The following is a 144179-nucleotide window of genomic DNA, read 5'->3' on the forward strand; positions in this document are numbered from 1 at the left end:
GTTTCTCTTTCTCAATTGGCCAAGCCTCTAATCACAGTGTATCTCAGGATGATTCTGGTGTTGACTCTGTCTCTTCAAACTATGTTCTTGTTTTTAGTGCACCTTTCACATTTAGTCCTGGTGTAAACATGATGTACTGGGAAAAAAAGTTGTGAGGACTTTAGGCCTCTAGAGTTAATTTTTTATATATTGTTGACTCAGTTGTGGTGTGATAATGTGGTGTATTTTTTTTTAAGTACTTGTGACTTTGGTTTTCATAGTGATTCCTTTTTCATAAGATCTGAGACTTGCAGTTCCCTCTGCTGAAACCTACTGTTCGTACTTGCTGTTTGCCTAGATATGCAGGGTGAGGTGTGGAGTGAGGGCAGCCTTATTTTATCCTGAAGCCAGAGAGTGAGTCTGACATCCTGTGCTGTGACTTTTTCCAGTTACTCTCATTCCTCCTCTTCAGGTGAAACTGGAAGTGCTGAGGAATTGAAGGTACATATTTCCTTTCTCCCCACAAAACGGCAAAGAGACTAGATTTGGAGCCTTCCTTCTCACAGACCAGGGAGATGACTGGAAACCAAGCTGGTTAGAGTCTGCTTGGATGGCTTCCCTGAGAGCAGATGTTCTATTCATGAAAAGGAGAATGGAGCCAGGTGGACATAGGTGACAATGCTTCAATTTCCTCTCTCCCTACTGAAACATGAGGGAAGCATTCTCTGATATTAGTCCTGAAAATATGGTGTGGCAACTAAAGGTAAACACATGAAAATGTGAGGAGCTCCAGGAAGCTCATTCTTCCCTTGGCACCTTTTACTTATGTGTGGGACTACCCACAATGCACATCTAACATATGCCAATGACAGTGTCAGCTTTTTTGTATATGGCTACTGTCTCCAGCAGAGCCCCCTGCTCAATTTAGCTGATGGTACGAATTTTCAGTGACCCGGTTTCAGGAGCATTGATGTCCCTTGGACCTCAACCTACTGTTGAGGCTGAGAGCTGTAGTCATTTTCAGCTTGGTCTTCTCTTGGAGGGCTGCAAGGATGAGCATGATGACCACACAGCTCCACATGCATTGATCCACAAATTGAAATCATTTGAACCTTTCTTTAGCACTGAAATTGATTAAGATTTCTTGTTAACACAAAAATAGTCACTACTATCCCTATAACTGAGAAAGGGTTATTGTGCTCAGGAGCACTCCTCCTATTTCAAAGCAGGAGGACAACCATTCCTCAAGAATGTGTTACATCCTTGAATTAATGTTTTCCTAGGTTCAAAACAAAAGTGTGTTTTCTGTCTTTGTTCTTCCTGCTCCAGTTGTTTTGATTCCAGGCTTGTGCCCTCTAGGTGAGATGTTCATATTGGATTAACTTAAGACTCACAAACAGCAAAAGGGGTAAAAAAGAAACACATGGTCTGCTCAGAAAGGACAAAACATGTGCAGTGAGCGTCCTAGGGAACATGACAAATGATGCAGCCCTCTCCAGGCCAACAAGGTGGGTGACATGTGGCATCTCCAATGGCCTGTGTGAGTTTTCCCTTTTATTTCCAGCAGGTACATTAGATCCAGGGCCACCTTTCCTTCAACTCAAGATACATTTTTAATAGGTCATGACAGGGGATGACTCATTTTTCAAGAATGGATCTATGTGCCAAAACACATGGTCCCCTTTGGAGAAATTGTTGCATTCCACATATTTTGGGGAGCCCAATCCTTTCCCTTTTGTATTTGTTGTACTACAAAACCAATGTAGTACAACAGTACTTTAGGCGACTTTCTCATCCATTTGTTTTCCCCTGCCAGGAGTCATCTGGTTCTAGTACCTACTTCATAGCCTTTCTCTGAAGTGGTGGGAACAAGTGAATCTGATGTGGATTTAGTGAGAAATAGAGAATATAAAAAGGGACAATAATTGAACATATGAATTGTTGAGACATCCCATCTGGTGCTTGTCTCCTGAAAAGATAAGTGAGGTTTTCTAAAAAGGTTGTCAGCTCATCAGGGAAAAGTGGGTCCTCAGAATGAACAGGGAAGTCATCTTCTTGTGGTATCTTTCCTCCTCAGAGTTTATCATCTGTGAGTTTAGAGATGTCTGAGCAGTTAGGAGTACATTACAAGGATGTTTTAACTTTTCCATGAGTTACTCTTCTGATCCCTTGTTTTTCCATGTCTTCACCAGGGAGGGAAAGGGTGTGAAAGTTCCAGATGTGAAGATATTGTCCTAAAGGAAGGAAACTCCTACATGGAGGTAAGAATTCTTCTCAGATGTTGTACAGAATACTTGCTGCTCCCTTCATGTTTTCTTTTCTTTCTTTCTTTCTTTCTTTCTTTTCTTTTTGGAATGCAAATATTTAATTGAGAGAAAAGTGCAATGTAACTTGTGAAGACTTTAAAAGAAAGGGGAAACTTGGACAACTCCGCTCAAGCACAGGACCAAGGGTAGAGAGGACTTCTTTTAGATGTTGTAGTCAGAGAGTGTGTACCTGTCTTCCAGCTGTTTCTTGGCAAGGACCAACTTCTGCTGTTTGGGGTGGATGCCTTCCTTGACTTAGGACTTTACCTTGATATTCTCAATGGTGTCACTGGGCTCTACTCCAGGGCAATGGTATCCCACCTCTGAAATGAAGCACCAGGTTCAGGGTGGAATCCTTTTTCATGTCAGACAGGGTGCACCTATCTTCCAGGTCAAAGTTACTCTGAAGGCATAAAATAGGACATTTCATACTGCTTAAGAGAAACATAAATCAGCAAGACATAACAATCATAAATATTTAAGCCCCAAACAACAGGGCACCCATATATGTAAAACAAAGACTTCTCAATTCCAGGAACCAAATAGACCACAAGACAATAATATGAGGTGACTTTAAGACACATCTCTCACCATTTGACAGATCACCCAAACAAAGATTGAACAAAGAAACCATAGAACTCAATAAAACCATCAACAATTTAGACTTAACAGACTATGTAGAACATTCCATCCATCCATGAGCAATGAGAACTACAGAACACTAAAGGAAGAAATTAAAGAAAACCTTAGAAGATGGAAAGAGCTCCCATGTTCTTGAATAGGCAGAATTAATATTGTCAAAATGGACATGCTACCAAAAATGTTATACAAATTCAATGCAATTCCAATTAAAATCCCAATGACATACCTCATAGAAATAGATGAAGTGATCATGAAATTCATTTGGAAAAATAAGAGACCCAAAATAACTAAAGCAATTCTTAGTAGGAAGAGTGAAGCAGGTGGTATCACAATACCAGAACTTCAACTATACTATGGAGCAATAGTAACACAAATGGCATAATATTGGCACAAAAGTAGACAGGTAGATCAATGGTACAGAAGAGAAGACACAGAGACAAACCCAAATAAATACAGTTTTCTCATACTAGACAAAAGTGCCAAAAACATACAATGGAGAAAAGATAACCTGTTCAACAAATGGTACTGGGAAAACTGGAAATCCATATGCAACGAAATGAAACTAAACCCCTATCTCTCACCCTGCACAAAACTCAACTCAAAATGGATCAATGACCTTGGAATCAGACAACAGACCCTGCACCTAATAGAAGAAAAAAGGAGATCCAAATCTTTATCATGTCAGCTTAGGACCAGACTTCATTAACATGAACCCCAAAGCACAAGATATAAAAGCAGGAATCAATAAATGGGATAGATTTAAACTAAAAAGCTTTTTCTCGGCAAAGGAAACAATGAACATGTGTAGAGAGAGCCTACAGAGTGGGAGAAAATCTTTGCCACATATACTTCAGATAGAGCACGAATCTCCAGAATCTATAAAGAAGTCAATAAGCTTTACACCAAGAGTACAAATAACCCAATAAATAAATGGGCTAAGGAAATGAGCAGAAAATCTGCAGAAGAGGATCTGCATGCAATCAACAGATATATGAAAAAATGGTCAACATCTCTAGTAATAAGAGTAATGCAATGCAAAACTACTGTAAGATTTTATCTCACCCCAATTAGAATGGCTATTATCAAGAATACAAGCAACAGTAGATGTTGGTGAGGATGTAGGGGAAAAAGGTACACTCATACATTGGCTGATGGGGTTGCAAATTGGTGCAGCCACTCTGTAAAGCACTATGGAGATTCCTTAGAAATCTTGGAATAGAACCACCATTGATCCAGCTATCCTGCTCTTTGGTCTATACCCAAAGGACTTAAAATCAGTATACAACAGTGACACAGATATATCAATGTTTATAGCAGCTCAGTTCACAATATCTAGATTGTGCAAACAACCTAGATGCCCTTCAACAGATGAATGGATAAAGAAACTATGGTATATATACACAATTGAATATTATTCAGGTATAAAGAATAAAATTATGACATTTGCAGGTAAATGGAAGGAGTTGGAGATTATCATGCTAAGTGAAATAAGCCAATCCTAAAAAACCAAAGGCTGAAAAATTTCTCTGATAAGTGATAGTGATTCATAACAGGGGTGGGGGAGGCAAGAATGGAGAAAGGATGAATTGTGTAGTGGAAAATGAGGGTGGGAAGTGGGAAAGGAAAGATAATAGAGTGAGACAAACATCATTACCCTATGTACATGTATGATTACACAAACCACGTGACTCTACTTTGTGTACAAGCAGAGAAACAAAAGTTGTACCCCATTTGTGTACAATGATGCAAAATTTTTTGAAAAATTACATTTCCACTAGCACAGTGCCAGAACTTCCATTGTTCCATTGTTATCAGATATTTTTATTTTAGAATTTCTAGTAAGTATGGTACTAACTTACTAACTTAATTTGAATTTAGCTTGTCTTTCCCTGATGGCTATTAGTGTTGAGTGTATATATATATATATATATATATATATATATATATATGTATATGTTTATATATATATAGATATATATAGATATACACACAAATGTACATTGTATATATATACACACATACATTTGGGGGGGTACTAGGGTTTGAACTCAGGGGAATTTAGCCACTGAGCCACATCCCCAGCCCTATTTTGTGTTTTATTCAGAGACAGGGTCTCACTGAGTTGCTCAGCACCTTGCTCTTGCTGAGACTGACCTTGAATCTCATATTCTCCTGTTTCAGCCTACCCATCTGCTGGTATTTGTGCAACACCAAACCCTGCTGTATATTTTTATATGAGTTTACTTCCTGATTTTGTTTCTTATTTCATTAACTGGGTTTTATTAGTCTTGGAAAAAATAATAAAACTTGTCATCAACCTAATTATCCCAACTTGGTAGTTCATTTGTAGACAACTTATGACATTTTAAAAGGCTTTAAGGAATTGAATATTAAATGAAAAAAGAAATCATACATTCAGTTATTTGTTATGTACTTTCAAAAACATCCTTTAATCCAATACCTGAAGATGAACTGATTTTACTTGTGGTGTATTTATGTAAAATATCTTCAGCCTTTTTCAGTTTACTTGAAACAATGAATCTTACATGTTTGGTATAGCATGCATTTAACACACTCAATTCCATTGGAAGATTGATGCCATAGATAATCTGAAATTTTTCTAGAAAGAGTTTTTATGCTAAATTATAAAATATCAGGTGAAAAATGATAAAAATGGAACTTCAAATGGGGTGATCAGACTCTATATTTTATCATTAACTTGTGAATTATTTTAAACTTAAAAAAATTCTCAAGCAAGAAATTTGACGCACTTGCAAATCTGTTGATTTTACAAATGAAATAATTACACATACAATATTGGTGTATTGTGAAAATATCTAGAAATTATTTATATTCACTCCAAAGGAAAAAAAAAAACCAGAGGAACAAAATCAACTCAAAGATAATTGTTAAATAATATATTAAGAGATTAAAAATTTTGTTTTTTACTTTGGCTAATTTTGCTCTCATCTGAATTCCTTCTGTCACAACCTCTTCTTTCCTTTAGCAGCATTTCATCCAGATTCTTTTCCCCACTTCAAAGAATGTTTCTTAGAGGAAGGTATTTCTGAAGTATTCTATCCTCTGTAACTAGTTGATCTTCCTTGACACATGGATATTGTCAAAGTACAAGCCAACAAAGTGAATTCTGTTCCCAGGAGAGAATTTATTTACATATACTATCTCATTTATTGTGGGAAACCTGCCTCCCCTTCAAGTGAGTCATATACAGATGATAACAGGGCACTCACCCAACAGGAAGTTTACTTCAGGAATCCGATATCCTGGGATTTGAGCATCATCTGCATTGAGCTAATAAGCAAAGAAAATGACTGGTCATTTCCATTTACTGAACATGCTCCTGCTGAGACTTCCTGAGCCTCATGGTGGGATGCTCTAGGGACATTGAATGAGTGTCTTTCATTTTACACAAGCAGCAGAGATATTTTGTACAAGTAAGCAGTGATCCAGGGCCAGAGCCAGGGAGCTCTGGGCAACTGTACAGAGGCTGCAACTGAGGCAGATTGGTGCCAGGACTGAGGTGAATGCTGAAAAGAGGTAGTGTTCTCTAAAGCTTTAGCTGTCAATTTTATTTCCATATTTTTAAGGACTATATCATAATTTTTTAAATTGAGAATTAAAGTATCTGGATCTCATCCAATTAACCCATAATGGTTCCCTATTGCTCTCTACCTACATTGTGTAAAGTTTTCAAAACATAGCTGTTACCTCTGTGAAATAGCATGATCACTGTGACTGTCATCATGGGTGCCCTGGTTAGAATTTCATAGTTGTATAATACTTTTTGCTGTACAATGTAAAGGAAATTTAAAAAACAACAAGTTCTTTTCCCTTCCTTTAAGATTATTTTCAGGTACCAGGTTAGCTCTACATTTTCACCCCATGTTAATGAACAGGTTACAATTTTTCAAACTGTCACACTGTAGTTAATATCCAGTATATTCCAACAGTCAATGTATAGTATAAAGAAAAACTGAAGTCTGAATATGAGGGCAGAAACACAGTAATTGTTTTAGACTTGTCAAATTATTTCATTTTATCAGGTTAAAATTAGGTAAACAATATTGATGAGAGTTTCAGAAGTAGTGATGAATTTTCTACCATATAGTTGGGAAAGCCTTGGCCATCATTGGGTTTGCAAAATTCAGAGCATGGGAAGATAGACATAATCTGGGTGAAACCAGAGCACCAAGAGATGTAGAGACACAGAGATTCAGCTGCACCATATCAAACCAACATACTATTATAAGAAGAAATGGGTAAATTAAACCCAAAAGGAAAGGGAAATATGCTTATTTACTCTCACTTTTCTCACAATTTGGACCACTTTGTCTCCAACCCTGCTTTCTAAAGTGATGTAAAACTATGCTGTCTTGGCTTTCTGATATCTCCTGGCAATCTTAGGGACAAGACTGCAGTTACCACTATGCTCACACCCTGATGGAGAAGCTGTCATTAACTATTCTTATTGAAGTCATTTATAACCAATAGGCTCATAGGCAGGAATTGAATAGCTGGGAAGAGAAAAAGCTTATCTCTCACTTGTAATAAGACCCATCTAAAGGCTTGTGCTTATTTTAGTATTCCTAAATGCATATTACTTTGTTCCAAAGAAAACTCATCTAACTGTATAAGCTACAGACTTTATAAGACCAAAGTTCACCCATATATACATGAAAAATTTACAACACCTTTGAGTTCAAAATGATCTTATAGGTTGCATATATCTTCCAATATTGCAAGAAAGACTTCCTCTGTTAATGTTCCTTAAAAATTGTCATCTGAAAGAGGGAAATTGCCATCTACATTTGCATTTTGCTTTATCACGTCTAATTTACCCACTCATAAAATGGTAATATAAATTTCCTGGTAAGATACTGGTTAAAATAAATAGAAAGTACTTAGCCCTTTGCACAGGAAGAAGGTGGAATCAAATGTGAATGGTATTATTATTGTTCTATTTTGAAATTTTTGCAAAGATAAAAATCTCAGATGTTCTTAAGGTCAGATGGACACTTTATAAGCAGTAGACTAAGTCTTCCTCATCACCAGCTGATGCCTCTGTACCCATAACTTCCTCTAGCACTACGTAAGTTGATAATGCTTTCTTTTAAAGTTCCATAGTCATTCAAGTCCTCCAACTAGCCCAAAAAGAGCTACATCCTGTAAATACTTATTGATGTATTAGTCTTCTTAGAGCACTATTGGGCACCCAATTAGCAAAGTCAAATCAGTACTTTAAAATGAGTAGTTAAGGTGGTTGCAATGGTGCATGCCTGTAATCTCAGCAATTCCAAAGACTGAGTTAGAAGTATTCCAAGTTCAAGGCCAGGCTCTGCAACTTCACAAGACCCTATTAGAAAATAAAAAAGGATGTGGATGGAGTACAGTGGTATAGCACCCCTAAGCTTTATCAATATATCAGGAAAAATAAATCGATTAAAATTAAAAAAAATAAAATGAGTAGATAAATAAAAGGCACAAAAGTAAATAAATCACAATCATTCTATGCTTGATTCTCATCTTTTAAAATATGTTGAATTAACTCAATCACTATATAAAAAAAAACTCTGTTAAGATGGAGTGCTAAGAAATGATTATCTTCAGTAAAAGTTTGCTATTTGTTTTCCTTTAAGCAGAAAAATTTTGCTCAAGATTTCTAACAATAAACCCCATATTTTTGTTACTCAAATTTTAAACAAGTCAGATATCTTCATTTTTGAAAGCAGGAATGAGATGGTGCTTCAGTTTGTATACTACATCTTTTCTCAGTTAGTGCTATGTGTCTAGTAGATACTCTATGTGTAGTTTTTAAAATGTGAAGTATAATGTATGTAGTACTTTGTACACATTTTGAGCGTGCAATCTGATACAGTCATGTGTTGCTTAGTGACAGAAGGTGTTGATAGATGGTTTCTCCATTGTGTATTCACAATAGGGTGCCCTTATACAAACCAAGAATGCAACAGTATTACTAGGAAATAAAACCTTGGGGGACCACAGTTTTACATGTGTTCTCTCATTAAACATACTTATGTGGCATGTGACTGCATGTTCACTTGGTGACTACCACAAAGATCAAGATAGAATCACTTCACATTATCATCACTCACATATCTGGGATTTTGATTAGAAATGCATTATAACTATAGGACAGAGAGAGAGGCTGCATTTCTTGTCGCTCCGCAATGCCGGATTTAAGCAGAGGATATCTGTTTCTCGGTGAGGCAGTTTTTGCTGCTTATCGATACTCTGCTGTTTATCCCATTTGTCTGCTCTGAATAAGCTGCAGTCTGCCAGCATATCGATGCCTTTTTTGAGAGCAGACTGCTCACTGTCAGGCGTCTATCATCCGCCATTTGCCTACCTCTTGCCTGTCCATCGCCTGCCTTACACCTATCCATCACTCAACGCTTGAGGTTCACTTCCTGATCGTCTGACAGCTGCCAGCAGATTGACCGCAGACTGCCAGTGGAGAATAAGCTGCCTGCTGCTGCCTGCAAATTCACTGTCACAGTACCTGCAGGTTTGATTACACGTGGCTGCCGCCATTTTGAGACAACAGCCAGGCCCTGTAGGATCCCTGGCCGGACTGACCAAGTCCCGTCTCCAGGATCCCTCAGCCTGACCAATCACTCCCTGCCTCTGGGGCCCTCAGATCAACTGACTGCTCCCTGCTGCCAGGACCCCCAGACCAACTGACTGTGCCCTATCACCGGGACCCAAGACCGACTAATTGCAACCAGCCTCCAGGATCCCACAACCACACCAAACACACCGGAACCCCAGGACCCCTGCCAGACCAACTGCATCCTGTCTCCAGCAAGTCCAGCTGACCACGTACACCCCTGAGCTTCTGCTCCCCATTTGCCAACAGATTTGGAAGCCAGAGCAGCCATCTTGGATAATCCTGGAAGCCATTGCTCCGATCTTTGGGTGGGGCAAATCCCATCCTGCCACACCTGCTGCAGGCTTAAAGCTCATTCTCAGGTACCTCTCATACATCGGGCTACTGAACACTGGGAGGTTTCATTAAAATATGAATATTATACAGTAGATTTTCTTTTTTCTCCTTTTTTAAAAGAATATTTAAGTTTTTATTTCTTTACATTTCTTGATTTCTTTTCCTTCTGTTTACCTGTTCCCTCAGAGTCGCTTTCTCCATTATTTACATGATGTTATTGTTCCCATAGGGGCTATTTGGTCTAGGATTGCATATTGTCTGGTTTGGGCATGGTAATATTGATCTCCCCTTAAAGAAAAGGTTTTGGAAACCTATAGGGCCACTATAAGCCTATAGGGGGAAATCTGCAATACCCCAGATCTGCAGCGCTAGAGGGGAAGATACATGAACAACATGAAAAACCAAGGGAAAAAATGATCCAAACAAATTTAGATTCTATAGTAATAGAATCCAATGACAGTATGTTAGAAGAAATGTCAGAAAAGGACTTCAGATTATACATAATTAAGATGATTCACAAAGCAAAGGATAAGTAAAGAGAGCAAATGCAGGCAATGAATGATAATACCAATAAGCTGAAAGAGCAACTGCAGGAAGCAAAAGATCATTTCAACAAAGAGATAGAGATTCTCAAAAAAACCAAACAAATCTTTGAAATGAGGGAGAAAAAAAAAAACAAATAAAAAACTCAATGGAAAGCATCACCAACAGACTAGACCACTTGGAAGACAGAACCTCAGACAATGAAGACAAAATATTTAATCTTGAGAATAAAGTCACCCAAACAGAGAAGATGGTAAGAAATCATGAACAGAATCTCCAAGAACTATGGGACATCATGAAAAGACCAAATTTAAGAATTATTGGGATTGAGGAAGGTACAGAGATACAAACCAAAGGAATGAACAACCTATTCAATGAAATAATATCAGAAAATTTCCCAAACCTGAAGAATGAAATGGAAAATCAAATACAAGAGGCTTACAGAACACCAAAAGCACAGAATCACAACAGATCCACACCAAGGCACATTATAATGAAAATGCCTGACATTCAAAATAAAGATAGGATTTTGAAGGCCGCAAGAGAAAAGCATCAGATTACATATAGGGGGAGACTGATATGGATAGCAGCAGACTTCTCAACCGAGACTCTAAAAGCTAGAATGGCCTGGACCAACATATTTCAAGCTCTGAAAGAACATGGTTGCCAACCAAGAATCCTATACCCAGAAAAACTAACCTTCAGATTGGAAGATGAAATAAAATCCTTCCAAGATAAACAAAAGTTAAAAGAATTTACAAATAGAAAGCCTGCACTACAGAATGTTCTCAACAAAATAATCCATGAGGAGGAAATGAAAAACAACAATGTAGGTCAGCAAAGTGAGGAACTACCTTAGAGAAAAACCACTCAAAGGGGAAACCAAGCCAACTTAAAAACCAAAAATCAGCCAAATGACTGGGAATACAAATCATTTCTCAATAATAACCCTGAACGTTAATGGCCTAAACTTATCAATCAAAAGACATAGACTGGCAGAACGGATTAAAAAGAAAGACCCAACAATATGCTGCTGCAAGAGACTCATCTCATAGAAAAAGACATCCACAGACTAAAGGTGAAAAGATGGGAAAAAACCTACCATGCACATGGACCCAGTATAAAAGCGGGGGTTTCCATCCTTATATCAGATAAAGTGGACTTCAAGGCAAAGTTAGTCAGAAGGGATAAAGAAGGTCATTTCATACTGCTTAAGGGAACCTTAAATCAGGAAGATAAAACAATAGTAAATATTTATGCCCCAAACAATGGTGCATCCCTATACATCAAACAAATCCTTCTCAATTTCAAGAATCACATGGACCACAACACAATAATTCTGGGCAACTTTAATGCACCACTGTCACCACTAGATAGATCTTCCAAACAAAATCCAACCAATGAAACCATAGAACTCAATAACACAATCAATAATCTAGACTTAATAGACATATATAGAATATTCCATCCATCAACGAGCAGATACACATTCTTCTCAGCAGCACATGGAACCTTCTCAAAAATAGACCATATGTTATGCCACAAAGCAGCCCTTAGAAAATGCAAAAGAAATAGAGATACTACCTTGTGTTCTATCAGATCATAATGGACTGAGAGTAGAAATCAATGACAAAGTAAAAAAAGGAAATTACTCCAACACATGGAGACTAAATAATATGCTATTGAACGAAACATGGATAACAAAAAACATCAGGGAGGAGATTAAAAAATTCTTACAGGTCAATGAGAATAATGATACAACATATCAAAATCTCTGGGACACTATGAAAGCTGTACTAAGAGGAAAATTCATTGCTTGGAGCACATTCCAGAAAAGAATGAAAAGTCAACAATTAAATGACCTTACATTACAGCTCAAAGCCCTAGAAAAAGAAGAACAGAATAACAGTAAAAGTAGTAGAAGACAGGAAATAATTAAAATCAGAGCTGAAATCAATGAAGTTGAAATGAAAGAAACTATTCAAAAAATTGACATAACAAAAAGTTGGTTCTTTGAGAAAGTAAACAAAACAGATAAACCCTTAGCCACACTAACAAAGAGAAGGAGAGAGAAGACTCAAATTACTAAAATACATGATGCAAAAGGAAATATCACAACAGACACCACTGAGATACAGAACATAATGAGAAGCTACTTTGAAAATCTGTATTCCAACCAAATAGAAAGTACCGAAGACATTGACAAATTTCTAGAGACATATGCTCCTCCCAAACTTAACCAGGAGGACATACACGATTTAAACAGATCAATTTTAAGCAATGAAATAGAAGAAGCCATTAAAAATCTACCATTCAAGAAAAGCCCAGGATCAGACGGATTCTCAGCCCAGTTCTACAAGACCTTCAAAGAAGAACTGATTCCAATACTTCCCAATGTATTCCAGAAAATAGAAAAGGAGGGTACCCTACCAAACTCATTTTATGAAGCTAATATCACCCTCATACCCAAACCAGGAAAAGACACATCAAGGAAAGAAAATTTTAGACCAATATCCTTGATGAATATAGATGCTGAGATCCTTAACAAAATATTGGGAAACTGTATCCAAGAACATATTAAGAAAATTGTGCACCATGCTGAAGTGGGGTTCATTCCTGGAATGCAAGGATGGTTTATCATCTGTAAATCAATCAATGTAATCCATCATGTCAAAAGACTGAAGGATAAGACTCATGTGGTTATTTCAATTGATGCAGAAAAAGCATTTGACAATATACAACACCCCTTCATGCTAGAAACACTAGAAAAAATAGGGATAGTAGGAACATACCTGAACATTGTAAAGGCTATTTATGCTAAGCCCATGGCCAACATCATTCTTAATGGAGAAAAACTGAAACCATTCCCATTAAAAACAGGAACAAGACAGGAATGTCCTCTTTCACCACTTCTATTCAACATTGTCCTCGAAACTCTAGCTGAGCAATTAGGCAGACTAAAGAAATTAAAGGGATACGAATAGGAAAAGAGGAACTTAAGCTGTCACTATTTGCGGATGACATGATTCTATATTTAGAGGATCCAAAAACCTCCTCCAGAAAACTTCTAGACCTCATCAATGAATTCAGCAAAATAGCAGACTACAAAATAAACACGCATAAATCTACAGCATTTTTATACGCAAGCGATGAAACAGCTGAAAGGGAAATGAGCAAAACAACTCCATTTGCAATAGCCTCAAAAAAAATAAAATACTTGGGTATCAATCTAACCAAAGAGGTAAAAGATCTCTACAATGAAAACTACAAAACACTGAAGAAAGAAATTAAGGAAGACCTTAGAAGATGGAAAGATCTCCCACGTTCTTGGATAGGAAGATAAATATTGTCAAAATGGCCATACTACCAAAAGTGCTATACAGATTCAATGCAATTTCAATTAAAATCCCAATGACGTACCTCACAGAAATAGAGCAAGCAATCATGAAATTCATCCGCAAGAATAAGAAACCCAGAATAGCTAAAGCAATCCTTAGCAGGAAGAATGAAACAGGGGGTATCGCAATACCAGAACTTCAACTATACTACAAAGCAATAGTAACAAAAACAGCATGGTATTGGCACCAAAATAGACAGTTCGATCAATGGTACAGAATAGAGGACGTGGACACAAACCCAAATAAATACAGTTTTCTCATACTAGACAAAGGTGCCAAAAATATGCAATGGAGAAAAGATAGCCTCTTCAACAAATGGTGCTGGGAAAACTGGAAATCCATATGCAACAGAATGAAACTAAACCCCTATCTCTCACCCTGCACAAAACTCAACTCACAATGGATCAAGGACCTTGAAATCAGACCAGAGATCCTGCATCTTATAGAAGAAAAAGTAGGTCCAAATCTTCACCTTGTTGGCTTTGGATCAGACTTTCTTAACAGGACTCGCATAGCACAAGAAATAAAAGCAAGAATCAATAACTGGGATAGATTCAAATTAAATAGCTTTCTCTCAGCAAAGGAAACTATCAGCAATGTGAAGAGAGAGCCTACACAGTGGGAGAAGATCTTTGCCAATCATACTTCAGATAGAGCACTAATTTCCAGAATATATAAAGAACTCAAAAACTCTACACCAAGAAGACAAATAACCCAATCAACAAATGGGCTAAGGAAATGAATAGACACTTCACAGAAGAAGATGTGCAAGAAATCAACAGATATATGAAAAAATGTTCAACATCTCTAGTAATAAGAGAAATGCAAATCAAAACTACCCTAAGATTCCATCTCACCCCAATTAGAATGGCGATTATCAAGAACACAACAACAATAGGTGTTGACGAGGATGTGGGGAAAAAGGTATACTCATACATTGCTGGTGGGACTGCAAATTAGTGCAGCCACTCTGGAAAGCAGTGTGGAGATTCCTTAGAAAACTTGGAATGGACCTACCATTTGACCCAGCTATCCCACTCCTCCGCCTATACCCAAAGGACTTAAAATCAGCACACTACAATGATACAGCCACATCAATGTTCATAGCAGCTCAATTCACAATAGCCAGACTATGGAACCAACCTAGATGCCCTTCAATTGATGAATGGATAAAGAAACTGTGGTATATATATACAATGGAATATTACTCAGCTATAAAGAATAATAAAATTATGGCATTTGCAGGCAAATGGATGAAATTGGAGAATATCATGTTAAGTGAGATAAGCCAATCTCAAAAATCCAAAAGAGGAATGTTGTCACTGATAAGTGGATGATGACAATTAATGGTGGTTGGGAGTGGGACAAGAATGGAGGAAGGAGGGACTGTATAGAGGGAAAAGAGGGATGGGAGGGGTGGGGGGAAGGAAAAAATAATGGAATGAATCAAACTTCATTACTCTATGTAAATTTATGAGTATGCAAATGGTATGCTGTTACTCCATGTACAAACAGAAACAACATGTATCCCATTTGTTTACAATAAAAATAAATTTAAAAAATATCTATAGGACAGTTTGAGGATAATCAGTCTTCTTGTTTAGTACATGCATGGAAGAGCTTTTCTATTCACATGCTCTCAATCTCTCTATATTCTTATATTTAAAACTTGTTCCCTATAAATGGAAGATAGTAAGGTCTTGTTTGTTTATACATTCTGAAACAATCTGTCTTTAAATGGCCACTTATAGTTGATTTAATTAAAAATACATCTGGGTCTTGAGTTTAGCATCATGTTATTGATTTATATGTGGCCCATTTATTCTTTGTTCTTTGTTCAATCCCTAAATTCTTACCATTTTTCTATCAAGCAAAGTTTATAATTCAATTATATTTTCTCTATTACTCTTTTGTTATACCCTTTGGTATCATTTATTTCATTGAATAATAAAATATAAGTTATTCAACATAGGTAACTATGTGGTACCTTAATATTCAGGCTGAACTATTATTTGAGTTCAGATTTTGGTGCATGCTTTTCAAACATAAAAATAAACAAAGTTTTTCAATGTAAAAGTCAAGTTCTCTAGGGTAACCAACTTGATCTGACTGCTTTTATTATCAACTTTGATTTTGGGCCTACTTTGTGATTGGTTAAGGCTGACTTGCTATTCTGTGTGAGAAACTCCTTTTAGTGTTATGTTTGTGCATCTTGGTCTATGTGATGATATACTTTGCAAGTTCTCTGGAAATTTTGTACTTTATTCACCTGGTCCTATGCATTTGGTATTCAGGGTAGGAAGTGAGGAGAATTAATAAGTGATTATTGTATTTCAAAACTTCCCAGAATATTTCTAATGATCTGAAAGAGTTTTGGCTCATTTAGATTCAGCTACTGTGAACTCAAATGTTATAAAATTGTATTCAAGCACCCAGTTATTCTGAAAGCTACTTCAGTATTCTTATAGGTACCATTATTCCTTTGGTGTCTAGTAATGACCCCTGAGTAGGCCACCTGTGAGATGTGGAGAGAGCTCTAGAGAAGTGACACTTTTACTAAATTTTTATCAGTATTCTATTAGCTTTAAAGCCAAGTAAATTGACCCTAGAATAGCATATCTGCCTGTAATTCCCTATCAGTTCTGTTTGCTATTATGTTAAGGTGCAACAAAATATGTTTAATGACAACAATTTGAGCATGTGTTATAAAAACCTATTCTGCTTAAGCAGAAAATAAGTTCTTTCTTAGGAGAGTCAATCAGTAGTGTTCTGTTATGGCAGGCCTAGAAAACTAATACAGATTCTAATTTATCTAGTACTTACTAAATAAGATATAGAAAATATAACCAATTTTCTACATGCCACACATGCCTGTAAGAACTAATATGAAATTTACGAGATACTCATTATAAAATATTAGGGATTAATAAATATTCAACACTTAATACTAGATATGATCATTTTTTAATTGATTGTGATCAAATCATGATAATGCATTTTTCAAATTAAATTAATAGAATATAACAGAAAATTCTGCCTTCTTTATCTCCGTTGAAGTATAGCTCCATGGCCAGTTATGTTGTGTTCAGCAAAACAGAATGCTTCAGTCAGATGGATATTAATAGATATAATATAAACATAGTTCGGGGTCACTGAGATTAAAGCATGGAGGCAAAGACAGGAGGATCACAAGTTTGCACACAGCCTTAGCTGCTTAGCAAGGCTCTAGTAAAGTTAGTGAGACCCTGTCACAAAATAAAAAAAAATAAAATAAAATGGGCTGGAAATGAAGCTCAGTGTTAAAGAGCTCCTTGGTTCAACCTGCAGTACATCATCATCATCATCATAGTAACAATAAACAACAATAAAATACAACAATAATAAATGGCTTTTAATTGTGCTTGTGCATTGGGACACTTAAGAATCTGTAGGGCATAGGAACAGGGCTCCTTCCTGATGAATCTTTGGAGGCACTAACATGGATTAGGTTCTCTCTGCGCTCAACTCCCTATCATTCTGAATTTTTTCCTGAGGTTTTATGTATTTTCACACTTAACCACTCTATTGAATCTGTAGATTTTCCTCTTTAATTGTATTTGGCTTTTCTGAATAGAAAACATTGCTTTCCTGTTCTATCCTATGAAAAAATCACAGAAATATTAGATTTTTCCCTCTCTCCCGTCTTCCCTCCTTTCCTTTCCTCCTCTCTTCACCTGCCTACTCCTCCCCTTTCACTCTTCTTCTTTCTCCCATTTTTCCTCCTCGCATCCTTCCTTCCTTCTTTCTTCTGTCTCAGTACATTCTAGTGGACAAACCAGGAAATCAGTGAAATGATAAAAGATAAAGAAATTATGAATAAAATTTGAGATAAAAAATTAGATATTAATATCTTTACTAATTGAGATTATTTTCTCATATTGCTAAAGAATTTAATTAGTAAAGGGTAACTTTTTTGTCAGAATTCCCATTTGAAACAAATATTTGAAAGGTATATTTCTGTAAAGCCAATTCATGATATTTTATATATTTAAGAATCAACATTAAGCACTTTAGCAAATTTTTTAAAATATAATTGTCCTAAAGTAACTCTGGTTTTAAAGACTTCTTGGGGATTTATCATAATGAACTGCATGTGTTTTTCTTCCTCTTATTTTATCTATTATTTCAGCTCAGAAAATTAAAACTTAAGCTATATGAGGATAAAATATCTCAAACTTTGTAGAATACTTCATTGTAGAAATAATAAATTAATTAAAATGACTTCTTCCTTTCTCCTAGATATGACATATTCTCTTCACAGTGTTACATCATCTATTCATAATCAAGCAAAACTAGAGTCCCAATGAAAGAAAAATACGTGCCTTTGCATATACAATTATATACCACTGCCAAGAGATAAACATTTCTAAAATCCTAATTTTTTGGTGTGTTCATTTGACACTGAAGGGTTATGGAAAATAATATTCCTATAAGACAGCTCCCCAAGAAAAATGGAGGGATGGTGTGGTTTGGAAAGAAGGAGGAGAAAATTGGTCAAACATTAAACCTCTCCCAGAGCATTCTTTCCTGATAACAATGGGCCCTGGGAGAAAGGGACAGATACTGATGTTGGACCCTAAACCTTGACCTTCCCCCAAGGCAAATTATTCCTGAATGACAATGGGTAAAGTTTGAGTACTCATCCCTCAGGGTCTGGTTTTAACCTGTGCAACTAGCCCCTGATCCTTAAAACTGCTTAAACTGACAATTAAAACTGCACATACACAGCTTCCAATGACTACATCATTGTACCCTATAAAACCAAAATCCCCTCTGTAACTGAGAGTCATTTTCACATTTGGAAAATGGGTCCCCAGGGCTCCTGAGTCCACAAAGGAAGAAAGGTCTCTCTGGATCCTTTGAGGTCTGTTTCCCCTCTGTTTGCATTTACAGACATATACACAAAATGCTCTGTCTGTATTTGGGATCCAAAATAAACATTAATGTTCTATCATCAGTTTGAACCTATCTTAATGATTTTTATTCTTCCATTAATAATGGAATTGCTCCAACTCTGTACAGATTCATAACCAGGCTCAGGCTTAAAAACTCTTACGAGACAACTGGGAGATATGAAGTTTATTTTCATATTCTCCTCTTTCTTACCTAAAGTAAGTTAAAATTAACAAATTAGTTTTCTGAGAATTAAAGACGACATCCTGCTGTGGAATTAGGGTACATAAAATTTGGTGCCATTGGAAAACACTGGTTTACACAAGATAGAGATCTTTCTTGATTAAACCAAGCTTTTTCACATAACAGGTCATGTCATATGGATAACTGGGTCACTCTCACATAAGCAAGAACTGGGCAATCTATGGCTCTTTCATTTTGCTCTTTCACTGTCCTGATCTCCATGGCAGACTCAAAGAATTCCTCCACCAGGATGACTAAGGAAACAAACAAATTCACAAGACTCTCAGGGTGTTTCCAGGGCCAGACCTGGAAATGATATGACACTTTACCTAACTCTCTCTTGCATGATGTCAATTATATGGTCTAATTATTTGTAAGGGAGGCTGAAAATAGAAAGAAACATATTTAGGTACAATAATACTCTTTGCCATGGCTTCCTCAGTTTTTGCACATAAGTTAACAATAAGCGTGTCACAGTGGAGATGGAATTGAGAAAATTAAATAATGTTTGTGTAGTAGGAAAAGTCTTTTTCTTAATAATTATGAACTAAGGAAATGCTGAGCTCCATCATTGGTTCCCTTATTAATCACATCATAGTTGCACATGATTCTACTGAATACCAACATGCCAATAGGGGCAGATATGCCTGGTTTTTAGCATTAGGACAAACCTTACCCTTCAACTAGACCAAATTATGCATGGTCTATATACATATGGTAAATACTATTCCATTGCTGATTTAAAAATAGACTCAAACTAACTCTGTAACCTGACCTTGAATGCTGGTCTCTAGCATTCCTGCTCATTTGTCCTTCCTTGAGAAGAAATATCACTGGTAAGTTAAAAGCATCAATGATGAAACTGGTATAAATCTTAAATTTTCCAGTTTTAAAAAATGGGCATATGAATAACATTTTTTCTTACATATGTTTGTTATGAGAAATAAATAAAATAAGGATAAGGTCACTTAGATTATGCCATGGTTCACAACAAACACCCAATAAATATCTGCAAATATTAATATTTAAACCTATATATATATATATATATATATATCAGTATAACCACTTATAAGAACTTAATGTTAAAATTCATTAAAAAGATATAATATTCTCTCATTTATATATTTAAAAAAAGAATACTAACTCACAACCATTTCATTGATAGCCAGAGCAATGTTATATTGGATTATGTAGTTAACTGTTTAAATAGTTATGATTATTTACTCCTATAATTGCTTCAACAATTTGTTCAAATGGCCAAAGCATTGTGAAGCCATTAAATATAAAGACATACATGGAATAAATATTATGCAATTACTATTTTCCAAAATATGGAGATTGTGTAGTAGGGAAAGTCTCTTTTTCTTTAATAATTATAAACTAAAGAAATGCTGAGCTCCATCATTGGTTCCCTTATTAATCACATCTAGTTGCACATGATTTCTTAATAGACTATGGCACACCATGCTATTCAACAAGGGCCATGAGAGGCCTTTCCAGAAATGAACATCAAAAGAACATCTAAAACAGTAAGTAAGCAGAAATCTATTAAAGAAAGATGATCCAAGAGTCAGACAAATTTGATTTTGAAATCTGACTTCTGTATGTCTTAGATTGGTGCTGTTGTGATTGTTACTTAGAGTTTATGTACTTATTTTGTTTTTCTTTGAAATAGGACCAACAATGTATTCTAAATTCTGTTTTGTAAAAATCAAATGATTTCATTTTTCCAGGAACATGTTCTTAACATTATAACAAGTGACAAAAATTAAAATCAATCATACCATAGATAGCATGTCATATTTTAATTGATAGTGTTTATTTTTGTTTCTTAAAGTTACATGAAATAATACTATGTATGTAACTGAAGTCCCTGGGAAATAGTGTGTATTTAATTCTCAATGGGTTGTCAGTTTTATTTCCCTTATTTTTTCCATTTTCTCCATATCAAAAATTATTTGGTCATGTAGAATCATGTCTGTCTAAGAGTAAATAAAGAATAATAAGCAGTCAAGAAAATTACCCAGAATAAAATTTAATGAGAAAATTTAAGCTGTGCAGCAAAGATGTATATAATTTGAATTATAAAGACAAATAAGTGTAGCAGAGATGGAATATCTGTTGCTCTTTTCACATCACCCCACATGTGATGAAATCCTAATTCCCACTGTGGTATATTAGGAGGTGCAGTCTGCACCAAAGAGGCCTTTCTCCAGAATGTACAACTATGCCAGCACCTGAGTTCAGTCTCGTAGCCTCCAGAACAGTGAGAAATGCTCTTGTTCAAAAGTCATGCAGTCTATGGTATGTTTTTTATTGCAGCCTGAATAGACATTTTTTTACTTGTGGTGTGTGTGTGTGTGTGTAAGACATCTCCACAGAGTCTCACCCAGGCCTGCCTCTTGACTTTTTTTCTTCTTCTCTTTGTATTTATTTATTTTTATTTGGTACCAGAGATTGAAACCAGGTGTGCTATCTATCCCCTATCACTACCAAGATACATACATGAGAGAATCAATGATAAAAATGAAAATATTTATTTTATATGTCACTGTATATTAGAAAAAATATAAATGATCTAATGACAGTAAAATAATTTACTCTCTAGAGATTTTTGTGGATTTTTATTTTATAGAATGAAATTCAATAAGTAAAAGAAAATAGATATTGATACTTTAACATATTCAAATTTCCTAGCTCCATTCAGGAAATGGCAATTTCAAATTCATTCTTTGCAAGAAACTTGATGATTCAGAAATGTTGCAGCCATTGGTTCTTAAATCATTTCAGAGTTTCCATATTTTTTCTTCATATAGTTTTCGCTGTCCCCAAAGAACCTCTCCTGGTTGCTCCACTGCTCACTGCTCCCTAATCATGTTGGACTCCTTCCATCCCTGGAATTTGTCACATTCCATCTATTACAAAATGTTTTGCCCTGTACTTTCCCTCTCATCTAGTTACTTCCTAATCTTCCTCTATACCTGATTTTTCTTTCTCAGAATAACAATCTGTACAACCTGCTCTACTAAGTCAAATATTATACATTCTCTCAGTTCCCTATATTCTTCCTTCAAATTTTTATGGAGAAATGATTTGTGAAAAATGTTTTAATAGCTATTTGCCCCACTCTAAAATAAAATCTATAAAAGAAGGGATATTATTTATTTTTGTATATATTTTATTCTTACTCTAATACATGACTATGCGCATGTGCATGAACACACCCACAAATGCACACAGGTTTTATATAATCAATTGTGCCAAATTATGATATTATTTTTCAATCTAAGCTGCTAAGGTATTTTGTTTACTTTTCCATTACTTTTTTTTTAAACCCATCAAGCTTAACTGCCTCCACTTTCCCAAAACCCGTTTCTCTGTAAGATGGGAACACATTTTCCTTGTTAAACCAAGAACCTGTAAAAAGAAGCTGCTAATTAACGTTCTCCCACCCCATGGATGTGATAAGGGAAATAGGGGAGTGATTTAAATATAAGTGAGGAGGGATTTAAAGAGAAATGTGCATACCCTTTGCATATAACATGTCCATAACCTAAAACATATATTTTTCATTAATTAAAAATTTACTCCTTAGCATTGATTTATAAAGGTGTTATAATCGTACAGGACTTTTGATTTTAAGAAATTTTTCACACACTTTGTTTTACACTTGCGAGGCTAAGTTACAGAAACAAAGAGGAGCCTCAAAAATCAATTCCTTAAACAACAGGAAGTGTATTTCTTTAGTCCAGAGCAGTGTTCCTCATCAGCAGCAGTTCTGCTTGTCTTCACTCAGGCTGATAGTGGCTCTGAAATCTTCAGTGTGATGTTTAGGATATAACCCTTAGGATATGGTAATTCTGAGTCACTCAGAAACTGTGAGAAACATTAAAGAACATGTATGGAAGATTTCATGGATTAAGTCTGCAAGTGGCACAAATCACATCTGCTTCCATTCCTTTGCCAGAAACCTAATATCAAGGCAGGAAAATCGAGGCCGCTCGGCACAGCGCTGGGACTCGGAGCAGCCACTGGGGCTCCGGCAGCTGCCCAGGGGAAGAGTGGTGAGGAGAACTGTGTGGACTCAGGACACCGGGGCCTGCCCTGAGGAGGAGGAGAGGAGCGTGGCCACTTGGATTCCGAGAGACTGCACCAGAGCTACAGGCGGTTGCCAGAGGAGAAGCTGCGCGGCGAGCTGTTTGGAATCAGAACGACGCTTCTGAACCCCGGGGCCTGCCCTGAGGACTAGGAGGAGGAGAGGAGCGCGGCCGCTTGGATTCGGGTGACTACACCAGAGCTACAGGCGGTTGCCAGAGAAGGGGCTGCGTGGCGAGCTGTTTGGACTCTGACCACTTCTGAACCCCGGGGCCTGCCCGGAGGAGTAGGAGAAGGAGGAGGAGGAGCGCGGCGGGTCCTTTGGACTCACAGTGACTGCATTAGCGCTCCAAGCGGCTGCTCAGAGGAGACGGCGAGTGGTGAGTTGTTTGGTCTTAAAGTGACAGCTCCTGAACACAGGGGGGCTGCCTGGAGGAGAAGCGTGGTGGGACGCTTGGTCTTGAGTGGCCGCACCTGAGCTCCGGGCGGTGCCCAGAGGACCCATGCAGCGGGTCACGTGGATTCAGACCCACTCAGAGGGACTGCTCCTGAACACCCGGGGGGTTATCTGGAGAAGGAGGAGGAACGGGGAGGGTCACTTCAACTCAGAGTGATTGATTGCCCCGGGCTACGGGTGGTTGGTGGGAGGAGTAGGCACGAAGTGAGTTTCTTGGACTCTAGTGACCGCACTGGCATACTGGGCGGCTGTCTGGAGGAAGAGGCCTGTGGCGGGTCTCTGGGACTCAGAGCGATTGTTCGGGGCCACAGGTGGCTGCTCAGAGGAGGGGCCACGCAGCCAGGCGATTAGGTGCAGAGCAGGGTCCCAGGATCTAGGAGGCTTCTGGGTGGAAGAGCCGCACAGAGACAGGCTTAGGGCGGAGCGAAGGTTCCAGGCCTGTGGGCAAATTCTCTGAGGAGGGGCAGCCTAAGGAGATTCATCTGCGAAGGGTGAGGCTCCCAGGCCCAGGAGGTAGGGCCGGGCCCCTGGAAACTTTGCAGAGGAAGGCAGCCCAGCCCAGGCAGTAGCTGTAAATTGAGGGGAACCTCTAGGAGGAAACTGACCAGCGAGACTTCCCCACTGGGTGAGTCTTCCCTGCCTGGTGAGGTTTCCCCACAAGGACGGTAAAACCAGAGACACAGGCCCAAACAGGCCTTGCCTCAGCCCACAGCCTAGGTCCCCTTTGGATGACCATTGGTCAACAAGTGGAGGCACCTCTGCCCACTAGCAGGGAATATACCCCACCTGAAGGCCACCACTCCTAGAGAGGCAGAATCCTTGTGGAGCACCGCATTATCAACTTCCTCCAAGACTTCAGCCTACTGAAGGCTAAGAGGGGATATATATAGAAATCTTCAGGGACATTGTAAATCAACAGAGGAAATCTGCAATATCTCAGCGGTCCACTGATAGCTGAACAATATGAGAAAACAAGGAAAGAAAATGATGCAAACAAATCTAGATGTTACATCAATAAAACCCAATGACAGCATGGCAGAAGAAATGACAGAAAAGGAGTTCAGAATGTACAAAATTAAAATGATCAGAGAAGCAAAAGATGAGATGAAAGAGCAAATGCAAGCATTGAATGATCGCACCAATCGACAGTTAAAAGAGCAAATACAGGAAGCAAAAGATCATTTCAATAAAGAGTTAGAGATATTGAAAAAAAACCAAACAGAAATCCTTGACATGAAGGAAACAATAAACCAAATTAAGAACTCCATAGAAAGCATATCCAATAGGATAGAACACCTGGAAGACAGAACCTCAGACATTGAAGACAAAATATTTAACCTTGAAAACAAAGTTGAACAAACAGAGAAGATGGTAAGAAATCATGAACAGAATCTACAAGAACTATGGGATATCATGAAAAGGCCAAATTTAAGAATTATTGGGATTGAGGAAGGTCTAGAGAAACAAGCCAAAGGAATGAACAACCTATTCAATGAAATAATATCACAAAATTTCCCAAAACTGAAGAATGAAATGGAAAATCAAGTTCAAGAGGCTTATAGGACTCCAAATACACAAAATTACAACAGACCCACACCAAGGCACATTATAATGAAAATACCTAACATACAAAATAAAGACAGAATTTTAAAGGCTGTGAGAGAAAAGAACCAAATTACATTCAGGGGGAAACCAATACGGATATCAGCAGATTTTTCAATCCAGACCCTAAAAGCTAGAAGGTCCTGGAACAACATTTTTCAAGCCCTGAAAGAAAATGGATGCCAACCAAGAATCTTATACCCAGCAAAACTTACCTTCAAATTTGACGATGAAATAAAATCCTTCCATGATAAACAAAAGCTAAAAGAATTTACAAAAAGAAAGCCAGCATTACAGAACATTCTCAACAAAATATTCCATGAGGAAGAGATGAAAAACAAAGAAGCAAATCAGCAAAGGGAGGAATTATCCTAAAGGAATTGTCGAATAAAGGAGGAAACAAGTTGTGTCAAACAAATAAATAAACAAAATTTTAAAAATGAACCAAATGACCGGGAAACCAAATCATTTCTCTATAATAACCGTGAATGTTAATGGCCTGAATTCATCAATCAAAAGACATAGACTGGCAGACTGGATTAAAAAGAAAGATCCAACAATATGTTGCCTGCAAGAGACTCACCTCATAGAAAAAGATACCCATAGATTAAAGGTGAAAGGATGGGGAAAAACATACCATGCACATGGACTCAGCAAAAAAGCTGGAGTATCCATCCTCATTTCCGATAATGTGGACTTCAAGCCAAAGTTAGTCAGAAGGGATAAAGAAGGTCATTTCATACTGCTTAAGGGAAGCATAAATCAGCAAGATATAACAATCATAAACATCTATGCCCCAAACAGTGGCTCATCTATGTATGTCAAACAAATCCTTCTCAATTTCAGAAACCAAACAGACCACAACACAATAATACTAGGTGATTTTAACACGCCGCTCTCACCACTGGACAGATCTTCCAGACAAAAATTGAACAAAGAAACCATAGATCTCAACAACACAATCAATAATTTAGACTTAACGGACATTTATAGAATATACCATCCAACCAAGAGTGAATACACTTTCTTCTCAGCAGCACATGGATCCTTCTCTAAAATAGACCATATATTATGCCACAAAGCTAATGTTAGCAAATACAAGAAGATAGAGACACTAGCATGTATTCTATCAGATCATAATGGATTGAAGTTAGAAATAAATGAAAGAGTAAAACACAGAAACTATTCCAACATCTGGAGATTAAACAATATGCTATTATATGATGAATGGATAACAGAAGATATTAGGAAGGAAATTAAAAAATTCTTAGAGGTAAATGAGAACAAAGAAACATCATATCAAAATCTCTGGGACACTATGAAAGCAGTACTTAGAGGGAAATTTATTTCATGGAGCGCATTTAATAAAAGAAGTAAAACTCAACAAATAAACAACCTAACACTACAGCTCAAAGCCTTAGAAAAAGAAGAACAGAACAGCACCAAAAGTAGTAGAAGACAGGAAATAGTTAAACTCAGAGCTGAAATCAATGAAATTGAAACAAAAGAAACAATACAAAAAATTGACAAAATAAATAGTTGGTTCTTCGAAAAAATAAGCAAAATTGATAAACCTTTAGCCACACAAACAAAGAGAAGACGAGAGAAAACCCAAATCACTAAAATTCGGAATGAACAAGGAAATATCACAACAGACAGGATGGAAATACAAAACATAATTAGAAGCTATTTTGAAAATCTATACTCCAACACAATAGAAAATTTCGAAGACATCAACAGGTTTCTAGAGACATATGAATTGCCTAAACTGAATGAGGAGGACATAAACAATTTTAATAGACCAATTTCAAGTACTGAAATAGAAGAAGTCATCAAAAGCCTACCAACAAAGAAAAGTCCGGGACCAGATGGGTTCTCAGCCGAGTTCTACAAAACCTTTAAGGAAGAGCTCATTCCAATACTTCTCAAAGTATTCCATAAAATAGAAGAGGAGGGAACCCTCCCAAACTCATTCTATGAAGCCAATATCACACTGATACCTAAACCAGACAGAGACTCATCAAGGAAAGAAAACTTCAGACCAATATCCTTAATGAACATCGACGCAAAAATTCTCAACAAAATTTTAGCAAATCGCATACAAAAACATATTAAAAAGATAGTGCACCATGATCAAGTGGGTTTCATCCCAGGGATGCAAGGTTGGTTCAACATCAGGAAATCAATAAACGTAATTCACCATATTAATAGACTTAAAGTCAAGAATCACATGATTATTTCAATAGATGCAGAAAAAGCATTTGATAAAATACAGCACCCCTTCATGCTCAAAACACTAGAAAAAATAGGGATAGTGGGAACATTCCTTAACATTGTAAAGGCCATTTATGCTAAGCCCATGGCTAATATCATTCTAAATGGTGAAAAACTGAAAGCATTCCCCCTAAAAACTGGAACAAGGCAGGGATGCCCTCTTTCACCACTTCTATTCAACATCGTTCTTGAGACTCTGGCCAGAGCAATTAGACAAACCAAAGAAATTAAAGGGATACGAATTGGAAAAGAAGAACTCAAACTATCCCTGTTCGCTGATGACATGATTATATATTTAGAGGAACCTGGAAATTCCACCAGAAAACTCTTAGAACTCATAAGTGATTTCAGTAAAGTAGCAGGTTACAAGATCAATGCCCATAAATCCAACGCATTTTTATACATAAGTGATGAATCTTCAGAAAGAGAAATTAGGAAAACTACCCCATTCACAATAGCCTCGAAAAAAATAAAATACTTGGGAATCAATCTCACAAAAGAGGTGAAAGACCTCTACAATGAGAACTATACAACACTAAAGAAAGAAATTAAAGAACACCTTAGAAGATGGAAAGATCTTCCATGTTCTTGGATAGGAAGAATTAATATTGTCAAAATGGCCATACTACCTAAAGTGCTATACAAATTCAACGCAATCCCAATTAAAATCCCAATTGTGTACCTTACAGAAATAGAGCAAGCAATTATGAAATTCATCTGGAAGAATAAGAAACCCAGAATAGCTAAAGCAATCCTTAGCAGGAAGAGTGAAACAGGGGGTATTGCAATACCAAATCTTCAACTCTACTACAAAGCAATAGTAACAAAAACGGCATGGTATTGGTACCAAAATAGAAAGGTAGATCAATGGTACAGAATAGAGGACACGGACACAAACCCAAATAAATACAATTTTCTCATACTAGACAAAGGTGCCAAAAATATGCAATGGAGAAAAGATAGCCTCTTCAACAAATGGTGCTGGGAGAATTGGAAATCCATATGCAACAGAATGAAACTAAACCCATATCTCTCACCATGCACGAAACTAAACTCAAAATGGATTAAGGACCTCGGAATCAGACCAGAGACCCTGCAGATTATAGAAGAAAAAGTAGGTCCAAATCTTCACCTTGTTGGTCTAGGACCAGACTGCCTTAACAGGACTCCCATAGCACAAGAAATAAAAGCTAGAATCAACCACTGGGATAGATTCAAACTAAAAAGCTTTCTCTCAGCAAAGGAAACTATCAGCAATGCGAACAAAGAGCCTACAGAGTGGGAGAATATCTTTGCCAATCATACTTCAGATAGAGCACTAATCTCCAGAATCTATAAAGAACTCAAAAAACTCTACTCCAAGAATTCAAATAGTCCAGTCAACAAATGGGCTAAGGAAATGAATAGACACTTCACAGAAGAAGATCTACAAGCAATCAACAAACATATGGAAAAATGTTCAACATCTCTAGTAATAAGAGAAATGCAAATCAAAACCACCCTAAGATTCCATCTCACCCCAATTAGAATGGCGATTATCAAGAATACGAGCAACAACAGGTGTTGGCGAGGATGTGGGGAGAAAGGTACACTCATACACTGCTGGTGGGGCTGCAAATTAGTGCAGCCACTCTGGAAAGCAGTGTGGAGATTCCTTAGAAAACTTGGAATGGAACCACCATTTGACCCAGCTATCCCACTCCTTGGCCTATACCCAAAGGACTTAAAATCTGCATACTACAGAGATACAGCCACATCAATGTTCATAGCTGCTCAATTCACAATTGCCAGACTGTGGAACCAACCTAGATGCCCTTCAATTGATGAGTGGATAAAGAAACTGTGGTATATATATACAATGGAATATTACTCAGCCATAAAGAATGATAAAATTATGACATTTGCAGGCAAATGGATGAAATTGGAGAATATCATGCTAAGTGAGATAGGCCGATCTCAAAAAGCCAAAGGACGAATGATATCGCTGACAAGTGGAGGATGACACATAATGGGGGGGAGGGAAGGGTTAGAGTTAGGGTTAGGGAGGGGGGCAAGTATGGAGGAAGGAACTACTGTATAGTGGGTAAAGAGGGGTGGGAGGGGTGGGGGGAAGGGAAAAAATAACAGAATGAATCAAACAACATTGCTCAATGTAAATTTATGATTACACAAATGGTATGCCTTTACGCCATGTACAAACAGAGAAACAACATGTATCCCATTTGTTTACAATAAAAAAAAAAAAAAGGCAGGAAAATCTGGTGTATGTAGTCTACCTTTGTATTCAGCTCCAACCCTATTTGCGAAGCAGAATAGAACAGATTGGGTGGATAGGTGCAGCAACATGTATCACATGATTTGGCAAACAGATTTTTGAAACCTCTATCTCATTTTTGAAGGATGGAAGTGCAAGTATTTTGCGGGGAGGAAAGCACAAGGATAAGAATTATCATGGTACTTGAAAATCTTGGCAGTGAATAAATAGTACCTGTTGATAGTGAATTAGCTTAACTTCTTAACCTGTAAATGTGATACAGTTAATATAATTACATACTTTTGGTGAGACTAAAGTAAAGAAATACATTCTAAAAATTTCTTCTAAGAACAGTTCGTATTATCTGCATGATACATAGCATGTAGCCAACACTTGCCATTGGCTCCTACATGAGGAAAAACTAATTTTCAACTTTCAACAAAGGTAATTTTAAATATAAGCCATTGGTATTAGGAAAACTGAAGCTTTGAAAATGAAGAATGATGAGGGAACTGTTGCCCTGCTATGAAAGTATAAGAATTAAGAGAAGAGTATTGACACAAGAATAGACAAGTAGACAAATACAGCACAATGGGCAGTAACAAATTAACTCCATGTATAAATGAGTATGTGTTTTTCTAAAAGGTCTTTCTAACCAGTGCATATTCAGACCATGTTGGGCTTCCTCAGCTTATGTGCTGGGATATTAGGGAAGGGCTTGGAGTGCAGTTGGAACTGATGGTGAGCAGGCAATGCGGGTCTCAGCATTGCTCTTCCTCCCAGGGTTGCTAAGGAAATACCCAAAGCTGTGATTCCTGCTGGCAGTCAGTACCCGGCATGTTTTAGAAGCTCTGTAGAAAGCTTGTGTCAGCGCAGCAGGTTCTCTTCTGGGGCCCTTATTTCTAGAAAGTGTCTGCTCCTAAGGCCACTTTCACTTTGCTTCTTTGTCACTAGAAAGCAGTTATGCTGAGGACTCTCAGCTCCAGGTCCACACACCACCTCTCCTTGATCTAGTGTGTGGGTCAGATTACACAGCACAGGGCCTCTGTCTTTCCCTCCAAGTCTATTCCCCCACCATTGGGGTTGCACCAGGGGTGCTCTGCCCCTGAGCTGTATCTCAGCCCTTTTTATTCTTTACTTTGAGATGTTGTGTGACTACATTGCCAAGGCTGGCCTTGAACTTGTGATACTCCTGCCTCAGCCTCTGAAGTCACTGGCTTGACAGGTGTACTTCTTTGTGTCATTAAAGGAGCCACATTGAGCTACAGGCTCAGGCAGATAGCGCACATCTGCCTTGAGACTGCACGCACCTCAACTGGTAAACATCGATCCCCTGCACACTAGATAGGAAGGGCAGAGGCACCACAGTGTAATTTGGAATTGATTTTTTTTGGGGGGTGCTGGGGATCAAACCCAGGGCCTTGTGCTTACAAAGCAAGCACTCTATGGAATGGATTTTTGTTAACAAATATTTCTTTAAAAAAGAGAGAGAGAGAGAGAGAGAGAGAGAGAGAGAGAGAGAGAGAGACGAAGAAGAAGAAGAAAGAAGAAATCTTTGAGAAGTCAAGTTTCCACTGCTGTGACTCTATGGCAGGGTTGCCTGGACCCTCGAGAATTCAAATGAATGGAGAATCCCCTTAGAAGTGACAGCCCAAAGTGTAAGAATGATTAATGGCTTTGGCCCTGATAATTTTTACTAAGCACTAAATGTCACATTTAACCTGCATCACTGAAAGCAATTATCCACGTATCAACCTTTGAGCAGCACAGAGCGCCATGCCAGCAGCACACACTGGGCTTCATCTGGGAATAAAGATTTTCAATTAGGAGGCAACTAGCTGTGGAGGGGCCCAGGTCCTCCAGCAGTTCCCATAGGAGGCCTGCAGAGTACAATCTTCACACGCAAGTAATCACAGCTGTGGCAGCAGACTGTCCCCAGTCATCTGCTGCCAGAGCAGCCACACTTTATCAAACCTCAATATTTATAGACACTGATCAGCTCGTGGGGCCAGGATGGCTCCCTGCCAGGGAGTTCTGGGAAATTCATTTTAAGGTGTGTTTCAGGTGGCTAATTAATTTATAAGCACCTGTTTCATCGCTGGGAGCTGCTAGTGCAGCAGATGAGCCACTGCCTGGGGAAGATTTCATCCTGCTAAATTGGTTTTGATTGATTTTAATTTTATGATGGCACAATTGTCAGTTTTGTGTGAGCTGAGCCTGGAGCTCACATTTTTCCCATCCCGTTTCAGAGTGGGCCCCACAGATGACTTATTTCTTGGCCCCACCATATCTGGGAACAATGGCCTGCACAGGAGTGTGGGACGGGTGCAGGAGGCAGCTGGCTCATCCAAGTGGCACTTAGTGTCTGGTTCAGCATCCAATGTAGGGCTGCCAGTGAAGATGCCCAGGTAAATCTGAATTTCAATGGACAACTGGTGTTTTGAAGTGATGTCGATGCAGGACAATCTTCTGCTGTGTCTTGGTTGTCATCTATCTGAGGTTCCGATTAACTTGGCCCCTGGATTCTCTCTGCACACTCTCACCACCCCTATGGGTGCCCTGGGCTTCAAGGAGCAGGCTTGTCCTCTCCAGGTTTGTCTCAGAAGGAGAGCTGGCTCTGCCCTGCACCCTGGAGGGAGGCTCCATCAAGGTGGCCAGCTGTAAGCAGCACCCCTTGCTCCATGGCAGAGGCTGTGCACCCTCAGGTGCTCTCTGAGCCTTCTGCAAGGGGGCAGCCCCCATCTGTCTTAAGGACATCAATTGCCCCTTGTTGTCGGGCAGTCTGCTGTAAACATGCAGTGGTCTTAATGATACATGGATGAGTAGGGATGGGGATAAGAGAAGGGAATAAGAACATGCCCCTGTGGCTCCATGCAGCTTGCTGCTACACTAAGAGCTAAAGCAGTCTTGTAAATTCCTAAAAGAGAACCAGTTGTAATAAATGCCTGCTATGCACTGGGGCACTCAGTAGAGTGGATGCTGAGGGTGGTGGGGAATGGCCAGGTTTGGGGACAGCCTCCCCCAGGGTGAATGCTGCACCCCGATGCTCCCTAGGGACCAGTGCAGTTGCTGCTCAGCATGTTCAGCAGCACAGCTCACTCACCACTGCCTGCAGGAGAGCATCTGGCATGCAGGTGGTGGAAGGGAAAGGTGGGAAGGCTTGCTGGGCTCTGAATTTCTTCATCCTGGCTCAGGTTCTGCCAGGACAGAAGGAGGCCTGGAATTGCTTTGGGACCTCTGTGTGTGACTTTCATAGTACTGGCTGTGGACTTGCAGGTGCCCACATCCTGTGTCTTGGAGGCTATGCTCTTGGTGACTCTCTCAATGACAGTGGGTGACCGGGCAGCCATCTCTTCATGAGAAACCACAGAATTCTCTCTTATGTCTTAACACTAGAAGCCAATTGGCCTTCTCTCAGTGATTGGTCTGCGTTCACTTGGTGGATGGTGAAATTCTGCTGGGTCCAGTTGCTTGCATATGTGCTGTGTGCTCGGGCTGGGAACACACAGTAACTCTACAGATAGTTCCCTTCTTCAAATCTGCCAGAGCCAGACCATATTGTGGGGGTGTCACCCCTAGCAATCGTGTGGTGAGGGGAGAGGCACTGGAGCAAGCCCGAGGTGGTGGGCTTGGACAGTGCCTGCCCATCCCCCAGGAGCCACTCCGCCCACTGGGTGAAAGTTCCAGGATGCTGGAGCTTCTGCCCCATGCGTCCTTGCCAGACGCTCTGGGTTCAGCAAGCTACAACCCAATACCTCGCTCTCCCCTGTCTGGCCTCTGAGTCCCAGGGCATGTGGGAGGGTAGGGCAATAAACTGTTCAGAGTGGGCAGTCGGCTGGGTCGCAGAGAAGAGGCCCAGACAGGCGCTGGAAGGCTGGGGCTTGTCTCCCCTGGGAGCCAGCACTGAGGGGCCTGGGGCTGCTCTCTTCCTGACTTGCCAATGGCCGCCTTCTTCTGTGTCCTCACATGTCGAAACCACAAGGCAGGACCCCATCACATGGGCCCTGCCTCCACACTTCACCCACCCTAGACACCTGCCAAGTCCCCACCTCCAACATGGCACCAGGGGTGAGGGTTCCACCATGCCTTCAGGGACACTCACCAGTCCCTGGGGGGAGAGAGGCACGCCTCTGTGCCCTGGGTCCTGGGGCCACCTAGCCTTTGATGGAGCTGGGGTGTTCAAGTGCAGCTGGGTGTGGCTGCAGCCATTTCAGCCTGGAGTCAGGGGTCATGCCCCAATACCAGGACAGGTACTCACCTCAGCCACCAGGAAAACATGTGAGTAAATTAACCACAGCAACCTGAACAAACACACATCCCATGGGGCTCCAGTGTAATGGAGCAGAGGTCCTCAGTGACGTGGTGAGCGACTGGTGGCAGGTGGTGGCTCGTTATGATCCAGCTGCATCATGGCAGTGGCTCTGGAGGCTGTCCTGCCTGACTCTACAAGCCTGTTTGTGACCATGCCACCCACATGCAGACAGGGATGCTTATGTTCCAGTTCTCCAGTGGACAGGGGAGGAGCTCACAGGTAGCAGATCAGAGAGTGGCAAGGCTGGGACTGTTCTTGCCTTTCCCTGCTCAAGTGCCTTGGATGCAGGGGAGACTGTGCTCTGGGTGGCATGGGGTCCAGGAGAGGGGTGGGTTTCCAACCTGGTAATGCAGGCATTTCTACCAGGCCGGTGCAGTGGGGTCCAGATCAGGCTTGCTGTCCAGAGGTGTTGTAGGGATTGCCCATAAAAATCTGTGAGTCTGTGTGTGTGACTCCAATCTGAGCTCCCCAGGCATGGCCACGGTGGGGCCCGACACCTGGCGATGCTCAGTACAGTCCTGAGGAGTGCAGACTCGCATTCTCAAGGAAGGACGCGGCCAGAGCAGCACCATTGCCAACAGTGCATGGAGGGCTGTACTCAGGAGGCAGCCTGGGCTTCCATTGTCAGGAGACCCTGGGACCCACCAGACAGGGCGTGAGAACCTAAGGCAGTTGAACTCGCGAGCACTGGAGTTCACAATTCAATTATGGAGGAAGATAATCTTCCCAGGTGGTTTATTAATAATGCTCCAGGAGGGGACTCTGTGGAGCATGCCTGCACCTCTTGGGGCTGTTATCTCCCCTCTCATGAGCTCTGCCCAAGAGCAGGCACAACAAATACCAATGTCCAGTCTCCACCATGCTCGGCTGCCTACATGGGCAGATGTGGCATGAACACAGGATGGTGGCTTCCAGGCACCATCCAGCTGTACTGCTGATGGCAGTGGGTGCCTCCCCCTTCACTGGTTGGGACCCTAGGACTTCATTGGCTCTGTTCCTATTTCAGGTCCATAGAACCTCTTCCCCTGCAGGCGACCCCTCAGACTTTTGACACAGAGGGATACCAGGGCCCTCCAGGGGGAGCTTGGCCCAGGGATGGGGTGAGGTCAGAAGAGCTGGACTCTCAGGAGGACTAGCACTTGGGAACCTGTTGGTGGATGCTGCACACCCACTGGGACAGGGACCATGTGACCTTCAGCTGGGTGTGGATGGCCTTTCTGTGGACTCTACAGCTCGCACATACGTCATACCCATTCCCTCAGCAAATACAGGGCACGTCTGCCTGCTTGGGGTGGAGCGGTCACAAGTCAGGATATGAGCTGCCTTGGGATGCTGGGCTTGGGGCCCGGCACCCCACAGCACAGCGTCATGTCTGTCCACGTAATGTGGGCCTCATGTTGACCTGGGCTCTGCCCTGCCACCCTCACTACAGGGCTCTTGGGGAGCTGCAGTTTGGGGGCCAGGCTGGTGCTTCGGGCCAGAATGAGGGGGGGCTTGTTCTCCCAACCAACTGGCCTCCGGTCACCAGGCACCCCCAGGCACAAGGGCCAGGAAGTGCAGTTTGCCCTGGGCCCAGGGAGCCTCATGCCATCTCAGACAAGACTTCAGCGGGGCTGTGGCCCAGGCTTTCATTGGGTGGTCGGACGTTAAGCAGAACCACAGAACTGACGGGTCACCATCTTGCTGAGTGGTGCAGCCTGAGTGTCAGCATTCTGAGGATGGGGCCTGCAGTCTCTGAGCCAGCAGCTCTCTCAACGCTGCTCTCTGCTCCATAGTGGACCAGCTAGAGGGACCCACAGCCGAAGTCCAGCCTCTGAGAGGGGAGTGCCCAGTGCCTGTGCTGCTCAGGGGTTCTCAGGAGTGTGCCACCCTGCTGACCCAGGTGCGGCTCCATGCCTGGGCCACATGCCCACCAGCCACCTTCTCCTGGCCCAGAGCGAGGGCAGCAGCATTCTCATGCTCAGGTTGTTGAACAGATCACGCCAAAAAACAGGTTCTGCTCCTACGTGCCCATGAGCACACACATACACAGACACACACAACACACACAGACACACAGCACACACACACAACACACAGACACTCAGGAGATAGGGACTTCTCAAGGGATAGGGACTGCTCAGGAAACAGAGACTCTTCAGGAGAGGAACTCCTCAGGTGAGTGGACTCCTCAAGAGATAAGACTTCTCAGGAGAGCTCCTCAGAAGATGGGGATTCCTCAGGAGATGGATACTCCTCAGGAGAGGAGACTCAAGGAGTTGGGGACTCCTCAAGTGAGGGGGCTCCTTAGGAGGGGAGACCTCAGGAGATAGGGGCTCCTTAGGAGAGGGTAATCCTCAGGAAATGGGGCTCCTCAGGAAATAGGGACTCCTCAGGAGGTAGGACACCTAAGGAAAGGGGATTCCTCAGGACATAGGGCTCCTCAGTAGATAGGCATGCCTCCAGAGAGGGAGCTTCTATGAAGATAGGGACTCCTAGGAGAGGAGACTCCTCAGGAGATGGGGACTCCTCGGGAGAGGGGACTCCTCAGGAGAGGGGACTCCTCAGAAGAGTGGACTCCTCAGGAGATAGGGGCTCCTCCTCATGAGAGGGGACTCCTCAGGAGATAGGGACTCCACAAGATATAGGGACTCCTCAGGGGATAGGACTATTCAGGTGAGGAGACTCCTCAGGAGATGGAGACTCCTCAGGAGATGGAGACTCCTCAGGAGTATGGACTCTTCAAGAGGTGGGGACTTCTCAGGAGAGGGGGCTCCTCAGGAGATGGGGACACCTCAGGACATATGGACTCCACAGGTGATAAGGACTACTCAAAAGATAGGGGCACCTCAGGAGAGGGGTCTCCTCAAGAGAGGGGGCTCCTCAGGGGATGGGGACTCCTCAAGAGAGGGGTCTCCTTAGGGGAGGAACTCCTCAGGATATAGGGGCACCTCAGGATTGGGGACTCCTCAGGATAGGGGATTATTCAGGATATGGGGGCTCCTCAGGAGAAAGGATTTCTCAGAAGATAGGGACTTCTCTCGAGATGGGAACTCCTCAGTAGATAGGGGCTCCTCAGGAGATAGGGGCTCCTCAGAAGATAGGGTCTCCTCAGACGGGGGAATTCTTCAGGAGGTAGGGACTTCTCACAAGAGGGAACTCCTCAGGAGATAAGGACTTTGCAGGATATGGGGACTCTTCAGGAGAGGGGACTCCTCAGGAGATAGGGACTCCTCAGGAGATGGGGACTCCTCAGGAGAGGGAGCTTCTCAAGAGTGGGGACTCCTCAAGAGATAGAGGCTCCTAAGGAGAGGGGAGTCCTCAGGAGGTAGGGGCTCCTCAGGAGATAGGGATTCCTCAGTAGAGGGGACTCCTCAACAGATAGGGGCTCCTCATGAGAGGGGGCTTTTGAGGAAATGAGGACTCCTCAATTGAGGGGACTCCTCAGAAAGAATCTCCAGCCTGAGCCTGTCATAAGGTGATCTTTTTACCCCCTTTCTTCCAAGTTCTGCATGGTTCCCATCCCTGCATGCCAGGGACCTAGCTGGAATGGGGATAGTATGCTGCATCCCACCATGGTGATGGGCATCTGGGCTTTTTCTCAAAAGCTCTGTGAAATTCTTCAGCACTTCATAATGCACACAGCCCAGCCATTTGGGGCAGGAGGAACAGGACCGAACTCAGTCACCCCCTCTCCAACCACTCCATTCTGCAGGACCTGACCAACGTCCCAGGCCCATTGCACTTGCTGTCAGGTGCTGCTTCAGAGGGTGGGCTCTGTCTCTGGGGTCGCCTCCTAGGACCAGGCCCTCAGCACACCGGCCATGGTGGAGGGTAACACTGCTGGGGGTAGCAGGGGACACTCATAGGCTCCACCCAGCGACCTGCTTTCCACCTGATCTTGGGCTGCCTGCGTGTGTGAGGGTGGGGGCATTGCAGCCTGCCCAGCCAACTGCAGCCTGAACCTGTATTGGAGGAGGTCAAGTGCAAAGAGCTGTTCCCGGGCCACACTTGTGACCCACAGGGAGAATGGCCATGTGGGGCCTGGGGCTCGCCTGCTACACATCCTGAGCCCTCTGCCATCTCCAATCACAGCTGCCCCCACGTAGACAGTGTGGAATACGTGGCTTCACATGCTGTGGCACTGGTGCTCAGTTTGCCTCCTCCACACCTCTGTGCCTTCCTGTGCACTGGCTTCCTGCTGCCTCTCAGTCCTGGAAGCTGCCTCAGTCCTGGCATCAGAGTGGCTGCTTCATTTCTGGACTCCCACCTGGTGAATTAAATACCTGGCTTCACATCTGCTCTCTCAGCTCCTCTGTCCACACTTGGGGTCATGTTTCTCTATTTGAACTTGAACCTTGCATGTCCTGGCCAGTCCTTTGTACCTGACACAGGCCAGAAATTCTTGTCACACCTGGTGTGTGAGATGGCATGCCTAAGAGACCACAGGTGATGGCAGGCCTTCCCCCTCCGGTCTGTGGTACAGGGGGCCCAGCACATGGAGCCGTGAACCTGACTTTCCCCCAGTGGGTGCCCGCCCTGGCCACAGGGGCACAAAGCCCTGGGTGGACCCTCTCACCTCAGCCCGGGATTCCATTCAGGGTTTCAAAGGAGCTGATGCATGGTTCTGACCCAGGTCTCCAACGTGAAGGCGTGCTCCTGACTTTCCCAATGCCTAATGGAGCCTGTTCTCTTTCCCTGTGAAAAAGGGTCTCTGTGGGAGGACGTCTTTGTTTGGGTGAAAAGGATGAAAGGTACAGTGTGGTACCCCGGCAGATGCTTGCTGTTCTGGGAACACGTCTTACAGCGTATCATGTAATGGTGCGATGTGGGGAATAGCAATGAATAGTGGGAGCATAATAATGTGCACTGTTGATGTTTGTTAAAATAAAGATATTCAATGTATAATAAAGGGGATTAAATGCTTAATTCATGACTATGGTAATATTTGTCTGCAATTACACAGATAAATGGCAACTCACCTTATCACACCCAACACCGGTGTGTACAAGTTCCTCTGCTTAGATCTCCATGGGATTGCATGTTTCACAGACCTTAAACTTTCATTTCCCAAAATAATGATATCATTCATTACAGATATAGATAGCCACACTGTACTTTAGCTCCATCCTGAAACGAGTATTGTGACTTTAGCTACAAAATACAGGATTAAATATGGCACTGATCTGCCGCAGCCTGCCACCGCAGCAACTAGCCACAAACGCCAGAGCCCATGCACCCCATGCCTCCCATCATGAGCCATGGGGTCGCCTGCAGCTGCCTTCCCGACAGAAAGGGGTGCTGTGGCCCAGCGGCGTGCAGGCGTGTTGCTCACCAGTGCACAGTACTTGTAAGTCACATCCTGCATTTGAACATCCTGGGGAAATTTGCTCTTTAAGAGATCTGTGATGGATGCTTGGGTGGAGCAGCCTAGTGGGAAGTGAATACATGCTCCATGCAACCTGGCCCTTCCTGGGCTCCTTGCCTGGGAGGACTGAAGATAAGATCAGGCTGTTTTCCTGTGAAAAGCCACATGTAGACTGCTAGAAGTTCTGAGCGGCTTAATTCCCCAGGATGAGCCACATGGAGGGCAGATAGTCTGTGCCCCTGAGGGATTTGGTCCTCCTGCTGCCCTGTGGTTGACAAGCCTTGGCAGCTGTTTTGGTTATAGCAACAGAAACATAGGCCAGTGCAGTTTGGACCCCACTGTTGGATATCAAGGTGTGGGCGGGTGTGCTCTCTGAGGCACTGCGAAGGCACATCCAGGCCTTGCTCAGGTACCTAGGCCCCTGACCCTGCTTCACACTGGGGTCACCTGCTGAGGCACTGGAGTTGATGTCAACCTAGGAACCATGGGGAGCAACTGGCCCAGCAGCGCTGGTGTCAGCAGTTACATTTGAGGGTAGGGTCAGCAGACAGAGACCAGCACAAAGCCAAAGGGTCCTCAGGGTGGCCTGGAGGAACCAGCTGAGCTGGCACCTGCCCCACTGACTGGTGTCATGTTCCAGTCCAGGACAAGAGGGACCAAGGAAGGCCGACCCCACCTTATGCAGGACAGAGCTGGTACACACACAGGCATGTAGGTGGAGAATCGCCTGTGGCTGCTCATGGCCTGGCCTCTGCCAGGAGCTGGCCCTGGGGATTCCAGCTCTCCTTCCCTTGTTGTTGCCCCACATGTGTTTCCTGGCACCTTGCTCTGTTTGGGGCCTGGTGGAGGGGAGCCACCCCGTGTTGTGCCAGACACTCCTAGTCTGTAGTGCTCCCCCATCCTCTTGGCTGGTCCTCTTGCCCACACTTGCAAGCCCATGAGGAGCCAAGGGGACAGGCTCCCAGTGGCTGCTGAGTCCTTTGTTTTAAGTCCTCAGAGAATTGAGGGTTTCACCCCGTCGGCCTGGGCCCTGGGAGTGTTCTCAGCCACAGTGCCCTGAGATCCCTCCACCAAAGCCACAGCAGTTCAGAGGCCTTTCCCGGAAGAATCCAGGAGGGGCCCGATGCAGCCCAGGCCAGCAGGGACAGAGTGGCTGGTGCCTGGCCTTGAGCCCGAGGCAGTGCTGGGCAGCAGCACTTGCAAGGCACAGAACCCACCACCTGGGACAGGGCATGTGGCCGGGGCCTGAGCCAGCTGGGGAAGTTGTTCTTCTGGTGTCAATTCTCTAGGCAAGGACAGCTCTGGACATACAGTTGCCCATGGTGCGACTCTGCCAGAGGCTGGCGCATCCACAGTCCCTCTGTAGAAGGGTTAGCATGGGCGGATGGCGAGAACACTGGGGTTTGGGATGGAGAGGCAGCAGAGGGGTTCTCCGCCTCTTGCCACCTGACACACCTCATGAGACACAGGAGCTGACAACTATGTTCAGATTGGTGGGTTTATTCAACACACACAGTTGCCAGTGGCATGGTCCTGAGTAGACAGTACTGCCAATGTGAAGTTAGGGCTGGGGACAATCCAGGGAGGATGGTGACAAGTCCCTTGGAAAGAGCGGGTGGGCAGATGCTGGCATGGGCTGCCTGGGGGCTGAGTGGGTGTGGCTCTGAGGAGACCAGGAAGCAGCCGACAGCAGATGTCCTCGGGGCTCTGGCACCAAGACACATGCCTGGGACCTGGGCTGTCCTCACCCTGGCTCTGCCCCCGGGACACACGTGTGGGGACACATCATTGGGTGGCCTACGCTGGTGATCTACAACCTGAAACCCACGAGTCAGCCCCCAGCCTGGGCCGCTGGCTCCTGGCCCCCTATCCAGCATGGAATGCTGAGCTGGTCCTCACCAGAGCTCCACACAGGCGGCGCGGTCAGCCTGGCCACTGCTGGGCCATGCGGTGGACACACTGCCCACTCTATTCCTTTCTTCTCTGGCTGCTTCCTGTTCACACTCACCACTGGCTTCCCTGCCCATTCCCCTCAGTTCTTGCCCTTCTGCTGTCCTGTCCCTCCATTCACCTTCTCTGCTTGGTGACATCAAGGCTGCCTTTCAGAGGCAGGGTGAACACCTGTTCACAGGTACCTGTCCACACATCACCATTTAGGATTCCTTGCTAAGGGTGAGACACCAAGTGGCTGTGTCATGGGGAAGGTGCCATCTACTTGGTGCCCTCTCTCTCTCTCACATAACCCTCCTACTCTAGCTACTTTTCCCTGGTCTGTGCTCTGAGGTGTGAGTGCCTGGCTGAGTGGGGCATCATGTTCAGACATGGCACTCAGCAGAGCTGGCACTTCAGTCCTCTGTGGCCTGAGCACCAGCCACACCGAGCCACACCACAGGTGCTCAAGATGCCACATGGCCAGCTGCCTTCACACATGGCTTGGACTCCCCCACCACCCCAGGAGACTCCAGGCCAGTGTGACCCTAGAGCAGGACATCTGCCTGCCAGGGTCCCAAGTGCCACTGCAGGTCCCTGGTTAGGGTTGATTATCCTGTCAAGAAGTCAGCTCGACTGCTCTGTACCTTAGCTTCCCCTCCATTTTCTATCTTGACTCTAGGAAAAGGTCTATTTTTGGTGGAAAACTGTCAAATTAGATTTTTCATTTTAAAAAAATATGTTTTGACTTGTTAGGTAGAAAAAGGCCCATAGAACTTTGAACTATTGTGGGAAAGAATGCTCAGTAAATTCAGGAAGGAGACGACACTGACAACTGTCCATCACAGGCAGCAAGGAGCAAAGTCTCCAGGGTGGGTCCTGGCCCCGAGCATGCTGCATGCTTTCCCTGCACCAAGCTTCAAATACAATGCAAAACAGGATAACCTCAGTTTCACTTACACAAGGATATGCTTTTTATGACATGTGGGGATCGTTCATTCCTGGAGCCCTTGAGAACATCATGCTAAGTGAAATAAGTCAGTCCCCCAAACCAAAGCCTGAAAGTTTTCTCTGAAATGTGGATGCTAATTCACAATAGGGGGCACTAGAGAAGAATAGAGTTACTTTAGATTAGTAGGAGGGGAGTGAAGGGAGGGGATGGGTGAGGGGACAGGAAGGACAGTGGAGTGAAGCAGATGTTATTACCTCATGTACATAGTTGACTGCATGACCGATGTGATCCTACAACATGTACAATCAGAAATATGAGAAATTACACTGCATTTATGTATGATCTAACAAAATGCACAAATGCACTGTACTGTCATGGACAGTTAAAACAAATTTAAAAAATTAAAAAACAAAAAAAGCTTTGGGAGGTGCTACATTGGTTACAGCCTCAAGGACCCAAGCAATTTGACTTCTCATTTTAGCCTGCAGCTTCCAAGCTGTGTGATGGTGAGGAGCAAGGCATCTCTGATCCTCAGTTTTCTGAGTGCAGAGGATGAGGTTACCCGCCTCATGGCTCCTCTAAAGACAGGATGGTGTGACAGGTGTTATGTGCTCTGCAGTCAGCACAGGACCAGCATGTCACAAACCATAAGCAAACAGGGGCCCGAGTGCTGTTGGCAGCTGTGTGCTGTGTCCAGGGATGGGCTGGTGTGGGATGCGAGGGTGGGTTTTCAGATCTGCATTCTGTGCCTGAGGGTTGCAGGCAGGCTCAGACTTGGGTGCCTGTGGAGGAACTCTAAGTGTTGGGGTAGCATCAGTGATCAGGCAAGATTCACAGCCTTGGAGACAAACTTGAAGCAACTAGACCACAACCTTCCTTGGAGTGGCACTTTGGCCACTGACCAGCCATCTGCACCACCAGTTTTAGGTCTGAGGGTTACTCCCTGGCTCTGATCTAGCCACAGCCCCTCACTCTTGGGGACGCTCAGCCAAAAGGGAATCTACTTTGCACTTTTACAGGCAGCGGGGAAGGCTAGGCTGACAGGTAACTGATGTGCACACAGAGCAGAGGAATCAGGGTGGGTGGGGAGGGCTGGGCCTCGGCCAGGGAGCCATGGTCCAGCTCCTGCCTCTTCTGCACCCACCTGTGAGCACACTGCCAGGACTATGAGACAGGGGACCGGCACCCCAGTGCAGCATGCACAGGAAGGTGGGTGGAGGTGGCTGGTGAGGAAGCCCCGGAAGGGATCGGAGTTTTGCAGCAAAGCAGGTGCCTGCCTTCGCCTCCCATGCACAGACCAGCTAGAATTAGTCAACTCCCAGTCAACACCCAGCAAGCCTGAGCATTCCACGCTGGGGAGAGCTCGCAGAGGGACTGCAGTAGTCATCATCCTTGTCTTAGTCCTGGAGCCCACAAGGTCAGCTAATCTGTCTCAAGGGGAGGCCAGGGTTCCAGGGCTTCCCTGCAGCTGACACAACCCTGTCCCCATGGGTTAGTCACTGAGGTCAAACAGAGCATGTGCTGGACCTCCCTGGTGACTGTGCAGAAACAGGAGATGCTCTTCCTTATCCCTTGCCCCATCCTGCCCTCTGGAAGGCTTTGGGAGCCCAAAGTGACTGCAGCCATCATGGGACATGAGGCGTCCTTTAGGGAGAACTTGTTTCTCTGATGCTCAGGGCCTCCTGGGACCTCCTGCTCTGGGTGCCTCCTGTGGCCTCACTCCTGGCACCCCTGATCCTCACTAACAGTCACAGCTGTAGTTTTACCATCACACCAGCCTGGAAGAAGAGCCCCATGAGGGAGAGGGTGGCCCGTGTTGGCACGGGGAATCCAGGCATCCTGGGCAGGAGAGGCTTGGCCTCATGGCTGCTTCTCCAAGTGCCTTGAGCACACACCTCTGGGCTCTGTGTCTGCACGGTGTACACCTGTCTCTACTGAACAGAGTTTAGTTCAGCTCAATCAAATCTGTTTCAGCGAACCTCAGTGTCCCTGCCTGTAGCTGGACCTAGCAATCTGGTTGTGATCCCTGTAGTAACTCTGCCTAATGGTGGGCTCACTGCTTGGTGGTGGGCTCACTGCCTGGTGGTGGGCTTACTGCCTGGTGGGGCTCAGTACCTGGTGGGATTCAGTGCCTGGTGGTGGGCTCTTGGCCTTGGTTGGGCAGTGCTGGCCGGGTGTGGGCTGCATGCTGTGACCTCCTAGCACATTCTAGGCAGCACTGAGAGGAAGAAAGGAATCTGCCTGCTTCAGTCACCTTGCAAAGGCCATGCTTTGTCCTTCTTTGTCTGGCTGGTTTTCATGTTGATTGCTGCACGTTCTAGTAAAGTAATGTATTGAAATTATAATAAAAAGTCAGTATTTTCTGATCAATGGGGATAATCTCTAAATAAAGTCAACCCCAAAATGTGTGCAATGTCTTACTCTGAATGAGTGTCAAAGGGAAAAATCTTACATAAAGTATAAATGTACGTAACACAATTTAACTAGCCAGCCAGCCCCATCCAAGCAGAGGGAAGAGGTGAGGCTGGAGAGGGGGTTACTGGAGCTGCATCTGGGAGTCTGTCCAGCTCTCACCCCTCTATCTCACTGGACACATCTACAGATAACTGTGTTTGTCAGAAGATGCCTCTCCCCCATTCATTTAAACAGAATGATTTTTTTTCTTCTTTAAACACTGGAACTTTTTTTAATGCTAATCAGGAAGGGAACATTTCCAATTCAATTTTACCTGGGGCTGATCAGCTGAGTTCCCTTTTGTTGGCATCCTTGCAGACCTTCCTTGTCTTTTAAACTGTAATTTAGTTGGAGCTGCCATCAATTTCCTCTGCTCATTACATTTGCAGCAATATCACAGAAATTTAATTGCATCCATGTTCCTCGACCTGAAGGGGACAAGCCTCCCATGAGTCCTGAGCTAATGGCCCTCTGCCTCCTGGCCATGCACATGTTGCTCCTGCCCTGCATGACGCTTCCCCTTGTTAGAGGGGGTCAATACTGAGTCTGGGAGCAGAACTCTCTGAGGTCTGTCGAGGACTCTGCCGTGTAGTGATGGTGGTCTCCTTGAGAGCTGGGACCTGTTCTTGCTCTGACCTCTCAAGGGAAGGAGGCTCTAAACCACCCCACACAAACTCCACATGAGAGCATGGCCATCTGAAGGCTCCACAATAAGTTTTGTAACCATCACCGGCTCTGGCGGATTCACAGGCAGAGTGCTGTCCCTCTTGTCTTGTCACCTCTGGGAGGCCTGATCCTGAGTGCCCCAGTTTGAAAGTTTGGCCTCAGAGCAGTTTGGTGGGAATAGGAGAAAACAGCCCTCAGCCACCAAATGGCAAGTGGTCAAGGTCACCAGCACACAGCCAGCCAGGCAGCTGGGTGTCCTGGAGGGATTCCTTCCAGTGAGAGAGGCAGGATCTTTGGATCAGGCCCAACAGATTCCTTAGGGTATTGTTATCAAGGATGATCGGCCTGGGGGACTTCAATGGACAGTGTCTTCCTGTGGTATGGAGGGTGGTGCAGACATGAAACCAGGAGAGAGAGGGAGACAGAGACATGCACAGAGACAGGGAGAGGATGAGGGGGCCGGGGAGGGAAGGACAGACAGCACGAGCTAGCAGCTGCTCCTTGAGGGCAGAGTCATCTCTGGGTACCTGGCTCAGGGATCGTGAGTCACAGCATTCCCCAGGCCCTGCTGCTTTCCCGAGTATTCTCTTTTGGACATGCTGCCCTTGTCAGCCATCCTGATGCTGTGGGTCACTTTGGACCACCAGGTTTGGCACAGCCCATCGGTATGGTGCAGCTGCAGGGATGTCTGGAGCCACCTCGACTGACCTGGGGAGCCACTGAGGCAGCAGAAGGGCTGAGCCTTGACCTCTCCTGGGCTGTGTGGCTGTGCTGCTCCTGAGCTTACCTCCCTACAGTCACCGCTGGACCCACAGCCTCTCCTCTCCACTACCACACAGGACTCGCCTGCCTCTCCTCTTATCTGGCCTCATTCTGTGCTTCGCCTTTTACTTTTGTTTCTTGTCCCCTCCTCTCAGGCTCTGGATCTCCACTGCCACTCAGGACTGCTGCTGACAGAAGCCCAGAGCATGGTGGAACGGATGGTGGGTAGAGAGCCACGTGGACAGCAGAACCTCCACACACTTAGTGGCATGGCCACATGCCCGGAAAGGTCCCACTGGGCTCCTGAAGGTGCCTGGCATGGCCATGTGGAGTGTCCGGGTCCTTGTTTGCGACTGGCAGGTGCCTAGGAATGATGGAATTGATAACGATGACATGACCCAGCAGTAGCACCCAGCATGCCGGGTGGGCCAGAGCTGAGCTCAGCATGGCCTGGCCCCCTGCATCGGCTGCCCATGTTTTCAGTCTGTGGACCTGACACACTCTTCCTCTCACAGGGAGTCCTGATTACTGTCTCCCCCTGAGCCAGCTGCATTTCTGTGGCTCAGGACACATGTGCTTGTGAGACGCCATGGACGTCAAGCTAACAGACCTGCCTAAGTGTGTGTCTTCCAAGGGCTGACCCGGTGATGTGTGGACCAAGCCCTGGTCACAGTGGCCTAGGGCCTCCACCTCATGCCTGGGGGTCTGCTAGGCTTTCACTGTCTGGAGGTGTGTGGGCAGCTGTGCCCCTGTGTTAGATGGAGGCCTGGAGCAGAGGCATGGGCACAGATGACCATTGACAGACCAGTTGAAGAGGCTTCTTGCCTGCACTCAGAGTTGGGGAGAAGCCACCTCAGGACAGGGGGCTCCAGGAAGGTTTGCAGCCAGAAGCCCTGTAGCCCAAGAGGCCTTCCCCTTACCTGACCCTCACTTCTCCATGGAAAATGGGTGTTATATGTCCCTGGAATGCTATGTGGAGGAGCCTGTGAACCACCTTAAGGTCACCAAATGACGGCTGTGGGTTCTCTGAGCTCAGCAGCGCCCCAGTAACTTCATCACCATGTGTAAAGTGCAGAGCAGGCTGGAGGGAGCTAAATACTTCTGTGTTTAGGAAAATATGCTGAGACTTGACCGACATCATGCTGTGGGACCAGCCCGTGGTTTGTAGTGCACAGCCTTAGAGAGACTAACACATGTCCTAGCTGCCTCCCACCCAGTGAGTAGTGGTCAGGAGGAGGCCGAGCCAGCTCTTGGGAAGCTGGAGTCCTGCTGCAGTACCTGCTGCTGATTTGTCTGTCTCCGCCCACCCTGTGACCCTCTGACTCCTAGCCCTCAGCAGGGCGTGGCCCCTACCTGTCTCTGAAGGTGCCAAGGACGCAAGGCTTCCCTTTGACAGGAGCCTGGGTGGACCTGGGTCCTCCACATAAGATCCAGGCCTGAGCCTCAACCACATCACCCATGTGAGCAGAGCCCTCGGTGTCCTGGGCACCAGGGTGGCCACAAAGGCAGCAGCATCAGCTCTTGCTCTTCCCGAGACAGGGTGTGTTTGTGGCTAATGCCAGGAGGGTGGAGGTGTTGCCTCGGCAGAACTGGGGCTATGGACAGGAGAATGTGGGCCATAGGTCCCACAGGCTCAGCCTCCATGGGGTATGAGTGTCCTGGTTTGGGTATGCTTCCCAGGTGAAGGGCAGGCCATGCAGATCAGGTGCAAGGACACTACCAATTTCTGAGTATGAAGAAATGGGCTGTGCACCACAGGCAGGTGATGCCCAGAATAAAGGGCAGAAAAGGTGGACGGGATGCAGCACAGCTGGTGGGAAGGAGGGACACCACTCCGTTTCCACAAGGGAATGGTGATGAAATTCTGTCTGGTGAAATTGCTCCAGAGATGGTGGCAACATGGAGGATTTGAGAGGCTGTGGCTGGAGCCAGAGTCAGTCCTTGAAGGGATCCTGGGGATGAACCAACTGGTGGGTGAGCAAGGGCCAGGACACAGGGTGGGATTCCGCAACCAGCTGGTCATGTGAGGCAGAGGGGATAGGGAGCAAGAGAGGGAACCAGGAGGCAGAGGGTTAGAGGAGATGACGGAATCAGCCAGGAGCAAACCTGCAGTTTCTCCATGTCCTGTGCTCCTGTGGGCAGGGCAGTACAAGCCTTCCTGCTGGCCTTCTCAAGGTAGGGACATTCATAGATCATGCTGGGAGCAGACCCGGGGTAAGGTCAGGCCCTGCTGTGCAGTACGTGCCTTGGAGACCCTGACAAGGTGGGTGTGAAGTGTGAGGTGGAAGGCTGGCCAGGCTCAGCCTGCTGTGGTCACTCTGTTGTGACAAGGGTCATTGTCTTGAATTAGTCATGGCTGAAAGCAGACAGTGGTCAGGTGCACAAAGAGGAGATGTGGGGTGGCCCCAGGTCCGGGTCATTCTGGATTTGTTGCAATGTGACTCAACCTGGTGAACATTCATTCACCTTAATTTCAAGATTTTCCCCTGTCCTTTGTATTAGTTGATGATTCCTTCATTTAGAAATGATCAGGCCACTCCACACGTGCTGAGGTCCTTCTGTTAAGTGCCCCTCCTGGGTCCTTTGTAACCTGCCACTCATGGCTTAAGGGATGCCGGGAACCCATCAGTATAGCAGGAGTGTGACCATGCCAGATGGAGTCCTGCCTGCATGCTGCGTCTCTGCAGAGTGATGGCCACTGCATGGGGCATGTTGTGGGCTCAGTCTGCCGGCCACCCCTGAGCTGCCCTGTGTTGTGTGTGGAGCCTCTCAGCATTTCTCTCCAGGAAAGAAGCCTGAACACAGCTGTGAAAGTGAGACCGGAAGTGAGGATGTGTTCAGATCGTGTTGCCTGGTCTCCTCTGCGTGAAACTCCTGCTGTGCACACAGATGCACCAGGGCTGTGTGCAAAGGCTCTTTTAATTTGGTTCAAGTTGATCTTTGAATTAACTGCCATCATATACACTTTGAAAACAATGATGATTCTATTATTTGGAGTGCACTTTGGAACTGAGAGTATGTTTATTTTAGGGGCTAGAGGAGATCAAATAACTTATACCAACTATGAAGAATAATGTTGAATGTGGGGTTAATGGGCTCTTGCCCCGTCAACTGGCTGTCTGTGCCTCCCTCTGCCCACTCCTGCAGTCTGCTGGGGGTTAGTTTTGGACCTCCTCATGTGCCTAGAGAAGAATCACATTGTGCGAGGGGCAAATTGCTCTTCTCTTGTCTTCATTATGGCATTAGGAACAGTCCATTTGCTGCTCATGCATTAGGTTCCTCTCATTTCACAAACTCATGTGGAAGTCATGGTTCTCCAGGGGACGGCTTCCTTCTCCATGCACAGGGTTTGGTGGACAGTTTGTGTGACCATCACCTGTCTGGGGATACTGTTTTCTCACCCAAAGCTCAGAAAGGACACACTGCCCAGAGGTGGCCCTCCTTTCTACATGAGGCAGGGCCATCCTGCTCCCAGACTCTCCTGCCCACAGCGTAGCCACCTCAGGGAGGAGGGCTGTCACCCAGCTCCCACAATGCCCTCTCATGTCGGGTCTTACTTCTTAGGTGTCTGCCAGGTGAAGCTGTCATGGTCTTCCTCCATGGACTGCTGCCATCTCCTAAGGTGGAACTGAGGCAGAGGATGAATGGCTTGGCTAGGGTCACTCAGCAAGCCAGCCTCAGGCCTCTCAATGTCCCACACCCTGCAGAGAACAGAGGTAGCTCTCCACACATCCTGGTGTGTCTGTGGGGGCCCAGGGCAGGCTGTACCCCATGCCAAGACCCTGCATCATAAGGCCTGTGTTAATACATGATGGCATGTGGCAGTGACAGCCACACACTGGAAATGTCACTGTGGAGCAGAGGCTGTGGCTGGGCTGGGCTCCTGCGGATCCATGCAGAGGTGGGTGTTTTGATTTTGCAGGTCTCTTGAAGCACTGCCTGGGAGGCCAGCTACATTGGGATTCCTTTCCCATTGCTGCAAAATTCTCACTTGTAGATTTTAATTTTATTACCTTCTTTTGATGCTGTCCAACATCACCAGTGGCTCCCAGCACACGGGTCTTTGGAATCAGCAGGGAGTGTTCGCTTTCCTCTGTGGGAAGGTGCAAGCTTCTTCTGTGACTCCTCACCTGGGTCAGTGCAAATGGGCATCCTGGATGGGTGCTGGGTTTGAACAGGGACTGTGAATGCAAGTCTCTGGAAGAGAAGTCCTCAGCTGGGTAGGGATGCTGTCAGAAGCCCCTGCCCTTCTCTAAGATCCCTTCACAGGGCTATCAAGGTGCCCCACATCTGCAGAACACACATTCCTGCAGATGAGGTCCTCCACTCTGACTCTGGTGAGACCACTGGACACTCAAGACACATCAGGGTGACAGGTCTGAGGCTGTAGGTGTCTCTGGAAGCCATCACCTATGGTCACTCAGGGAGAAAGGGGTGGCGATGACTGTGGGTAGCTCACACCTGGTTGACCAGCCTGGGTTGGATGCCAGTGCCATGGTTTGCTGTCCATGTCTGTGCTGCTGGGTTGTGGGTGCCAAGTCTGGGTGGCACAGGTCTTCTTGCTTACCTGAGATGCCACCACCTGGAGGGGTCACCTGTTGTCCCTCCAGCTGTGGTGTTGGTGCCACATCTCTGAATACCATGTTCACATCACTCTCCCTTGGTCTTTAGACTTTAGATACTTATTGAGAGATCAGATGGGTAGATGACAGTTACTGAGCAAGGTTAACTTGTCTGCACCTCTGTGAACACACCTTCCAGGATTTGTCTCCTCCGACTGCTTTGATTACATCAATAAGCAATATTTATATTTATTTGTCTGTCTACCTACTGTTCAGGGCTGAATCATACAATGATTTGTCTTTCTTACACGGCGTTTTGTTTTCCCTGGAGTTAACAATACCTTATTATTCCATTTGCTTAATTTCCTACATACTTCCTGTGAAACCATTCTTCAATTCTTGCAATTTAAACATGAAATATTGAATTCCCACTTTGATCCTTTCTTGGCCACACTCCTCATCCTCCTGGGCTGAAGCCATTGGATTCTGTTCTTGCCATCCTGATTATCCCAGGATGGGTCCACCCGCCACTGAGCTGGATCCTGTTTCCAGGACCCCAGAACACACTCAGGTTCTGTCTTCTTCATGGTGATTACATCTTTTGCTAACTTCTTGAGGAAAGTGTGTGTGAAAGATGAATGTTTAAATTGTCATCTAATCTACTTTCATATTTCACTGGTGGTTTGGCTGGGGACGGAAAACTGGGCATCACTTTTCTTGGGGAAGAGAGAGCTTGGTCCTACTGCTCAGATTGTGTGCTGAGAGACGTGGTGTCTCTGACCCTGCAGCCTGTGTGGCTGACTCTCCTTTTCCCTTCTCCTCTGGAAGCTTTGAAAGGATTTTCTTTTGCTCCAAGTGCAATGAGCTTCATGACCTTGGTCCTCCTGCACATAGTGTTTGTACATGGTGTCAGTCTGTCATCCTGTGGACAGGCTGATGTGCCTGTGCTCTGTCCTCCAGGACATGCTCCTCTGTCTTCTCCAGTCAGTCTTTCTGGAACTTGACTCGTCAAACACTCTGTCTTCTTGCAGATCCTTTGATTTTCCTGTTGATTTTTGTTGTGATTTCACTACTCTTATCCCCTATTACAATTTTGGTTTCAGTTGTTAGGTTCAATTCCTCAGAACTCCTCTTCCCTTCTTCCAGTCTGACTTTGGGTTTTTGTGTTGCTTGGATACAGTACCTCCTCTTCCTTCCCAGTGTCAGTAGTGATTGGATACTTTAATTTTCTAAGTTTCTTCTGAGGCTGTCCAAGGTCCTACTTGCGAATCACCTCAGTTTGTTTGAGCCTCTGTCTTTCTTTTTGGTGACTTTCCAGAGCATGTGAGGCCTGCTAGCTGGGCCAGCTCAGGTGCAGCACTCATCAGTGGTGCTGGGGGCTCAGAGTAGCTTGCCAGGACCCTTGACTGAATTTCCAGGAATTTTCTGAGTCCATCATTATACCAGCCACAATGAAAACTGATTTCATAAACTCATACACATGCACACCAAAGTTGCTTATTAAATAAAGGATTTATCAGTGGATTATTAAAGGGTTCATGAATTATCAGAACCCGTGGCTCTCTATGTTGACCACACCTGACCAGGATCCAGGGTTTGGTTCATAGGAGCTGCCCTGCATCAGGGCAGGCCACTGCTCTTCCCCCCAGCTCTGCATTCAGTAGCGTAAGGCAGGAGTCTGCCTTCTGCATTGTGCGGGTGCTGACACTGGGGGACGGTGCACACTGCACAACCCCCACACAGGGAGGGTTGCCTGCAGGACCCACACTTTGAAAGAAGTGTGCTTATCAGCCCACACAACATCCCTCCTGGGGTGTCTGTAAGTGTGAGGCTGCGTCTGTCTCATCAGTGCCTTGGCCACCACCTGTGATGATGCTGGGGACCCAGGGAGAAGTGCCTCTGTGAACCAAGCCCATGCCCAGCAGGCAGTCCAAACCAGATTCTGTGTCTGCACAAGACCAAGCTTTGGGCTTTAGTCCTTCTGAATCTCGGATCCACACTGTAAAACATTCACATTGCAACTTTGAATGACTGTTCCCATTTAGGCTTCTCTTCTGGGTAGTAGAAGAGAAATAAAGGCACAGTGGGCTATACTTCTTTTGTGTGTTTAAGAAACTAGTGTCTATAAGGTTCACACTGATCTTTTCCCACAGTTTTATTTGAAAATATTTATCATAGTAGCTGTCTCCATACTCTGCAAAAAAAAAAAAAAAAAAAAAAAAAAAAAAAATGCTTGTATTCATTTGCCATAAGGGAATTGCAGCTCTGAGAGCCCCTGGCAATATATTTTAAAGCATTCAGAAAGAAGGTTCTATAGTTAGGACACGAGACATCTTTTGATTACATTCTGATTTTATTGAAAAGTTAAAATAAATATTAAATCATATACATATGTCAATTATAACAAAACTAATATTTTCTAAGTTCAATGTTTCAGTCTGAAAATTATGACATGAACAGGAAAAAAACATAAACAGCAAGAATTAGACAATCATGAAAAAATGAGATAATAGTCTTCAGAGGAAACAATTAAATGTGGATTATGACATGATTACAGACCCCCACAAGGGGTACAGAAGAAAGCTACTGATGATGTGGTGGTGTTTTGGGGCATCTGCCACCGTGGAGGCTAAAAAGATGTTGATTTCATCGCAAGTTCTTCTGTTTCCTTGTTTTCACACTTTCTCAAAATGCTCCTTTAGACTGGGGTTTCCACTCTTCTATTCAGTCAGAATTAACAATGTAAGAGAAAGTTTCAAGAAGGCCCCAGCGGGGGGCTCCTCCACACCCTCCTGTCAGCGCCTTTTCCAGCCAAGGGAGACTCCCGTGCAGTAGTGGAAGCAGCCACTGCATCCATGATAGTAGGACAAGCTCCCAGGCCACAGGGAGCCTACTTTCTAAGCAGTTATACATAAAAATTATTTCAAAGTTGAGAAAAGCAGACTGTCAAATATAGAGCTGGCAAATATATATATATATATATATATATATATATATATATAGCTTATAGTCAAATAATATATAAACTATGTCTATAAGCTATATATACATAGGCTATAGATTAACTGCCTATAAAATCTGCATGTAAAAACTACATAAATACATATATGTGAAACTTTCTGTAACATTTTTTGTGGTGCTGGGGATCGACCCCAGGGCAGGCGCTCCACCTCAGCCACTCTCAGCCCTGATTTTTGATATTTTTTATGCAGTCATTCAGTAATGTTATCATCCAGACCATCAGAATCACAAATGTAAAAGCAAAGCTTGGATTCTGAGGTTATGCTGAAGGTATGCATACAGACACAGGTGTGTCCATGTTCACACACACACACTAGCAGAACTCTGTGCACAGACGTGCACACCATGTGCACCTGCAGGACCTGGTGGCCACAGTTTAGTGGCTTCCACCACCAGGCTGTGGTGTGGCATTTTGAGAAACCAGGGGCCCCCAGCAGGCATTCGGACTTGTACTTGATTTGCTTTCCAGTTAGTGTCGGGTCACAGTCTTGGAACTCTGGCATGCTTGGGCAGCAATTCCAGTTTTCTTCCTGCTGCTATTTCTTGTTGAAGTCTGCGCTGGTGAGCGGACCTGGCAGCTCTGCTGTGCTTCACGCAGACTTGCAAAGATTAAGGGTGAAAACATGTAGGATGGCTGTCAGCTATGGGTCTTCACTTGTAAATTCACATGATCCCTCTTGGTGGTAAACTGTCTTCCTGTAGGTGTTTTGAAGACCTGGAGAGGTGTAGCCCGAGCCTTTGGGGACTCCCCCCGGGTGCCAGTGCTTTCCTCCTCCTGCAATGACAATTCCCAGGGTTGAGGGTCTGTTTTACCCTGAGAATGAGTGTTTTCCTGCTCCCTGCAGCTCTGTCCACAGCACTTCACTACATGGAACACACTCCACCTGGAGCGGCAGCCCTGTTTGTGGCAGACGCTCATGGCTCATTGTCTCTCTGGGCTCTCAGTTTACGGCTGCCATATGGTGATGATCTTTGAACTGAGAGTGTTTTCTAAGGGCAGCTCTTCCAAATAAAGGCACACCCAAGGCCCCTGGACCTAGGTGGTATGCCTGCACTTCTCAGAACGGGGCTTTTCTTGACCCCAGGTCCCTCCTCCCTGAGCATGGCCTTTGTTTCTTTAACATCAGCTTTTGGGGTCTTCAGGAAGGGGCTTGCACCTCAACATGGATAACCACTTTGGCCCCAGAGGTCCGGGTGGGACTCTGCATGGCCCCTGCCCTATGCTGTCCTGGCAGGGGCCTCCCAACTCCTGTCTGGCAGGCCCCCCTGGTGTGTCTCTGAGTTCCAGCAGTTTAGGGATTCTCCTCATTTGCCAACCTTATTCCAATCCATGTTGACCCAGATGTGGAATTCAAGGCCCTTGTGACTTCCAGATGAGCAACCAAACAACTGGATCCCTTCCTAGCAGAGAAGGACATGAGGTCATGGTGGAGGGCTGTACTATGGGGCTGGCTGGTGGGAGATCCCTAGGCACCCAGCCCTGGGTGCCACAGCCCTCGCTCTGCCCTTAATCTCCAGGCTCCTGTGTCTCCTCATGAGCTGCCTCTTCTCTCTTCTGAGCCCCATCCCTCTTGGGGAACTTCAGTCTCTAGGCAGCGATGGGATCCAGAGCCCTGACCTGCCCTGCTTGACCTCACTTGGTATGCCAGCTTTGGTGGAGGGTTTTGAAAATAAGTGCAGGTGGGTGCCGTGCAGGGTGGGCGTGGGCAAGTCCTCTGCCTGTGTGCATCCCTAGCCCATGCCAGGTTCTTAGGGTGAGGAGGGTAACTGTCCAGAGCACTCGGCAAGGACAGAGAGGAAGCTGGGGAAGGGCTGGGAGGGACATCCATCAGGAGGGGCCTCGTCCTTGCATGGGAACTGACCGCCCCACATGTTCCCTGCATCTGTGGCTGTGAGTGGACAGTGGTCTCTCTAGCACATGGTGCTGGCACCACAGCAAACCTGTTGGGACAGCAGGGGCTTGGGCCCTGCTCACAGGGGGCATTGCCAGCTCTGGTTTCCACTGGGTTCCCAGAGCCTGTTGTGCCCCCTTGTTCAGTGCACTGGGTCTGGGACGGTGGCTCCCCCTTGCTGTGATGGCACTGGGTCTGGGACGGTGCCCCCCCCCCCCCCCCGTGCTGCGATGGCTCTCTGGACTCCCCTGGAAGCTGGAGTCAGTCCTGGTGTGGCATGTGCCCGGCAGGGGCCCTGCTGACACCCAACAGTCCTGGTTCAGAATGTCAGCTGAGAGAGTCAGTGGGATGAGGGTACGGGGACAGCACTCTGCAGAGGCGCCACTCAGGATGGTTTGTGGGAACACGTGGCACCTTCCTGGGTAATTGCATCAGTCCTTGCTCATTATCTTCTGCTCAGCCTGATCCATACTCCAGACGGATGTAAGCAGGAGTGGTGTGAGGCTGCGCAGCCCTACCCCTATCACCTATGCAGGTAGAGCAGGTTCCTAATCAAGGCCTCCCTTTGTCAGGGTGCAAATTAACTGTGTTGTGTGTTGGAGGTCAAAGTTGTTTTAATAAAACATCCATCTTGGAGCTATTTAGAGGAAGCTGTTTAAAAAGGTTAAAGTGGGTATTTATCACACCCTAATTTACTTTGCAATAAGAGTTGCTTTTCAATGAACCATTTATTCATGATCCACTGCTCCACACTGCAGGATTCTCTTTGACTAGATTAGGAAATGTTAATAAATGATAGGATTATTTATGGTCCATGGTGCCAGATTGGAAATACAGTGATACACAGAATGAACTGAATCAACCCTCCAAGCCGCCTGGCTGTCCTAATCTGTGATTGAGCTGCCATGTCCATGGGTGCAGCCATTCTCGGACGGTTCTGCTCCCGGCACTGCCTCAGGCTGGGGATGCCCTGCTCCTTCCACAAGGAGCTGGGGAGCTGCTTGTCCTGGCACTTGGGGGGTGTCCTGGGCTGAGGTGAGGGGTGAACATAGGTGTATAACAGGATTCTCTCTGAACAGCGGCTTCCAAACATGATGTGGGGGCTTGTGTTAGAAACAAATCCGAGGAGCACAGCAGACGTACCTTGGTTTTCTCACATCAAAACACATTCCGCCATGCTGTTTTTCCAAAGGGTGCTTTTTTTATTGCCTAGAAACAACTATTTACAGTGTCTCTCGTTTCTGAGGCTCTCTTGACACTGCATGCAGGAGGCATTTAGTGAACAACAGCAGTCACTGAAAATTGGCCTCCTTTAGACCCATGTTGGGCCCAGACAGAACCCTGGCCTTGTTCCATGATGGGCTACTGGAAGGCTGTGAGGCAGGCCGTCGGGTTCACCATTTCCTCTGGGGTGGCCAGGTGCTTGCCTGCCCCATGATGCTAGTGACTTAACCTACTGCGTGCCCCCAGAAGGCTGTCTGCTGGGGGCCTCAAAGGCTGCTGATTGCACCCCTTCACACCCCAGGAACTGAAGGGTGGCACTCCAGATCCCCAGAGCAGAAGAGCATGCTGGCTAAGCGACGAGACTCATAGCTTGCAGGGACCAGGCTCAGGGTCGCAGGGTCGCAGGGTCACCCTCAAGGCACAGCAGAAGGCATGAGCCAGCCCTGCCCAAGTACCCTGAGCCTTCACAGGACACTCTGCAGGAGCCCTGGGAGGCCAGTGACTTCCCAACCTTAGCTCCATGTATGCGGAATCAGAGACGTCATGCTGCCTGACCAGGGCAGGGGAGGCTCAGGTGGGCTTTATGAAAGCCTGGGACCTGCCTGATGCGGCCGTGAGACTAGTCAGGGAGCGTCAGCTGCTGCTGCCAGCACCCAAATGGCTGAGGAGGAAGGTGAAGCCCATACCTCGCTGTGTGTGGGGCTTGGCTGGCGGCTCTTGGGTGTCCACCAGAGTCGCATGTGGTGATTCCAGGTCCCCCATGCTGAGCCTAGTTCTGCCTGCTCCTCTGCCATTTAGCCTCCACCAGCCTGGAGGAGGACTGGGAGCCAACCATTGTGGCTCCTTATCATGACCCTGTGAAGTGGGGACAGAGGCACAGCTGGTCTCACGTGATGACTGTGGGGTGGGCGCTCATTCCTGGGTACCTGTGCATGCTGACTGGGTCCATGCCTACCAGGGGCAAGTGCTGTGCATGTGCAGTCATGAGTGTCTGTAAATGACAACCACAAAGAGGACAGCTGTCATGGGGCTGGGGACACTGTCATGTCCATCCTTCATGGAAGGGCATGGGGACAGAAGGGGAGCTCTCAGGTTGATGTGGACAGGGCCTCATCCAGGGCCTGGGAGAAGCACAAGCAGTGGGACTGCAGAGTTGCACAACCCGTGGAGATCACCAAGGAGGCTCTGCAGTGACCAGGCTTGGGGCCACGCAACCCAGCCATACCACCGCCCAATTCTCATCCTGAATAATTAAGCTGCCAGACGCCAGGGAGACTGGCACACCGGCTTTATGGCCACACCACTCCCAACAGCCAAACCAGGGACCTAGCCCAGGTGTCCATCCATGGATGGCTGGATAAGGGAGATGTGGTGTCCACGCATGATGGAGGTGTGGTCAGCCATTAAGAAAACAAAATTATGGCATCAGCAGGAAGATGGATGGAACTTGAGCACAATATGTTGTGCAAAGTAAGCCCAACTCAGAAGGTCAAAGTCGTACATTTTCTCACATGTGGAAGCTAGAGCAGAGAAGGAAAAGACGGGCAGGTGGAATCTCATGAAGACTGAGGGGAGACCTCTAGACTTGAGGAAAGGGACCAAGGGAGAGAGGAGGAGAGAGAGGGAAGCTACAGGGAATGGTGTTGACTGGATCACACTGTTACCTTGTGTGCACATGTGAACATGGAACCGCAAATCCTATCATTGTTCATGATCATAAGACAGCACAGCAACGTGGAAAAACAAGGGAAAGGGCCTCATCTGCCAGGGGCCTCAGCCCTGCACTGCTCAGGGCCCCCTGTGTAGCAAATTGCTTATAATGTCCTTTCTTACCTGCACCTGGTTGAACAGGGTCCACCTTTTCCTTTATGTTCTTCTGGAACTTATGAATGTGACTGTATTTGGACACAGGGTCCTCACAGATGTGATCAAGTTAAGAGAAGGGCATCCTGTGTTGGGACAGCCCAAACCAGTGACTGCTGTCCTGGGAGGAAGGGGGAGACCTGGACACAGACACATGAGGGAAGACTGAAAGGACCCAGAAACCACTCCAGATGTGGGCAGTTATGCAAGAGATTTTACTAAGCGGACAGGCAGAGTGTCTGCCTGCAGGGTGAGAGGGAGAGAGAGAGAGAGAGAAAGAGTGAGAGTGAGAGAATGGCGGTGGAGCTATTCTTAAGTAGGTGAATTTCACAGGCTAAAGACAATGGACCAATGACTGCCTAGGAAGTTTGTGGGCCAACAATCTGGATGAATGACTGGCTAGGAAGTTTGTGGGCTAGCAATCTGGGTTGTAAAATGGTGTTGTGGGGAAGGAAACTTGTGGCAGCAAAATGGCAGATCTGATGCCAATAAAGACCATCTGTGACTCTGGAGGAGAGGAAGAAGGCGTCTGCAGGCAAAGGAGCAGAGCATCAGGGACCACCACCAGCACCAGGAGCTAGAAGAGGCAAGAAAGGCCTTCCCTGAGAGCCTCCAATGGAGTTGACCCTGCCCACACCTTGATTAAGGCCATGACCTTCAGAACTATGAGAGAATGTTGCTTTAAGTCACCTAGTTTGTGGTGACTTTTGGCAGCCACCCAAGGAAATGAATGCTGTGCCCTAAAAATGACATTCTTGGCTATGAAAGTGAACCTATAAGTTTACATGGAGCTGAAAAGCTTCTGTACAGCTGGGTGAATGCCCCCAGCATTGGGCTTGCATCCACCCACAGAGCAGAGAAAGCCTTGGCAAGCCACACATGAAAGGGTTAATATCCAACTTGTAAGGAACGCAATAGCAAGGACACAAGTAACCTGATTGAAAACAAGCAAAGGGTGAAGAGACATTTCTCAAAAGGGCTTCAGACATCAAACAGGTGTATGAGTAAATCCTCAAGGTCACTAATTGTCAGAGAAATGCAAATTAAAACCACAAGGAGATGATCTCACGTTGTCAGCATGACTGTTTCCTAAATGACACAGGATCAGTCTTGGTAAGCATGTGGAAACTGTTGGTGGGACTGCAGATTAGCACAGCCATTGTGGAAGACAGCACAGGGGCTCCTTAAAGAATTAAACACAGAGCCATTGTATGATCCAGCACTCCTGCTTGAGTCTATAAACCCAACAATCTGGACCAATGACTGGCTAGGTAGTTTGTGTTGTGAAATCACCATGTCAAGGAGACACCTGCATACCGATGTTCTCTGCAGCATTGGTAGGAGTAGCCAAGGTAGAGCGTCAACATAATTGTCCATCAACTGTTGAATGGAGAAAGAAAATACAGTCCATGTACACAATGGAATAGTACTCAGCCTCAAAAAAGAATGGAATACCGTCATTTGCAACAAAATGGATGGAAGTGGAGGACATTATGTTAATTGAAACAAGTAGTCCCAGGAAGGCAAGAGTGGCATGGTCTCACTCTCATGGAATCTTAAAAGGGAGAGCTCTAGAGGCAGAGTGGACCCTGTTGCCAGGGGCTGCGAGGAGGGGGCTGGGAAATGTTGGCCAAGGGACCAACTTTTAGGTTAGACCAGAGGCATAAGTCCACAAGACCTGTTGTGCAGCATGATGACTGCAGAAGATAATGGTCTTGAATCCTCCAAGTTCCTGACAGTAGCCTTCAGTGTTCTCACCACAAAAAGACCATGTATGGTGTTGCATATGTTAAGTTAGCCACTTCATAAAGTATCCACATTGCAAAATGTGTTTCACACAGTTTATATTTACAATTTTTGTCAATTAACAAATTTTAAAAAGACCCTACAAATAAAACTTCAAAGGAGGGATACAGGGAAGGTAATTCAGAATAAATTATCATATATTCTGGAAGAGGAGGCTGGGATGAGAGGTGTCTACAGCATGGGTGCTTAGAGTCCCTGGCCCTGGAGGACCAGGAGGTCATACAGCCCAGTCCTGCCAGTGGCCCATTTGTCAGCCAGCTGCTGCTGACTTTCCTGAGATGGTGCACACTAGTCTTCCCCTCCAAATTTCCTGGGAGTTGACTTCCTGAAAAATTTGATGCATATTGAAATAGATAATTCTAACTAGATTTTCACTTATGTGGATCATTTGCAAGTCATGCAGGAACAGGGGCCGGTCTTACTCATGGGACTCTGGGGACATTGAAGGACAGAGCATACTCGGCCTCTATCACCAAATGACAGCCAAACCAGCCCTGCTCATTTTTATGTGCTCCCAGGGCTCCCAGATGTTGTCAGAACCATTGATTAGGTGCTGTCAAGGGACAGTTTATGTTTGTGACCACACAGTCTGCATGGGGAAGAACAAAGGGTTGAGAAGGGACCTCCTGTTACTGTGCAGCTTCAAATCCTGCAAGGTCTGCTGCAGGTGAGGGACTGTGGAGCTTGCCATCCAGGGCCATTTTCCCAGCTCATAAGGGGTGAGGCCCAGCACAGGGTGACACCACAGAGCTCCCTGGTCTTTTCCTCTCTCTGGACATGGCTTGGAGATGGAACAAGAGTGTTGACACACACAGGTTTGAGTTTGCTGACTGAGTTTTAAATTGATGCTTGCCAAACCTGTTTTGGGTAGGAGAGTCATAAATACACAAAACGTCTTCTCTACCCACAGTTTGTATAGGAAACAGGAACACATCCTCATTAAAGGTAGGCATCAGAGAGTGTGGTGTTTCTGATCTTTACAACAAACTGTCCCTCCATCTGTCCAGTTGAAACTGGGACATGGAAGCTACATGTTTTCAGCTCAAGGTTAAACACCTGAAGCCCCCAGACAGTATCTTGGCCTGCTCCAGCAAGCTTTCAACTGCCTGCTGCAGGCTTCCAGCTCCTTTCTCAAACTTAGCAAACATAAAAATATTCTGCTCTGACAAGGCTGGGAATCTCAAGTGCCTCCTGTCAGAAAAAGGTACACCGGGTTTTGAGTCATCCAGGTGTAAATCATAGTTTGTGACAGGCACATCCATTTTCATTCCTTTCTGATCTGTCAGTATTTCCACGGAGTATTTTCCTTAGCAGCATTACCCAGAGAGGAACAGAGGCTGGAGAAGCAAAATTAGATTAGTCAATTTCATCATCTTTCTCAAAGTTTTGGTGAGATGGTTGGGGTGCTGAAGCCCATGGCTGGTGTATGTGGATGACAGGTTGATCTGGCCATCCCTGTTCTGTTCTTGGGGGATCCATGACTTGGCTGCCCCAGGTACTATTTTATGCAATGCAATAACTCATAGCTTTTTTGACAGAGCAATATTTCTTTACCCCAAAGTCTATCATTGTGGCTTTTGAACTTCACTTAATATTTTGAATAATGAAATAGAAGAATCTTTGTTTGGCGGCTTGAGAGTCGAACATCACTGGGAGATGAAATTGCTGGAGTTAATCAGGCTGAATGATGGTGGCATTTGCAGACGAGATTGCAGCGAATTGGGATGGAGATGTTCTTCAAGTCGAGCAGATTCTTCTGTGCATGTGAAGGGAGGATAAAACAACCCCCCAAACACAACTAAGTTTCCCTGAAGTGTTTTCCTCCATGGAACAGAACTCCTGCATCTGATACAGAGTGGGTGCCAGCAGCCCCTGGCAGCTGGGCCACTCAGGTGGGCCTGAGCTGGAAGGGGCAGCCAGAGGCCTCTAGCATCTCACCGAGTTCTCTCAGGGGTGGGAGTCATTTGCATTCCATTCCTGACCTACCAGATGCCTTGTTGCTCTTCAGGGCTAGGGCAGATCTGGTGGAGGCCTCTGCATGGTGCCACCAGATCAGCTACTATGCAGGCAGGTGGACTCAACCTGCTCTCTCCAGCCCTGGAGGGTGCTGTGGAGCCTCTGTTTTGATTTGGGTGCTTGTTTTCCAGTAGGAGATTCAATTCTGTCAATGAAGGTGGAACACCTGCTTTTTCTCTGATTTTTCAGTAGATTTACATTTTGAAAAGCAAAGCAGCTGCTTTAATTTTGTAGCATTAGAATAAAATGGAAAATTGTCAATGTCACCAGAGTGGTTGAAAAATTTCCAAATGACGTTGAATTCATGAAAAGTGATGAGGCACTGAGACCCAAATTCCAAGATGGCTTTCAGGAAGAGATGGAGCTAGGGAGCTGCCTGCAGAGCCTGGAGGGACTGCTTCTTTATGGGGAACTGAAACCCTAGGACTTCATGGATTCCTGGGAGAAATTAAAAAATGTAGTGTTTGGATGCAATTTTATGTAATATGCTTAATACAGCATTTGTGACTAGCAAATTGTCAGGGACTCTTAGGCATGCTATTGTATCTGAGATTCTGGAGCCAGGAAGAGATATGAGAAATTGCAGTCCCATCTCATTGATTAATGCTATTGCAAAATAATCACAAAAATATTGGTATGGCAGTTTCAGTCTGTTTTACCTAATACTGTTCGTGCCAATTGAACAGTATTTTCCAAAGAAGACTGTAAAACAAGGGCAGGCAGGGTCATTCAGCATCTCCATGTGCCGACTGCATGCATAGGATGAGACTTGCAAACCTCTCCTGGAACAAGCTCTTTCCAATTCTGACTTTTAATCTCCAATCACAGCTTCTTAGCTTAATCACAGTCACAAAGATGGCTAACTTTAAAATGCTGCATGTTTTGATATGTTAAAAAGCAGACCATCAAATTGAATGGTACTATTACACATCCTACAGTGAATCTTGGGAGAGACCAAACCTAAAAGCCAGCTCATTCTTCCCTTCCCAGGAAAGAATAATTAATTGGAAATGAGGTTTCTCTTTTTTTATTTTTAAATTAAATTTTATTTTTAATTTTCAAAAGTAAAAAGGTTATAACACTTCATATAAACTGCTACCAAAACAGTTATTAAGTTAACCTCATACATTAATGTTTTCCTTTTCTTGAAAATAAATATATTTATATCACATCCTTTAAAAAAAGCACTAAAGGATACTTGTGCTTACTTTCTCTAACAAAATTTTAATACATCAGTATTTTTCATGACCCTTGAAATATTGTTGTATGTCAATTTAACCTTTTAGAAACTTATCACTTTTCACAATGAGAAAGTAGAAAAAATATATATAATCAAAAGGAGCAAGCCTAAATCATTGACTCTGTCAAAAGATAACATATATAAGTGTGGGGATCAACATAACCACAGAGACCGATTACTTCTGTTTCTAACCTTTACCTCTGGCTCAGGAAAAAATAAATGATAATGCACAAACTATTGATGAATATGAATTCACAACCAAATTCTTCCCCATTTTATAAGGAAAGAAATTAGGTTTAATGTTTAAGAGAGAAATCAGTTTAATACAAGTTCATTATTATCACAATTTAAGAAATGTCCACAGGAATCTCTTAGAAAACAGGTTATTGTCCATTCACCCCATTTGGGAGATTAGGCAAATTTTTCCTACATATTTTCCACATAAGGAAAAAACTGAAAACATATTTTGTCCTCACACATATTACTTTTCCTTTGCACAAAGTTCAGATTAAATGTCTTTAAAAGATCACTTCTGGTATTTGTCCCTCAAGAGCTCATGTACAGGCAGCTTGGGCCTAGTGTGGCAATGTTAAGAGGTGGTGGTACCTTTAACAGGTGGGCCTAGTGAGAAGTCATTACTAGTCCTCCTATTCTCTGGTGTCCTGTCTCACCACCCTGCTTCATGGATTGTGATGTCATCACTATGAAGTGATATAGCCAGAGGCCCTTGCCCAGGGCTGTTCCTTTGGACTTTCACCCTCCAAAACCATGAGCTAAAGAAATGTCTTTTCTTCATAAGCAACCTACCTAGCCTTGGGTATTTTATTATAGCAACTCAAAACTGACTAATACAACTTGTATCTATTTTAGCAACTTAATATAAATGAAAAGCAATCTCCATTTTTAAATAAAAATCATAACATCTTTTTTTAAAACTACAAATGGGACCCTCATTATACAGGAAAATGAAGTAAATAGCAAATTCTTATGTCGAGATAATTATTTACCAAAATTAACGAGTGTGACTTGAAGCTCTCAAATTATTTTCAACTCCAGTAAAGACAATCAAGCTACTGGAGTCGTTTCTTCATCTGAGCCATTTGATTCACCTCTTAGTTCCAATTCATCTAAATTTTTATCTATAGTTAAGATAGTTTTCCTCTTGCCCTTCTTAGGCTGCATCATTAGCACAGAGCTTTCTCATTTTAATGTTTGGCAATTTCTTCAGATCAAAATCCCATCCCCTAAAAGTTTTCAGATTGTTTGCATTTAAAATGTCTGGTATCTCAAGGCCAAATCCTTCATACTGCTGTCGCTCACACTCCATCGTCTGCTTGATAACTGCTTCCTGGGAGAAGTGCCAGCCGTCCCTGCCGGTCTTTGATGCTGTTATGTAACTCGATCTGCTCCAGCTCACTGAAAATCTATTTAAATACCTTTCAACTAATTTACAGGCATCTTTCTTTGAATACCCGGATTTTTTTTGGATCCAGATGATTCTGAAACCACTGCAGTTTTTCACCAATAAGATTGAGACATAAGACCTTTTCATTCTTCAACTTTTCTTTTTTTTCCTGTTTGTGAGCCTCTCTTGTAATCTGAGCTGCTTTTCTACTATATGGATGGATGACTTTTTTTTTTTTCCGTATGTACTTTTTCCCTTTGGAACTTTAGGCAACAGGGCTCAGGGAAGTGGTAGGGGGCCCACCATGGTGACGTCGGGGAGGCTGCTGGGAGCCTCCGCACTCCAGATCCGACAATCACGGACCCAATCCACAGCAGCGAACACCTGCACTCCAGTCCCGAAATGAGGTTTCTCTTGATATATCTTTTCACCAGAAGTGGGAGGTTGGGCTTTGACGCAGTTTCTCAAGGAGGAAAGTGGCTCGCCTTCCTAAGTTTTATGTTCTACTTTGTTTTACAAAAGAATTTGTTCTCTCGTTTCATTAGGAATAACTTTGCTGATCAAATATCAAACACTAGGAATAAAATTCAAAGAATTTGCAAAAATTTTTTCTGCACCTCATTTTTCTGCCTGGAGCTTCCTCTATAAATGTCCACACAAATTCATGCTGCCTCTGGAGTAGCTGAGAGAGGGACCCCTTTCCTCCTAGCCTCTGACTGGCAATCATAGGCCTGGGTGTTGAGCAGCTTTTCAGCACTGTGACCTGAAAAGAGCCACTTAGAGGAGGAGAGTTCATTTTGACTCTCAGTCAAAAATCTCTGAGTTTCGAGGCTCAGTTCATGGTTGGCCAACTCCAAGGCTCTGGCCTGAGGTGAGGCAGAGCATCATGGCAGAAGGGCAGGTGGAGGAGGAAAGGAACTCAGTTCATGGCAACAGGAAGCAGAGAAAGAGGGAAGGAGGAGCAATGGGTGAGATATATAATCCCCAAGCCACACCCCACCTGCCCACAGTTACCCAAGTATTAATCTATCGAGTGGATCCATCCAGATTAGGTCACGGCTCTCACAGTCCAGTCATCTCACCCCTGAGCATTCCTGCTTGTCTCATGAGCTCTGGGGACACCTCAATCAAATGGTAAGACAGCTAGCCTGGTGGAGCCCAGATGCACCTTCCCTGGGGCAGGCCTGCTGGCTGCGGCCCTCCTCACATGTTCGCTGGGGCACAGGGAGGAGAAAGGACTCTTAAAACTGTCACAGTGTCCAGACCTAGAGGTCACCTCTTGTGTTTGGCTGTGGTTGAGAGGAAACTGAGGAGAGCAGCCATGGCAGAGAGTGATTGTAAGGGTGCCCACCATGTGCCCAAAGGGATGGCATGGTCTCCCTGCAGGGTCATGTCCTGCCCGCCGTGGGGCTCCCTGGGCTCCTTTGTGGAGCAGGTGACAAGCTTGATACCTTGGGACTGGCGAGGCTGCAAAGATGTGGAGAGGAGCTGCCTCAGCTCTTTCCTGCTCCCTACCTGGGCTCCTCCCAGCCAGCAGGGGCCCACCTTGAACACAGCAGCCCCTCCTGAACCTCTGAACTCCTGTGATCAAGTGCTGCTTCTCTGTAGCCCTCCTCCATACAGACCAGGGACAAAATATAAACCCCAAAGGCACAACCCCAGTGACACCTCCCTGAGCCACAGCCCACCTGCCTAAGCTTACACCCAGTCAATCCGTTCAGGTGGATGAAGGCACTGATTAGGTTAATGTCTCCTACCCCAGTCAGTTCACTGCTCACACACATACTCTTGGGGGACACCTCATGTCTAAACCCTGACACTGTCCTATGTGCCCACAAAGCATCTTCATAGTGTAGTGTGCCCTCACATGCTAACTCACAGTGTGCAGTGGCCCCTGAGGGAGCTACTCCAGCATCACAGAGGAGCATGCTGAGGCTCAGACCTGGCTAGTAACTTGCTGAGGTCACACAGCTCAGGAGTGGCAGATCTGGGATTCAAACCAAAGCAATGTGATCCAACACCCATGATATCGGCAGGAAGTGTTGGCTAAGCACCTACTACTCCTCGTGTGTGCGCAGTGTGTGGTCCTGGCAACAGTTGAGAACTCAGCCCTCACATTGCTCGTCTCTCATTACAGTCATGTGAGTTGAGATTACCTTAGATGTTTTGCCAAATTTTAGAAAAGTTTATTTTCAGAGCAAATCTGATCCAAAGAATAAAATAATTTGTTACCAATTCTTGAATGATTTCATTTAAGGATTTCCTGACACTCTGAAAAATTACTGAGAAATCCAAAGAGATTTTCCCTGTGTGTTATAGCTGTAGATGCTCATCATGTCAGAACTTAGAAAAGTTGAGTACTTATTAATGTCTTTAAAATTATAACAATAAACTAATTTTATGGTAATATGATTCATATATTCTTCTGAAGAATTTTTCTCTAAACAAAAATCATTAGAAGAGCAGCTTTCTCTAATTTTTGCAAATTTCCTTGCAGTCTGGCTTACAGTGGAGAGAGGGTTGGTTCTCTGCTCCCTTCTGGTGCAGGGTGTTGTTTTGGCTGAGGTTCCTGAAGGAGGCTCAGCCCCACAGGCACGTGCACGTGGAGAGGAGGCATCACGGAGGACAGGGCTGAAATACTCTGGCAGATGGTGATATCTGGAGCTGCGGCATTTGAAGGTTTGTTTGGTGCTGTGGAATCTAAAACTGCATAGGAACTCTTTGTGCCCTGTCCTAAATCCACTAGCCTCAGAAGGGACTGCTGTCACCCCAGCACCGAACACTTGGAAACCAAGGGCTCACTTGTGACACAGGACATCCAGCATCACAGAGCTCATGACACAATGTTAAAACATGGCCATTGTGAAAGCAAAGCTCCTCGGCAGGGCCATCTTGGGTCCTGGGCTGCACTGCGTGCCACCACACCCTGCCTCTGCCTCTGGGGCAGAGGCCAGGGCAATGCCCCTCCCTAACCTGTGTCCCTGTGCACAGAGGATTGCTGGGTCCAGACCAGCTGCTTTGAAAATGACGCATGTTCCCAGCACCCCAAAACAGAATCACATGCAGCCTGCAGACCTCATGCTGTGCTTTCTAGCAATGCCCAACTGCAAGGCAATGAAGCTGGCAGAGCTCTCTGGGCTGTCTCCTCATGCTGGGCAGGACTTGGGCTTGTCGTGATGTTTTCTGCTTTTCTGCTGGTGACACAGTCTCTGAGAAGACCCAGCCTGGCATGGAGATGGGGTTTGTAGAGACTCTTCTCCTTCTCCTTCAAGCTGTTGCAGCAGGGGCCAAGAGTTTGCAGAAAGCACTTTTGGAGGGATTTATAACTGATACAGATGCCCCTTCGGTCTCCGGAGTGGCAAAGGGAGGCCAGAAGCACCAGGGAGGCAGTCAGGTCTCAGAGGATTGCAGGGGAGTAAATGGAGTTCCATGCTGGGCTGGGGACAAAGGGGAAGTGAGGACAGCACTCCTCCCACCCCAGCGATCTGACCCTCCAGGTGTCCTACCACTCCTGGCTCCCCAGGTGCCCCATTGGCACGGCGGCGCTGCCAACTGCTCATCAGCCTCTTAACAAACACATGAATCTGCTTCACGTGGGAACAAATTATTCTCCCCACAGTTAAGCTGCTGTGGTCAGCAGGTTAGCAGCGACCTTTTCTTGTCCAGCATGAGCCCTGGGCTGGTTTGACAAGGCTGGACACTGACAGGGACTGAAGGGCAGTGATGGACTGCTTATTAATTGTGTATGCACAGTGCATGAGGCACTGTGGGGAAATAGAATACATGTTCCCTACCCCAGTTCAGCCCAGTGAGAAAGGTCACATTGTCCTTGTTTCATGGATGAGGAGACTGAGGCTCAGAGAAAGTTACTCACCAGGGACCCAGCAGCTAAGTGGAGGGCCGGTGCCCTGCTGTGAGGTGTGCTTTTTCCAGTTCCAGGGTTCTTTTGCTGGTGTCCAGTGCTTCTCCCCAGGTGATGCTTTCTGCCCAGGGCGGTGAGGCCCCAGGCCCTGTGGCTCTCTCACTGCTGCCTCTCGGGCCACCAGGTGCTGGACTGGGCTCAGCAGCACACCCGCCCTGGCCTCAGGGCCCTGGAATGTCGTGTTGCAGACAGCCCAGGGGCTAAAAACTCCTACCCAGATAGGAGGAAACCCAGGTATCTTTCCATGCCTTGGGAAGGGGCGGTCCTGCAGGGGCAGACCTTGGGAGGGGAACAGAGGGAGCAGAAGTCTTCCTGGAAGGGGTCATTTTGATTTGACATTTGACTTTGTTTTTCCTCTGATGCTTCATGAAGGCATGGCATTTAGAAAATAAACTGTATGAAATTGGGAGACCTCCTCCAGCAACACCCTCTGAGTTCAGGGGTAACTGCGGCTGACTGGGAAGTTCAGAGAGTGGTTGTGACTGGAATGAGCTGATGTGTCACACCAGTCTGGGGACATGCACCAGCAAGAGGGTGCACTCCAGTGTTGGGGCTGTCTGTGCTGCCCGGACCCCATTCTGCAGAATCTTGTACCACAAGCACAGCCACGCCAAGTGTTGCCACTTAGAATTCCCCTTCTCATCTCACTGGGTGAGGTTTGCATTCCCTGGATCATCCATGAGGTGGACGCTGTTTGCATCCATGCATCTTATTTCCCATCCTAGTTCCCTGCTGTGAGTCATGATCATCTTTCTGCTGGATTGTAGAGTAGGTGTGATCCTACCGCCTTGCATCTGTGGGTGACCAACCGGCCTCTACTGTGCCATGGGGCTTGTTTTTCCTACTCTTCCATTTGTCTTCTAACTTTGTGACATTTTTGCTTAGGCAGAAATGACAGTTGTGGAGTAGGGGATTTCATTTTCCTCATGCATCACCAGGTTCACAGCTGAGGCACCTAGGAAAAAAGATTCACAGAGAAGAGCATGCACATTTATTTACCATGAGTTTCACATGTCACTGGAGCCTCAGAAATGAAGACCTAAGGAACAGGGAAATGGCCCCTCGTGCTGGATTGAGGATGGCACAGGAGTGGCTGAGCCTAATTAGGCCATGCAGTGTGGCCAGTGGCAGTAAGCCAGGGCCCGGCAGGCCTGTGTCTCCTGAGCTGAGTGGCCCCTGTCCTTGCACTGGGTGTGTGCCCCTGGAGGGGGCCTTGGTGTGGGTCTTCCTCTGCTTTCTCAAAGGCCACAGGCCATGTTCAGGGCCATGTGATGGAACATGATTGTCACCCTTCACTTCTTTTCATCCCCCTCCCAGGATTATTTTAAAAAGCTTTCTGTGATAGCTTTTAGTACTTTTACCTTGGTTTGGGGTTTGTCACATCTGGCCTTTGCTCTTGTGCAGAGTGTTGGGTGTTTTCTAAATGAGCACTTCATTCCATTTTGAAAGGCCACATTTCCTCCACTTAGAAACCCCATCTCCAGTGCACACACCCAGCCTCCATGCTTGGGTCCACGTCCCACTTTTCCATTTCTGGACTCTCATCCAGGTTCCACTTCTCTGCTCTGCAATGCTCTGGTTACTGCTTCTTATCAGGTGTTCATTGATATCTTCAGGCTAATTAACTTTGAAAATGTTTTCTCCTATACTCACCTAGATGAACCTTGAAATCAGTTTGTCAGACTCCTTAAAATCTCCTTGGGGTCTTGACGTGGTGTTGAGAACAGGGTGATATCTGTGCAGCTAACTGTCTTAAGCACCAGGATACAGGCAGTTGAGACTGCACCCTCAAAAGCCAATACAGCACAAACAGGACTGCTGGGCCCCCATGCTTATCAAGGTTGTTAAGAAGTATTTGTCTGAGAAATGTGCAGTTGCCTAGAAACCTTATCTATCAAGGACAGGGGAGCCTAACTGCAACTCATCTCCTGCACAGTTCACCCCTTCCCTCCTCCCTTCTTCCTCTAGAACCCTTCAGTTCTGGTGGGACCCAATGAGAATCAAATCGATTGGCAGGACCCAACCAGAGGAGGACTAATGTTTAGCTGTTCAAATGTTAACCAATTAAAAAGAACACTGTAAAACTGTTTGCCTTTCATTATAAAAGCCTGCTGAACAAAGGCTCAGGGCCTCTTAGCTTCACTGGTTACCGAGTGCGCGGAGGATCAGGCTCGAACTTGCTAATAAATGACTCTTTGTTGCTTGCATTGATCGTGGTCTCTGGTGGTCTTTGTGGGGTCTCGAGCCGCTGAGCACAACAGTGGCTTGTATTGGATCATCAATCTGGGGGACCCATGTCTTGGTGTCAGTGTTACAGGTTTGGTCTGCTTCTATCAGAGAACTTTATCTTCCTGGGATTCCTGAGAGGGTCCTCCATTGTTCTCAGCATGGTGGACTCCTTTTCTGTACTGTCCATTCTGCTTTGTGCTGCCTTTGCAGCAGGTTTTGTCTCTGCTCTTGGCTCATTGTCTGTTTTTCCTCCATGAGACGTGTGGGGTGAGCTTCCTAAGCATTGCCCCTCTCCCTTGGTGGTGTCTGGTGGTGCCCAGTGGGGTGGCTATGCCGGCCCTCAGATTTCTCCCTCTCTCCTGTGTGCCCATGATCTGCAGGGCTGCACTGAGAACACCTGTGCTCTGTTACTTGGGTGCAGGTGGTACCCACTGAACCGTCCTGCAGGGAGATGACTGTAGCAGCTTTGTAGACACCATCCTGGCAAACAGTTCTTCTCACCAAGAGAAGATCCATGCAGAACTCAAGGGGAAGGTGGTGGTTCTCCATTGGGGGTGGGTGTCAGTGAGTGAAAGGATGTGGGCATGTGACCCTGACTCTGCGAAGCTGGTTTGCACAGGGAAGAACAGGTATTGCAGGAAGGCAGGACATAGACGCAGCAGAGCTGGTGGGGGTGGGTAACATGTCTCATGTGGATAGGCGTTGCGCACATGTGTGTGCCTTGAGCATGTGCATGAGCGCGTGGCCTGGGGTAGGTGTGGGGCCTGCAGTTCTGGCTCTCTGTCCATCTCCCTGTCCCCATGCCCTCCAAGCCCCGTGTCCTGACTCCCCTGCTTTCTCTGAGGTAAGAAATCCCCTGGCTCAGAAGCTGAGGACCCTGACACACACAGACCCCCTCCCCCATTCTCCAGATGACTCTTGGGAGAGCCCTGAACAGCCCAGGCTCCTATGGACTCCTGCTGATTTGGGTCTTCTGACACTGACTGGGTCCTGTGTTCTGGCTGAGGCTGTCCCTGTCACCTTCTCACAGTACCCCAGGAATTCCTTCTATGATTATTCCACCCAGCATATTCAGAAAATGGACTGAAGTCAGAGAGGGGATGTCAAGACCCAGCCTCCAGACTCTTCCCCAGGCTTCATAGGCAAGAAGTTGGAACCCTCCAGCCACACGGGGATGCCTGTCTTATCTGGGCCATGAGTGACAGCTGGGGGTCACTCCCCAGTTCTCCTGGCTGCCTACATGTCTGAGTCTTCACCACTACTAATGGCTGAGTTCCTGGCATGCTTTGTTTCCACCTGAGTGTGAGTTATAAAGTGCTTAGCCCTCACCACCTCACGGTGACACATTATGCAATGTGCCTCAGCAGAAACCAGCTTCTGGCAAAACCAGGGACATGGGCCCATGGCCACCGCTGTGACCTCTGGTGCCTCAGGAGCTGCACACAGTTCCTTTTGTTCTGGGAAACATTTGGGCTGTTTGACTCTCGGCATAATTGGGCTAGCATCTCCATAGACATTAGCTCCAAGGTCAACTCACTTCATGGAGATGAAAGAGTCACTTGGGTCTAATTAAACCATTGAGTTTTTAAAAATGCTCAGAAAACAATTCCAAAGATGATGCATTCCCTGAGTTACAGAGCACTCGTTCTCGCCCTCGGAGCTGAGATGCCCCCACAGTGCAGTCCCCACCCCAGCATCTCCAGACACTCCAACAGTCATGGAGCCACATCACTCCATGGCTCTGGGCAGCTCTGGCTCTGCAGGAACAGCAAAGGTGCTGCGAGAAGCAGCCCCCAGGGCTTTGAAGGGACTCTTGGTGTTCTATTTGTTGGAGAATGTGTCATGGCCCCAAAGGCTATGACACTCACTGGCAGGACACTGTCCTGACGCTGCTGGTGTCCAGCTACTAGAGCCCAGGTCAGCAGCAGGTCTCCAGATGCATCCCTCTGAGCAGCAGAGCTGAGGTTGGCTCTGCTGCTGAGGTCACTGAGGTCTGTGACCTCTGGGTCCAGGTGTCTTTTCTTTCCAGCCCCCATGTTTTTAGCACAGGGTGACAGCATGTCCCACGTCCTTCAGGGATTGTCCTAAGGACTCAGAGAGAAGGGAACAGGATGGTGTAAGTGACTGTGTTGTGTAGTCAGATGGGCTTTGTGGGCCCCCTTGGCTTTACCTGCCACATCTGTCCACCCTTTCCTTAGTCACATGTCCACCCCTTCAGGGCCTCACTCCTGCTTCTCCACATGCCTGTTCTTCCTGTGGCAGTTCCCATGGATGGGGAATTTCAGCAAAGGCTCCCACCAGCTCTCGACCCTTCCTGGGGCTGCAGTCCTAGAGTAGGGGCAGACTGTTCTGCTGAGAGTCCTGCCGGGTCTGTCCAGCAGGCCACAGCCGTCCTGTGCAAACAGCTCTGCTCCTTCACTCTCCCCCAGGGCACTCTGCCCATCCCTTCCTGGCTCCCTTTATGTTTGGGCAACTGATAGGGAGCTGTGCCATTTAGACCGCCCCAGAATGGCACCTGATCACATCGGCAGCGAGGAGGTTAATTGACGTAAGCACACTCAGGTGATTTATCATCCACGCACACAATGTATGCACATGTGTTCTCAAGCACTCCTAATTGTACCTGCTCGGACATCTAGCATCTTGCTAATCTTTGCGTAAAAGGCGTGGCCCTGCTCTCCACCTCCTGGAGGCGATATAAGCATAGGCGGAGTGAGACAGCTGGACTGCAGCAGCTAGTAGAAAGAAACACAGCAACTAGCAGACACAGCAGCTAGTAGAAAGAAGACACACAGCAGCAGCTAGCAGCACAGCAGCTAGTAGAAAGAAGAGCGCAGCAGCTAGCAGGAATAGGGCAAGAAGAAAGAAAAGACAGCAGAAGCAGCAGCTAGCAGAAAGCGGCGTAAGGCAGATCGCAGAGCGGAGAACTGAGATGCATCACTAAAGCTCCTTAGGTAGACGAACCCTTAGTTCACAGGATGCAGGACGCACCAGTAAGAAGCTGCAGACCTTAAGTGAGGCGTAGCAAGTCTCTCTTCCTCTAAGCTCTAAGCAAAGCCTGTCCTTCTCTCAAAATCTCTCTTAAGCAAAGTCTCTCTCTCTCTCTCCTCTCAAAGCAAGTAAAGCTCATTTCCTCTATCCTCTATAAACAAACAAGCAAGAAAGCAGTGCACTAAAGAGAAAGATAGAAGTAGCTCAGTTTCCAGTCCACCACCCATAAGACCCGTGCAAATTGTTGCTGCAGGCGGTGACAAATATCGGCGGATTTGGTACCGCAAAGAGCCAGCGACAGGTTGGTGGATAACCTTAGCTCTCCTGACCATGGAATTTCCCATGACTTCTCCCACACACTCCCTGTAGGACATCCTCCCTACCTCTCTCCTTAACTGTTTGATGTTCTCAAACTATCCACAACTCTCATGAAATCACAGATTGGCACCAATAAAAGGTCTTGGATTTTGACTTTCCAAGAAGTCAATGCAGAATGAATATTTACTTTTTGAGAGAATTCTCACATTCTATATAAATCTATTAGCATATCTTTAAGAATCCTTTATTGTAAACCACAGAAATAGATTTTCGCTAGCTTAAGAGAAAACAAATTTATTGGAAAGATACTGGGAAATTCATAGACTCAAATTCAAATCTGTAGAATTTGGACATAGGAGGACAGAATCAGGCCAGCTCTGGGTAAGAGAACATTGTGATTTGTCTTTTGATGATACTCTTGTGAAAGTCTGTTTTGGATATCTATAGGCTTCCAGGTGTCTCCATTCAAAATGTAAGTTTTCAGGGGAGGTCTGATTGGTGAGTTTGGGTGCGACCTCATCCCCAGTGTGGGGCTCTGTGATTGACAGTCCCACTCTCACCATACCAATTAGGAGAAGCCAGTCCATGAAGGGCTGCTGAGCAAAAACATAAAACAAAACAAAACCAGATGTCCATAACAAATGTTTTAATAGCAACCTCCACTAATATAGTTGAAATATGATTCAATTTTCCAAAGTTCAGTTTATACACAAGTCTTTAAGCAAATTTTTCTATTCACATTAGCTGCTGGACAGCTTAAGCCTTATAGCAGGCACAATTAGGAGTGCTTGAGAATACATGTGCATACATTGTGTGCGTAGACGATAAATCACCTGAGTGTGCTTATGTCAATTAACCTCCTCGCTGCCAATGTGATCAGGCACCATTCTGGTGCAGTCAACATGGCACAGCCCCCAACAGGCAACTTCAGGGGGTCTTGATTTTCAGCCATAGCTGCCATGGGGCCTCTTGAGTCATACAGAACACACGTGTTCATCAGGAAGATGCCCTGGACCCGGGAGCTTGCCGGGGCAGTTGTGACACGTGACTCCAGAGAGAAGAGGCCTGGCTGAAGTTGGGCTCAGGTGGGTGAGGGGTGGGTGAGGAGCTTGAGCTCAAGCTGTGGAGGCAGCATGGGCAGGGGGTGCTGCAGACAGGCCTTAGAGATGTCCACAGTCGGCCACTTTGGTTACCAGGGGAGACAGCCAGTCTGTGTATTCTCCTGCTAGTGTTGTAGGGTGACTGACCTTGCATGGACACAGGCAGAAAAGCATGCTGTGTGCTGTGGACCAGGGGTAGGGCCATGCCGGCCTGGGAACTGCCTCCAGCTCTGCCTGGAATGGGAGGCAGAGAGGTGGAAGGCTGGCGAGCTCCATGGGACACATGTGCTGGTCATGGCCGCGGCACAGGGCTATTGTGACCTGCCTCTCCTTGGAGACATATCTGGCAGGATCAGGTGAGAGGCACATGGCAGGACTTGGACCTGGCATCCTTGCCCTCCTGCCCCTGTGGTGGCATCTGTTCATTCTTCCTCATCAGTTCCAGGGGTGGAGACACCTCCAGACCCTCACCCTTTCAGCAGTTACCCTGAAGCTGGGGCAGCCCAGGACTTTTAGGTGGTGGCTTCTTGGGTCAATATCCAGCACACTAGGAGGTCAGGGCAGAGGAACCTGAAATCTCATGTAATCCATGCATGCAAAAACCTGGGGAAAAGCCCAAATTCAATCAGGTTCGGCAAGTGGATTCTCCCTGCCTTGCTGCCCCCAGGGTTCGGAGTGCCCCTGAGAAGTCCAAGCTCTCTCTGGGACAGACGCAGAGGAGATGACTGGAGGCACTCTCTGGGTTGCTCTGCCTGCACACCTGGAGTCCTGAGGTGTCCAGATGTAGGAGAGACTGGGAGAGGCAGGAGGAGGTGCTTGCCATAGTGGGAATGCTTGGGCTATGTGCCCTCTTGGCCAGGCACAGCCCTCAGAAGTACAGCCAGCTCCAGATGTTGCTGGAAGGCATGATTTCAGAGATTAGCCCTGAAGCCAGCATAATGAGTAAAGCAACTGCCTTGTTCAAGCCAGAAGAGGAACACACTGGCCATACCTGAGAGGGAGGGCCTCTGCCTTGTGGCCTTTGGACCTGAGCCATAGCAAGAACTGTTTCCTGCCTCCATGTGGGGGTCACTCTGAGCTCAGACCTGCTGACCCCACCAGCACAGTGGCTGCAGCCTCAAAATACATCTCCATATCTCCCTTATCTGGCAGATAGACACACAGACAAATGTTAATGTAGACTGAGAGCAGGTGTAGACCTCTCTATGGATGAATGGATGCTGGATCTCTGTAGCTAATGGGCATCAGTCTGTGTGTGTGGATAAGCAGGTAGGTAGGTAGGTAGACAATGGATACAGACCTCTGTATGATTACACAGGTAGATAAATAGAGAGAGGTCTATATCTGTAGAAAATAGAACTCCATCTTTCTCTATTTTCACACACGTCCTATAGGTTCCAATTTTTGTACAGCCCTGCCTGATGCATGGGCCCACTTTCCTCATGAATTACTAACTCCTTACTGCTTCACTTTCCTATATAATGAGCCAGTGAGGGCCCCAGCTGTGATGGCAGGGCTGGGGAGAACTGGAATTGGTGCTGGGGTCAGAGCCTTGGGCAACTCTGGAGAGGAAGAACTGGCCCTCCTGGCTGTCCTCCTCCCTGGAGCTCCTGGGAGCAGGGGGCTGGCCATGTGCCTGCCTTGCTGTGAGGGCTGCTTCTTCATGGGGTAGAGCTGGAGACTGGGGCTTCGAGAGTGCCCAGCCCCTGCTGGCCTTCTCTGTGCTTCTCTCAGGCTTTCCTTGGCTCTCTTCTCCTTGGCTCCTTCCAAAGGTGAGGAAGAGACCTGGGTCAGGCCTGTGTCCTTGGCCCTAGGCCTCTGCCCCCACTCCTGGTCCTGGTGGAGCAGAGGCATCCTAGGAGGGCCTGGGTTCCTCTGGTCCTGCTGGACAGAGAGCACAGCTAGCTCAGGCTCTGGAAGGCTCTGCTTGGCTTGGCAATTGTTCAGCTGTGCGATTTTTCCCACCAGGATATCAGGTTCTCTTTCCTGGCTGAAGGACTTGGCAGAGCCTGTGCCCCATGGGGAGCTGAGGGTGCCTCTGTCACCTCCTCTGTTGAGCAGATAACTCCAATGCCACTCACCATGTTGACCACACACTTGAGCCTCTCATTCCTATCATTATCCAATCATGCCCAGAATGAGGGGGAAAGTGGAGTCACCACATGGACAGGAAGGGATGCCAGGGGCTGCTACCTCTAGCCCGCCGGCCCTGCTGCTGCTCATTGCCAGCCGCCAGCCCTCCCAGCCTCCCCTCAAGGTGAATCTGTCTTCTCCTTTATTCTGGAGTCATCACTGCTCAGAGACCCTGGGACACTGTGAGCAAGGCTTTGCTGCCAGGATGGCCCAGGCTGAGCCCCAGGCCTGGCATTGCAGGATGGTTGGAGGACAGCACATGGCATCTCATAAGGAGAGTGACCCTTCTAGTCAGCATGGTGAGGTTTGGCCTTCCAAGGATGAGAGGCCACACTGACTCCACCTGGTCCACCAGGACACAACTGCTGGGTCGCTTCAGAGAGAGGCAGGAGGAGCAAGGATGGGGGTGTGCATGGTGGTGATGGACATGTGTCCCAGAGGCTCAGGGTGCGTGCGCATGCCAGACCCTCTATGCCATGGCCCTTCTGCCCTCCTTGGGCTGGGATTGGCTCTACTTGCCACCAAAGAAACTGTCACGGAAAGTGGAGACGTTCTGACATTTGTCCAGCGGGTCCTCTGAAGTTTGCCCTATTCCCTGGGGCAGCTGTGCTCATGTGGCCCCCAGTGGGCATGGGCTCTCGCCCTCCATGGCTCCCCTGTTCCCCCCATGCCCAACTGTCCAGGACTTCACCCTCCACAGCAGGATGTTGGGCCAGGACAGATGATGGCTGTGCACAGGTCCCCTCTTGGCCTAAGGTATCCTGGAGCTCCCTGCCAGGTCTTGTACTGGTGGCACACATGTGACTGCTCAGTATAAAGGTACACAGATGGACACAGCACCCTGGGAGGGGCAGGCGGGCCAGCTGGGGTGAGCAGCCAGCCCAGCAGGGCCACCTGCAGGGCTGAGACCTCCGGACACCTCGGCAGCCCTCAGAGTCAGGCAGCTCCCATCCTGGGCAGCTGGACAGCTTGGAAAAGTAGCTTTTCATGTCAAGAGAAACATGTTTTCAAGAGGGACCCATCAGAAGCCGTGATGGGCACCAGCAGTACAAGTACTTCCCAAGAAGCCGATGTCCTGTTTCAAGTGACTTAGAGCAGAGTGAGCCCCTGAGTAGGACTGGGGCAGAGCACAGTGGCTCGGGTCTGGGGCAGGCAGAGCCACCAGAAAATTCTTGTTCTGAGCCTGTGAGGTGAGCCCCAGCAGGGCTGAGTCCCCGCTTCACATCCTGAATGGCAGTGCTCCCGTCACAGACTTGAACTTGGGGGACATAAGGGGTCAGAATCAGCGTGTTTGTGAAGACCCTGCCATCCCTTCTTTACTCACCCAGCTTTCTCCTGGAATAGCTCTGCTATCAACATCTGTGTGACTATTCTTCTAACCAAATAACAGAAACCATGTCTGGTCAATTCAAGGACTCAAGAGGCGAGTCTGAAGGAGTCTGGGGGCCTGTGGGGGAAGTTGAGTGCCTTCCTTGTGCTCCTGGGCTCAGTGAGCCCTGTCCCACCAAACCACACTCTGCTCAGCACCCAAAGACATGGGGCAGAGGACTGGACTCTAGCACAGGCGAGGCACCATCTTGCTGGCCTTGGCGGATGGTGACTTGGGGCTGACCAGGCCTGTGCATGAAGAGAGGGGACCTGGTGGAACCTGGGGCTCCAGGCCCAGGCAGCCCTGCAGGTGGAGATGGGAGTCAGGAGAGGAGGGAGGTTGGAGCTGATGGAGGATGTTCTGGAATATCCAGGAGGTACAGTCAGAGAGCTGCTTGGTCAGCACCCAGGGCAGGATTGGGTCTGGAGGAGACCCTGGGCATCATGGTAGGGGGCGCAGAAGGTGAGGATGTGGCCAAGATTGCACGGAGAGCCATAGCAGGTGGGAGGATGATGACAGACTCAGGGACCTGGACACATCCTTGCTGGGCAGGAAAACACGGCACCAGGCACCAGGCAGGGTTGGAGGGATAGGTTACTCCCCAAGGCTGGTGAGTTGCAGTTGCCCATCTTCCTTCCCTCTGACCTTTGCCACCTGCCGCCCTCCTCTCCCACCAGAAGCCCATTCGAGGGAACCACACAGCAAGAGGCCTCCACTGTGACCTCCTTAGGAAAGACTTAGCAGCAGATTCCTCTGGTGGAAGCTCCCGGGAGGTTTTTCCATGGTTTCTGCAAAAATAAAATGTTAACTTTGGAGAGAAGTGACAGCCTCTACCCCCTGCTAGGAGCTGGAGTGGCAGGTGTTCAACAGAGCCACTCCCCTCTCTGGGAAAACAGTATGACAACTGCCCTTGTCCCCCTGCCTGGGCCCTGACTCGGGAGCATGGGCTGGAGTCAAGGTGACTCGCACCAGGCTGCAGGCCCACAGTTGTGGACCTAAGAGGAATTGCCCCAGGTTCAGCTGCCATCTCTGAAGAAACATGTAGCTCCATGGCAAATTGTCTCCACTCGCCTTTATTCCTTCCTTTCTCTGTGCTCAATAAAAAAAGATAATGATAGTGGCTACTACACCTCTCTGAGTCTTGGAGCCTCCTCACTGGCTGCTCAGCCCAGGCACCACCTGAGCCCGCAGGATTTGGTTGGGGGCTGTGGTGCACAGTGAGAGAGCACAAAAGCCCTGGCAAGCTCAGCCATCTTGGCATTGTCATTTGAGATTTTCTTTAATTAAATTCTGCCTTGAAGTATGTCAAGTGTGCCTGTATTTTTGCCATTCTTCTTATCTCTATGGCAATGAAAATATTTCAGCTTCTACATGGACATCATATTCTTCGCTAATGTACCATCTGAGCTGTGCATGTGTCGAGGAGGAGGCATGGCTTCTGCCAGCTGGGGAGGCTGGAGGTGCCAAGACAACCTAGTGGCCTGGAGTTGTCCTCCCAGGAGCTCTAAATGGAAGCTTTAAATTAATTCGTTCTCATGTTTTTGTAGCTTTTGCTGTTAATTGAAATAAAAGGAATGACCTTCCATGAACATTCAGAGCACCTGTCCCATTAAAGTTGTGCTATTTGCTTAAGAACGCCCATCTATCAGGCAAATCTAGCATAAAATGGAAGCAGGCACGTTGTACCACTGTGTATTGACCAGTGGTGATGGGGAGCAGTTTTTCCTGTGTCATACTTGAAATAACAGCAACAGAATTTTTATTTTAAAACTTGGTTTATTTCTGCACCTCCTTTGCAAGCTCTGAGCCTGAGTAGCCTGCAGCTCTGTTCCACGCTGCTGTCCGGGTAAGGGGAGAAGTGTTGCTGGACCTGTTCGTGCACTTGGGCAGCCTGCACCAGGGGAGGCCGGCCTCCCTGGGCTGCCTTTGTCCTCCTGACTCTGTGCGCCTCTTCCTCATCCCCATTCAGAGGTAGCTGGCGGGCATCCTCTTGGCCCATCTGCTTCTCAGGCTACTGCAAGTGTGAACCATGGCCTCAGGCTCCTAAGTCTCCCTGCAGAATGACGTCAGAGAGTGAGTGCAGAGATCGGGAGAAGAAGGGGTTTTCTTCTCCATACAGGCTAGGAGGCTGAGGTTTGGGGCTGCGTGTGATGATGGCCTCTGTGGACTCTCCTACCAGGGACTAGAGAGTAGATTTAGAAGTGAACTACATGGTCTTGGGAGATAGAGTCAGGAATCCAAGCCTGCAGTTATAGGATATAGCCATAGGGATAGGTTGATGGGCAGCTGCCAATTGAACCTGAACTGACGCATACTGTGTCTAGAACCAGAACTTTCCATGAAATTGCTGCTAAGTTCAGACTTTCAGGAGTGAGGTACTGCATGGAGCAGTATTTTCTATTAATGTGGAGCCAGGCATATAGTGGGGAGCCAGTTATGGGGCAGGTAGTTATGGGACAGATCACACCTGAGGAAACAGAAGGACCAGAGACAGCTGGGGCAGGCGATGCTGTAGCCTCAGCCTGTGCCTGCAAGATGAAATCTCAGGTTTTGAGAGCAGGGGTGGAGGAAGGAGGATGGAAGGTCATGAAGAGGGGGCTCCATGTGTTTCCTATCCTTGTATGAGAACAATGTGAGTCCATGTGAGGGTGATCTGTCCCTTTCTTTAGTCCCATGAATATGACAAGATTAGAAGCCATGAGTTTAATTTGTTAGAACTTGGTGAAGAACAAAACAAACACAATAAGCAAATCAGCAAATAGGTAGAGCTCTCTGTTTGGAATGAGGTTCGGGTGTTCTCGGGTGTCTCATTAGGACTCTCAGAAGGGAGATACATCTTCCAAGTGTCGCATCCTGGGTCAGTAGGGACTGCACATGCCTTGTTTGAGCAAGAGGCAGAGGAACAGGGAGACACTTGGTGGCTGCTGACCTCTCCTTCCACAGACTCTCCCAAGCCCAGCGAACCTGCCTTGTCAGTGGCAGGGAACCACAAATAGTGAGGGGTTCACCTGATTGTACTACTCAGAAAACAAATCCCTTCTTGTAGCAGCGAAATCAAGTAAACCCAGGGCAAACCCCCGGTGGGCTGGGCTGGAAGAGGGAGGGCCTGGAGGCCCCAGGAGTGCATGGGGAAGGGCCTTGCTGCCCCGCCGGAGTACATCCAGAAATGATTAGCCACTGGTTCCTCTGGGATTGGCAATTACTGTAATGGTTTTCTGGCTGTTGATTTTAAAGGCATTACAGGAGGGCTTTCAGGATGACGACTTTTCCTTTATAGCTGCAACACACACTGTCTTTCCGTGCTTTCAACTAAACACAGCTGAGCTAAGCATGAATCAGGCAAACCCTGATGTGAAAAGTCATGCGTGTGGTTTCCTGGTGGGGGAGGGGTGGCCCTCATTTGCTGAGGTATGACTTTTACTAGCAGGTCTAGCTCCTCTTACTGTGCATAGAAAGATAGCAAAATAGGACTTGGTTGCAGAAATAATGTTTCCCACACCCTAAAACTGTTCTTCCTCCCTTAAAGGAAAACCAAACCATTGTGGTCATTCTTGTTTGGCTTCCAATAAACAGCAATATTAGGCATATTGTCTGCTGGAAATAAATAATAAAATAAAAAAATATATCACTGATCACATACTACTCAAACCCATGTTATAAAGTTGCTCTTGTCATTTAAAGACAGTGCTCCCCAGTGTCTCTCCTCCAAAAATTTTTAGAAAGTTTTCAAAACCTGGGATTCCATTCTTGGCTAGTGATAAAACCAGGGCATGTGACTAAACACACACTTGAAAGGCCACACCTGGTGGCTCCTGGTTGTGCTGACTAGGGCATGTTTCAAAAAGGACTTGTAGGGATTGGATGCTGGAATGAAGCGTGGGAGGGCTCTTACTCTTTAAGGAAACAGAAATATTAGACTGGGTATTTCTGGGTGAATTCAAGTCAGAAACTCAGAAACTGGCCCATGAGCTGAAAATCTATCTCAGGAAGGTTTCTGAGTGAATGATTGGGAAGTTGGAAAGTCGGAACAGATGCATCCCACAGAGGCCCAGGCTGTATCTTGATCAGATTGGGAGCAGAAGCCCGTGATTGTGACTCAGTGGTCCAGCCCACCAGGACCTGGTGTGTGTGGGCACAGGAGGAGTGCCAGCTGGATTTCTGCTGATAAGTGATGAATCATGAGAATCAGAAGGGAAGTTTGGGCTTCCAATAACTCTTATTTCATTTTCCTTCTTGAATTGACTAAATTCATTATGGCCACAGTGATTTTTCCCATATCTTTGTATTTAATTTCCTTTTTAATAGACAAACTCTCATGGGAGGTTACACAAAGCATTATTATTCTAAGGAATGTTTATATCACTCAGATAAATATCATAAATATCACAGAGATTCATGGATGGGGAGTGGATCGTGCCCACAACTCAGAAGCATGATGTGGCATTCTCAGGTAAACACTTGCCGTCTTTAAATAATGTGATAGCAATCTCCAGTCACATGGTGTTTCCTTGGTGCTCTGATATTTGAATGTACAGAAAGGCAAATTAATATTTAAGTTCTCTGTAAGATTTTCAGAGTCCATAATATGCATAACAATGAGAGAAGCCGCAGCCACATGGGGTAAGATGGGCTCCTGACTGGTCTGACAGGGAAGCCTGTGTGAGCCACAGGGATGCAGGCCCGTGGGATGAGAGGTGACACCTCCAGCACTGAGGAGCATCCTTACTGAAAGCCTATATTGCCTGGGGCTCCTCTGTACCCGCCACGTAAAGACTAGGGACAAAACAACTCCCGCTCTTCACGGCATGGAGATCCAGGCCTCAGGTAGTAGAGGCAGGCCAGGTTGGCAGGACATCATCATGTGGACACAGAGCTAGGATGGCACCTGAGAAAGGAACAGGCCACAGCAGCATGGGCAGGGCATCTCCTGCTGGCCAGGCGTGTGTGGGGCCACTGAGGTGACTGGTGCTGCCAAATGCCCGATGCCCATGCAGAAGGAATCTCCAGCTTCCACGCTGCTCTGGCAGGTTCCATTTGGAGGTGGCACGATTTCCTACCTCAGTCTGAGCTGTGATGAGTTTGGTGAAGGTTGCTCTGCTGTGAAAGCCACATGGATGGAAACTTCGAAGTGAGCCTTTGAGCTGTTCAAGAAGCACATGCATCTGTCTTCTGTCCTGTTCCTCAGCAAGAAACACGGGCACCAGCAAATACATCACTAGAGACCAATAAGGGGGAGACACACACTTTCCCACTGGCAGGAAATGAACTAAGCCAGACCTGCATCTGGAGGAGGAATCATTTGTTCCTTGTGCATCACAGGCTGGAGACTGGCCCCCCATAATGGCACTCAGGGCTGCCTCATCCTGCTGGCCTGCAGGCTCTCCCTGTGCCAATGGGGCTCCCTTTGAACACTGTGGAGTTGTCGGGCTGACAGAACGTTAGGAACCATCAGTGTGCCCTTTATTTTCTGAGTGATTGGAGTCTGAGAGGGGCCACATCCCTGGTTCAAGATGACCGTGAGAGGCTGTGCATGAGGGTGACCCTCTGTTTGGTGTTTGTGGACAGACCTCCTCAAAGACACCTCCACAAGCAGGATACCCCACCTGCTCTGCACCCTAGTTTCTTTGCGCTTCCTAGCATAGCATGCCTGACCTTTCACCAGTAGCGATAATGAACACAACATGCCACATGTAGCCTGCATGAGGAGTTTGATCAGATACAAATGGAATAAACACACACTGACTCCTTAATTTGTCTTCTAGAACCTGCTGGTTCCCAGAAACTGGGACAGAATCTTACCTAATCCTTGGACAAACTGTCCAGGTAACATTAAAGTGATAAGGATGGCGAGGCCCACAGAACTTAAAGATTCTGCCCTTCTGGAGATCATAGGCAGTGACAGAGTGGGGCTCTAGCTCTGGCCTCTAGCATCTCAGTCGGGCTGTGACTGCTCAACACGTGTGTTACCTCAGACCACCTCGTTCCCTTGCACTGAGTGGGAACCCCGGTTGGCAATGCTGACCCACACTGCTTCCTCTGAGGGTCTGGTTAGAGGCTCTCACACCCTTAGCAGAGAGCCACATAGTGTCCTGGAGACATAAATCCAATGTCACCCCAGGCATACAAGCGCACATGAGATTTTCCCCAGCCGCGATCTGTGAATGGTCAGTAGCTCTCAGACACGGCAGCTGATAGGGGCACACCTGCCCCTCCTGCACTGTCTGGTCCTCATCTCAAGGGCATATGCCAACAGCACTGGTGGTGAATGTTCCCTCTGACTTGGGGGCAGTTGAGTGCTCTGCCTGGGCACCCTCCTCACTGCTCCTCCTCGGCTCTCACACATGAACGCATTGTGCACAGGACCCAGGCCCACACCCCAGGACCTGGGCAACACACGAGCACCCACTGCTGGCAGTGACTGGCCACCAAGCTGCCCCTTTTGATGCTTGCTGCAGTCCTGCCCACAGCACCTCCCCACACCCTGGTCACATGGATCAGACTACAGCTCTTGGTGTCAGGGAACCACAGGGCAAGGCTCTCTGCCTGAGCACGATGCTGCTGTCTGATGGCATGGCAGGGCTGGGGAGGTTGGACTGGGCAGGGTAGGGCTGGGCTGGGCAGGGCTAGGCCTCTTTTTGGGTTACTACTGTGTTCCAAATCTGCATTCTGCAATGGTGCTGACACTATTCAGTCATTGCAACTGGGTACAATACAGGCAGTGGTCATAGTGTGGATGGAGTCAGGAAGCCGTGGTTAAGAGCCTGGCTGTCCCTCAGCACTGAAGTGGGGGCCACAGGTCAGCAAGCCAAAGGGCCAGCATGAACCTCTGGTGAGGGTACAGCTAGAGACGTGGGTTTGAACTCTGGTCTACCTGAAGGGAGAACTCGACAGTCACACCCACATGTGCCTGGGGACAGGCCTGTGCTGGTCAGCGTGCACACCTGCCCTGTCCTGCTCTGTTGGCAGGGAGCACCCAGACCCAGCCACACCCAGTGGGTAGCTCCCAGCCCCAGACATGGGCCCAGCACCCTTGCGGGTTCATGAGAGGTGGGGTGTAGAGGTCAGGAGCCTAGAGCAGGGCCAGGGGGAGCTGGGTGCGGTTGGCACAGCCCTGTGAAGCTGAAGCCCTCTTGATGGGACACACATTCCGAGCATTGCTGGTGCCTTGGGATGACTTTCCGCAGCTGTGTGTTGCCCTTGGTGTGGGTGGGTTCTCACACTGGGGAACGTGAGAGAGCAGGGGACGTGCCTGTGGGTGCCCCGTTGCTCCTGCTCCCTCCAAGCCTGCCATCTGGGCTGCCCACTCTCTGGATGATTCTCCAGCAGTTGCAGTGTCCTCAGGTCAGTGTCAGCCCAGGGAGGCAGGGGGCAAGTGAGGTGAAGGGGATGATATGGGGGCACGTAACTGGGTGACCCCAAAGTGATGGGTCCCGCCCTCCGACCTGGCATGAGAACATCAAGGAGCATGCTATCAGAAATCCTGAGAAGTGATGCAGCAATGTGGTGTGGCTGGGTGGCGGCTGCTTGCCTGTTGCGCGAGGTCCTGGTTCCCATAAGCACACACAAGAGACAAGTGAACACACCAACACAGGAAAGGAAGCGACAGTGATGGATTAGTTTGCAACTTCCTGTTTTCTCCAGTGCCTGCCACTCTGGCACCAAGGACAGGTCTTGGGGCTCTCTGGAATACCCCACCAGCCCCCTAGATTTCTGCACACTTGGAAGTTTTTGTCACCTGATCACCCGGCTCTGGGTGTTCCTGGGAATCTAGCCTTTTTTCTTCCAAGGAGGAAACCAAGGCCTGGAAGGGTCCAGGCCCTTGTTCAAATTCACATCCAGAGCTGATGACCACTGAGGTCCTGACACATTCATCTTAACTTTAGAATATCATTTTATATTTCTATCAAGAAATAAGCATGTCTCTCCAATGAGAGGGGAAGCACAGGTGTCTGGAGGCCAGTTTCACAGGAATTTGGAGCTGATGTTTGAAGAGGTCAGTTGGGAGGAAGTCTGAGGGGGAGAGGCAGCCCCACAAGGAGGCATAAAGGATGGAAGCCAGGTGGTCTGTGTGACTTTGAGGAGACACTGATTCATGCTCCAGAAACTGCTCTTCCCAGGAGAGCAAGGGAATCTGGGTGTGTCTATTCATGACTTCCTCCCAGGGTTTCTTCAAAACCTGAGCTTAAGTGGTTAGAGTCACCTCAAACCACAGTTTTAGGCCCAGGACAGACTGGTGATGGCAGTGCTGTGCAGCCTCCATTCTCTCTGGGCTGCTGAGGTCTGACCCTTGCATCTGTGCTCTGAGCTAGACAGGGAGCTCTCAGTGGCTGGCCTGGACAGCTTGGGCAACATGACCCAGACACATAGGTCTCCCTGGTGCAAAGCACCCTCACTCACTTCCCTGTTGCAGCGGCAGGAGGCATCTGTGTACACCCCACACCTGTGACCTCTCCTTGGAGAACACAGTCAGTACATGTGGGAGAAAGGCTCTGGAGAGACACTGCTGAACAGACATCGATGCACCTAATAGACGATATTTTAAATCCTGTGCATTTTAGTCTCATGTTTGGTATGCAGCATGTGAAGTCTGTCAAGTTAAGCAGCTAGAAAGAGATGTCTGTATCATGCCAGCACCTGCCATGCCCCATCCGTCCACACTGTGCCCTGAGGCCTGAAGGTGTTTCTCCCTGGGTCACCAGGAGGAAGGCTGTGTGCTCCTAGCTTCTGCATCAGTGTCTCCAGGCCTGCTCACAGGAGGCCAGAGGCCACCAGGGGCTCCAGCAGTGGGTGGGTGTGCATGCTAACACACCTCATATCCAGGTAGCATGCTCCACACTCTTGCACGCACACAGGCACACTCACATGCTTGGCTCAAACTCAAACACATGCCCAACCTTCACAACTACTGAGAGAACAATGGATCCTGGAGCATTTCGAGTTTCGAGGGTGAGGCATGAGGGTTCCCTTCAGAAGGACCAAGTCTTAAGGGCAGAAAACTTCTCCGCACGTGCTTCCCAGTTCCAGGGCACACTGAAATCCTCCCCAGCACAGATGAGGACAGGAAGAATGTGGGAAGTCCCCTGTGGGGGCTGGGCTCCCAGGAGGACACTTTCAAAGGGAAGCAGGGGCTCTTTGCTGATGTCCACAGAGGGAAGAGATGCGGAGCATCACCAGGCAGTTTGGATGCCTGCTGGATGGACGTTCACCCAGAGGGCTGATGTCAAAGCCATCACCTTCCTGCTGGATGCCCACTGACTTGCACTTAATATACTCTGCTGCCAGTGGGAGCCGGAGGGCCGATTTGCTTCGGTGCATTTTTGTGCATTAGTGTCCCTTGTAAGGTAATGGGTGTCTGTCAGTGTCAATATGTCAGCAGCCAATTAATTCTGCTCACTACTTCTTCCCAGTAATTGCTAATCACTGGACCATCCAATGCCTCATGATCTTAAATACCATTTTGACCACCGCAGACAGCACTTTGAGGAGGACGTGAGGGAAAGTAGTAGTTAGTGTCTCAGAGCAGCAACCAACTGACAATGTTGGTTATGAGGAAGGAGTTTTTATGAAAGAGTTTGTTGTAGGACTTGTATTTTAAATTGTATGTATTTTAGGACTTACACTAAGTAGTAAGTATTACTGTATTATGTTATATGTTAAGTATTAGTTGTACAATATGTCCGTTAAAATATTTCACAAAAATACAGAATGGACAGTTTTTGGTCCTTTGTAAAGTTTTCCATCCAGTTGGAACAAGCAATCTATATGAGGTGATTGTGTTTGGAAGACACAGCCAGACAGCGTGAGTACCAGTGGCTATTGGCCAGTCAGCAGGCCTGTGGGCCAAAGCAGTAAGTCCAGTGGGTGGGACAGGACCACAGAGATGAGCCTCAGCATTGTCCCCAGAGGGCCTCCCTCATTGTGAGTGAGCAATTCAGCACCCACTGTATGCGTGATGGGCAGAGTGATCACTGCCCTGGCTGCTGGCCCCAGGGAAAGGGGAGAAGGAGGGCACAACAGGAGCAGTGGGCACAGGGGAAGCAAGGCTTCCAGGGTCTGCTGACCCCATCCCACCAGGTGCCACAATTGTCACTAGGCTTCTGGCTTAGGGTCTAAAGAACATCAGCTCTTCAGAAGTCTATGATGATGTTTCAGACCTGAAAATATTAAGGAAAAGAAAATTATAGAACTGAAATCTAAACTTTTTAATTCAATGTTTTGAAAATGTAAAAAGATGCCAATGTGACTAATGAGTATATTTTGTTTTTGCCAAAACCGCAGCACATTTGGAAGTAGTTTGTGAGTGAACTTTTCTTACACATTGGGAATCCTGAGTTGTTTGGCCATTGCCCAGAGAGTGGAGCAGGTGGAGGGAACATCCTGAGAGCCAGGCATGCCAGACAGCAACACTCACCTAAGGAGCACTTTCAGGGCTGGTGCCTTCCAGGTGCTTCTGTGGATCAGGCCACACACTCCTTGCAGTAACCATGATAGAGGTGCCCCTGACTTTACAGATGAGGCCCAGAGAGGCTGAGTTATCTTCAAGTCACACAGCTCATGAGGGCTGAGCTGGGAGTCTAACAGCACTGAACTGTTGCTCCATGGCAGAACCCTGCTCCATCTCTTGCAAGGATAATTACAAAAGTTTTCTGAAAACCTCAAGGTAAAGGTTGTGTTTAGCATGGGCTATGCAGGCATGTGAACATTTGGTCTGATGTGGGGCAGGCTTTTAATAGGAGGAGTGGAGGCAGCTCTCTAATACTTGCTGAGTGTCACAGTGAGCAGCTATGGAAACCTCCCTGGTCACCTGAGGATCATGCCCAGGTGTGGGGAGCTTGCTGCAGAGGAGACCCCCAGCCTGGCACAGTCCCTGCTGGCTTTGTACCCTGGGGCAGCTTGCTAGCAGGAACTGCATTTCACCTGATAACTCTCCTTCCCAGGCAGACGTGTCCCTGAGGGGCTGGAGGAGGTGTGGCACCATCACCTCTGCCTGCTCTAGCTCGCCACAGAATCGGAATCAGGTCTTTTCTGAAAATGCAATGGCTGAATGAATTGAGATTGTTCCTACTGGTCATTTATTAGCAACTCATTACAGCCATTTCTCTGGGATTAAAAAAGAGAAAAAAAGAGGGAACATAAGTAAAAAGAGTGAGCTAATGGCCTACCCAGAATGCTGTGGCAATTCATGTGACTTGAATGAAATGACAGAATTACCATAATGTTAAATTTAAGACGTTTAATTTTAGCAGTATGATCATCTGATCATTTCTCCCAGTCAGCCGGCATTGCAAAAGTAATTTTTATAATTGTAAATTCATTCACTCTAGAATGGCTCAGAGTGACCATATTATGGCTCATATTATGACCATAATATGGCTCAGAGGCCATATTACCAAATTTTCAGCTTCAAAATTACCTTCTCGGTCGTATCTGTGAGTCTGGTGGTAGGAACAAAGCTGGAAACCCTCCTGCATGTGGCCGTGGGCGGAAGGCCTTGCCGCAGAGCTGGGGCCTGTGGCTTCTGCTTGTGCTCCTCCCAGGAAAGCTCCGGGTTTGCCTTGTCTTCCCACCTCAGCACCCAGGGCTCCTCCCTGATCCTCTGCCTTTTCTCCTCTGATACTTCTTCCAGAACTTGAAGAGCAGGGGCTGGGGAGCCCACTGTCAGCAAGGTGCCCAGCTGCCCATTCTCAAGCTTTGTTTTCCTTTCCGTGCATTGATGCCCTGAGCCCTTTCAGTTTCATTAGGAACCCACTAGTCTTTCTTTGGCACCCTGCACCTCTTTGCTTCATGTTATAATTACTGTGATCTCATATTCTTGATAATAGTTGGCGAGGATGTGGGGAAAAAGGTACACTCATACGTTGCTGGTGGGGTTGCAAATTAGTGCAGCCACTCTGAAATGCAGTATGAAGAGTCCCTAGAAAACTTGGAATGGAACCACCATTTGACCCAGCTATTCCACTCCTTGGCCTATACCAAAAGGACTTAAAATCAGCACACTACAGTGATGCAGCCACATCAATGATTATAGGTGCTTAACTCACAATAGCCAGATTGTGGAACCAACCTAGATACCCCTCAATTGACGAATGGATAAAGAAACTGTGGTACATATACACAGTGGAATATTACTTAGACATAAAGAAGAATAAAATTATGGTATTTGCAGGTAAAGATATTGGATAATATCATGCTAAGTGAGATAAGCCAATCCCAATAAAACAAAGACTGAATGATCTCTCTGATAAGCAGATGATGATACATAATGAGGGGTGGGAGGGAACCAAGAATGGAGGAAGGATGGATTCTATAGAGGAATCAGAGGGGTGGGAAGGGGTGGGAAGAAGGAAAAATAACAGAATGAGACAAATATCATTACCCTATGTACATGTATGATTACCCAAATGGTGCAACTCTACTTCATGTAGAACCAGTTGTATCCCATTTGTGTACAACAAATCAAAATAAATAAATAAATAATAAAAGAAAAATAATTACTGTGTTCTTTTTATTTCACTAGGAATAAATCACCTTACAAGTGTCTTAGACATTGTAAGATGATGTATTAGAAGAATTGAAGGGAATCGAGCTGCTGGTGTTCTCATTTCTTTTTTCTTTTCTTCATTTGAAGATCACAAAACCTTGGGGATCCCTTACCCTAAGTGAAGTGTGTTGCTTGGTGAAAAGCTGAAACTGCTAAGAATCTCTACCACACTTGTCATGTGAAAGCCTAAGTCATTGATGGGCCTGCAAACATTCCCGGGAGAACTGGAGAGCTTTTCAGAGGGTGAAGAGTGAAGACAGAACTTTTCTCTCCACGACTTGGAAGGAAGGCCATGAGTACCCATGTCCTCTGCCTGGCAGCACCTACAGTGGTGGTCAGAGCTAAGACAGATGCATATGGCTGGTGTCCCTGGAGAGGCTGGATGCTGTGCACTGGGGTTTCCCAGGCTGGGAAGCCTTCCTGTCCCAAGGGTAGTATTGAAGCAGAGAGCCACCTGGCTTTAAGGGACAGCAGGAGTTTCTCCAATGCTGTTGTCTATGCTGACCATAGTGGCACCAGATAAGCTTCTCAGATTCTTTTAAAACCCTAAGAGAAACACTGGTGTATCACTATTCATAGATAAAGTGACTCAGGACCAAACTGAGAACCTGAGTTTGTGAACTATGATCTATAATCATGCACGTGTCTAAAAATACTACTTAAATAAATAATACTTAAATAAATAATAATCATAAGTGAGACCAGTCTTTATATATATATATACACTCATCATGGAGTAGGTCATTGGAAATATTTTTAAAAATTGATTAGAGCATTAACATGGATTACTTTTCAAAATCATGGTCAAATAAATTTTTAATGCAAAGAAAAGTGGTTCTTAATATTTAGGAAATAGTTTACAACATAACTTATGTAGTCTGATCTCACTTATTATAACACCTATATTTATGGGTGAAAAATGCTGGAAGTATAAAATAAAATATTAACAGTAGTTATCCCTGGGTAGTGAGATTGAGTGATATTTTTATTGTTATCTTTGCATCTTTCTGACTTTTCCAAATACCTGACAGTAAAAATGTATACTTTTTGCTGTTCAAAAATTAAGAATAAAAAAATCTTTGAGTGTCTTCATTTTAAAAAAAATTAAAAATCTCCCATGGCAGACTTATCACTAAATCTAAATTCATCTAACATATTTCTTTTTCTTCCTGAGGCCTCAGCTACACCTGTGTATCACTATGAAATTATTTTTGAAAAGTGATATAGCCTTCTGTCTTCTCTCCCTCACATTAGTTACTCCAGTTTCTGGACTGCCATGCATGTGGATGCTCCATTTAGTATCTTGAATATTCAGGGACTTGGTACTGAGAAGGTTGAGTCTGCTTTAAATCTCAGCTTTCTATTGAGTATCAGTGTGTTTTCTGTAAACCTTAATTTCCCATCCATAATGTGGCACATAGTAGGACCAATGCCTGGGTGTAATGAAGATGACCATGCTGAAATATTTGGTCAGCTGTGTTACTTCAACTTGCTTATTTTTTAAATGACTTTTTAATGTCAATTTTTTTCTTATGTGAAAAAAAAGTGCTTACCCACTAATCAGAGAAATTCAAGTTAAGACAAAAATGAGATAGCATTGTATAAAGAACACATAGTAATGGAAATTCTAAATGCTAGTAAACTTTAATAAATTCTGGGTGTTGGGTATTGATACAACCCCTTTGGAAGCACTGTCATTATGTCATTATCTAAAAAAATCAAAGACATGCCAGCCTGAAAAGCTATCACATCCATTTTACTTCTAATTTGATGTTCTCAAGAAACTTACAAGGCTGGGTACATAACTTAGGGGAAAAGAACCTGCCTAACATAAGCAAGGTCCTACAACTGATCCCCAGCACCACACACACACACACACACACACACACACACACATACAGGAAAATAAAAGAAAAAAGGAAAGAAAAGAAACATGTTCACATAAATCAGAACATACATTGATAATGTTTATAGCAGCAATATTTAGCATTGAATCAGAAACAACACAACTGTGCACTGATGGGAGAAAGAATGAAAAAATGTGGCAAGTCCATTTAATGGAGTACTCTACAGCAAACAAAAATGAAAGAGCTACAGGTATATGAATAAATGTTCCAAACAAACAGCATAACACAAAATAATGCCTATAGCATATTTCCATTTATGTAAAGTTCAGAATAAGCAAAACTTAAGCTTATTCTGGTTTTTTTTTTTTTTTTGAGGTTGAATACCTAAGCATAAGTCTATTTTTAGAAAGACAAGAAAACAAATTAGTATAAAATTTAGAGTAGGAGCACACTCCTAAAGGGGCAGAGAGGTATTATGATAAAGAAGGAAGACTCTTGAGTCATCTGGATTGCTGCCAATACTCTCTTTCATGACTATGGTATAAGTTACACAAAGGTTGGTTTGATGGACATTTATTATTCTGACATTTGTGACTCATGTACAATTCCATGTGAATGTTAGTTTTCTCATTTTAAAATAATAAAAATATACTCAGGAGAATTATAGGAGCAGGGCATCCTGGATGTGTCCCTGCTGTTCTTGAACCTCAATTCTCACTTCACCACAGATGTTCTCCCCTGACTGTATTTGATAGGCAGGCAGGACCTGTAGGGTAAAGGTCTTTGGGCTCTGTAGATCCAGGCAGAAAAATCTGTGGCAGACTTTTTCTTCTGGTCTTGTACAGAACCTAAAATCATGGCAAATTTTGGAACAAATATCATCATGTTGTGACGTTGGAGAAAATAAAGCTGCTGGAAATCTAAGGCAATTCAAGAGGAAGAGTGGTTTCCACACACAAAAATGTTTCAGAAGTTAAATCCCTGTTCTCACCTGAGAGCATCCAATGGGCACTGAGTACTGGCTGGTACTGCAGAACGAGTCACATAGATAGAGATATTTTATGTCTCACAACTCCAAAGAATGAGCACCTCAGGAGCTCAGCTTGAGCCCTCAGAGTTGTTAAAGGAAAACCACAAACCATATAAGGAGTCCTAGAAGCAAGAGATGAAATTTCCAGAAAACGTGGGTCTTAACTAAAAAAAGCTGATAAAACAAACAATTGGTAAAATAATAAAACAAAAGTAATGAAAGCACTTAGGAATTCTAATTTGGAATTAAAATTTTAATTCATAAACATCAAGTGGAATATGTATTTCAAAACTTTGTAAAAAATACAAAGAGATGGGAATCATGAGCACAATGTAGAAAACTCAAAATATGACTACACATGAAAAATAGAAGATCTAGAGGGAAGAAAAAACAATAAGATGGAAGAGAGGCAATATTTAAATTCCTTATGCAAAGACAATTTGGGTCTGAAAGGTAGCAGGCTTCATTGAATTCCAAGTTTTCTGTGTGAGGAAAAGACAACATATTTTGCAAAATCAAACAATCATTCTGGCATTGAATAACATTTCCAGATGATTGAGAGAGAAGGACTCACAATCATTCAACCATCAGGAGGATGAGAAGATGGTTGTGTACACAAGAGTTCAGGGAGCTTAGTGCCCATGTGCTCCTTTGGAGGAAAATATAGTCCTCAAAAACTTAAATGAGTCAGAACAGAGACCTTAAGATGGAACAAGATAAAAAGGAGAAGAAACAATAACTTTGCAAAATAGCTTAGAAATCACCTGAGTGGTTAGTGTATGAGTTATATAAGGAGTTTTGAAAAGTAGACCCATACTTCAGGGGAAAATCTAAGGATGAATTGAAACTAAAAATGCTGAAATATCTTAACAACCCCTGAACTGTTAAGTGGTGCAAATGGGGAAAGAATAAGTGATAGCAAACAAACCAGTCAAACAATGTATTTTCCTGAGAGAGGAGGGAAGGTGGGGGAAGGAGAGGGTTTTTATATAATAGAAATATTTATATAATAGAAATATTTGATTAGAAATTTGGGGAAAGAGAAATTAACTGCTAATAGAATACAAAATAGAGTTAGCTGCCCTTCGAATTTAATGAATGCAGGTGGGAATACAAGGGTGGGAATAATTTGCTTAATCAAATTAGCAATATGTATATAATTAATCAGTAATTAGTACTAAACTGTATGTCATAAAGTTTGCATTTAATGAATATTTTTGGCTCTGAGACTTCTTTTACTTTGGTCCTAATTTCGCAGCTAACTTGTTTTATTCAGGTAGGGGAGTCTATATAGTTCATAAATTGCCTAAAGTTTTAGGCAAAGTATGGTACACATTTTGAAACAGTCTTGTGTCATACATGTCTTTGAAAATAGTCTACATACAAATATATTTTGGAGAGGGTATGATAAAAAAAAGGAAAAAATAAGCTTTCGAATAAATAAATGACCAGAGTGATAAACAGTAAAGCAAAAGAGAAAAAAGTGAGAGTATTAAAATCAGATAATAAATTTAGGTTAAAAATTTTAGGCAAAAGAAGATATTGTTCTAAGTCTATACATCAAAATGAATAGCAACTGAGTAGAAAGCCAAAAAAGTACAGAATTGCAAATAAAATTTTTTTAAAATCTATAGTTTACCCTTTAATATGACTATTTCAGAAATGAACAGTTGAATTGGATAAAAATGAGGGCATACATAAAAGAACTGAATAATACAATTCTACAATTTTAAAATAGAAAAATGCATTGCACATATATATATACATACATACATATTTATATTTACATATATATGTCAATGGAATATTTATAAGAATTACAAACTTGAACAAGAAACTGAATAGCATAGTCTATGACCAAAATGTAATGAAGTTAGGAATAAGTAACTTTAAATGGACCCAAATAATAATTTATAAAAGAATTTTGACAAAAAAGAAATGAAATCAGAAATCATAAGTGATCTAGAAAGGATTCAAAAAGTTGTGTGTAGGGGATAATCTGTGGTTTTCAATGCCTTCATTATTAAAGAAGAAAGATGAAATGAAACAGGCAGGAAAGAATTGAACACCTATTGAGGAGACGAAAACAGGATATTAAATAGGAATATATATGTATATACATATAAAGTATTGAAAAGTTAATTCTTAGATTGTCATCCTGCTGTGGGTGATAGTAGTTTGGGATCCTGCAGCCCCCAGCAGCAGGTCTGGCACCTCACCTTCTGCCTCCATGGCTCTCCCTGATGTTCCTGAGATGCACTCTGAGCCCATTGAGTCACAGCTCAAGGGGAGGGTCAAGGTGGAAGATCCAATGGCTGGGACAGCCCTTCTGAGGCAACCATTTCAGTCCTACTTTTCTTCCCCCAAGACTGACTGGGAGTCGTCCTTCAGCAGGAACCCCTTGGAAAGCATGACTAATCACATGCCGGAGGCAAGAGTGGACACGTTCAGCTCAAACATCATCATCGGTGACCTGGTTGCAGACCTCAGCCCCAACAAAGCCAGCAGGGCCTGGAATAGCAGCTAGGTTGTGTCCGAAACCCCTACCTGTGTGCCCCAGATGGAGCCTGGCACAAGACACTCAGCATAAAGAACACAATAAAATATCTGAGTGGGAAGGCAAGGAGTTACCCACTGCAGCACCTGGCAGGCGAGAGGACAAGCAGGTGAATTATCTACAGTCATGCATGATGGAGAGGAGAGAAGAAGTAGCCAGATTGTGAGACCTCCAGTTGCAGAGGCTAAGAATGGAAGGAGGTGCTAAACAGAGAGCCCCGAGAGTGAGAGGTGCAGAGGGGTAGTGAAAGATGGGTGTCAAGACGTAGAGAGGAGGCCAGATCTTGACCATCCAGTGGGAGCCAGAGCCCATAAGGGGTAGAGGCTATAAACTGAGGCTATGTATGTTGAGCTTCCAAAAAGATCACCTGTCAGTGCTGAAGCAGGTCAAGAAACAGGAACAGGCCTTGGAGGACCTGTTGGTTGGCTTGGATGCCCAGTTCAGGAGACTTGCTATTCCTCACACTGCCTGCCTCACAAGGCAGAGGAGGAGCACCTTTTCCCAAGAAGCACTGAGGTGGAGCAGATGCTGGCCACCACTTGGACCCAGAGGACAGGGAGCCCATCTCTGAGGATGTGGAAGGGTCCCTTACAAAGATCTTCCTCCATCCCGTGCCCAAACTCTGGAGAACGTTCAAACATGCAGGACAGGGAGACAAGAATGAGAACCCAGGTGATGACTTCAGAAAAGAGAAAAGAAACCTGCTTCTCCTGGGCTTCCTGCCTCCCCCAGTGCTGCATGTGGGTGTCTGTTGTTCCCTGGAGGGACATGGGTGAAAAGCCCCAGAGTAATCATTCTTCAGATCAGGAGACAGGGCTGCTCACTTTTTCAAAATAGCGTTGTCCATTCAAGATCTTTGGCATTTTAAGATGAGCCTTAGAATCAGCTTGTTAATTTCAACCCAAAAAAAAAAAAAAAAAAAAACCCTGCTGCATCACTGATGAGGATTTTGTTGCTTGCTGTCCTCTGGGTTCTGGAAAAAGGAGTGTGAAGCATTGTGGAGATGATCTGAGGTCAGGTTTAACACCCTTTCCTCTTTCAGAGCATCTGGTGTCACTCTTGGTTGGTGGCTGCTGGCCCTAGTGGTCCCAGATCACCTTAATCAGTGACTGTGGTGGCAACAACCTAAAACTGGGTCGGACCTGCCAGGGCAACTCCAGCTCCATTCACCCTTCCTTCCAGATCATTCCTGAGGGGAGGCGGGGTGGATGGATGGAGGGACTGGTGGGTGGATGGAGGGATGAAGTGATGGGTGTGTAGGGGGTGATCTGAGCTCCTGAGAGCTCCAAAGCTCCTCAGAGGTACTTGGAGTCCTTTGAGGGTTAGAGGAGGCCAAGCAGATCCACCTGGATTCATTTAATGTGCGGTCCCGTTGGCTTCCTTTGGCAGAAAAATTGCGTGACTAAAAATAAACCGGAAGCCTCTGGTTTAGTCCAAGCTCTGCTGCTCACTGATGAAAAATCGAGGACCAGAGAGGAGACCCAGGGTCACACAGCTGGCCAGAGACCACCCCGAGGCAGGGCGTCTGCTGTGCTGGCACTGCTGGGGACCTGGGATGGAGTTTTGCCTTCTCTCCCTTCTCCTCCAGGGGAAGAAGAAGTTCCAGGGCATCCTGAACAAGTAAATGGAGGCAGAGGCTGCCCGCGGTCCCTGCCATCGTGAAGGACCACGGAGTCTTGTCGCAGCCTGAGTCCCAGCAGCTGCTGCACAAGGTCAAAGTGAGTCCCCTAGCACACTGTCCTCACCTGCCTGGCCACAGGCACCAAGGGGGCCACCCAACACACCTGCCAGGGCAGCCGCTGCCACATGTGGCCCCTTTCACACATAGACATGACCCAGCGTGCTCTGCTGCCTGAGCCCTGTGTCCAGTCCTCCAGGGGACTGGACAACATGGGATGTCCAGCAGGCAGGGGAGAGCCTGTAGGGTCAGGGGCCTGGGCAGGGCCAGGGCCTGGTTAGGGGAACAGGAGCCAGGCAGAACTTTCAGAACCTCTGAGCGGGTGGTAGGCTGGCTGAGAGGCCCTGGCTACTGTCCCATGGGGCCATTCATCCTGGATGGCTGCTTCTCCAAGTCACACAAGGAAGGATATCTCTGTGCAGTGAACAACCTGAACAACCTCACTCAGCAGCCCTGGAGTCAGTACCATTTATGAAGCACCTTCCAGGAGCCAGCCCTGTGTGTACTGCTGGCATGGTTAGGTACTGAATTAGTGTTTTTATGATGAGTGAGTGGAGGTCCTTTGAGGTCGGCTGTGGATGCAGTTCTGCAGCCTGTTGAGCTTGGGATCCTTGCTCTGTCCTTGCCTCTCCAGAATCATAGACAGCACGACCAGGCATCCACGGTGCCCCACCCAGCCCTGCACCAAGGGACATGAGCCAGCCACCCCCACCCCACCCCTTCCCAGCTGAGGGGCTCCCAGCCCTCCCTGACCTCATGCCCAGGCCCCTCAGCTCTTCACAGGCCTTGGTTTCCTCCCCCAGGGCCCGGCCCCCTTGGAGGCCATCGCCCATGGCTGCATCCTCCTGCAGACCCACTTCAGCTGGCCCCGCAGCTCCCTCAACCACGAGTTCTTCCCAGGCAAGCCCACCTCCAGGGAGGTGAGTGGGTGACCCAGCTGGCCTGGGAGGGGCCAGAGCAGTGGCCCTGTGGATCCTGGGGAGGGAGGTGGAGGAGTGAGGCAATGGGATAAAAGGGACAAACGGGGGACACAGGGAGAGAACCACCCCCTGCCGTCCCTGGCCAGGTGTTCTCCAGCACCTCTATGCAGAGAACTTCATTGGCAAGCCCCACGTGTGGACTGTGGATGACAACAACTTGGAGGAGTCTGAAGCTGCCATCAAGGCCATCATGGAGACCCAGGTGAGACAGCCACCGCTTGCATTGTGGGGCCTCATTATAATTAGATAAAGGTACCCAGGCTTGGCCTGAGCTGGCAGAGGAGTCCACATCCCTCCTGGTCAAACATACCCTTGTGTCCAGCCATGTGGACTGGAGAGTAGAGCAGGGGCCCTCACTCACCAACCCAGTGCACAAGTTTTAGGGGGCATACCTTGGTGCAGTAAATAACCTGTACAACCTTACAAGGTAGCCATGGTTTCAGAGTCACTTATTGAGCACAATGAAGGGCCAGGCCCTGTGAGCACTCCTGACACAAATTGGATGCTGAATCAATGTCTTCTTGATGGAAGCATGGAGGTTCTTCAGACCCTGCTTTAAGTGTCAGTCTGTGACCTTTGAGCAGCCTATCTTGAGCGATGATGTGCATACAGCACTTTCGGGGATCTTGCTGACAAGGTCAGCTTTCCATTCCTGATGGAAACATTCAGGTCCTTCCTTCCTGGTCTGGAGATGAATGTTTCTAGAGGAAGTGCCCAGCGGCAAGTCACCAGGTGTTGATGTGCACCTATCTTTAGCAGCTCTAACAGGTGAAGCCAGAGTCTGGCAAGGAGGTGCACTCTGCCACTCCATCCAGTCTGGAGATCCACTCACCTCCTGGGAATCAGCTGAGGTTTAAACTTAAGTTGCACACTGAGTCTGGGCTCCTCTGGGGCGACCCTGAGGTGGGGTCTCAGCACAGGTAGCTCCGCTGGGAAGTGGTCCCAGGAAGGAGGCAGGTGTGCCTGGAGCTCATCACCTCGGGGCCTCTGAGGGGGGCTTCTGTCACATCCCTGAAAGGCAGGAACCTGGTGTAGTTCTCCTCCAGCTCCCACCTGCCCATGGCTGCAGGCTGCCCACTCCTATGGCTTCTGGCTTGTCCCTTGCACAGGCTGAGCAGGCTGGAGATAGCCTTGAGGTAGAGTGTCCGGGGTGGAGAGGCTGCAGGGGCACTACCCACATCTGCCTCGGGGGTCACTCTCCATGTTTGAGGATGGCCTTTGTGGAGTTTAAGGTGGACAGGAACATGGCCTTGGGGCCATGCCCTAGTAGAGGGCTGGACAACTGATTATTATAGGTTGATGGGTTTAAATGGGCCCGAGCACCAGACCAGAGCAGTGGCCTTTGAAAGGGGACTCAGTGCTAAGGACAGGCCCTGGGCGGGGGCTTGGTGTGGGTTTACTCTGATTCACTTCATGCTGGAAATGACCCCGTTGCACCTTCTCCCCTGCCCTGCTGGCCTCCTCTTGCACAGGGATAGGGGCAGGGTGAAGACTCTTCCCCATCCCCCTGAAGTCTGGCCTGACTTCCAAGGCCTATCAAGCGAAATGAGCTTGTGGGTGGTGCATCTCCTCCCCAGACAGATGGCTGGGTGCAGGGGAGGGGCTGTGCCTGGGAATGAATGTGCCCAGACCATCCTGCGTGCTTCTGCCAGGACACATGGGAACTGGGGAGGTGCCTGCTCTCGGGAGAGCTGAGGGGCTTCCTTTTCCTTGTTCTTTCCTTTGATTTTTTTACATGAATATCAGTTTAATTTTGCTATTGAGTTAATTAAAAAACAGCATAACCAGGCTGAGGGTGTAGCTCAGTGGTAAAGCACTTGCCTAGCGTTCAGGAGGCCCGGAGTCCAATCCCCAGCACCACAAAAAAGAGAGGGAGAGGGAGAGAGAGATTGTGAGCAGTGACAAAGGACAAAGGATCCAGGAACCAAGGCATCCACATCTGCCGCAGACCTCTAGGGAACGTGGCCCAGCCTGTCTGCAAGCAGCCTCCTCCATCAGGCCCTGCCACCCACTTTCCTGACAGTTCACCCCCTGGTAACCCAGAGAGGCTCACATACTCCCGTGCCCATGGACCACCAGGGAGGAGCTTGTGTTTAGACCCAGCCACCCTGGGGCTCCTGCCTCACAGGACCAGGTGTGGCCTGAGAGTCAGCATTTTAAATAAGTGCCTGGTGATGCTGAGAGTCTGATTTAGAAAACCTCTTGAAGCAGCTGGCTGGGAGTGAACTGTGGCTCCTGCAGGTCTTGTGATCTCCAGGCGAGGGGAGGGGAGGCCAGAGGGTCCCAGTAAGCGTAGAGCCCCAGGGGCCAGCCTGTACCAGACCCATGCAGGGCAGGTTCTGTGCCCCTGGGCTGCCGCGGACGGGCCTGCACTGTGTCTCCATCAAGTCCAGATAGAGGCCGTGGGGTGAGAGGACGACAGTGCTGCCATTGCTCCCTCACCCCTCTTGAGGTCACCCTCCATGTGGCACTGCAGGCCCAGCACCTGTCACCCGCAGAGACTGATGCCATGCACCTGCATTTAGACCTAATGGGGGTGTTTGCAGGCAGTCTGCTGCCCCACGGGAGATTCGTGGCAGGCAAGTGCTGGAGGGCTCCCTGCATGCAGGGCCTTTGTCTCACCCCATGACGAGCACTTCAGACTCAGGGGAATAACTCAGGCACTGCTGTCACTGCTGAGGGGCACTGCTGTCCCTGCTGAGGGGGGAGTGACATTTGGAGGTCAAAGACTCTTCTCTGGGACTTTTTCCTTATATCCTGGGTTTGTCCCTATCAGGGGCCGAGCGGCCTGCTGGGCAGTGCTCAGAGGCTTTCTGGACTCTGTCCTGCGTGAGAGGGCAGCAGCTGGCCGCAGGGCCCTGAAGGGGGTCAGGGAGGAGCGCAGGGTGGGACAGGCCTGCAGAGAGTCTGGGACAGAGGGATGCTGGGGTTTCCTGGGACTCTGGCACAGCCTGGGGACTGAGAATACACACAGCACCTGGTGTCCAGTCTGGGACAAGTTCAGGCTGGTGGCCTTTGTCCCTAGAGTCAGAGGCAGCAGGGACCAGCTTCAAGGGGAGCAGTGGGGGATGTCTCCCTGGGACCCTTGAGTGTTGGGAGTGTCCCCCTGGCCAGAGGACCCAGGATGGGCCTCCAGTCCTAAGAGGCAGGCTCTGGAGGGCCCCACACAGCCCCACTCGACATCCTGAGGTCACCTTGTGAGGAAGAAGGGGTGCAGGTTCAGGCAGGACTGTTTGGTTTCACCACCAGGGATAAGGATCTCACCTCTGGGGCGGCAGCAGGAAGATGGCATCACTGGGCACTGAGCTGGATGGGGCCAGGCAGGATGCCCACATTGTGTGGGGCTTTGGGAGGCCGATGGCCAAAGCCACCCTCCTCTGAATCAAGGTTTGTCCCACCTCTGGCCATTGCTGCCTGCCACCTGTGGGCTCCTCCAAGGTGGCTTTGTGCTGGGCCTGCAGGTGAAGCCCAGGAACGGTTTGGAGAGGGGACATCTTGTCCCTTGGTTACCTTCACCTCTTGTACCCCAGCCACTTTGCCACATGCCCTGGTGCAGGCTGCTGCATGACCCTGAGACCATTAGGTCACATGTGGCCTCCTGTGTAGTGTGCCTGTACCCATGTGCAGCCTGGGCAGGTGCTTTCCAGACGCCACCCAGTTGCATTCCACTGGGAGCGTGCTGCATCCCTTTGTGTGAAGGTCCACGTCTTGGGGAGGGTACAGCCGAGCTTTTCCATCCCACAACCATTTCCTGAGTGTCCACTGCATGCCAGGCACTGTACCAGGCACTGTACCAGACTCTGGGGGACAAGCTGCAGTCCCTGCCCTCGAGGGGCCGTGGGCTCCTGAGAGAGATGGAGAATGGACAGGAAGTCATGGCAGGGGCGCTTGTCCTCGGGGGAGGAAGTCTGGGGTGCTGAGGACTCTGAGGAACCTGGTCCTGTACTAGAAGGGTGTGGGCACAGGATGCTCTAGAGTGAGTGATGTTCCAGAGACTTTGGGCTTGGAGAGGGGCCCTCAGAGCCCAGGAGGGGTGGAGCACTGGGCTCTGGGCAGGAGGAAGCTTGTGTGGCTGGGGTGGGGGACAGGGCAGGGGCACTGAGGCCGGGACACAGGGAGGATCCAGGGCTGAATCTGAGTCCCCAGGGCCCCCAGAGAGGGCAGGGACCTCAGCTGAGTGGGGCAGGTGGATGTGGCATTAGCACATCCCACCCCATGCCCAGCAGGCAGCCTCATAACTAGGCCTCCCTGCAGTGCCCTCCCTCAGGTGGAACCCTACCTGCCCTATGAGTACACCTGTGGGGGCAGCTGGAGAAGACCCACACCTACATTCAGCATCAGGTAGGTGGCCCTCTGTCCTCACCCCTGGAATTAGAGTCCTACCCTAAGCCCATCAGGCCAGAGCCCATGCTGTGCAGGCAGCAGACACCCCTGGCTGTAGTCCCCCGACCTCCTGATGCTCCTCTCCTCCTGCAGGACTTCTGTGCAGCTCCCAGCCCAGCCCCCTCCAGGGACCAGGGCCTCACAGAGCCCCTTTGTCCTGGCACCCAATGCCACCCCCCTGTAGTGGGCCCAGAATGCCCTGCCTCAGCCTGGATGGGCACCTTCTCCATAAAGCTGCTGCTGTGCATCCCTCCAGGAGGGACCCTGGCCCCTCTTCTCCAAGCTCCCTGACAGAGGCGGATAAGGAGCTGTAACCGCCTCTTCCAGAGTCTGGGGCAGGGGTTGCTGGGGAGAGGGGTGGGCAGTGCCAGGCTGGGGACAGCCCACCCCACCCACCGCAGGGTGTGACCGACGCTGTTGACGCCCGTGCAGGCTGCAAGTGCCCTCTGACAGCACCGAGTGGGAGATGGACCACCTGTACCCAGCACTGGCTCAGCCCGGCCAGGAGTGCTACCTGCAAAAGAAGCCCCTGCTCTGCAGCTGCACTGGCTCCAACACTGAGTACCACCCACTCTGCCCCTGTTGTGACTTCCTCAAGGGCCAGGTGGCCCTGTGCAGGGCTGCCTGTGAGGCAGTGGGGGCCTCTGCCCCACACCTCTCTGTGCAGGAGAAAGCACCAGCAGACCCCAGCTGGAGATGCACACATGGCTGGAGCTTCCTTCCCAGGCCCAGGAGTGGGCAGAGGAGCACCAAGCACCACCCAGGGGAGGACAGCACAGGCAAGTCACTGGCACTCAGAGGAGGCACATGCTGATTTTGTGGGGATGGACATGAAAGTGAGACCACCTTCCACTGTGCCCCTTCCCTCAACCATGACAGATTCCCTAGTGTGCAAAAGGCCTGGGCTGCTTCACAGGAACCCCACCCTGATGGGCTTGTCCCTTCTCCCCTTGCTCCCTCCTCACGATCACTCCTCCTCACATGTTCAGGGACACATGGATGCTGCCAGCCAATATCCATCTGCAACCCCAGACTCCCATGAACTCTCGCCTCTCCTGCCACCTGCCTGGCTCCTCATCTCCACGTTGACATCTAAATGACACCCAAACCTGACGTGATCAAAATGGAAACCCTGGTTCCTGCCTGCTCCCCGACCTGTCCCCTGGCACCACTGTCCCCCAGCCAAAGATGGACAGTGCTGACCTCCCCCTGCTCTGGAAGAACCTGGCAGCCATCCTGGACTCCCATCTTCTGATCAGATTCATGGCCACATGCAGCCTGAACCATACCACCCACACCTGGGTCACCAGGGTGACTTCAGCAGCCTCAAGACTCCACGATCTTTTGAGTGATTCACCAGGTTTTTTCTAAAAGCTAAATGTACATGACATCCCGCCACTCCTCTGCTCCCTCCAAGCCCACCCTCCCTGGCGTGGCAGCCTCGGGGCCTTTGCAGCAGCTGATGACCTCCTCCAGGCCTCCCTCAGCAGTCACCTCAAGGAGGGCTTTCCTGACACCTCACTCAACAGCCCGACACTCCCTGGCCCCAATTCTGCCCTATGTTTTTATGTCACTTCACAGCTCCTGGTTCCTCTGCCTCCCTCACTCCTTCCCTCTCCCTCTCTCTCTCTCCCTCTCTCCTAGAAGGCTAGGTCCTCAAGTCAAGCATCTTTGGTTTGTTGGTGATGGGGAGACACTCAGTATGTATTTGTTGAATAAATGACTCTGTGACCCAAATAAAGGTTAATTCAGAGGCTCTTTGACCTTGGAAGATGCCAAGAGGCACCTTCTAGTGGGACCCAGAGGGCGCCACCTGCCAGGTGCCTGACCCCTTAAGCTGGGAGCCCTGCCCCGGCCCTGATGCCTAGAGGCTGATCAGAGAGAGAGAGAGGCAGTGAGGACCCAGGTTCTGGGCAGAACCCACCTCAGTCCCCACTCCTGCTCTTGGGTCTGCTCTGGGTGCCCAGTGCTCAACTGGAATGTGTCAGGAGTTGAATCCTTCATCCCCCAAAATACAGTTTGAGCCCCAAGCCTGGGAGGGTGGCCTTATTGGGAAGTGGGGTCTTCGCCAATGTAATCTGTTAGTTTGCATCACCCTAGGACAGGGTAGGGCCCATGCAGTGGCCCTGGTCCTCCCAGTGCAGGGAGATTCGGACACAGAGATGCACATGCAGAGGGAAGAACCTCAGGGGGAGATGGGGCAGCAGTCGCAGAGGGGTCGCCACAAGCCAAGGAATACCTGGGGCCTCCAGCAGCTGGAAGGGGCACGGGAGCATCCTCCTCAGAGTCTCCAGGTGGTTTGGGCCAGCCACACTCTGAGGTCAGATTCTGGGACCTCCAGGGCCTCCAGGATGGGGGCAGAATGTCTGTGTTGTTTTTGGTCACCAAGTGTGTGGCAGTTGCCACAGCCAAGGACCCAGACACAGCAGGTTAAATGCGAAGTGTCCTGGGCTGCACTGTGTGCTGATCACAGAGGATCGGAGGTCCCCTGAGTGTCGGGGACCCCACCCACACTGAAAGTCACCTCTGCCCATCTTTTGAAGGGAACAAAGTACATAAGGGACTCCCCCAACTTATCATTCTACCACAGTGATATAGGCACACCCAGGCAGGGCCCCTATATCAGCCCCTGTCACCTGCACAGGGCCCGAAGCCTTGAGCAACAGAGGACACTGGGAGGCTGAACTAGCAGCTCCCCGCCCAGAGCCCCAAAGCCACCGCCACCATCGCCCACTCAGAGATGTCGCTGCAGAAGCGCAGCCCAAGGCCCCACCTGATCCTCCCCAGTAAAGCCACCGGGCACCCACCAGTTGCAAATGTCCAGCCATGTTTGGCCCCAGGAGCTAATTGCAGAAGCTTCATCTTAGAGGAAACCACAAATACACTCTCGACCATGTTTTATGACTCTATAACTCACCAAATAAGCCTGAATCCTATAACCATAAAACAAAGCTGAAATAAGTTGGACAGGAACCAGTGTGGGGAGTAGGAGGGGTGGCGAGCGTCCTTGCTGGAGACTAAGGTGCAGAGCAGGGCAGGGACCCATCCACATGACGTGGGCATCAAAAAAGAGTGAAGAAAATAATTGAACAATCATTTATGTAACACATGCAGGCCATTTTACTTCTGTCTTATTACCCTCACAAATACGATCATTTTATAGTGTAGCCTCCATTTTCAAGACAAATGAACTTATTTAGAAAGGGTATAAAGATGCTTAATGGTAATAAAGGATTAATTCCACAGGTTTCTGTATTAAAGTTTTCATTTTGTTTTCACCTGCAATCGTACTTAATGCATATAAATAATCCATTAAGGACACATTGTATCCTCTGAAGGTAAGGTTATACTTTAATGTTTCAGCACGAAGTTGCACTCCATACAATTTATTTAGTTGGGTCTAATTTCAAAGAAAATATTTAACTTTTGTCAGTTACTTTGTCATCTCCTATCAGAGGGATAAAAAGAAGAAAATGAAAGTTTAGAAAATATTAGTACTGACAGTTACATACTCCTAGAGGGGAACTGTAAAAGTGAAAAGTGATATACAACATAACATATATAACTCTTAATTGTCACATTTTAAATTATCATGTTATTGTTTTGTTTCTCTGGAGACAGTAAGGTAGCAAACAAAAATTTAAAATTATCCTTGGAAGTGCACACAATTAAATAGAATGTAGAAAGTGAAGGCAATCAGGCCTGGGGGATGACATGAAGGGTCAGGTGTTCAACCCCCCAGCAGATGACATATGGAGACTTGAGGAGTAAGAAGCCAAAGTACAATATCACTCTAAATACTCTGTCATCAGCATTCTCTTCCCTAACTCCTGACAAGCTGTCATCAATCTTCTATTCTCCTGTTCATAGCTCGAGGCATGAGAGGAATGTTTCCCATAGGACTGAGGCCTCTCTACCTGTACTGGTCACTTCTCCATAAGTCTCTTCTCACCTCCAGCTGTTTTAACTTATTGCATTCAGAGATCATTTGCTCATTTTATTCTACTTCCTCCTCTCCTTCTTCTCTTTCATCTTCCTTTGTCTCCTCATTCTGGCAAAGGTGAGATGGAAAGTATGGCAGGTAAATCCCTTGCTGACCCCATGCTGCACATGGTCCTGAGGAACCTCCAAGCTGGGGAAGACCCAACTGCAGCCCATACACCTGTGAACACTCTGCAGACCCACCAGCCAGCCACTCAGGGAATCTGGCCCTAGAACTCTCCTCCAGAGGAGGAGGCAGCTCTGCAGGTCTGTGGACACCCTTCCTCCCCTCTTGTGCTACACTGTCCAAGCTGACCTCACTGTCCAGTAGTGTGTATTTGTGGACATATGGGACAGGATCATCTTTCATTAAAAGCAATGGTTTGAATTATTGATTCCTTTTGGAGGACTTCTGTCTCTCATAGGAGAGACATCTCCTCTTCATTTAGACATGCATGTGGGAAACATTCTGAACTCTTTCTTTTTTCATTTGACCTGAGAATGGAAAGGGCTTATTGGCCAAGATTGCTGAAAGTTGGACATGAGGAAAGGGGTTCTAACAAATTCTGTACTAGAGGCACTTCAGAGGGACCAGGTCGTGGAACACTTCAATATAATTTATTGGTTTCTAGGAAAAAATATTCAAATGTAAGGAGACAGGATGACCCTGAGAATGTGCCTGTGTCGGACCATGTGGAGTGTGGGCACATGTATCTGTGGTGTATTAGAATTGTCCTGTGGCATGTCTCATCTGAGATGTGCACCTGGCATAAATGTGTGGAATGTGAGGTTGTTGTATGTCTTGTGGAGTTGTGTGTACTTTCTGGCACACATCTGGTGAATATTCCTGGTGCTGTTTAAAGGGAATCATGATGAGTGTGCATCTCTGTGTGTCTATGTTTTTGTCTGTGTGTGTATCTTCATGAGTGTGTACATTTTCTGTGTAATGACAGTACATAGTGCTCAGCTGTGACATCTTTCTCAGACCACTCAGTCAACTCTACTCATTATATTCAGAGCCTGTCTTGGAAGATCTTAAGAGCATCTTCTGAATGTTATTTTCTTGCACACATTCTTTTTAAATCAATACTACTGCATCCAAGATTTAAGCGATATCATAAAAATCTAGTATTTATGATTTCTGTGCAGGTATATTTCCAATGGGAAGAGCCATATCTTTGAATTCACAAATTTTCTTAAATTCAAAATGAAATACAGAGCATCTTTGATCTCTGAACCCTTCTGAATACCATGTGTGAGTTCTAAGAATAGATATGGTCCATGACATTATCGGCAGCAATTTGCATATTGTGCCCAACTGCAAATCTATGAGCCGTATATCATCATCACATGTTGGGGTTTGCATTAGACCTCCTTCCTTCGGATTGGACTCATGCCATCCATTAAAGCACTATTGCTGAAGGTGTCAGAGTTCATGAAGTAGTAAAACTGTTAACATTCATTATTTTATGAAATTTTTCTTTAAAATTTCTGCTGACATGGAGCCTGAAGACTTGCACACTCCAGTTCTTGGTTTCCTGGGCTCAGTTGCATAGCTAGAAGAACCAAAATACCTAAGAAAACTCTAGAGCACCATTAGGGACAAGAACTGGCTGCTACAACAGCTGCTCACCTCCTAGCATTCATCTCCCCATACTACTTCTCCCAAACCCCACATACAAAGATACTTACTTCGTTCTGTGTACCTTCCTCTGACTCCCACAGGGAACTGGTATGTTTCAATACTCTCTGCTTACACCTGGCCCCTGCCCTCAACACTCCTCATACTCAAAAGCCTTGGTGAGTATCTTGGGAATGGCTCACCTTCCCCTGCATTTCCACACTTCCATTCTCTCCATACCATATTCTACGGATTCACAGCCTCAAATCAAACATTTGTTAAAATCTGGCTTTTGAAGACACTAATTATTTATGAATTTTTGTCACTGTCCCTGTGTATAATGCTAACCAATCACCCCAGACAGTATTTAACTGTCCAAGATTATCAAGATCTCTCCTGAGACTTTCTGCATGCATGTTACGCAAACACTGCAGACAAGTGGTGTGTGGTGAGTGAGCTTGCTGTGAGAACGTTCACAGCATGCTGATTAAGATTGGATCCTGGTTTAACGTATGGTGAACTAGGTGTTCATAAATGGGAATGTGGGAGGAGCACAGTTTGGGTGAGAATGAACATAGTTTGTGTCTGTTAGTTTCACACATATCTATGTGCATTGATTTCTTGTCCTGTAATGAATGACTTGATTGTTTCTGTGTGTGCAGTTGGTGTGTTTGAATCACAGTGTGTGTCATTTTCATGGGTTTCATCTGTTTGGTATAATTAATGAAATATTATCTGAGACCAGAGCAATTAGTGTATTTGTGAAATCTAAGGAAAAAAATTAAAGAATATGAAGATGTGAAAATCAATGTATTTAAGGAAAAACCATGAGCTTTGAAAACAGGTTGTGTATTTGGTGGGGATTGTTTTTATTCATACATTACACAAAGTAATAAAGATGAACAAATGAGTCACATGCAGCACAGATGAATTTTTCACACGGTAATGTTGAGTGAATAGAGCCACCACAGAAAGTAACTAAACAGACACTTCTCAAAAGAAGAAACAAACATTTTCAAATATATGATAAAATGTTAAAGATCTCTAGCAATTAGAGAAATGTGAATTAAAACTATCTTGAGATTTTATCTCACTCCAGTCCAAAAGGCAATTAGGAAGAATACAAGTAACAATAAATGTAGATGAAGATGTGGGGGAAGGTGCACTCATACATCACCAGTGGGGCTGCAGATTGGTGCAAGTATTCAGGAAAGCAATAGAATGTAGTACATATGTGTGTGTGTGTGTGTGTGTGTGTGTGTGTGTGTGTATTCAATTATCTTAGATGTAAATAAATGTCATCTACTGAACTATTTATGTGCTTGGTGTGTGTGTGTGTGTGTGTGTGTGTGTGTGTGTGTGTATGCAAGTGGATATGACTAGGTTATGGGTTTGGCATGTCTAACTTAATAACATGTTGAATGCATGTTGATTTTACTGAAGGTGAATGAAGTCAACTGCACTCTCCAGGTTTCTGTACAGTGACCTTCAGAACATACAAGACGCAAACATACTCTCAGAAACATGAGCAATAATTTGAAATGTTAGGGGTGACCTCACACTGTCCCACAACAACCATCAAACACTGGTGATTTTGAGCAATGATTTTTTTAAACTTAATCTCCATGTTGATAACAACTACATCTTTTTCCATAAAGAGCCAAAATTAATCTCAACTTAGCCATCATGGTTAGTTTTTTGCTTTGTTTTGTGTGTACATGTGTTTTTATTTTTCTGTGTCACACAAGAGCCCCACATTTGTATCTTCGTAGTCTGAAGCAGAACAATTACTTTCCATTCCTAAGCATATACGTTCTATATAACTATCTTCACCTCTGTAAAATTAGTTTATAAGAATTTAAGGATTCCTCAATGTTTTCTTAATTTCTATGACAAACACTTTCAGCTTCATTAGCAGGAAAAAGTATTATAATAGATTATAGCATCATTTATTTACTCAATTTCTTAAAGAAGAGGCCAATGAGAGTTTTCCTACATCAACCATTATGTCTCTGACAGACATGCACTGCCTTGGTGTAGGTGATATGGGCCAAAACCATAGAGACAAGACGTGGGTCATCTGAATCTTCCCTTCACTCTCAGGCAACCTTTGTCCTCGGGAAGATTTCAGGAACTATTCAAACACCCCTTTATCCCATTTTCAGTCACTTGCACTTTCTCCCACTCTCCTCACACCACCCACCACACCACCCACCATGAATTAAAAATGCTCTCTTCTCCTATATTAATTAGAGAAATGCAAATCAAAACCACCCTAAGATTTCATCTCACTCCAATTAAAATGGCTATTATCAAGAACACAAGCAAGAAGTGTTGGTGTAGATATGGGGAAAAAACACTCTCATACATTGCTGGTGGAGTTGCAAATTGGTGCAGCCCCTCTGGAAAGCAGTATGGAGATTCCTCATAAAACTTGGAATGGAACCACATTTTGATCCTGTTATCCCACTCCTTGGAATATACCCAAAGGACTTAAAATCAGCATACATCAGTAACACAGACACATGAAAGTTTACAGTAATGCAGCCACATCAATCTTTTATAGTTGCTCAATTCACAATAACTGGATTGTGGAACCAATCTAGATGCCCTTCAATAGATGAATTGATAAAGAAACTGTGGTATATATACATAATGAAATATTACTCAGCCATAAAGAAGAATAAAATTATGGCATTTGCAGGTAAATGGCTGGAACTAGAGAACATCAGGCTAAGTGAAAAATGCCAATCCCAAGAAACTAAAGGCTGAATATTTTCTCTGATAAGTGGATATTGATACATACAGGGAGGGGTGGCAGGGGCATAAGAAAAGAAGTGAAAACTTTGGATTGTGTAGAGGGAAATGGGTCAGGATGGGGTGGGGACGGAAGGACAGTGGACTGAGACAGACATCATTACCCTATGTACATGTATGATTACATGAATGGTGTGAATCTACACTGTATACACCAATAAAAATGAAAAGTTATACTCCATTTGTGTACAATGAATCAAAATGATGTCTGTAAAAGTAAAAAATAAAAATTAAAAAAATGCTCTCTTCTCTTTTTAGAAGTCACTTCCAGGCTACTTTATTTCCAGAGACTATTCTAAACATACCTCTTGATTTCTGTAATAGCTGGGGGATGAAGGTGTTTTCTAGGTTTTTCTCTTCTTCCTTCCCTTCAAGATATAACTCTTTGGAGAGTTACTCAGGTCAGGAAACTTTCTCTTGAAGTTCACATCTTGAATAGTTCACTGATGATGATTGAGAATGAAATTTATACCTTCAAAAACAACAAACAGAGGCTGTTTTCCAAACACTAACATGAGCAGTGCTCAGTACAGCCTCAAGGTTGTTATGAGAGCAGCAGTCGCTGAGGCCTCAGCAGTGTATTATGACCTATTGATGACATCACAGGGATCCAGCCAGTATTCAGAGAACTGTAAAATTGCTAAAGCCCATCACCTAAGAAGATGCCACTTATATAGTGGAAATTCTATCATTATTGAATTTTCCAACATTGCACTTGATAACAAAATTAGAGAGACAATATGGATTCCACAAAGAAAATTTTTCTATGTATCTAGGGATACCACATTATGCACCTGCAGAGACATGGTGAGTGTATGGCTGTATCAGAGAGGATCTGGCTCAGAACCATGCTTGTCTCAAAGGAGAAGTAAAGACTTTATCTCACATGTACTGTTTATGTTATGTAGAACTGTAGTTGGGTGGTATGCTAGAATGTCCATGTGAGTAGCCCCTACTGATCACTCTTACACACTCACACACATGCACACATGGCATACATCACACATACACATACCATATTCTGACTATATCACACATTCACACTCAGTTATAAAGCCTATCTCCAAAGGCCAAAATGTCCTGCTCTTTTATACATTAATCTAAAAACTGTTAAGCTACTTAACCAAAATGAAATATGCATTAACAATAATTTTTGTGGAATTTGAATGAGTATATAACATTAAAATAGCACTAGTGTATCAAGAGTTAACTATTTAACAAGAGAAAGGATGAAATTTTGCAGATAAAGAAACAGTATGTATTAAAAACTATTGTTGGGATAATAAAGAAAAAACCATCTGCATAAGAAATCTGTCATCTTATGTCTGAGATCCAAAATTGGACAAATCACAAATTTCCTCCAAGGATCTTACCCTGGCAGTATATGCAATGTGACTTTTAAACTCTTCATTGGGCTCAGTTCCTAAATACAGGCTTGTCAGAAATAGAGGGCAAACTCTCATACATATGATGGCCCTGAAAACTTCCTAATCATTAAATATTTGCTCTCTGACATTTTAATGTATATTATAGAGAACATTTAACCCCATGAAAAGGTCTTGAACCATTTCTTCCATATGACATTTTAAAAAAATATTTTTTTCTAATTAGTTGTACATGAGAATAGAATGCATTTTTACACATCATACATAAATGGAATATAACTTCTTATTCTTCTGCTTGTACAGGCTATAGAATCAAACTGCTCATGTAATTATATATGTACATAGAATATTAATGTCCAATTCATTTTACTATTCTTCCTACTCCCATACCCCCTCCCTTTCTTCCCTTCCCCTCTGTCTCATGTAAAGTATCTCCATTTTCCCCTAGCTGCCCCCTCTTGCCCCACCATTGTGAATCAGCATCCATATCAGTGAAAACATTCAATCTTTGTTTTTTTGGGATTGGTTTATTTTGCTTAGCATTATATTCTCCAACTCCATCCATTTACTTGTAAATGGCATAATTTAATTTTTTGATGGCTGAGTAATATTCCATTGTGTGTATATGCCACATTTTCTTTATCCATTCATCTGTTGAAGGGTGCCTAGGTTGGTTCCATAGTTTGACTCTTGTGAATTGAACTGCTATAAATATTGATGTGGCTGTATCATTGTGTTATTCTGATTTTAAGTCCTTTGTGTATAGACCAAGGTGTTGGGTAGGTGATTAAATGGTGATTCCATTCTGAGTTTGCTGAGAAGGAGTTTGATGGAATCTCAGTGTAGTTTTAATTAGTATTTATTTAATTTCTAGAGAAGTTGAACAATTTTTCTTATATTTTTTGTCCATTTGCATATCTTTTTCTTGATAAATATGCTCAGTTATTTTGCCCATTTACTGTATGGGTTATTTGATTTATTGTTGTAAAGTTTTTAGAGTTCTTTATATATCCTGGAGATTAAAGCTCTATCTGAGGTGCAGGTGGCAAAGATATTCTCCCATTCTGTGGGTTTTCTCTTCACATTCTTGATTGTCTCCTTTGCTATGAAGATTTTTAGGGTGATTCCATTTATTAATTCTTTTTCTTTCCAAAGCTGACATGATGGAATGATAATGTAGGATGTAAAGAATGCAAAGAAAATGTAGGATGGAAAGATAGTCCTACATTTTCTTATAATAGTCACAACCTCTCTAATGCCCACATTCTTGACTCACTTTGAGTTTTGTGCAGGGTGAGAGATAGGAGTTCAATTTCATTTTGCTACATGTATATTTCCAATTTTCCCAGCACCATTATTTGAAGTGGCCATCTTTCCTCGAATGTATGTTCATGGCCCCCTTTTCTTGTATGAAATAACTGGATTAAAGTGAGTTTGTCTCTGTGTCTTGGATTCTGTATCATTGGTCTCCATATCTGTATTGTGGTCAGTACAATGCTGTTTTTGTTTCTATATCTCTGTGTATAATTTAATATCTAGTATTATCACTTTTTTGCTAAGGATTGCTTTGGCAATTCTGGGGCTCTTATTTTTCAATGAATTTCATGACTGATTTTTCTATTTCTATGAAGAATATCACTGGAATTTTAATAGTAATTGCATTCAATCTGCACAACTTTTTTAGTAGTATGGCCATTTTGACAATATTAATTCTGCCTAGCAAAGAACATGGAAGATCTTTCTATCTTCTAAGGCCTTTTTCAATTTTTTCATACAGTTCCATAGTTTCTCTCTTAGAGGCCTTCAACTTCTTTGTTAGATTGATTCTGAAATATTTTTTGAGACTATTTAGAATGGGATAGTCTACATGATTTCTCTTTCAGTTGAGAAAATTTGCATTGGTGCATAGGAACAAAATTGGTCTATAGGATTTAATTTTATATCCCTATATATTACTGAATTTCATTATGAGTTCTAAAAGTTTTCTGGTGGAGCTTTTTGAGTATTCTAAATATAGAGTGATGTCATTGACAAGTAGGGATATATTGACCTATGTTTCTCTTATTAGGATCCCTTTAACTTGTCCTTTTAACTAATTGCTCTGGCATTAGTTTCAAGAACTATGTTGAAAAAGTTTTGAAAGAAGATATTCTTGTTTACATAATGTAAAAGTACTAATGGAATAAAGACATACTTTTTGTATGAGACAAGCATGATTCTGAGCCTGACCCTCTCTGGTACTGCCATATCCTCACCAATGAGGAGACTGAGGAATGCAGTGTGCCTAGACACACAGAAGAATTTCCTTTCCATAATCCATATCATCTCTCTAATTTTGATGTCAAGTGCAACATGTGAAATCTCAAGTTCATGACAGAATTTCCACTGTATAAAAGTTACCACCTTAGGTGATGGGCTTTAGCAATCCTGAAGTACTCTGAACACTGCCTGGACTGTGCTGGTGTCATCAATAGGTCATCATGCACTGCTGAGGCCTTGGTGATTGCTGGTCTCATAGCAACCCTGATGCTGTCCTGAGCCCTGCAATGCTATCCTGGTGAACAGATAGCCTCTTTTCATTTTACTGTTGTGTTTGAAGGTAAAGATTTAATTCCTAGCACTCATCTATGGACTTTTTGAGAGTTGAGCTTTAGAGAGAAGGTTGCATGACCTAAGTAACCCTCCAAAGAATTGCACCATGAAGAGAAGGTAAAAGAGAAAGTATCTGAAAGCATACTTGTCCTTCAGCCTGCTAAGAAGTCGAGGGGTAAGTGTTAACATGCCCTCTGGGACTAAGATGACCAGGAACTGCCTCCTAAAAAGGGAGATATGTTCATTTCCAGTTAGGGGCAGAGAAGAGGAAATTAAGGGGAGAAAAAGATGAAGAGAAATAACTAAAGATGGTAGAGAAGATTAAAGGTGTGTGTTTCTCTTAAGTTCCTGAAATCTTCCTGAGAGCCAGCTTGTCTGAGAATCAAGAGAAGGTTCAGATAATTCAGGTGTAGTCTATGTGGCTTTGGGTCCAGATCACCCACATGAAGGAACTATGTGTCTGTCCTAGGCATAGCATTGATCCAGATTACTTTTCATTAATAAAAAAATGGCATTTCTTTCCTTTGACTTCTTCTGAAGGCAGTTGGGGAAAGAAATGATGTGATGAATTTTCTACTATTGCTTTCCCTTTTAACGGAGATGAGAGTGGTTTCCACAAATGAGGGAAACATGAAGAAACCCAGACACAGAACAGTTCTGTGGAAATTGTCAGGGCTCAAAGTTCAGACTATATTGTGCACATTGCTCAGTGTGGACACAGCACTCAGCAGGAATAGAAATGTTACAGGGATCCAAAACTCACCAGGCCCTGTGTTCATATAAACCACCATGTGTGACTCCCTCCAGTGGTTTCAAATCCAATATGATGTGCATGCATGTGTATAGGAGGTGACCTCATTCACCTTTTGGTGTTCACAGGAATCTCCTGTGTACACACTTGAGAGGTAAAATTACCCTGTGAAGTTATTACTACGTAAAATTTTGTACCCTTGTTTGACCATGGAAGTGGTCAACCACACTTACTCACAATAAAAATAATAGGATGAGTGCTCTTTATGATTTTAAGAAAAATATTTCTGCAGAGGAATCAATATCTGCCACCTGCTTTATTTACAATAATAAACAATAAGTATATGTTCACTGATAACAAAATTAATCTAAATCCATCATGCCATCAAGTACTGCATTTCAGGGCCAACTGGTGTCCTAGGAAGCGTATCAGAAGGTAAATCACTGTAGGAAAATGAGGCAATGCTCGTATGCCATGCAAATATGGAGGGAGTCCACAGGAAATCACTCCAAAACTTTGGGAAGAAGCAACTTGGCAATATAAAAATTCAATAGTGACTGGTTCTTGTGCAATGTCTTGTGCATCTGTAATGACAGCAATTTGGGGTTACGAGGCAGGAGGATTGCAAGTTCAAGACCAGCCTGGGCAGTGTAACAAGGGCCTGTCTCAAAACAAAATATAAGAAGTGCTCACAATATAGCTCAATGATAGGGCACCCCTGAATTTAATCTCTAGTACCACAAGAAAAATAATCCATGTTCCTCATTAATTCCAACTCTAAATAAACATAGTACAGGATCATTCCTCATGACCTTGAAAAATGAATATTCACTGTGTTAATACTGCATTGTGACTGCAACATATAAATAACTCAATGGTTCAACTATGGGGGACACGTTAGGTAAATGGTGGCCCATCTGTTCTCTGTGGTACTAGGCAGCAGTGAGAAAGAATGAAGGAGAGGCAGCTGAATCAGCCTGGAGAGCTCTCTAAGGCATGTCAAAGGAGACAACAAATAGCTAGATGAACAATACCAATAAGTTTTGAAAAATTGTTTTACAAATATAAAACAAAGCAAATCTTATGTATTTCCTACACACTTACGTAGTGTGTAAACACATTCACAAGAATGAGATTGAGTACTCACACAGAGGGCATCCCTGAGGGGAGACTCAGATGGGGTGTGGTTCTGAGGAGGTGTTTATGTTGTCTACATTTTATTCAAGAAGAAGAGATGTGGGTTAACTGGGAAATTAAATTTACATATCTTAAGTTGTTTTTATTCACCCACTTTTTCTTTTTTTGAGCCTTTTGCAAGGTGTCATGATGTGTAAAGCTGTTTTTCACTCTTGATTTTCTTCCCAAATACATTTCCATGTTCCTTAAACTGCACCCCCCCCGCCCAGATCTGCAAACGTTAGTAAGCAAATGGCATGAACAGTGAGTGAATTTACAATTTTGATGACTAAATGGGTTGGTAAGGAATTACTTTGTCTAAGTAGAGATTAGAAAAATGAATTTTATTTTGGTCTTAGTATGTTTGCACTATTTTCCAATGGTTTATAATAAGCATTTACAAACTAATTGCAAAAAGTCCAAACCAGTGATTTGATGTGGGCAATTTTATCCCCAAGGATGTTTGGAAGCATCTAGAGATACTTTTGGTTGTCACAGCTGGTGGAATAAAAGTTTCAAGCACTTTCATGGTACAGCTAAATATCCTACAAAGCACAGCAAAATCCTACAATAAAAATTTATCTGGCCCAGAATGTCAACAGTGTTGAAGTTAAAAACTTCCAAATATACCACACATAAGTATTATGCAATGATTTTGATTCTGCTTACTGGTGTTCACTCCTCTAAGTGGATGGGGGAGGGCCTGGGCTCACACCTGAACACTGAACTGGTAGATCATGACCAGGCTGACCAGTATGCTGATGTTGACCAACAGGGAGAAGATTGATAGGATGTGGAGTTTCCTATGAAGACCAGCAGCACCAGGATGGGAGGAAGTTGAACAGATAGAGTCTGGAGTCCATCATGGGTATCAGAATCACCATCATTTACTGACACACCCCAGTGAACACTTCCTCCCACACTTCACACTCAGAGAGACACACTAGTATTTACCCTCCCATCATCCCAGGTCCATTCATTAAAACACAAGTTGATTTTATTCCTGATTATAAAAAAGTAAGTGTAGTAACTCTTCTCAGGAGGCACCTAAGAAAAGGAAGTCCATCTGCAGGCATTTATCTGTAGTTTCACTGGAGTTAGAAAATCTCTGAGGTCCCCACCAAAGGGGACCAAAGGCATACAACTCCCTTCTCACTTCTCTGCCTCTCAACTCCTTCAGATCTCCCAGGGACTCATTCAAGATCTTCCAGATGATCTTGATCATCTCCATCTTGGTTTTGGAGGCTTCAGGGGATCCTTGGATGGAGAGGCCAAGGAAGGGCTTCCCTTGGACTTGGCTGACATTACCTAGGCCATCAGGCAGGTCAGGCCAGGTAATAGGAGGCTGCTGTGCATTCCAGTCTCTTGTGCTGCCACAGCTCTTTCCATTGCAGAGCCCCCTCATTGTTGGCGCTCCCTGGGTAGCAGTGGATGACTGGGCTGGGTACTTGGCCCTGGGTCCCCAGTATGATGCATCCAACAGCTCAGACCCAGCCTTCAGCTCAGGGCTGCAGACTGGTCAGCAGCAACACTGTGCCTCAAGCCTCCTTCTGCAGCATCTGGCTGTCTCATGTGCAACCTCCCAGCGGTGGGGAGAGTAAAAGTTACCTGACACCAGTGGTTGTAGGTCTGAGATGAGGATCGGATCTTTGGCAGAATGACCTTGTGGAGGAGATTCACTAAGTTCGTGGCAGTCATAAAAACAGAGGAGTCTGGGAAGAGGTAAAGTCCATGACCACATGACCAGTGACCTGTTTGCTCCAGTCACTTCCCATCCCCGACACCTGGCACACAGTTGTCCATTCAGTTTAGAAATCCTTCAAATGGACTCATCCACTGGAACCTCACTGGTAGCTCAGGGTACAGGTGTGTATCACTGCCCAGATTGTTAAGCACTTTCCCACTTAGCACACTATTAAGAGCCACCTTGTTCCTCACAACAATCCTACAAAAGATGCATTTCCCCATTTTAGAGATGAGGAAACCAAGACTCAGAAATAAAAATGGAAAGGTGTTTCCACACCTTACACTTTCCTCTATTGCCAACACTTGAGCTTCGGGGGGACGTTCCTAGATCCAAACCACATAGTGAGCATTGATATTGAATGTGTTTGTGTATTTTGTTTTAGTTATCATTTATATCATTATAACTTAATTAATCATCACAACTTTTATCATTTGTTAATAAGAAGAAAGATAAACATCTTCATCAATACTATTCTACATCCATAAGAATTTAGAAACTTTGGCAAGGTAATGACCTATTTTTAAACAAAGATTCTCAAAAAGTGATACATAGCAAAGAAATGATAAACTCTAAATGTTTCAATATATCTTGCCCAAACTCACTTTCTTTCACTGTTACTATGAACTAGTGATTTTGTATGACTGATACATATTCAACTAGAATTTCAAAAATTATTAAAAATTATAAATTTGAAAATTACCCATGATTACTACTTAAATGTAACTGAATGTCAGTTAGATGTTATCTGAAATGAATATCATACCTGTACCTAGTTATAGAGGGAAAAATAAGGTGCTGAATCAGATTCAGAAAATTGCATACATTCTATTTTCAGATATTTTTGTATATCTATTTAGATATGTATGTATATTTATGTATATTAATAAATCTGTTTACATGTGCATGCATAAATAATGGATGAGGGACTCAGAAATATGTTACTCTCTAAAATTTGAATCATACTGCAATTATTTAAGTCATAAGAAAATTCAATAATTCTTGAATATGTCAGAAAAAATGACACTGGAATGTCTAGCAGTGCTATTGTACTTCAAATATTTCACAGAAATATTTAAAAATTACCCTATAGAGAATAAAATTTAAAATATTGACATAGTAATGTGTCATTTCATTCTAAGTGTCAATGAAATTATGATATTAGAGATAAAGAAATAAACACATTTTACCATTTTTCTCTTCAATTTAATGATTTTTGTTGATGTTTCTATTTTGTAATAATTTTGAAAATTTACTTTCTCTTCTTTAATCATAATTTCTACAATTATGTGTCTTGTTTTCCTGTAGAAATGCATTTGGTGATCATCTTGATCCCTTGTGTATAATCCAATTAGAGACTGTGTAAGTCATTTCTTAGTTTTTTGGATTTCATGTCAAGCTAATTGTTTTGGATGCATTTTCAAATAAGAATGAAGAACACTAAATTATTGACAATAGTGTTGGCTGTTAAAATTTTATCATTATCTATGCACAGCATTGTGGTTGAAAAGGGATGGGAACACAATACCATGTGAAATCAGGTATACAGAGATGTATTCATGAAAATTCATGACCTAAAAAACTTTCAGGTTGAACACACTGCACACAATTCCATAATGATTCATCCCAGGATGTCATGTGAGTCAAGACAGGAAGAACAAATGGGGCAAAAGTGCAAGGTGAGAGACTTTATAGGAATTGAGATGGTGCTGGGGACCCTGGTAGGACAGAGTAGGATGGGAGAAGAGTCTGCAGCAGCAGTTCCTGACCAGGGCTTAAAATACCCCAGGACAGAACATTATTCCTAGGAAATTGTAAAGTATAATTTTATCCATTAATTCCCACCCTGTTCCACTTCTGCCTGTATTTCAAGATATTTATTGTCAAGATTTTCTTGTCATCTGGCATTGAAAAATGTGCTTATCTTCTTTCATGAAATATGCATTTGTTTTTCAATTGACTCTATTACAAAATTGTTGATCTATTTCCTTCAGATACTGTAATTATTACTCTAATACCTCATTGAACTTTACTTTTATAAAATCTATTTTCTTTGAATGAATTTTATCTTTGTTTCTTTCCCAGCCCTTATGTTATACAAATTCATGTGATATATATGAAATTTTAATTTTCATCCAATTTTTTTCTGATCCTAATTTATTTAGTCTCTGATGAAATTGTTCAGCATGACTCTGTTATACAAATCTAAATTCTCTACCATGTTTTAAGTTCTTTACATTGACTTTATCAGCTTTAATTTTTTTAAATTTTATCTGTTCTAATTACTTGTGCATGACAGTAGAATGTGTTTGTACATTTTGATAGATCATATATAAATGGAGTGTAATTTCTCAGTTTTCTGATTATACTTATTTCAGGATTGCGTCGGTCATACTGTAATAAATGTACATGAGGTAATAATGTCTGTTTCACTCTTATATCATTCCTTCCCCCATACTCCTTCTCCTCCCTTCACTCTTCTCTACCTAATATAAAATAACTCTATTCTTCCCTATCTTCCACTTATTGTGGATTAACTTCTGCATATTAGAGAAAACATTTGACCTTTGGTTTATTGGGTTTGGCTTATTTCACTTAGCATGATATCTTCTTACTCCTTCCATTTACCAGCAAATGCCAGAATTTCATTCTTCTTTAAAGCTGAGTAATATTCCTTTTCTTTATCCATTCATCTGTTGAAGGCCTCTAGGTTGGTTCCATAATTTAGCTATTGTGAATTGAGTTGCTGTAAACATTGATGTGGCTGTGACACTGCAGTATGTTGATTTTAAGTTCTTTGAGTATAAACTGAGGAGTGGGGTAACTAAGTCAAATTGCGGTTACATTTCAAATTTTCTGAGGATTCTCCATACTGCTTTCTGTAATGGTAGCACAAATTTGGATTCCCACCAGCAATGTATGAGTGTACCTTTTTCCCCAAATCCTTGCCAACATTTATTGTTGCTTGTATTCTTGATAATTGCCACTGTGATTGCAGTGAGATTAAATCTTAGAGTAATTTTTATTATCATTCCTCAAATTGCTAGAGATATTCAATATTTTTTCATATATTTTCTGATAAATTGTACATCTTCTGTGAAGTGTGTGTTCAGTTCCTTAGCCTGTTTATTGTTTGGGTTATTTTTCTGTGTGTATGTTAAGTTTTCTGAGTTCTTTGTATATCCTAGAGATTAATTCTTTATCTGAGGTGGATGTGGTAAAGATTTTCTCCCAATCTGTAGGCTCTCCCTTCACATTGTTGATTGTTTCTTTTTCTGAAAAGAAGCTTTTTAATATGAATGCATTCCATTGATTCTTTTTTTGACTTCCTATACTTTAGGGGTCTTGTTAAGAAAGTCAGACCCTAAGCTGACACGGTGAAGATTTGGACCTGCTTTGTCTTCTAGTGGTTGCAGGGTCTCTGTTCTAGTGCCTAATTATTTGATCCATAGTGAGTGGAGCTTCGTAGAGGGTGAGAGATAAGCATTTAATTTCATTTTGTAACATGTCATTTTCTATTTTTCCAAGTACAATGTGTTGAATATGCTATCTTTTCTCCAGTGAATGTTCTTAGCACCTTTTTCTCATATGAGATACCTGTATTATGTGGGTTTGTCTCTGTGTCTTCTATTCTGTACCATTTGTCTACATGTCTGTTTTGGCACCAATAAGATGCTGTTTTTATTGCTATAGCTCTGTAGACTTATCATCTTGTATTCAAGTTTTTGTTTATTAAATCATGGTACCTCAGTTTTACAGCTTGAAATATTCCTTTGTAATTGCCCTTCCATTTGTTTGGTTAATTTCCAAGGATAATTTTTCTTATTTATTTCATTCTGTTTGCTGTATTCAGTATGTTTATACAGTTGCTATGTCATTTTGTCCCTATGAGTTTGAATTTCTACCCTGATACTGCTATATTTTAATACAGGCAAAATTGTGTTTGACACATTCTGACTTTATGTTGCTGTAGTAGGATGAAGAATAAACTTTTCTCAGTCTTCTACCCCCCCACAAAATAAGACAACATATTTTCCACATAATTCTTGGAAGTGATGCATATGTGACTTTGCAGGATAAAAATAACTTTGAAGATGGGATTAACTTGATTATTTTGAGTGAAAAGATTTTCCTGGATCATCTGTGTATAGCCAAGTTCATCACAATACCCTTTATGAGAGGTGGCTAAGAGTCTGTTGGACACAGTGGAGCTTTGACCATAAGCAGATGCTGGACTGATGCCTTTTGAAGATAAAGAATGTGAATAACAGCTGGAATTGCAGGCAGCTCTGGAACCTGAAGATAATATAATAATAAAAAATCACAAGGGAAATATCATGTAATAAATCTTCCAGACAGGCGCAGCCCTACTGACACAATGAAGACTGAAGTCCAGAGTGGAACTTTGATCTCCTGAAATACAAAATAATACATATGTATTTAATGACAAAATTCAAGAAAATAAATATGATAAGTTGTAGGTTATGCATATTTTATGAATTGTGGCTTAATGGTCCTTTGATGGAGTTACATAAATCTATATTTCATTTTAGTTCATAACAATACTTCATTACTCTACTTACAATAAGTACTTCATATATTTTGAAACTCTTTTATCAATTTTATATATAAATATATATATATATTTATTTATTCTTCCTACAAAAAACACTGCAAAGCTGAAAAACTGTTGGAAACATGTCTTTGTTATTCACTGGTGGTGGTGAATAAGAAAATTACCAGAGTAATGGGCCCATAGGATTGAAGGAGAGTGAGGAGCCTAGGTCATGGTAGTTATTAAGATTTACAATAAACACATATTCAACTAAAAAAGGTGAAGTCAATTCTATACTGGGTGGGAGGAAAAATGACCTACATATTTCCAAAATGTGCTCTGAGTACTGGTACAGAATGCAGAAGAGTAAGATGTTCAGGCTTCACAAGAACTGAATTCCTGAGAAAGCCCAGTTGTGAGGAAATTTAGGATTTACTTACTCCTACCAATGTGGATGTGAGGCGTAAGAGTGCTGGAAGAGAAAAGTCTTGCTGTGAAGGTACAAGAAAGTGTTGTCAGGAGGAGGGGAAATTCCATAACAGCTAGGGTTTTGTGGATGGATGGAGATGTTCTCAAATGTGTACATTCTAGCACCGTCTTTACCTAGGTTTCTACATAATGTCAACAGTACTAATGAGATATAGCCCTTACTTTTTCTCTAAGTCAAGCATGGCTCTAAGCCTGACCCTCTCTGGTAATGCTGTATCCTCACCATTGGGTAGACTGAGTGAAGGGGTATTTCTGAGACAGAAAGAATAATTTCCTCTATTAATTCCATATTATCTCTCTAATTTAGGTGTCAAGGCCGAGGTTGTAAAGTTCAAATTAATGTTAAAATTTCCAATGTATAAAAGGTATTACTTAGATGGTGGGCTTAACAAAAGCAGTATAGTGAATATCACCTGGGTCTCTTGATGATGCTGATTTCCACAATGGGTCAGAGTTCACTGCTGAGGCATTAGCAATAGCTGGCCTCATAACAACCCTGATGCTGTAGTGAGCACTGCTCAGTACATCAATGTGGTGTGCAGAAGACATGATCTCACAAATTTTTTTGTTTCTAAAGGTAAATAGATTTTATTCTTCACCTTCTTCAACTAAATTTTTGTGTTTAGCTTCAGAGAGAAAGTTAACTGATCTGAGTAACCTTCCAAAGAGTTACATCATGAAGGAAAAGGAAAAGAACAAACATTTGAAAAACTCATTCATCCATCCCTCAGCCTGAAAAGATATCAAGGCATGTGTGTTAGCAATCTCTGGTCTAAGGTAACCAGTAACTGCCTTCTACAAAGGAAGAATAGGATTTCTTGTAGCAGTGGAGAGGAGGACAGATGGAGTAAAAGAGCAAAGGAAGAGAATGAAGGAAAATGGGAGGGAGAAAGGGGAGATTTTTTTTTAATACAGTTCCTGAGATCTTCAGGAGAGGACAGGTGTCTAAGAGTAGAGAGAAGTTTCACATGATCCAGGTCTTGTCTTGGTGGCTTTCTACCCAGGTCACGTGACAAAGTCATTTTCTGTCACAGACACAGTGGGTGGTCTAGGCTTTAATTTTAAAAATTACATTTACTTTCACTAGATTTCTTCCTTAAGTAATTGGGGAAATAAATGTTATAAGTTTTTAAATAGTGCATTTCAATTTGATGACGAAAGTGTCTCACAGATCTGAGGGAAATACTCAAGAAAATTTAACCCTTCAAAACTGGTTGTACAGGGATGAGTATGAATACATACAGAATTTACATACTCAGAAGTAAAACTAATTATCTTATTTCACACTCTGAAGTTGGAAATGTGGGACTTCTCCGTGAAAGGAAAAAAAAAAAAAAAAAAAAAAAAAAAAGACACACAAACACAAAAAAACTGTTTAAACATATGGATAAATTGAAGAGATAAGATTTGGCTTTTTATGGGAAATGAGTTAGTGTTGATCACAGTGAAGGCTAATGGTAACAAAATCTCTTCTATTAGAACTATTTTTTTGATATTGTTAATGGGCAGATTACAGCCAACACTAAGATTTCAAATCATGGCTCATACTTCTGAGGACAATCTGATATTTCCAAAAGAATTTCTGAAAATAATCTGTTATTTCTAATGATGTTTCAAGGCTTGAGTATTTCCTGATATCCCATTTGGAAAGGCCTAAAAAGTGATGTTTCATTCATTCACCAATAACATGTATATATATATATTTTTTTCAAGAAGCTATTGATTATATCCTCAGACATGCCAGGAAATACACCAAATCATATCCATGTGTATACATACAGCACATACATCAAACACATAAACAAAGGGAAGACACATATTTACATCTAATATAATTGTGCTATTTTGTACTAGGTCTGATTATTTGCTTTTCAAAAAATTCATTATACAATAACTTCATAAGAGCAGCCCCTACAATAACAACTATTAAGAGGAATTTTCATCTTACATGAGTAAAAATTCAGATCATAGATACAGATGAAATGGCAAATTTCTTTTGTGGTAAGATTCATGTTCATGGACAGAGATGAAAGAAAAATGCATTGTAATGAATATAGAGTTTTCTAGACAACTTTGCATTATTAATATTCCAGTAAGCTAGAAAATGCAAGAACACAGAGAAGTTAAAATACTCATATTTCCAAACGTGTTATATATATATATATATATATATATATATATATATATAGTGCAAACTTCATCTAAATATTAATGAGTTACTTAATGAATAATGAAAAGAGTTTTAAAATTCATATGAAAAAATTAGAGGCCCAAACAGACAAAGTGATCTTGAGAAAGAAAAGCAAGCCTGGAGGCATCACAAAACTTGACCTTAACTTATACTATAGAACTACACTAACAAGAACAGCATGGTACTGGCACCAAAACTGGCATGAAGACCAATGGAATAGATTAGAAGACACAGAAAAAAACCCACATAGATACAGTCAACTAATATTAGACAAAGGCACCAAAAACATGTTGGAAAAAAGACAGTCCTTTTAACAAATGTTATTTGGTAAACTGGATATCCACATGTAGAAGAATGAAACTGGCCTTCTATCTCACCCTGCACAAAAGTCAATCAAAATGGGTCAAAGATGTAGGAATTAGACAAGAAACTCTGCAACTGCTAGGAAAAAGTGTAGCCCCAACCATTCTACATATTGACATAGGCACTGACTTCCATAAGAAGACTCCTAATGTGCAAGAAATAAAACAAAAAAAATCAATGTGTGGGAAAGCAAAAATTTTTCTCTGCATGGCAGAGGAATCAAACCTGTGAAAAGAGAGCATAGAGACTGGGAGATCTTTGCCACCTGCTTTGCCAGAGGATCAATATCCACAATATATAAAGAACTCTTAAAACCTAAATCCAAATAAATAACCTAATTGATAAACGGGCAAAAGAACTAAATGTATAATGTTTTTTAAAAGAAGAAACTCAAATGGCCAACAAACATAGGCAAAAATCTTCAACATTTTGGGAGCAATCAGGGAAATGCAAATCAAATCTGCACTATGATTTCATCTCACTCCATTAACAGCAATAATTATTGAGAAAACAACAATAATAAATGCGTGTGAGAATGTGGCAAAAAGGGTGCACTTGCACATTGCTGGTGGGACTGAACATCAGTAAGACTATGCAGAAAGCACTACCTAGATTCCTCATAAAGTCAAGACGAAACTAGGAACTGAGCAACCATATGACACAGCTATCCATTCCTTGTTATTCATCCAATGCAATTAAAATCAGTATACTATGGCAACATAGTCACTTAGATACAAACACAATAACTAAATTATGGAATCACCCTAGGTGCTTGTCAATGATGAATATATATGGAAATGTGATATAGATAAACAATTTGAATATTCCTCAGTCACAAGAATGAAATTATTACATTTTCCAGTTGATGGGTGGAAATGGAAAACATCATGCTAAGTGAAATAAGCCAGACTCAGAAAATCAAGGGTTGAATCTTTTCTCTCAGATGTGGATGCTAGAGCAAAACAAGAAAGAGAAGGTAATGAGATGTATTGGATATCATAAATATATAGAGGTGATCAGTGGAATTGAAGAGGGTGATTGAGAGGGAGAAATGATGGGAAAGAGGAGAAATTATGGAATGAATTTAACAAAATCATGTTACATGCTTATATAAATCTACCCCCAAAATTTCCAAATATATGTAGAAAATACTAATCATAATAAATTAGTAAAAACTCCCCAGGAGGAGGAAGAATCAAAGAGGGAACTTAGGTTGACATCTATTCATATATAAAAGGCAGAGATAAGTCCCAGAACAAAAGAGGATATTTACACACACAAGGATACATGCAAAAACAAACAGGAAGGAAATTTTCTTTCAGGGATGCAAGGTTTTTCCATCATATGGAAATCAATAAATGTAATTCACCACTTAAACAGAATTAAGGACAAAACTCACGTGATTATCTCAATAGATGCAGAAAAAGTCTTTGATAAAACCCAACATCCATTTATGTTAAAATCTCTGGAGAATCTAGGGACCAAAGGAACTTATCTCAAAGACATGAAACCATTTTTAACAAACCTAAAGTCAACATAATTCCAAATGGAGAAAAACTACAAATACTTTCTCTGAAGTCAGGACCAAGACAGGCTGTTCACTCTCACCACTCCTATTCAGTACAGTTCTTGAAACATTAGCCAGAGTCTTCAGGCAAGAAAAATTAAAAAGTATACAACTAGGAAAACAAGTCAAACCATTTGTCGAGGATAAGATCTGGTATTTAGAAGACTCAGAAAATTCCACCATAAGACTGCTAGAGCTTATGACTTCAGAAAAACAGTAAGATACAAGATCAACACCCATAATGAATGGATTCAGAAATTATAACACACACACACACACACACACACACAATTGAGTTCTACTCAGTCATAAAAGAATGAGCTGACATTTTCCAACAAATGGATGGAAAGGATGAACACCATGATAATGAAGTAAGCCAAACTCAGGAAACTCAAAGGTCAAATGTTTTCTCTTATATGCAGAAGCTAGAGTTAAAATAAAGGAAAGGGAGATGCAAAGACAGGATAAGAAAAATAAAGTGGAGATCAGTAATGCAGAAGAAGGCAATCAAGAGACGAAGTGATGAGATGGGTAAGGGTAGGGAATATAAAATGAATCGTTAAAAAATTATGTTGTGTGCATATATAAATATACAATGGAGAATTTCACATTTATGCACAGGTGGAAAAAAAAAATAAAATATAATAGTGAACAAAAAGAAGTCTAGTAGAGGAAACAGAATGGGAGAGGGGTTCGAGGAAAGAAAGAAAAAAGGAGATCATGAATTGAAATCAAATTCCATGCAAATGTGATTTTATCAGGATAAGCTCAACTAACTATAAAACTGATTTTTATAAAAGGAAACAAACTGAAATGAAACCACAATATGACCTAGCTATTCCATTCCTTGGTATACACTCAAAAGAGGTAAATTCAGCATACTATAGAGATGCAGCCACCTCAATGTTCATAGCAAAACAATTCACAACAGTCAAGCAATGAAACCAACCCAGGAACCTGGGAACTGTGAAATCTGTAAAAGAAATAGGGTTTATGTACAAAATAGCGTATAATTCAACCATAAGCAAGAATAAAATGAGGGCATTTCCTTGAAAGAACTGGAGATCATCATGCTAAGTGAAACGAGTCAGATCCAGGAGGGAAAAGGTGAAATGTTTTCTCTGATATGTAGAAGCTAGTCCAAAAAAAGGGAAAACAAAAGACAAGTCGGGGAGATTTCAAAAAAATTGGAGAAGTCAGTGAAGTAGAAGAAAGAGATTGAAGGGGAGGGAAGAGAGAGAGAGATTAAGGGAAGAACAGTGCAATAAGTCCATCTTAACTTTCCTATGTACATATAGAAATACAACCCACTGATAATCGCCAAGACACTATTTTTAAAACAACTCTAAATAAATAGCAAAATCAGTAGAGGAATGAGAATAGGAAGAGGGAGAAACTGAAGAAAAGGAGAAATACTGGGGACTGAATTAGAGCAAATTATGTTCCATGCTTTTATAGTTATGTTAAAATGCATCTTAATGTTATATATAACTAAAAAGAACTACCACGAAATTATTTTCTGAAAACCTATGTTAAATGGATACAAAACTACCCAGTGCAACTATTGATAGAAATTTTATTCTTGAGTGGTAGGGTCAAGGCATTGCTTATGTTAATTCATTATTCCAATATCTTGAATGCGTGATTTTTTACCCTTTAAATGGCTTGGATTTTATTTTATCTCCTTAAAAACACTGCAAGGAATTTTAAATATCTGCATTTAAGAGAATTAGAAACTGGGACTCAGAAAGTTACATGACTAGAAGTCCACTGAGCACCAATTCTAGCTAAACTGTGTAGTTACCAAATCTTTGCTAATTGCACCAGTGCCATCTGGCCTCCCTAGCAAATTTGTTCTCTTTGTATTAGTCAGCACTCTCTAGAAGAACAGAACCAATAGGAGGTATGATTATAAAAAAGGGATTTATCAGACTGACTTACACAACCAGAAGCTGGATAATCCACAATGGTCATCTGCAGGCTAGAGAGCTGCAGGAACCAGTTGCTGTGCAGTCCAAGATGCTGAAGCCTCAGAACAAGAAGAGTCAATGATGCCACTCCAGTTTGAAACCAAATAATTCTTGAAACTCCTCAGAAAATCATTTGTAGGGTCCATTTTAGAAGACTGAAGGATGAAACGTCTGATATGCTCAGGCAATGCAGAACAAGCAAGAACCCAGAAGAATTGAGTTTGCATCTGCTGCTCCTTCCTTGTTCTTCCAACTTTTATTCCAACTAATCCTCCATCTTATTGGATGGTGCTGCCCATGGGCTAGCACATGTGTCAATCATTCTTAGACATGCCCTCAATGACACACACAGAAGCCTCTTAAAAGTCAGTATCTCTTAATCCAATCAAGGTGACAATTCAAATTAGTCATTATAGAGGTAGTAAGTACTTTCTGAATTAGATTCTGAAAGGTTTTTTAATTTCTTTTCTCACTGGTATCACTGGCATACATCATTACTTGCTATGAAACATAGAGAAACTTCAAAATCTTTAATTGGAAATCTCTCATGTGCCTGAGTCAGAAACTAACAAAAAAAAAAAAAAAAAAAAAAAACACAGTGCAAGAATTAATATTTACTCTGACCTTATACACCCTAATCTCTGGGAGTTATTTTAATTTGACTTTTCAGGTTCTAATAAATACAGATTAATAATCTTTATGTTGTGACTCTAATTAATAAATTATTTAACATTATGAAAATAAAAACAGCAGAGTATGTCTTTTTTTTCTTTATATATGAAATAAGACTCCACATTTCTATTTTCTGATTCTGAAATAAAAGGTTTTACTCCATGTACATGAATTTATATGACTTCATATTCATCTGTGCACAACCAGTTTTAGTGTGTAGTGTGTTCAATATTCTATTGATTGTTTTCTAACTTCGAGGAGCCAATTTCATCATCATTAAAAGGGAAGGGTCCTATTATAAAATGTATAGCATCATTTATTTTCCCAATTGTCTTTAGAAGAATTTTAATGAAAGTAAATAGTTTAAGGAAAATTACACCTCATGACAGACTCATGGTGACTTGAGTAGGTGGCCTTCGTCCTAAACTACTGAGACAAGACCTGGATCATCTGAATCTTCTCATGACTCTCAACTGGGCCCTCAGGAGGACCCCAGGAACTACATAGAAACACTTTCTCTCTCCTTCCCTCCTTCACTTATTTCTCTTCCTCTTGTTCTCTCTCTCATCCCCTTCACTGCTACTAACTGGAAATCCACAGTTCTCATTTTTAGAAGGTAGTTCCTGGTTATCCTGAGCCCAGAGATGATGCTAACACATGCCCTTCAACTTCTTAGCAGGCTGCAAGTGAATGTGTTTTCCTGATGTTTCTTCCTTTGCTTTTCCTTCATGGTGCAAATCATTGGAGGAATACTCAAGATCTGGTAACTTATAAGTTCAAAGTTAGTTCATGATTCTAAGAACTAAAAATTTACCTTCAAAAATAAATGACAAACAATGTGTTCTCTAAATTACTGTTCTGAGCAGTGCTGAGTCCAACATAAAGGTTGTTATAGGACCAGCTATCACTAAGGCCTCACTAAGCAGTGTATTGTGACCTAGTGATGACATCAACAGAGTCCAAAGACACAGTCAGCATTCACAGTACTGCAAAATTGCCAAAGCCTATCACTAACAAGAAATTCTTTAATTTACTTGAATTTCAAAGCTTGCACTTGATACCAAAATTAGAGAGATGTACACATTACACAAAGGGAATTTTTCTGTGTGTCTAGGATAATACATTACTCAGTCTATTTAGTGATGAGGATTATGACAGTACCACAGAGTTTCAGCCTCAGTACCATGCTTAACTCATAAAAAGTAAAGGCTATATATCTCATTAGTAATGTTCACCTTATGTAGAAACCCAGGTGGGAGTCAAGCTGGAATGTAGGTGGGGGCTGGAGGACATCTCATTCATCCAGACACCCTTAGCAGTTATTGAATTTCCCCTGCTGCTGGTAACAATCTCCTGTATCTTCACAGACAAACTTGTCTCTCCTGCCACCCTTCCTCATCACATCCACACTGGCAGGAAGAAGGTAACACTTAGCCTAGCCGTTCTCTGGAATTCTTTTCTTCACAAGTCCAAATGTCTCCCTCTCCTTGATTCTGTTCCAGGGCCTGGTCTTTCTTCTGGAAACATGTAAGAATTGTACAGAGTTCAAGCTCTAAGGCATTTACTTTACCCCCCGCACAGTGTAGACTAAATCTCATCTTTTAATTTGGATATATGTTTACTCTAAATTATATTAATTATTGTTTGAGTCAGAATTCGCTGCTGTGACTAAAGGACCCAATGAGCACAACTGTACACATAATAAAAGATTTTAAGTGGCTCACAGTTCAGAGGTCTCAGTCCATAGACAGCTTGCTCCATTTCTCAAGGTTCAAGTGAGGCAGGACATCATGGCAGAAGAGTGTGGTGGAGGGAAGCAGCACACAGAGTGATCATGAAGCAGAGAGATAGGTTCTAAACTCCAGATATACAGTTTATACTCCATAGCCTCACCCACAATTAGTCCAGTCATAACCCACCTGCCTTCAGTCACCACCCAGTTAATCCCATCAATAATTAATTCACTGATTAGGTTAAGGCTCTAACCCAAACATTTCTCCTCCGAGCCTTCTTGCATTATCTCACAAATGATCATTTGGGAGTCTCCACACATCCAAACCATAACTATTATCATGATGCCCCCCCCAAACTGTTTTTCCCTCAGGCCCATTACTCTGATTGTTGTCTTAAACATCATGACCACTGAATAATAGGTAGCTTCATGATCAAATTTTCAGCTTTTAATCTTTTTTATAGAAATAAAAATAAAAAACAGATGCTATCTTGCACATATCAAATTAGAGGGTCACACTGTACCAAATGATTGGGAGGATATAGAGGAGTGAGGAACCTTCACGAACTCAAATGAAATATTGATGTGTGTAGCTGTATTGGAGGAAAGTCAGGCAGCATTTAACAAAATTCACACATAACCTACAATTCTATGATCTCACTTTGAAAAGGTCAAGTACAAAGATGATATCCATAACATGACTTGTGTCTTGGGGGAACTGAAATTTTTAGTTTCTAACTCAAAATAATAAATAAGAATTTATTTCCAAAGATACTTGTCAAATGAAATATTCCCAGGGAAGAAGCAAGAGGAGGGGACTGGTGAACAGAATAATAAAGAAAATAAAACTCCACAAAGTTAATGAAGTGCCTTCATGAACAGGACAGTATGTAATACTAAGGGTATTACTAACTCAATAATCCATGAGTTTTAGACAGAACAAAAAATAATAATCTCACCCAAGGTCAAAATGTCACACACAGGCCTAGGTTTATGGGAAAAGTTTGGTCTTATTGTATTGCTTTCCTACTTCTTCCATAGAAAATTTCCAAAATTTTAATTGTGACTATTATTTTATATTCAAAATGCTGAACTTCCTCTCATGTGCGAAGTCTCTTTGGCCATGCAAAGAAACAGTTTCATAGATTCCAGGAATTAGGGAGTTGACATTTTGGGGATCAGAACAGAGAAGTCTTCTTCATCCTGATATAACAAAATAAATTCACAGATTTTCAGACAGAATTCTTCTATAGCAAAATATAGCAAAATGTAGCAGTATGAGAGTAGAAACCTGAAATTGAGCAAAAGTATGGAAAGTATTGACACAGCAAACATATTGAAAAAAACAGAGCAGAATGAAAGAAAATACCACTTTAAAACTAAACTTTCAAAAAGGCATGAAATGGCAATGACAAAAGAATATTTCATGTTATAAAATTTAGGCAACCAGATTTATTTAACTAAAACTCTAAGAATGATAGTTCAAGGTAAATAAAAAGAATTTAGAAAATTCAGAGCTCTGGAAAATAGAGAAACTGAAGAATTGCATAAAGAATAAATAACCTGATTAGAATCTGAAATAAAAGGTTACAATTTAATATTTTGTACACAGTATATATAATGTAAAGTGAAAATGAGAAGTAAAGATACATCAATTGAAAGAAAACATTTTTAGAAAGAAAAGTCAAATGATGAAACAAAATAGTAATCATAGCCTCTGATGGAAAAGGGTTAACAATTAAACTTTGAAACACAGCCAACTTAAGCATAAATGAAATGTCAAGAAAGAAGATGAGCAACCTTCAGGGCTAGAATACAGGAGAACCTTCACCAGAACCAATCTGGAATGCAGGTAGAAGGGAGACATGATGGAAATTGATGGATACAATTACACTATACAGTTTCCTGGGAATAATGTTCTGTCCTCAGGTCCCTTAAGCCCTGGTCATGGTCTGCTGCTGCAGACTCCTCTTCCATCTTGCTCTGTCTTACAAGGGGCTCTAGCACCATTTCAATCCCCATGATCTGGGGGTATCTGCACATGATAACTGTCAACTGGTGCTTTTGCACCATCTGTTCCTCCTGTCTTGAAAACTCACACAAAACAAGACAATTATACAAATTATTAGAAAAGAGATTGCAGATTTTCAAAAGTTTTACAAATAGAAGTTGCTATAAAAACCATGAGATAGGGACAGAGAAAAAGGGTAAAATATGTTAATTTCCTCATTTCTTGTCAGAATTTAATTTATACTTAGAATATAACAACACTATACCAATCTCAAAATTTTAAAAATTTATTCATTTTTGAGGAAATTTTTAACTCTTGACAAATTCATTTCTATGAAACATGGTCCATCAGCACTGCCAGATTCACCCCAGTTTCATTTTTTCTTACATACTCAAGAATTATTGAATGTTCCATGTTATTTAAATAATTATTGTATGATTCAGTTTTGGAGCATAACATACTTCTGAATCCATCATCAATTCCTCATGCAATGCACATTTAAGCAGCTTTATTGATGTGTAATTGATATATATAAATCTACATACATCATATATATCATTTTCTGAGTCTGATTCAGACTTTCATTAAGCCCTCTATATGTAACTAGGTATAGGTATGATATTTATTTGGAGTGACAACTTACAAATGTTCAGAATTTTTACATTTAAGTAGTAAACTCAGATTATTTTAAAATTTATAAATATTAAGAATATTTGAATGTCTATTTGAGTGCATATCCATCATACAAAATCACTCATTCATGGTAAAAACAAAACAAAATTATTCTAGGGGAGATAATTTGCCTGACGAAGAACATTTATCAGTCAGGGGTGGTTGCACAAGCCTTTGATCACAGGGGCTTGTGAGGATGAGACAGAAGGATTGTGGATACAAAGGCAGCCTCAGCAATTTAGTGAAAGCTTAAGCAACTTGGCAAGACCCTGTCTACAAATAAAGTATAAAAAGTGTGGGGATGTCGCTCAGTGGTTAAGTGCCCTGCGTTCAATCTCCAGCACACAAAAAAGTAACCAACCAACCAAACAAACAAACAAACAACAACAACAACAACAAAAAAAAAACAAATGAAACAAACAACAAGAACAAAAACCAAAAAAATGGCAAAACAATACAAACAAACAAACACCTAATAGAAGCCCTGTCATCTGCAGCTGCCCTGGGAGCACACAAGATGTTGGACTGTGTCTTGAAAGAAGTTATAGCAGCAGCCTCACCACCCCACCCCAAGCCTAACCTCATCCCAAAGATTGTCATCCAAGTGCAAGGGGAGTGTCCTAGTCCTCTTCAGCTGAGCAACACCAGCAGTTTCCAAAACCAAGATAAAGGAAATGACTATATAGTCCCGGAGAAACTGGAATTAGTCCCAGGTGACCTGAAGGACCTGATCTAGGAACTTAAGGAGAGGAGATATTCAGGGGTGTGGAGGGAGTTCTGTGCCCCTTGGTCCCCTTCAAATTTTGGGTCCACTTATGCTTGGGACCTTCAGATTTTCCAACTCCTGGGAAACTAGTGAGATGCCTGTAGATGGACTTTCTTCACTCAGGAGACTTCTGGGAAGAATGACTGCACTTTCATTTTTCAATTGGGAAGAAAATGAACCAGTGTTTTCATGGATGGACCTGAAATTGTGAGGGGGTGGTGGTGAACGCTAGTGCATCTCTCTATCTGAGTGTGTGTGGTGTGGGAGGAAGGGGTGCACTGGGGCCAAGCAGGGGATGTCAGCAGAGGAAGACATGAGGAACCAGTTAGGTGCATGGAAGGTGCTCCTCTCCTACCTTTGCTTCAGGTCCCTTCCCACACCTCCCCCCTACACAACCCCCAAGAATCCTTTGGCAAGCTTCTTCTGGCCCGGGAGCCTTCCCAATCCAGAGCTGTGTTCTGGGCCCTGGTTCAGGCCAGGGAGAACATTTTAGGGAACCTCTGCTCTGGCTCTCTTCCCAGCATCTTTAACCCAATGGAAGGAAACCAAGCTGGGATGCTGACAGGAGAGTCTAACTTTGGGGATGCGGAGAGGGACTTGGACTGTCTTACTTCCAAAGTTTCTGAAGCACACCCTGTTCATCCAGAATGTGCCTCCCAGTATCCCTGGACCATTGACACCAGTCCCCCATTTGTCCTTCCCCCCTTCCTTTCAATCTATCACCAGTAGACATTGAGATTGGATGCTAAGAGGGAGGAGTGTGGGTGTGTGTGGTTGTGTGTGTGTGTGTGTGTGTGTGTGTGTGTGTGTGTGTGTGTGTGTATGTGCGTATGTGTGTGAGAGAGAGAGAGAGAGAGAGAGAGAAAGCACTCAGGGTTCTCACCACCTCCTAGATCTATGGAACTGAGACTGTTTCCTCACTGCTGTGGTTTTTAATGACTGTTTTGGCCTTTTCCCTTCCTCCTCCTCTCCCTCTCTTCTCCCCTCCTGGATTGTACAACCTATTTAATTCCAATAAAAGGTGCACTCATAAGAAAAGCATTTTTAAACAAAAGAGAAGGATACAAAGTGAAAAGTAATAGTAAATACAGGTCACATTCAAATGGATATCCTCTGGGAATTTTCGGTGTATCTACAAATATATAGACATTCTTAAATTTTGTGTTTGTACAAGTGGACCATTGTGTGTATACTGTTGATAAACTTGCTTTTCCATATTAAATCACTTAGATGCTTTCCTCTGTCAGCACATATGGAATTAACATTCTTTATAACTGAAATACAGTGTTCCATTTAAGAAATCTATAATACAATCAATTTACTTTTGATGGCCCTTGAGTTTGTGACCAACTGTTGTAAAACTGTGCTTCCAACAGCAATCTGTTAGGTTACATTTAGTTCTGTGTCTTTATATGAGACTAGATTGGCTCTTGGACCCAAGTTTTAGGGAGAGACTGTGAAGGGATCCACTTCCTGCACTTTTTTGTCAAGGGCTCACCATGTGAGCAGAGTAAGCAGACAGGTGAGTATAGAGGAGATCAAGGGGCTGGGGCAGGGTCACAGCATCTGTGTTGTGCTCTGGGGTTCCCTGACCTCCTGCAGCATCCTAGAGAAGACAGGAAGGGAACATCAAAAAACACACAGATAGTGTCTCTCACCTTCCAAAGCTCTTGACTGACTTGCTTCTTGCTTGTCTTTGTCATCTGCTGGGAATGGTCTGTGATGACTTAGAAAAAAGCACTTTTGAAAGCATTTGTCTCTCTTGGGGTCTTGCATTTTTATTACAATGACCTTTTTATTCCTTCCTTCCCATCTCCAGGCACATTGTGGGCTTCTTCCTGATTGTCATTCAGCTGGGATTCTGCCCTATTTCCTGTTTCTCACTAATGACTATAACCAGATAGGGTTCTGGTATAAAGAAAGTGTAAGGTTGGAGATGAGAGGAATTTCTGTTTTGGATTGCTTTAACCAGTTTCAACAAAACAGTTGCAGTTTTAATACTTTCTCTGTAGTGCTTTCCATTTGATTATCATCTGAAGCCCTAGGATATAGGGAAAGCTCAAGATATCATCTCCATTCCTCTCTCTTAGATGGATCAAACACAGCTCAGTCACTTGGGCTCTTAACAATAACCATGAAGACCTCCACAGAGGGGTCACCAGCTGAAGGTTCCTCTAAGGCCTAGTTCACACACTTAGCCTTTAGTCAGGAGCCTCTTCCAACAGGACATTCACCAGCTTTGTGGTTGGAGGCCTTTTTCTTTTTCTTTCTTTCCCTCTTCCAGGTGGTAGAACTGGCCAACGGAACCACCAACAACTACCATGACAATGAGACCTTAATTCTGACACCCGCCATGGACTCCAGACTCTACGTGCTCAAATTCCTGCCCTTCTTGGTGCTGCTGGTATTTATCAGGAAACTCCATTTCCTGTCCATCTTCTTCCTGTTTGCCAACCTCAGCATGCCGGTTAGCTTGGTCATGATCTACCAGTTCATTGTTCAGGTGTGAGCCCAGGCCCTCCCCCTCCCCTATCCTCTTAGAAGACTGAACAAAACCAGTTAGCAGAACCTATATAGTTATATGACACTTAGTTGTGGTATATTTAGAATATTTTAACTTCAACACTAGTGACATTCTGGATTAGATAAATTTTTATTGTGGGATTTTCCTGTGCATTTAGCTGCATCCATAACCTGTATCCTGAAGGTGCTAGAAATATCTACTCTATAAGCTATGATACTAAAAATATCTCTAGATTCTACCAAATATCCTAGAGGGAAAAAATCAGTCCATGAAAATCTCTGGTTAGGACTTTCTCCAATGAGATTGTTAATGCACGATTTTTATACACAATTAGAAAATAATGAAAACATACTAAGGTAAAAATAAAAATCAACTTTTCCAGTGAATGTTAATTCATGAAAAAGGGAGAGGTGCTAGGGAAGAACAGGTGTTCTTTGGATTAGACAGAGAGGAGTGAAGTTAGGGGAGGGAATATGGGAGTAGGAAGTATAATACAATGAACCAAACCTGATAAACCTGTGTTCATATATGATTACATGACTGGTGTAATTCTAAATCATGTAAAACCAGAAGAATGAGAAGTTATACTCCATTCATGTGTGAAGTGTGTCTTAAACTCATTCTATTGTCATGTATAACTAAGTAGAACAATGAAAAAATCAATTTTTCTAATCAGTACTTACGTTAATTTCTTACCAACCTATTTATTCATCAAAATTATGAATGAACTTTATGTACAAGACACTTGCTTAGCCCAGGTGGAAAGGACTGTGGGGTAGTTTGAAGAACTTGGAAAATTGGGAGATGAGAAGATCAAGTGTGGAAAACGTGCCTCTACATACTTTTTCAGTTTGTGAAAAATAAAATGAATTGAATTTGCCAAGATTTGAAAAAAAGGAAAAGAGAAAAGTAGGTGAATGAGAAAAGAACTAGTAGAAAATTCATCACATCATTTATTTCCTCAATTGCCTTAAGAACTAGTCTAATAAAAGAAAATGCAATTCTTTTTATGGAAAATAATCTGGACCAACCACTATGCCTGTAACAGATACACAGTGCCTTTGTGTGTGTGGCCTGGATCCAATGTCTCACTGACAAGATCTACATCATGTGAAACTTCTCTTGACTTTCACACAACCTGGCCCTCAGGAAGACTTCAGGAACTGTGGATACAAACAACCCTTTCCTTTTTCTTCCCTCCATCAATTACTACTCTTCCTCTTTTTCTGCTCTTTTATTTATTTCCCTGCCATTAATGGGAAATCCACACATCTCACTTTTTAGAAGGCAGTTGTGGATATTTTAGGCTCAGAGAATACACTAACACACCCCCTCAACTTCTTAGAAAGCTGGAGATGAGTATATATTCAGATGTATCCTTTTACTTTCTCTTCAGTGTGAAACTGTAGAGTTTCTCAGATCAGGTAATTTTCTCTCTGAAGCTCAACTCTCAAAAAGGTAGCATGTGATGATGATGAATTAAATCTTACCTTCAAAGACAACAAATAAAATGGAGAGAGGCTATGATTCATAATATTGCTGTCCTAAACATAGGTCAGTATAGCATTCGGTTTCTATGACACCAGCTATCACCAAGGCCTCAGCAGTGTATTATGACCTACTGATGACATTAGCACCGACCTGAAGTCTTCACAGTACTGCAGAGATTCTAAAGCCCATCACCTAAGGTGGTAACTTTTATACAGTGCAAATTTTTTCATTAACTTGAACTTTCATACATTGCACTTGACATCAGTATTAGAGAGATGGATATGAATTATACAAAGGAAGTTCTTCTGTGTGTCTAGGGACACTGCATTCCTCAGTCTCCTCAGTGGTGAGATTGTGGCAAAACCAGAGAGGCTCAGGCTCAGAACCATGCTTGTCTCATATGAAAAGTAAAGGATTTATCTGTTTTGTACTGTTAACATTATGTAGAATCCTAGATGAGAGACAGGCTGTGATGTAGGTGTGGACTTGAGAAGTTCTCATCCATTCACACACCGACAGCAGTTATTGAATTTCTTCTGCTGCTGTCAACAATCTCCTGTATCTTCACAGCCAGACTTGTCTCCTTGCCCCTCTTCCTCCTCATGTCCACATTGGTAGGGAGAAGTTAACCCTGGGTTTCACCACACCTAGCCTTTCTCAGTTATTCAGTAGTTGTCAAGCTTGAGGATTTCACTCCCCTAGAGTCTGTCCCAGGGCCCAGTCCATCTTCTGGACACATGTAGGTCCTGTACATAGTTTGAGCCCTGAGGCAGATTTATTTCACCTCCCACCCAATGTAAAATGCACCTCATTTTTTATGTTGAATATGCATTTACTCTAAATTGTAATAATCATTATGCACCAGCCCCTCTCAACCTCTTTTATCCCTAGGTCCATTACTCTGGGTGTTCTCTTATACACATGACCACTGAATAACAGGAACATTTATCAACTGATTTTCAGCTACTGAAACTGTGGAACATTGAAGAAAGAATTTGAAGAAGATAAAAGAAATGGGAAACAACTTGCGTATTCATGGATAGGCAAAATTAACATTGCTAACATAATCATTATACAGATTCAATGCAATGCACATCCAAAAATCAGTAACCTTCATCACAGATCTAGAAAAAACAGTTCTAAATTTCATTGGAAAGTATATGCCAAATACCCAAAATAGACAAAGAAATTTAATGCCAAGAATGTAATGCTAGAAGCATCCCAATACCTGACTTCAAATATTCCTCCAGAACTACAGTAACAAAAACTGCATGATACTGGCATAGAAACTATTACATAGACCAATGGTACAGAATAGAATACACAGAGTCAAACCCACTCATATGATCCACGACCAGGGTGCCAAAATCAAACATTGGAGAACAGAAAACTTTTTCAAAACAGATGGGGCTCTTATCTCTCACCCTGATCAGAAATCAATGCAAAATGAATCAAAGACCTAGACATAGTACAGAACTTATGCCGATCATAGAAGAAAATGTAAGCTTGAAAATCCTAAAGCTTTCTCAGTTGAGTTTTTAAAGCTTGAAAATAATGCCAAGAATTTGTAAATGAGAAGACATCAAATTTTAAAAGTTCTATGCAGAAAAGGAAATCAAATGAGTGAAAAAGGAACCTGCATAATGAGGGAAAATATTTGCTAGAAAACTCTTCTGATAGAATTAATATCCAGAATACATAAAGACCTCAAAAATTTTGACACCAATGCTGGGAAGTGTGGGGTAAAACTGTAATCTCAGCAGCTCAGGAGGCTGAGGCAAGAGGTTTGCAAGTCCAAAGCCATTGTCAGCAACTTAGCAAAGCCCTAAGCAATTTATTGAGATCCTGTCTCAAAATAAAAAATAAAAAGGGCTGGTGATATGGTTCAGTGGTGGAGTGCTCCTGGGTTATACCTCTGTACCAGAAAAAAAAAAAAAGAAAAAAACATAAGAAAACAAAACTTGACCTAAAAATATACACCTCAATTTATAAATAGGTAAATGACCAGACATTTCTCAAAAGAAGAAACACAAGGACCAGCAAATACATTTTTTCAAGAGTGCAACATCATAATCATTAAGAAAATGCAAAAACAATACAAAAAATTAAGAAAATAGACTGAGACTTTGTCTTAGTCAGAGTGGCAGTCATCAAGAATACAAACAATAAGTCAGGAGCAGTGCCCATGCCTGTAGTCCCAGCATCTTGGGAGGCAGAGTCAGGAGGATCAAAACTTCAAAGCCAGCCTCAGCAATTTAGTGACTGTAAATAAAATGTTAAAAAGGGCTGGGGATATGACTAAGTGGTTAAGCTAACCTTGGTAGAATCCCCTAGAATCCCCAGTATCAAACAAAAAAAAAAAAAAAAAACAAAAAAAAAAAAAAAAAAAACAAAAAAAAAAACAAAAGAGAGAGAGAAGAAAAGAAAAAAAAAAGAACACAAAAAAAATTAGTGTGGGAGAAGATGTGGAGAATAAGAAACTCTTTTACAATATTGGAGTGGAATTGTAAATTAGGCATGGAATTTGGGGTGAAATCATAAACCATTATGGGAATAAGTATGGAAGTTCCACAAAAGACTCTACACGGAACCACCATGTGACCTAGCTATACCATCCCTCAGTATTTATCTAAAGAATTAAAGTCATCAAAGAATAAAAGTAAACATGCATCCCTGTGTTTATAGCAGCACAATTCATGATAATCCAAACTATGAAAGCGGCCTATGTTTCCATCAGCTTATGAGTGGATTTTTAAAAATATCGTACATATACACAATGGAGTTTTATTCAGAAGTTAAGAAAAATGAAATACTGTCATTTGCAGGAAAATTGATGGAACTTAAGACCATTATATTAAGCAAAAGAA

The 144179-nt window shown here is 44.3% G+C and overlaps 1 pseudogene across 1 annotated transcript; it reads right to left on the reverse strand.

The window, feature by feature from the left end:
• Positions 1 to 64525: 64525 nt before the first annotated feature.
• Positions 64526 to 96876, reverse strand: LOC306652763 (translation machinery-associated protein 16-like; annotated as a pseudogene). Its single transcript has 2 exons — positions 96864 to 96876; positions 64526 to 65442 (listed from the first exon to the last, which is right to left on the reverse strand). The product of its transcript is annotated as a translation machinery-associated protein 16-like (transcript).
• Positions 96877 to 144179: the final 47303 nt, after the last annotated feature.

The sequence above is a fragment of the Sciurus vulgaris genome (assembly GCF_902686455.1).
Source record: "Sciurus vulgaris genome assembly, contig: HiC_scaffold_570_arrow_ctg1, whole genome shotgun sequence".
NCBI classification, from domain to species: domain Eukaryota; kingdom Metazoa; phylum Chordata; class Mammalia; order Rodentia; family Sciuridae; genus Sciurus; species Sciurus vulgaris.